Genomic DNA, 110,379 nt, shown 5'->3' with positions numbered 1-110,379 from the left:
AGGATCTGGTCACCGCCTTGATGTTAGCGGAGAAATTCACAGGGAAGTTGTTCAGGTCACGCCATATTTTTGCACTCTGGGAGGAGGACACAACGAGTTGTCAACCGTGATGGCGAAAGATCATGGAGAACAGGCAAACCTCCCGGGAGGTTCAGCTTGAGGTGGTGATCCGTCATCCATACCGATATGTCCAGACATGCAGAGATGCGATCTGCAACCTGGGTTACTTGGGAGGGGGAAGGAGAAGATTAGTTTCAGCTGCTCATGAGTAAATGGGATAGGGAGAGGCCATGTGAGGATATGACAGGTTTTTAAGGACTGGGTGTATAGCTGAGAATAGAAGAGGGCCTAGAAACCAGCCCTGGGGACACTCAGTGGTGAGAGCACGCAGCGGAGATAGATTCTCGCCACGCCTCACCCAGCAGGGAGCAACTCAGTCAGGTAGGACGAACTAAGATGAGCACACTGAGATTTCCAACTGATGAGGGTGGAGAGGAGATCTACGGTTTCAGGATTCAGCAGGGAGGCAAGGTAAAGAGCTTCTAGGTTAGAGGCAGATGTTGGAATTTAGAGGAGAAAGTATTTTTAGCAGCAGAAACAGATGAAGAAAATGGGTAGAGAGAGGGAGGAAAGATGCCAAATCGCAGGGTGTCTAGTTTTCTCGATCTCAAGCCGCCCGCAGGCCCTTCCTGTTCTGTGAGCTCGCAATAAGTCAAAGGCACGGAGCAGGAGGATGAATGAGCTGTCAGAGGATAGGGAGATAGAGAGTCAAAGGACGAGAAAGGGGAGGAGAGGAGGGTTGAGGGAGGCAGAATCAGAGATGGAGGAGAAGTACTGAGCAGAGGGAAGAGATGGCAGGATGAGGATGAGAGAGAGAAAGGGAGAGAGAGGAAGGCCATGGTCATGCATTACCATCTGAGAGGGCAGAGTGAGAAAAGTGGGAGGGAGAGCAGAGAGAAAGGACAGCGAAAGTTATGGCCGGAGACATGGGAGGAGCAGTGAGATTAGTAGAAGAACAGCATCTAGTGTAAGACAGGCCAAGGATTGCCTGCCTTGTGAGTAGGGGGACGGAGAGGGGTGAGGTCAAAAGAGTGAGAGGAGGAAAGGTTGAGGCAGAGAGAAGCGTCAGTTATTGACGAGGAGTTAAAGCCACCCAGAACTGTGAGGTGAGCCATCCCCAGAAAGGAACTTATCAATACGCTAAGCTCAGTCGGATGAACTTCTCCGGGAACCTAAGGCGATAAATGATAAGGATGTTAAGCTTGAATGGGAAGAGTGACTGCATGGTAATGGAATCTAAATGATGAGATGGACAATAACCAAAGTGAGAGGTTCACTTGGCGTGAAGAAGAGACTTCTTGAAGCCTCCCCAGTTTGTGCTGGGGCTGTCAAATAAACCAATGTCGTATTTGGCAAAGCAGGCGGCAGTGTTTTATCCGCTTCAGCGGCTCAAAGTAAAGATTGAGGACTGAAAGAAGAAGAGAAATAAGATGAATTGCCTTATCGCTGAACGAAGAACCAATGCTGCTTGAACGAACCAAGTCGGTGTGCAAGAGGTCAACAGAATGGATGTGGCAGCAGCCACGCGGTGGAAAGTATTTCCATAGCCTGCAGAGAGGAGAGAACAGGCAAGGACTCAGGCCAGGGCTAGAAAAATGGCTGCAATAATGCAAAGGAGATCGAATGAAAATGAACCAAACAGCAACGCCACACAACATCTGGGAAAGCAGAGAGCGGGCCTTCACTTCTGCTGCCTTCAATTGAAAGATAACCCTCCCAACTCACCCCCAGAAAGTCTGCACTCACTTTTATTAGAGATCTGTGCTCAAGTAAAGCACATTTTTAAAGGGCCTGCCTATGGCCCGCATAGCGACGGTGGTCCTCTTAAGCACGTTATTTCAATATTTCCTAGTTTGATCTGATTTAGGTTACACTTCAAAGCTTACTTCGTTAAAAATAAGAGGTTGAATGATAATAAATAAAGGACGAATTATATGTACAATGATGTAGAAACAATATCGCTTCATGTGGGAACTGTATGGGGGAAGGTACTTATAAGTCTCTTATGATGGAAATAATTAATACTGTTGTTTGTTGGGAATAGTAATAATCTAAGTGACAGTACGCATTAATAGTCTAACAGTTGTTTTTCATTTTATTTACACAACACAGAGATTAGGCTGATCTGAGGGCTACTGTCAGTAGCTTATACCTCCCATGATACAGATATTAACGCAGCTTTCACAGTGTAGTTGAGAAAAGTCAGTTTATATTATTTGCAGATGTGTTCCTTTTATTTACAATCTAAAATGTAATATTTGAAATGAAATGCAGAAATAGGGTTAATAAGAGTTCCTGTGGAGTCTTTCTCCTTCAGTCTTTTGCCTCCTATGCCTGCTTCCCATTAGATGGGATCTTCAATGCCAAATTTCACTCTGGAGACAGCCACTATCCAGTGGTCATGTGTTACACCGTGATCCGCTTATCCCAATGTCGCTGCTGTCCATGGTGCTGAAATATCCAATCTCGGCTATTTGCACACATAGACCATCCACACTCTGACACCACACAGCACGCTTTTCTCTCACACTTTGAACATTGCACAACCTGGCAACAAGATTAACTGAAATGAAACACTGGACTTATTTGTTTTCTGAATAAAGAATAAAATCAATGTGAAGGAGATTTGACAATGATAGGCATTCCTATGACAGCTGTTTTTTTTGACTGATATTGATCAGGATTACTTGTTTGAGCCAGACTGAAAATTTGGTCTGAGAAACCACGCCCATTATAAAGGCTGACTATTTCAGACAGAATTAACTTTGAGGTTATATGTGTATATAATGATAAATAAGGAGCAATTGTTGCAGAACTTTCAAATAGAGGCCACTTATTTGTATCATTTTCGTGTAGATATATATATCTAGAAAAAGTATCTTCACACTCTTTAACTTATTCCATATGTTAAGTTATTAGCCTTGAATTTGTTAGATTCAATTATAACATTTTCCATTTAGCTACAATAATAATTCAGGCAATGACAAAAGGAAAGACGTCTTTTGAAATTTTGCAAATGTATTGAAATTACATACAGAATATTCATTGATGGAGTATTCTCACCTTTGAGTCAACATTAAATATAACTTCTGCAAATCTCCAAGACAAATAACTGGATTGTAAATATAAGTAACATACACATATAGACAGCATGTAACAGAGTTTTATTTAATTAAGCCAAACGCGGTAAATTGTTTATCAGAAACATTCAATGTCGCTTCTGGGTGGGCAACTCCAGTGAATATTTGAAATGGAGTTTGTAAGTTACTGTCCTATTGAAGAGGAACTTGTCTCCCAGTGTCTATGAAAGCAGACTTAACCAGATTTTCTAGAATCTGCTCAATTTAGCTCTATGCTGTTTCTTTTTATCCTAAAGTATTTCCAGTCCTGCTAAATGATATGCATACCCATAAATATGATGCCACCACCATATGCTTGGAAATAGAGAAGATATACTTATGATGGGTTGAATATTTTCCTAAACATTACGGTTTTGTATTCAGGTATAAAGTTCATTTTTTTGTTACATTATTTTGAAATGCATTTGAGGTTTGATTGCAAACAGCTGTATAAAATAGTTTCTTCTTACATTTGACGAAATAATGAGACAGACATCTTATCCAGAGAGCGATCATACAGGAGTACACACTCTACCACTCAGTTAGCATTGTGGAGTAACTAGCAATGTTGAGGATTCATCCCCAGTCTTCCTGAACAAATAGTCAATGTGGCAGTGAAACTGACTGCTTTCCTCTGAAAGAGCTGAGTAGATACACTGTATTTTTGCAGGATTATACTGATACACCATCCAAAGCAGCAATTGAATAACATCCTGTGCTGAAAGTATTCAATATCTACTTTTTTGGCCATCACAGATCTACCAAAAAGGTACCCTTCTTTTTGTGAGGCATTGAAAACCTCCCTGGTCTTCAAAAAGATGAATCTCATGTTTAAATTCACTACTTTCGACTGAGGACCTATAGATAATTCATGTGTAGGGTACAGATTATGTATCGTTCCAAAATCCACTATTATTGCACATGAAGTTAAAGTCCATCTAACTGATTATGTGCAGTTAAGTACATTTTTACTCTGCAGAGCTTATTAGCTTACCGTAACAAGGAGTTGAAAACTAATTGATTGATTATGGATACTAGACTCTGTCAATATGATTTTTGGAAGGTAGCTCTACATTTCTTGAATATATATGCATGTTGTTGGGGATTATGGCTGACTTTCTAAAGGACAAAGCTGTTTCTGTGTGCTCCCTTGTCTCCTGTACTACCACATCCCTCGATGCGTGCAAACAGAGCATCTATATTAGGGATGGGCAACTCCAGTCTCGGGACCTGATTGGGTGTTACACTTTTCCACATCCCCGCTAACACGTTTGACTCACAGTAATCAGGCACTGCTGGGTTTCGTTGAAGTCGCAAACAGTTGAATCATCTCGTGTTTGCTAGAGGATGGGGAAAAGTGAACCTCGCACCCCCAAGGACTGAATCATCCATCCCTGATCTATGGTAGGGACCAGTACCAGACCTGGGAATGAATGTGTCCTGTTTTCGAGCCATTCACAGGAGACAGGAATGATGTGGTTGATAGCAGAGACGTCATGCCCAAAGGGCACAGGGTCACTTGCCTCAGATTTGTGATGTTTAAATTTGTCTCGCTATATTTCTCTGTCATCACTCTAACCATGAAGATGGCTTTAGCCCCAGCCCAGAGGAGATCCCAATCTCCCAACCCCAATAACTACACTGAACAAAAATATACACGCAACATGTAAAGTATTAGTCCCATGTTGCCATGAGCTGAAATAAATCGCAAATGTTTCCCATTTAATAAAAACTTAGTTCTCTCAAAATTGTGTACACAATTCGTTTTACATCCCTGTGTGTCACTTTCTCCTTTGCCAAGATAATCCATCCACCCATGACAAATATGCGACATGTCAGAAGCTGATTAAACAGCATGATAATGTACAAAGTGCACCTTTGTGCTGAGGACAATAAATGCCACTCTAAAAATGTGCAGTTTGTCCACACAACACAAGTGCACCAGATGTTTCAAGTTTTGAGGCCAGCGTGCAATTGGCTTGCAGACTGCAGAGTTATCCACTGAGCTGTTGCACAGACAATTTATGTTAATTTCTCAACCACCTAATCCAAGACGGCTTTGAGAGAATTTATTGGCGGTGCTATCTAACTGGCCTCACGACTTGACCACTTAACAGAAGGACACTATGGAGCCAAGCTGTTGACTGTTTATCTGGCGTTATGAATGCTCCGATGGCAGTAGGGGTTGGAGTGGAAGCGGCATAATGCTATGGACGAATGAACCCAATTGCATTTTATCGATGCAATTTGAATGCACAGAGTACATTGAGATGAGATACGTGCACGTGTTAGTTTTAACATATATATCATTCTTACTTATTTGTTCTTTATATTTACTACCATTGCCTACTACCATTGCCTCTCTGTGTTTTACTGTGTTGTGTAATACTCATAGGTAGCATTATGCCATTAATACAGCCCTTCCTTTGTTAATAGCGTTGTTGCTCTACTTATACTATCAATTATTGTGCATATTCATTACCCCTATTATCTGTCCATTACAGGACCACTTATCATTCCACTAGCCTTTTCCATGTCCATTTCCCGATCGTGTGTCAATAAAGTATCCTTGAATGTAACTCTGAGGTTGCCTTTTGCCCCCCCTCTTACGGGGTGAGGCGCAAAGCAACTGGTCTCAGAACATTTCGTATTATTCTGTATGTTCAAAGCTGTGACTGCAAGGTAAAGGTGGCAATACTGAAGAATCTCGCATCTGAATATTTTGATATGTTAACCACGTTTTAGGTTACTACATGATGTTACATATGTAGTTATTTAATAGTTTTGATGTCTTACTATTATTCTACAATGTAGAAAATACACAAGACACGGAGGAGGAGAAACTATCCAACACCCTGGGAGAAGAGCATGAGTGACCTCAGTCGAACTCACAGCCAAACAAGATGGGTTAGATACAGGAGAGAGGAGGTTACCCCCGATGCCACTCACCCCTGCTCCCATGTGAAGGCGAATGAGAGTGGAAGCCTTCTAATCAGGCCAACGGGCAGGCGGAGCGAGAGGTCGTAGTGATAGTGATTCACACCCAGAAAGGGACAGACAACCCATACAACCTCTTGGCTGAGATTAACCACACAGAGCAGAGCAGAGGCCTTCAGGGGCAAGCCAGTCAGCCTGCCTGCTCTGATCCCGGTCAAGTCAATTGTGGCTTAAAATTCATATTCATTAAAGATTTTTAGTCAAGACTTGAAAAAAGTGCCATTTTATTTCCTAAATGATAATTATTCAGTGTCTGCAACCCTCAAGAACTTAGGGTGAGTCTCGGGTCCCCTTTAACTGGGCAATCACAACTTGCATATCGTCATGGACTAGCCGCAACGTTAATCTTAACCTGCTTTAAATAAAACAATGCATTTTTAATAGTGAGCAAGAGTTTTCTATGATGATTAAAGTTTTTTTGTCGCGCACTCCACTTTTTTTTGTCAAATAACACATCTAAAAAATGTAATAAGTTAATTATTAAAAGCATTAAAATTGGGATTGGGATGTTTCCCACTTATTTATACAACCTACTCCACAAAGTTTTAGAAATGTTCTGAAATTAATTAAGAATTAAACAGAAGAAAATCAGGAATGAAGGCAACTATAATGCAAAGAATTTAATGGTCTATGGTTCAACCCTGTTTCTGGTCTAATGAATAGTTAATATTGTTCCTCCTCTTCCTTGTGGTGCGCAGCAGCACACTGCCCTCCAAAGCCTGCGAAAAACGCCGGACTGCCTTTCTCGCCCTGCATGGAACATCCAGGGTCCCGTCCTTGGGTGACGTGGTGGGTGACGCCCAGGGTGACCACAGCAACATCCTCTGGAAAGGACAAAGGGACCGAACGTGAATAAATGCAAACCGTAGGTTCTAAACACTGGCCAGTTGAATGGGATCTTTTATTTCAGCTCATGAAACATGGGACCAACACTTTATATGTTATCATGACAAATGGCACCTGTCAGAGTGCTTTCTATAAGTCTTACTCACCTGCTTGGATGGCAGATGGCAGAGTGAAGGAGACGGCCACCATGAGAGGCTTTCTTCAAGTGTGACGTCCACAACCTCCAAGAGTGAAGAAGCCGGGTATGCATTTGTAGTTAGGGGAGAGGTCCAAAACCTCAGCTGAGAACAAGCCGGGTCTGCCTCTGTGTTAGGGGTGATGTCCACAACCTTCAGGTGGGGTAGAAGCCGGGATCTGCCTCTGTGTAAGGTGTGATGTCCACAACTTCCAAGTGGGAAGAGACAGGTTCTACCTCTATATTAGGGGTGACTTCCCACAACCTCCAGCTGGGAATAAGCCAGGTCTGCCTCTGTGTCAAATGATGTCCACAACAACTAGGTGGAAAAGAAGCCAGGTCTGCCTCTGTGTTAGGAGTGATGTCCTCAACCTCCAGGTGGTAAGATACCGGGTCTGCCTCTGTGCTACGGGTTTTGTAAAACAACCTCCAGGTGGGAAGAAGCCAGGTCTGCCTCTGTGTTAGGGGTGATATCCGCAACCTCCAGGTGGAAAGCAGCCAGGTCTGCCTCTGTGTTAGGAGTGATGTCCTCAACCTCCAGGTGGTAAGATACCGGTCTGCCTCTGTGCTACGGGGGTTTTGTAAACAACCTCCAGGTGGGAAGAAGCCAGGTCTGCCTCTGTGTTAGGGGTGATGTCCGGCAACCCTTCTCTAGGTGGATAGAAGCCGGTCTGCCTCTGTGTTAGGGGTGATGTCCAACCTCCAGGTGAGAAGAAGCCCGGTCTGCCGCTGTGTTAGGGGGATGTCCATAAGCTCCAGGTGGGAAGAAGCCGAATGCCGCTGTGTTAGGGGGATGTCCATAAGCTCCAGGTGGGAAGAAGCCGGGTCTGCCTCTGTGTTAGAGGATCTCACAACCTCCAGGTGGGAAGAAGCCTGGTCTGCCTCTGTGTTAGGGGTGATTTCACAACCTCTGATAGGAAGAAGCCGGGTCTAACTCTCGTGTTAGGGGTGATGTCCACAAGCTCCAGGTGGGAAGAAGCCAGGTGAGCCTCTTTGTTAGGGGTGATGTCCACAACCTCCAGGTAGCGAAGAAGCCAGGTCTGCATCTGTGTTTGGGGTGACAATTAAAAATCCTGATTGGCTTTACTACTACAAGGCACCAGGATGTCATGACAAAAGGCATCTGTCAGAGTGCTCTCTGTGAGTGCTACTCACCTGCTTGGATGTCAGCTGGTAGTGTGAGCGAGACGGCCACCACTAGGGACAGGGGGACTGGCAGGTCTGCAGGCTGGGGAAGTAGCTTTTCACCTCGTCCGCCCACAAAGGCACAGACAGAGCTCATAAAAAAGGGGGTTGTGAGGTCATCCAGGAGAAGGACTGCCTGATTCTCCCGAGATCGACCTCACAGAGTCAAAAGCAGCAGCACGGGAGAAAGGGTGTGAGGAGAAGAGGCCTCGTGTTTGGAGAGCTTCTCCCTACGGCCACCACCATACTCACAGCCATCCCGCTTAGGGAGGATGGGGTGATCTGAATGGCCTTCTCTGGCTGAAGCCACAGGGCCAGGAGGATCCTGGGCACCAGCCCACCACCACCTGGGATGGACTGAGCAGGTTGCTACAGAGGCTTATTGGACAGCTTGTCCAGAATGCTCCTCACGCTCTCTCCACGATGATGTGGACCTTGGGGTCGCTGGAATCAACAAAAAGCAAAGCAGAGAAAGCTAACGATGTGCAATGTTCACACAGAGAACACTGCCCTAGTTATTTTCTGCATAGCTCAGATGTGTAGATGAATGGAGCAGCTGTATGCAGGGCAGTACATGGAACTCACATGTCAGCGCCCAGCTGAGAGGTGGTGCATAGAGCGGCGGAGCTTGCAGACAGCCTGTGCTCCGCATGTCAATCATTTTAGGCAGGTGTTTACTTCCCAGGTCTGCCGTAGGGAAACAGGAAGTCCCATTAGTGTAATTTCACAACAGATATATTCTGCTGTACTGACTAGTTGTTGAAAGGCTGAAAGGCTCACTGACTGATAGTCTAAGTCTCTAACTCTCATTCTCTTACCAGCCGAGCGAGTTCGTTCCCCTCCTCCAGGGTTTCCTTCCACACCCTTCAAATAAAACACAAAGCATTTCAACTTTCCTGGCTTCCTATTTATCTGTTGTTTATTTTCACCCACACTCCTGGAGTGCTGCTGGTGACAGAGAATAGCAGTGAAGGTGAGAGCTGACGTGGTACTCACCTCTCCCTAAGGGATTTTTTGCCCTGAGACACCAGCCAGTCGTTCATGTGCTCCATGGTGACATGGGGCGAGACCTGGCCCTCGACTCTGGAGCAGCAGATAGTGACCATGAGGCTTCTTCTGCAAGATGAGGTAAGGTGTGAGACCGTGCCACTACAAAGACCATATAATGTGCTTCAGAGGGGCTTCTCGCAACATTTCACAACTGCTCATGTCTCACAATTTTGCGAGTATTAAAAACCTCTTATGTACCATCTTCTCTAAACTGTCTTGAAATAAAACTCTTGTTTTGGGATTAAATCTATTCTTTTTTTTTCTGTGGTTACTGTTTTTGTGGGATGAATCTTACCTGTTTATTGTAATATGCTTCCTCCCAGCAGGCCTGCAGAGTCTGAAAATAAAGGCTGCTTCTACAGAATTCCTTTGAAGATAATTAAAAATAATTTATGCTTTATTAGGTACATTATGCACAGGCATTTACAGTATGCCAAAAGGAATATCTCCTAAGATTACCTTAGTGGGACCTAAGTGAACTCCAGGAATGCTCCCAACCCCTATCCATGGTCAGAGAGGGGACGAAAATGCAGCGCTATAAATATACAGGATGCTCCTAGAGATAACAGGAATGACTTAAAGTCGTGAATGATCAATGCCTGTGGAGTCGTCCAATATGCTGCGCTGAGAATTGAGTTGTAGGCGATATTTGGATATGTTTGGCGCTATTTACATGTTTACATTCTATTGCCACGTGGAGAAATTGGGTTCTAGAACCTGTTTTCTTCTATGTCTTTATTTCGTGAAATATTAAGATCTTTATTTTGTCATAATGTGTATAAGGAGACGTTGGAGCCCGTTCCGATTCATGACGCCAGTTATCCAGGTGCATGTTGCATAGACCTACTAATCAACCTGCTTTTTACAAGTTAAAATTAAATTAGTATATATGCCTATACAAATCTATTGACCACATCCATTTAAATCAATGATTGTCAATTGAAAATGTGGTAGTTGTGTTATCCTGTTGTGCGTGTCAGGGCTCCTCTTAAGCACGTTATTCCAATATTTCTAGAATTGATGCAGGTTACACTTTTTGCAAAACTACTAGGTTAAAAATAAGAGCATGAATGACAATAAAGGTATGACTTGAATTATATGTGTAGTAGTGTGATGTTGTTTCCCCTAGATTATGCACCAAATTGCACACAAGGACAGTTCAAGAGTTGCCAGGTCAAGAGGGGATGTTAATAAGTTAATAATAATAATTCAATGTGGTTTCTTTATTTAATTACAGCTGCATAGCTAATGTTGTTTTTTGGTATACAAACATTTTATGTATCTATATTGCAAATACACCTAATTGTAAAAGTTATGTATATTTTGGTTTGGTCCATCGCGGGTTATCTGTATTTATGTACGCTTTTATTGTTCTCTTTTGCCTGACCTTCAACTAGCAAGGTATGTTGTCCTTTTTTTTGGCGCTATAATTTATCAATATAAAACTGTGGTAAAGTTACACAAAGTGCTGTTACGCAACTACAGGTTTTGTTACAATGTGGACAATATAAAGATGTATGTTAACAACTTTCACTGAGCTCGCTAATTAGGGTACCTATTGTAACTCGGAGTATTTGGGGGGCAGTGTTTGAGTGAGTTTCGCATGTGCTCACGCAGGTGTCCCGAGAGCTGTGTAGCTGCACCAAGGGCTAACCTATTGTGTGTTGTCTCGTGGATGTGCAGGTATGTCTTTTATTTTGTCAGAATTATGTTGTATATCATTTTACTTGTATTGTATAGTGTGTTGTTAGGCACTGAATGTGTGCATGCAGCACCTGTTCTCTTTTGCCTGACCTTCAACTAGCAAGGTGCCCGAGAGCTGTGGCTGCACCCAAGAGCTAACATATTGTGTTGTCTCTTCGTGTGCAGGTCGAATAAAATTATCCAACCATCAGAATTCCAGTTGTAGCCGTGTCCCTAATACGTGACCTGCCGACTGGTCAGCTCGCCGACCGCCGGAGCTGTGCATGGGATGAGGTGCAGTGACCTGCGTGTGAATTTGTTGATGGTTTACTGTAAGTGAATATATACTGTAAACAGTGAAAGTGAATGTAGCATATTCATTAGATACAGGTATTCGTTCTTATTTGTATGTTTTGGATAAATTTGTTTATTGCAATTATTTTTGGGTGTTTGAATGCACTAAATTACATTGTATTTTAGTGCTCTGTTGAGCTCATGGAAGATTCTCAAACCATAAGACGTATTATGCTGGGGATTTTAGTGTGGGTAGAGGGAGGGTGTCCTTCCTATTTACAATTGTACAGTCAGCTCCTCGAGTAGAGCGTTTGCTAGTCCTGAGTTTGCAAGCACTGGGAGGGGTAGGCTGTTTGTTTCACCTGACCAGGGTATCCCACCTCTGTCTTTTGATGTACCATCATCCACAGTACTCGGTGATAATGGGACGCCTCCAGTGAGCTTTAGTGACCTTGGCTAAAGCAGATTGGTTCAGAGATATGGAGAATCTATCAGAGCGAGTTTACTGCAGCCTGGGGTTTCAAGTCTTTCTCCTGCCGTCCCTCACCAACCCCAGCAGTTTCCCCTGCCTGAGCAGTGTGGGTCAACCTTTATTGATCGTCCAAGCTGAATCTGGTTGTGAAGTCAGATGTTAGTGCTCCACCTCTTTTTTTAGGGGTGATGGCTCAGATAAGTACTCTGTCCTGGAGTGGGAGGAGTTAATGGAAGTCTACCTAGAGAAGAGGTTACACTGGGTCTGGGAATGTTAGAGGTGATGTCTAGGCTCAGTGAGGGAGGCCACGGATGTGACCAAAGTCTGGAAGGCAACAACCTTGTTGTCACAGATGTTAAGGCGGTGTTCAGTGTTTTCAAGCAACACTTTGGGGATACTGTCTGCTCAGGTATGCCATTAGCTGATTTCTATTCAATCAAACCATACGCTAATGATGGTCCAATAGATTTCTGGATTAGGCTTAACAAAGCTGCAGAGGCAGCGTAACAGTACCTTGTAGAGTGAGGCGCAGGACCTTACCCAATCAGTGCTCAGGAGTTGGCAGTCATGTTTCATGCGCAACTGTCCTGATAAAGTAGCCCATTAGTGTTCAAGAGCAAACCCATTTCGTGACTGGACAGCCAGTGAGGTACAGGATCGGTTGGATGAACTGTTAAGGGTAAAGCATGTAGAACACAACTTTCACAGCAGGTTGCTGCTGTTTTTGACTGCTCAGGAGGATTGGGTCCTGTGAAAAGACCTAATGTGTCATCTTTTTCTCAATGTGGCCGTGAACCAGACCAGGCACCATCTGTATCTGAGGGTGGGACACATTAAAGAAAGTTTTGACTTTGTTAGAGAAGGCTCTGGTCAGCAATACTCAGCAATACTCCAGTCTGTGAGTGGCGCATGGTCCAAGGCACTGCATCGCAGCGCTAGCTGTGCCACTAGAGATCCTGGTTTGATCCAGGCTCTGTCGAGTCGGACGCGACCGGGAGACCCATGGGTGGCGCACATGACCAGTGTCGCTAGGGTAGTGGAGGGGAATGGCCGGCTCAGTTAGTAGAGCATGGTGTTTGCAACGCCAGGTTTGGGGTTCGATTCCTACTGGGTATGAAAAAAAGTAACGTATGCACTGACTGTAAGTCTGCTCTGGATAAGAGCGTCTACCACGTAAATGACTTAAACATGTTAAATGTAGAGGGCCCCGTAAACAGTTCCACAAACGCTCAGCATGAGTGCGAGCTGACGGTGGAAGCACTAATCACTGGACCAAAGCTCACTGTCAGATGCACCAGCTGTGCGTCAAGTGCTTTTCTCTGGGCCACATGAGCTTTGACTGTAGTGAGGCTGGGCAGCGACAGAACCTTGGATGTGGACAGACTGGCAGGTCTCAGGAAAACTAGAAAGCCTCCCGTTCTGAGGAGGGCAATGTGGGGCATTCTTATTTTTCCTCCACTGATGATGATATCCAATCTGATTATTCTTACTTTTGTGAGTCAGTACCCAAGAACAACACAGTCATTTTTCAGGAACACAATGAGAATTACTCAGAATGACAGTTTGTTTCACACCACTGTGCTGAGTACAGGATAAAGTTGAGCTGGGAAGGGGATGTTAGATAGTGGGTCCATGGCTACTACTCTCTTTGCGCGCAGATATTGTACCTCGGTTGAGGGAGGCAGGAGTGGTAGAGGGAACTTTCTAGCTCCTTCAGACATCATCCTGGTGGGTTGTGGTGGGAACAAACCAGGCCTAGTGGGCATGTGTGACTTAAAAATTCAACTTTATGGCTTCTGTTATGTAGTCCCAGTGCTTATTGTTGATGGGCAGGTTGATGAACTCATTGTGGGAACTAATGTGTTGAAGTCTCTGATTAGACAGTGAGTTTCTATGTGCTCACGCAGGTGCCCGAGAGCTGTGGCTGCACCAAGGGCTAAGCTATTGTGTGTTTGTCTCTTCGTGTCAGGTATGTCATTTATTTTGTCAGGAATTATGTTGTATATCATTTTACTTGTATTGTATAGTGTGTTGTTAGGGCACTGAATGTGTGCATGCAGCACCTGTTCTCTTTGCCTGACCTTCAACTAGCAAGGTGCCGAGAGCTGTGGCTGCACCAAGAGCTAACATATTGTGTGTTGTCTCTTTGTGTGCAGGTCGAATAAAAATTATCCAACTCATCAGGGAATTCCAGTTGTGGCTGTATCCCAATTACGTGACCTGCCGACTGGTCAGCTCCGCGACACCGAGCTGTGCATGTGGATGAGGTGCACGACCTGCACAGTGAATTTGTTGATGGTTTATGTAAGTGAATATATACTGTAAACAGTGAAAGTGAATGTAGCATATTCATTAGATACAGGTATTCGTGCTTATTTGTATGTTTGGATGAATTTGTTTATTGCATTTTTTTTGTTGTATTTGTGAATGCACTAAATTACATTGTATTTTAGTGCTCTGTTGAGCCATGGAAGATTCTCAAATCCATAAGACGTGTTATGCTGGGGATTTTAGTGTGGTGTAGAGGGAGGGTGTCCTTCCATTTACACCAATTGTACAGTCAGCTCCTGGGGAGTAGAGCGTTTGCTAGTCCTGAGTTTGCAAGCACTGGGAGGGGAGTAGGCTGTTTGTTCCACCTGACCAGGGTATCCCACCTCTGTCTTTTGATGTACCATCATCCACAGTACCTCGTGATAATGGGACGCCCGCAGTCAGCTTAGTACCTTATTAACAGATTGGTTCAGAGATAGGAGAATCTATCAGAGCGAGTTTACTGCAGCCTGAGGTTTCAAGTCTTTCTCTGCCGTCCCCCACTCAACCCCAGCAGTTTCCCTGCCTGAGCAGCGTGGGTCAACCTTTATTGATGCGTCCAAGCTGAATCTGGTTGTGAAGTCAGATGTTAGTGCTCCACCTCTTTTTGGGGTGATGGCTCAGATAAGTACTCTGTCCTGGGATGGGAGGTGTGATGGAAGTCTACCTAGAGAAGAGGGGTTACACTGGGTCTGGGAATGTTGGGGAGGTGATGTCTAGGCTCATGGGAGGCACGGGATGTGACCAAAGTCTGGGCGCTATCAACCTTGTTGTCACAGATGTTAAGGCGGTGTTTAGTGTTTTCAAGCAACACTTGGGGATACTGTCTGCTCAGGGTATGCCATTAGCTGATTTCTATTCAATCAAACCATATGCTAATGAGGGTCCAATAGATTTCTGGATTAGGCTTAACAAAGCTGCAGAGGCAGCAGAACTGTACCTTGCTTAGTGAGGGCAGGACCTTACCCAATCAGTGCTCAGAGTTGGCAGTCATGTTTGCACGCAACTGTCCTGATAAAGAGTTAGCTCAAGTGTTCAAGAGCAAACCCATTCGTGACTGGACAGCCAGGTGAGGTACAGGATCGGTTGGATGAACTGTTAAGGGAACGTAAAGCATGTGAACACAACTTTCACAGCAGGTTGCTGCTGTTTTGACTGCCCTAGAGGGAGTGGGTCCTGTGAAAAGACCTAATGTGTCATCTTTTTTCTCAATGTGGCCGTGAACCAGACCAGGCTACTCTGTATCTGAGGGGTGGGACATTAAAGAAAGTTTTGACTTTGTTTAGAGAAGGCTCTGGTCAGCGATACTCAGTCTGTGAGTGGCGCAATGGTCTAAGGCACTGACATCGCAGTGCTAGCTGTGCCACTAGAGATCCTGGTTCAAATCCAGGCTCTGTCGTAGCCGGCCACGACCGGAGACCCATTGGGCGGCGCATAGTGGACCAGCGTCGCCTAGGGTAGTGGAGAGAATGGCCGGCTCAGTTCAGTAGAGCATGGTGTTTGCAACGCCAGGGTTGTGGGTTCGATTCCCACGGGTATGAAAAAAATAAGTAATGTATGCACCAACTGTAAGTCGCTCTGGATAAGAGCGTCTGCTAAATGACTTAAACATGTTAAATGTAGAGGGCCCCGTAAACAGTTCCACAAACGTCAGCATGAGTGTGCTGTCTGTGGAAGCACTAATCACTGGACCAAAGCTCACTGTCAGATGCACCAGCTGTGCGTCAAGTGCTTTTCTCCGGGCCACATGAGCTTTGACTGTAGTGAGGCTGGGCAGCGACAGAACCCTGGATGTGGACAGACTGGCAGGTCTCAGGAAAACTAGAAAGCCTCCGTTCTGAGGGAGGGCAATGAGGGGCATTCTTATTTTTCCTCCACTGATGATGATATCCAATCTGTTTATTCTTACTTTTGTGAGTCAGTACCAAGAACAACACAGTCATTTTTCAGGAACACAATGAGAATTACTCAGAATGACAGTTTGTTTTACACCACTGTGCTAGTACAGGATAAAGTTGAGCTGAAGGGGATGTTAGATAGTGGGTCCATGGCTACTACTCTGCGCATATATTGTACCTCGGTTGAGGGAGGCAGGAGTGGTAGAGGGGAACTTTCTAGCTCCTTCAGACATCATCCTGGTGGGTTGTGGTGGAACAAACTAGCCCAGTGGGCATGTGTGACTTAAAAATTCGACTTTATGGCTTCTGTTATGTAGTCCCAGTGCTTATTGTTGATGGGCAGGTTGATGAACTCATTGTGGGCACTAATGTGTTGAAGTCTCTGATTGGACAGTTCAAATCAAATGACAGCTACTGGCGGGTGGCGGGTACACCAGGTTCCTCTAGCCAGTGTGATGTAAAATCTGGAGAGATGGAGAGGAGACCCATCCCAGATAAAGTGGGCACCATTAAGTTGAAGAGAGCAGTAACGCTCCAACCCATGAGTGAGCATCTGGTGTGGGGCCGCCTACCCCCAAAGACAAAACTCTCTGTGGGCAGTACTGTTGTTGTCGAGCCCAGCACATCTCGTTGTGTGAAATCAGACACATACTAGTGGGGGAGAGTAATTACGCCCACTGTGGGGGGATGGATGGCTCCCTGTGAAGATTGTGAATCCAACAACATGCTAGTTACCCTGAGACGAGAAATGCTAAAGTGGCGGATGTGTACCCTTGCATTGCATTGGAGTATTTTAATGATGTCAAGCAGCAAGCAGCTCATCAGAATGTGGCAAAGGCTCAATGTGACAGATCACATGGCAGTCTGACAGCTAAGAGTTCAGTTGGTGGCAGTGTAGACAATGGCAACAGCACACTGAGGAATCTTGGACTTCAAGGCCTGTCTGTTGAGGAGTGTCCAGTTTCACAGTTCTGGAAAGATAAACTGTCAACTTAATTGGGAAGTATGACACAGTGTTCTCTAGACATAGCCTAGATTGTGGCGAGGCAAAGGAGTTCTGCCTTCGCATACGGCTGACTGATGACCGCCCATTTCGATGACCTTATCGTAGGCTGTCTCCAGCTCATTACCAAAAACTCAGGGAAACACTGGATGATATGGAGGAAAAGGAAATCGTCAGAAAATCCAGCAGCAAGTATGCCTCACCATTGGTGCTGGTATGGAAAAAGAATCGGGGACTTGCGCCTATGTACTGACTTCAGGTGGTTAAATGCCCGCACAATAAAGGATGCTCATCCCCTGCCTCATCAGGCTGATGTACTGGCCGCGCTGGGAGGTAATGCCTTCTTCAGCACAATGGATTTGACGTCAGGGTATTATAACGTGCCACTGCATGAAGAGGACAAGAAATACACTGCCTTTTCCTCCCCCTTTAGGTCTGCCACGAGTACAATCGGTTACCTCGAAGGGCCTCTGCAACAGGCCGGCTACTTTTAACTGAGAATGATGCTGACCATCTTTGGTGACCCAAAACGTTCTAAGTCTCCTTTGTTACTTGAATGATCTGATGGTTTTTGCTAAGACGGAGGAAGAGAGTCTGCAGAGACTTGAGATGGTTTTTCAGCGGTTGCAGGAGCACAACCTTAAACTGTCTCCGTCTAAGTGCAAGTTTCTGAGGAGGTCTGTAAAGTTTTTTGGGCCACATCATTTCTCAGGAGGGTGTAGCCACTGACCCTGCTAGAAAGTTCAAACCATTTTGAATGTGACTGAGGAGTGAGATAATGGAAGCTGATGGTGTCCACCGTCTCCTATCAAAATAGGTTATTTCCTTGGTATGGTAGTATACTATCAGCACTACATTGAGAATTGTTCCATGGTTGCTAGGCCATTGTTTCAGCTAACTACAGGTCAGAAGAAGCCTAGGAGAGGCAAGGGTAGGAAGAGGCCTGGTCCCCCTCGCAGGCTCACTGCTGCAGACTGGACTGCCGAATGTCGACTCGCTTTTTTAAAAAAAAATTTATAATATGTTTATTATTTTCCAATAAAAATAAAGTAAAAGAGACAGCAATACAAACAATGACATTCATTGTACTGTTGGATGGGATGGCCAGTTTAGAGGACAAAACAAAAGTTAACTCACACATACACAAAATAAAACAAAATCCTATTATGTGGTACGTGTATAAGAAGACAGCATATAGTCATTACAAGCAGTGTAGTTCAGCCAAAAATAAATATTGAGTGGAGTACAGCACAGAGTAGCAGCAGATCGTCAGCCCAGTTATGAAGCGGGACTAGACCATTTATCCAGTATCGGCTGCCATATTTTGTAAAACAATGGACTTCTATTGGAGGTGTTGTATCGAATCTTTTCCATATGGATTACATTCCCTAAATCCCGTAACCACATTTCCAAAGGTAGGTACAGTCTCCAATTTCCAAAATTGCAATATGAGCCTTTTGGCTAATAGAGTACAAAGAGAGACAGCTTTCCCCCTCCTGGTTATTCCCATCAACTGTACCAAACAGAGCGATCAATGGGTCTGGGGCTAGAACTCTATCAAAGGCCTTAGATAAGTAATCAAAAATGAGAGCCCAGTAAGCCTGTAATTTAGGGCATGTCCAGAATAAGTGGGACAACGTCCCCTCCTCCTGCTTGCACCTCTCTCACACAGTGGTGAGGTGTCCGGAATATTTTATGCAGTTTTACTTTTGAGTAGTGTAACCTGTGTATCACCTTAAACTGTACAAGGTTGTGTCTGGCATTCACTGAACTGTGGTTTATATTCCTGAGAGCTTCTATCCAGTCCTCATTTGAGATTTCTGAACCAAGTTCTTGTTCCCAAGCCCTTTTAATGGTGTCTGTGGATACCTCTATGTGGGCCTGTAGCACATCATACAGTCTGGAGACCGACCCTTTTGAATGGGGTTTGACAAGGATCAAGCTATCTAATGTGGGACTATTTGGCTTCATGCCATACTGTGGGATGTGTGTCCTTAAGAAATTCCTGATTTGGAGGTATCTGAAAAAATGTGTTGTTGGCATGTTGAACTTTGCCTGTAGTTGTTGAAATGAAGCTAACTGACCATCTATGTATAGATTACCAATTGTTGTGAGCCCCTTCTCCCTCCACTGTGAAAACACCACATCATCCATTGCAGGGTGGAAAGCATGATTCCGGCTAATCGGGCTGTCTATGTACACAGTGGGTATGTTAAGAAAATCCCTAATCTGTTTCCAGATCCTAAGGTATGACAAATGACTGGATTGGAGTCATAAGTGGCTTTTTTCACATATGATGGGCTATTAACAAGTGCAGGGAGTGAGGAACGTTGACAGGAGGCCTGCTCAATCAAAAGCCATGAAGGCATATCCTTCCGTCTCATCTCAGGTAAACTTTCCCTCCAGAAAGACACAATGTTCAGATTAGCAGCCCAATAATACAGTTTGAAGTGAGGAAGGCCAAAGCCCCCTCTATCTTGTACTTGCATAAATGCTTCTTTGCAATTCTGGCTGCCTTGTTATCCCATAAAAATGGAGTTACTATTGAATCCAGTTTCTTAAAATAGCTTTGTGGTATGAAATTGGGTAGACATTGGAAGAGGTAAAGAAACCTTGTAGGACAACCATTTTAATAGCGTTTATACGACCAACCAAGGAAATAGGCAGAGTTTTCCAGAAATCTATATTTTGTTTAAGCTGATATATTTTCATGTCCCAATTCACTTTCAATAGCTGGTCAAGGTCTCTTGTCACTACAATGCCAAGGCTTGTGAACTTGTCCCTCACTGTTCTAAGCGGGGTAGATTGCAGAAATTGCATATCCACAGGCCGTGATATTGGCATCATCTCACTTTTTTGCCAGTTTATCTTGTAGCCAGAGAAGGAGCCGAATGTGTTTATCAAGTTAAGTAATGGTGGAATAGACGTTTTAGGCTTGGACAAAAAACAAAAGAACATCGTCTGCATATAGGGAAATTTTGTGCTGTGTGTCTTTTATTTTAACAGAAGCTATATCGGCACATGCCCGAATGCGCGTAGCAAGGGGGTTCCATGGCTATAGCGAAGAGAGCAGGCGAAATAGGGCACCCTGTCGGCACCCCTTGAACAGGCGGAATGACTGCGACATTTCCTGATTGGTCACCACGGACGCCATTGGGTGTGCATAAATAATTCTTATCCAATTAATAAATTCCTTTCCAAATCCGAAATGCTCCAGAACCGACAACATATACTTCCACTCAATCTGATCAAACGCCTTCTCTGCATCAAGAGCTATTACCACTGCCTCAACTTTAGTGATCATGATACATTACGTTGAAAAGGCGTCTCAAATTGTAGTATATATGTCGGCCCGGATAAAACCTGTCTGGTCAGGGTGTATGATGTCGGAAATATATTTTTTCAATCGGTTTGCCAATATCTTTGTCAACACCTTGTTTTCTATGGGGAGTAACGACACGGGGCGATACGACGACATCTCCATGGAATCTCTATCTTTTTTCAAGATCAGGGCTATTGTAGCCTCATACAGTGTTTGCGGGAGTTTGGTATTTTCTTTGGATTGTTGAAACATTCGCAGCATAAGTGGAGATAGACTAGCGCAGTACTTCTTATAGAATTCTATTACATATCCATCGGGCCCAGGGGGCCTTGCTGTTTGGAAATTGTGCTATCGCTGTGTTAATTTCATCTAAGGTTATCCCTGCATCGAGTGCGGAGCTGCCCCCTGTCTAGTTTAGGGAAGTTCACAATCAGCGAGAAAGCGTTCCATAGTTTGTGGATCAGTAGCATCGCATTTTGATTGGTATAGCTCTGAGTAAAACTGTGCAAAGCATTTATTAATGTCCTGCGGATCTGTTACTATTTTACCCCTTCTTGTCTTTTATTTTGTGAATAGCTCTAGATGCTTGTACATGCCTTAGCTGTCTTGCTAATAATTTATGTGGTTTGTCCCCCCAGTTCAAAATAACTTTGTTGCGTTCTAGCAAGTAAAGAGCCCACCCGTTTCGAAAGGATGGTATTGTATTCATACTTTAACTTTGTGATCTTCTCAAGGACTGTATACGAGGAATTTGTCCTAAAAACGTTCTCCTGTTCCCCTAACTCTCTTTCAATTTCTCTCAGCCTAGTATTGGCACGTTTCTTCCTCTCTGATGTATAAGAAATAATGTAACCTCTAATCACAGCCTTTAGAGATTCCCAAAGGGTGGAGTCGTCAACATCCCCCGTGTCGTTAGTACTGAGGAAAAAAGGCAATCTGCTCCTCCAAATACTGACAAAAGCCTAATCTTTCAACAGGTATGCGTCCCTAAGCGCCACGGTCACGACCTGTCGACATATTGTCGAGTTTCAGCACCATGGACAGAGGAGAGTGGTCCGTAATTAGAATGGGGTGATAGGTAACCGACTCAGCTGCTGAGATTAGTTTGGAGTCCAACAAAAAATAGTCAATTCTGGAATATGATTTATGAACTGATGAGAAGAAAGAATAATCCCTGTCTGTTGGGTGCGTCAGTCTCCAAATATCGACAATGTTAAGGTTTGTCATCAATGTATTTAGACAGACACTGGCATTTGATTGTTGAAGTGACCTTGATAGCTGTTTATCTAAAAGAGGGGTCTAACGTACAGTTAAAGTCACCTCCAACAATAACACTTGTATCCGAGATATTTGGTATGGCCTTAAATACCCTTTTGAAAAAATAATGGATCATCGGGTTGGGTCCATATAAATTGACCAAGGTTATTGGTTTTGAATTCAGTGTACCAGCCACAATAATATACCGACCATTAGGATCTGAAATCGAGGTTGAGTAAACAAAAGGAATGTTTTTCCTTATCAGGATTGCTACCCCTCTCGCTTTTGCATCAAAGTTAGACTGGTATATCTGACCGATCCAGCCGACTCGTAGCTTGAGCCTGCGCGGGCGTTTAATATGAGTTTCTTGAAGGAGCACTATGTCAGCACCCAGTGATTTAAGATGAGAAAAACCTTAGCTCGTTTCACGACATGCCCTAATCCATTACAGTTCCAGCTGACTATCTTTATTCCACCTGGTCTACTCTGTGCTCGGTCACTATGTGGCATTTCTTATTTTAAAGCAAATTGCTGCTGTCATACAAAACCCAGAAGAAAAACGTCCCGCCGCATGGGAGCTTGTCATGCCACCTGTACTAATAAACGTGAACATAAAACACAGACCCCAACCCCCTCCCCGTCCCTTTACTGAGTGACTTCCCCAAACGAAGCACTCCTTGGCTAACACACAAACGTTAGGGTGTCTAGACATAAAGCTTGAACTAACTCGGTCGTCTATAGATGCTCCGCATATAAACTAATATTAAGTAACGTCGACTCGCTTTTGAAGCTTTGAAATCAGCACTAGTTGACCAGGCACTGCTGGTTCATCCAGATTTTTCTCAGCCATTTCTACTTTCCGTGGATGCATCTACTAGTGGTTTGGGAGCTGTACTATCACAAGTGCAAGATGGGAAGGACATAGCCAGGCCGATAGCTTTTGCTAGTAAATCTCTTAATCATGCACAATCCAAGTATCCTGCTCACCGGCTGGAATTTCTAGCCATGAAATGGGCCATTCATGATAAATTCAGCCATTGGCTGCGAGGGCATAGAGTTTACTGTGTGGACCGACAACAATCCACTCAAATATATTCTTACAAAGCCGAGACGATGCATGCGAGCAGAGATGGGTTGCAAAGCTGGCACCCTTTGAGTGGCGCAGTGGTCTAAGGCACTGCATCGCAGTGCTAGCTGTGCCACTAGAGATTCTGGTTTGAATCCAGGCTCTGTCGTAGCCGGCCGCGACCGGGAGACCCATGGGGCGCCCGCACAATTGGCCCAGCGTTGTCCAGGGTAGGGTAGGGAGGGAATGGCCGGCAGGGATGTTGCTCAGTTGGTAGAGCATGGCGTTTGCAACGCCAGGGTTGTGGGTTCGATTCCCACGGGGGCCAGTATGAAAAATACAAATGATGTATGCACTCACTAACTGTAAGTCGCTCTGGATAAGAGCGTCTGCTAAATGACTAAAAATGATATCCAGTACATACAGTGGGGAGAACAAGTATTTGATACACTGCCGATTTTGCAGGTTTTCCTACTTACAAAGCATGTAGAGGTCTGTAATTTTTATCATACGTACACTTCAACTGTGAGAGACGGAATGTAAGACAAAAATCCAGAAAATCACATTGTATGATTTTTAAGTAATTAATTTGCATTTTATTGCATGACATAAGTATTTGATACATCAGAAAAGCAGAACTTATTATTTGGTACAGAAACCTTTGTTTGCAATTACAGAGATCATACGTTTCCTGTAGGTCTTGACCAGGTTTGCACACACTGCAGCAGGGATTTTGGCCCGCTCCTCCATACAGACCTTCTCCAGATCCTTCAGGTTTCGGGGCTGAGATCCCCAAAGCCTACAAGAATTCTGATAGTGAAACTCCACTCAGCTGGGATGGTGCTGTGCCTGATGTTGTTAACTTGGTTGAAGAGGCTTTGTCAGTCTGGTCTGTGACAATCTACCAGGATTCTGATCAGTCGTCTGACACTACTAGTGTTGAGTCAGAAATTGAAAGTGTGCTGGCTCCGGATATGCCGATCTGTAGTACTCCCCAACCTGAGGTTAGACCTTTGAGCACGGTTGGTGCTGTCCGTGACATTCCTGCTAGGTTTTTTGGGTGAGGTTGTTCGGACTAGACTAGGTAGATTTATTAAGCCAGTGAATAGGCTAATCCAAACTATGTCTACACAGGAAATGAAACAATTCTTGGTTTCTCAGTGACGGTAGGATATTGCCTACCTTTTCTTTGTTGTGTGTATGTGGTAATCTAAGTGGGTCTTAGAGTGATTTGTGGGTTTGTCTAATATTTTTAACAATTCATGTAACTTTGTGTGTAGTTCATCAGCATAAAATGTATTTGGCATTTTTTGAATTGGGTTGAATAAGGGATTAGCTACCTCTTATTTTTCCTAATCCTTCACGGGATAGCTTTCCAGCTGATCGACCATTTGTGGGTCTAGAATTAAGGGACTACACTGGGTTACTCTGTCGCCCCTGTGGGTGTGAAATGTTTTTTTCTTTCTTTGCTTTGTTACCTTCGAGGTAATGTGTTTTGTTTTGTGTTTATAATCTAGTGTAAAACAGTAGGGGTGAATGTAGTAGTGTGATGTTGTTCCCCTAGATTATGCACCTGTCACGATCGTCTGAAGGATGAGACCAACGCGCAGCGCGTGTACCGATAAACATGATGACTTTATATTTAAAGCAACCACGAAGAAAACAACAAATGACGATACGTGAAGTTCAAAAATACTGATACAGACAAACAGCTTCAAGGAAACAATAACCCACAACACAAAGGAGAAAACACACAGAATATATATGGCTCCCAATCAGAGATAACGAGCCGACAGCTGACACTCGTTACCTCTGATTGGGAGTCATCGACCAATCACCACATGACACAAACAAAATGAAACTCACCCATCCCCAACACCACCAAATGAAATACACCCAACACAAGAAAATGAACAACCCTGGCTCAATATAAACGTCCATAGAGCCAGAGTGTTACAGTACCCCCCTCAAAGGTGCGAACTCCGGGCGCACCAACATCAGGACTAGGGGAGGGTCTGGGTGGGCGTCTGTCCATGGTGGCGGCTCTGGCCCCGGTCGTGATCCCCACCCCACCCCAGTCACAACCTGCTTCGGTAGCCTCCTCCCAATGACCACCCTCCACCTAACCCCACCTGGACTAAGGGGCAACCCCGGACTAAGGGGCAGCATCGGCCTAAGGGGCAGCACCGGGATAAGGGGCAGCACCGGGATAAGGGGCAGCACCGGGACAAGGGGCAGCACCGGACTACGGGGCAGTACCGGACTAAAGGGCAGTACAGGACTAAAGGGCAGCACCGGGCTAAGGGGCAGCACCTGACTAGATGGCGGATCCTGGCTGGCTGGCTCTGGCGGATCCTGGCTGGCTGGCTCTGGCGGATCCTGGCGGGATGGCTCTGGCGGATCCTGGCGAACGTCTCTGGCGGATCCTGGCGGGACGGCTCTGGCGGATCCTGGCGGGACGGCTCTGGCGGATCCTGGCGGGACGGCTCTGGCGGATCCTGGCTGGACGGCTCTGGCGGATCCTGGCTGGACGTCTCTGGCGGATCCTGGCGGGACGTCTCTGGCGGATCCTGGCGGGACGGCTCTGGCGGATCCGGGCTGGACGGCTCTGGCGGATCCTGGCTGAACGGCTCTGGCGGATCCTGGCTGGACGGCTCTGGCGGATCCTGGCTGGACGGCTCTGGCGGATCCGGGCTGGACGGCTCTGGCGGATCCGGGCTGGACGGCTCTGGCGGATCCGGGCTGGACGGCTCTGGCGGATCCTGGCTGGACGGCTCTGGCGGATCCTGGCTGGACGGCTCTGGCGGATCCTGGCTGGACGGCTCTGGCGGATCCTGGCTGGACGGCTCTGGCGGATCCTGGCTGGACGGCTCTGGCGGATCCTGGCTGGACGGCTCTGGCGGATCCTGGCTGGACGGCTCTGACGGATCTGGCTGCTCATGGCTGGCTGACGGATCTGGCTGCTCATGGCTGGCTGACGGATCTGGCTGCTCATGGCTGGCTGACGGATCTGGCTGCTCATGGCTGGCTGACGGATCTGGCTGCTCGCGGCTAGCTGACGGATCGGGCTGCTCATGGCTGGCTGACGGATCTGGCTGCTCGTGGCTGGCTGACGGATCTGGCTGCTCATGGCTGGCTGACGGATCTGGCTGCTCATGGCTGGCTGACGGATCTGGCTGCTCATGGCTGGCTGACGGATCTGGCTGCTCGCGGCTGGCTGACGGATCTGGCTGCTCGCGGCTGGCTGACGGATCTGGCTGCTCGCGACTGGCTGACGGATCTGGCTGCTCGCGGCTGGCTGACGGATCTGGCTGCTCGCGGCTGGCTGACGGATCTGGCTGCTCATGGCTGGCTGACGGATCTGGCTGCTCGTGGCTGGCTGACGGGTCTGGCTGCTCGCGGCTGGCTGACGGGTCTGGCTGCTCGCGGCTGGCTGACGGATCTGGCTGCTCGTGGCTGGCTGACGGATCTGGCTGCCCGCGGCTGGCTGACGGATCTGGCTGCTCGTGGCTGGCTGACGGATCTGGCCACTCACGGCTGGCGGAAGGCTCTGGCTGATCCCGTCTGGCGGAAGACTCTGGCTGCTCCTGTCTGGCGGAAGGCACTGGCTGATCCTGTCTGGCGGAAGGCTCTGGCTGATCCTGTCTGGCGGAAGGCTCTGGCTGATCCTGTCTGGCGGAAGGCTCTGGCTGATCCTGTCTGGCGGAAGGCTCTGGCTGATCCTGTCTGGCGGAAGGCTCTGGCTGATCCTGTCTGGCGGAGAGCTCTAGCGGCCCGGGTCTGGCGGACGGCTCCTGAAGGCTCATGGCAGACGGGCGGCTTTGCAGGCTCAGTACAAACGGGCAGGTCAGACGGGCGTTGGGCAGACGGGCAGTTCAGACGGCGTTGGGCAGACGGGCAGTTCAGACGGCGTTGGGCAGACGGGCAGTTCAGGCGCCGTTGGGCAGACGGGCAGTTCAGGCGCCCGTTGGGCAGACGGGCAGTTCAGACGGCGTTGGGCAGACGGGCAGTTCAGGCGCCCCGTTGGGCAGACGGGCAGTTCAGACGGCGTTGGGCAGACGGACAGTTCAGACCCCATTGGGCAGACGGCAGACTCTGGCCGTCTGAGGCGCACCGTAGGCCTGGTGCGTGGTGCCGGAACTGGAGGTACCGGGCTGAGGACACGCATCTCAGGGCTAGTGCGGGGAAGCAGCAACAGGGCATGCTTGGCCCTGGGGACGCACTCGTAGGCCTGATGCGTGGTGCCGGAACAGGGCATGCTGGACCCTGGGGACTCACCTCACGCCTAGTGCGGAGAGCAGGAACAGGCCGGGCTGGGCTGGCGACGCGCACCGTATCCCTGGTGCGAGTGGCCGGAACAGACCGGGCCGGGCTGGCGAAGCGCACCGTCTCCCTGGTGCGTGGAGTAGGAACAGGCCGGGCTGGGCTGGCGACGCGCACCGTATCCCCTGGTGCGAGTGGCCGAACAGGCCGGGCCGGGCTGGCGTAGCACACCGTGGACCTGGTGCTTGGAGTAGGAACAGGCCGGTCCGTACCGGGAACACACACCACTGGCCTCAACCGAGGATCAGGAACGGGCCGGACCGGACTGGCAACACACATCAGTCCTTCACGCCGTGCCACACACACTTTCCTTCCCTGCTTTACCCAGTAGCCCCCTTGACCTGGTAGCCCACTGAATCCGTCCCTTCTCTGCCTCCGTCAGCCCCCTTAACCTGGCAGCCCTCTGACTCTGCCTTGTGGCAGCCTCCTGCTGCTCCGTCGCCCAAGCCATGTGCCCCCCAAAAAATTTCTTGGGGTTGCCTCTCGTCCTTCCGACGTTGGCTCTGCCGACGCCGTTGCTCCCTCTCTCCGTCGCCTCTCCTCTGTTTCGCTCCATGGACGGCGATCCATGCCGTCCAGGATTTCTTCCCACGTCCAGGACCCTTTACCGTCCAACAGTTCCTCCCATGTCCAGACCCTTTGCTCCTGGACGCGCTGCTTGGTCCTTTTTTGGTGGGTTATTCTGTCACGATCGTCTGAAGGATGAGACCAACGCGCAGCGCGTGTACCGATAAACATGATGACTTTATTATTTAAAGCAACCACGAAGAAAACAACAAATGACGATACGTGAAGTTCAAAATACTGATACAGACAAACAGCTTCAAGGAAACAATAACCCACAACACAAAGGAGAAAAACACACAGAATATATATGGCTCCCAATCAGAGATAACGAGCCGACAGCTGACACTCGTTACCTCTGATTGGGAGTCATCGACCAATCACCACATGACACAAACAAAATGAAACTCACCCATCCCCAACACCACCAAATGAAATACACCCAACACAAGAAAATGAACAACCCTGGCTCAATATAAACGTCCATAGAGCCAGAGTGTTACAGCACCAAGTTGCACACAAGGACAGTTCAAGTAGGCCAGGTCAAGAGGGGATGTTAATAAGTTAATAATAATAATAATAATTCAATGTGGTTTTTATTTAATTACAGCTGCATAGCTAATGTTATTTTTTGGTGTACAAACATTTTTATATATCTATATTGTAAATATACCTAATTGTAAAAGTTTTGTATATTTTGGTTTGGTCCATCGCGGGTTATCTGTATTTATGTACCCTCTTATTGTTCTCTTTTGCCTGACCTTCAACTAGCAAGGAATGTTGTCCTTGGCGCCGTAATTTGTCAATATAAAACTGTGGGAAAGTTACACAAAGTGCTGTTACGCAACTATAGGTTTTGTTACAATGTGGACAATATAAAGATTTATGTTAACAACTTTCACCAAGCTCGCTAATTTGGGTACCTATTGTAACTCGGGAGTATTTGGGTCAGTGTTTGAGTGAGTTTCTATAGTGCTCACGCAGGTGCCCGAGAGCTGTGGCTGCACCAAGGGCTAACCTATTGTGTGTTGTCTCTTCGTGTACAGGTATGTCTTTTATTTTGTCAGAATTATGTTGTATATCATTTTACTTGTATTGTATAGTGTGTTGTTAGGCACTGAATGTGTGCATGCAGCACCTGTTCTCTTTTGCCTGACCTTCAACTAGCAAGGTGCCCGAGAGCTGTGGCTGCACCAAGGGCTAACATCTTTTTTTTGTCTCTTCGTGTTTAGGTCGAATAAAAATTATCCAACCATCAGAATTCCAGTTGTGGCAGTGTCCTAATTAAAAGTACACAACGCAGAACGAACCACGCTACATATGCATAATGATGTAGTAAACAACATCGCTCTGCGTGGGAACTTTTGGTGGGGGGGAAGTAGCCTTTATAAGTCTCCATGGTGGGTAAAGACCATCACTTCGTTGTCTTGTTGGGAATAGTAATAATTTGTGACAGTACGCATTGTATTAGTCTAACGGTTGTTTTTAATTTAGTTTCTCACATTAAACAGACATTTGAGAAGGATTTGAGAAGCGAATTGCTTGCAGTTGTACCTATGACGCACAGACACACTAAAGCTGTACAGTGTAGTTAGAAAAGTCAATTTACATTATTTGCAGATGTGTTCCCTTTTATTTACAAATCAAAAAATGTAACATTTGAAATAAATGTGGCAGAACAGTTAAGCATAGAGTTCCTGTGGGAGTCTTCTCCTTCAGTCTTTTGCCTCCTATGCCTCGTTTCCTATTAGATGGGATTTTCCCAATGCCAAGTTCACCTGAGACAGCCGCTATCCAGTGTCATGTGTTGCTGAATTACAGATCTCGCTATCCCAATGTCGCTGCTGTCCATGGTGCTGAAATATCCAATCTCGGCTATTTGCATACATAGGACCATCCACACTTGACACCACACACACAAGTTAATGCTAATATCACACACACTTTTGAACATTGCACAACCTGCAACAAGACACTGAAACAGCACTTAATTTCAAGTTTGTTTGTTTCTGAATAAAGATGCGAAGAATGAAATCAATGTGTGGAAGGAGATTGGACAATGTATAGGCATTCCCTATAGCTGTATTTGACTGGAGCATGATCAGATTGCTTTGTTTCAGCCAGAATGGAAATTTGGTCTGAGAAACTATGCCCATTATAGCATGACTATTTCAGACAGAATTCACTTAATATTGTCTGTAAAAATTGTGATGTCACGAGAGGCTGTGTCCTGGAGGGACGTTACATCCCCCTGAGATGGCTGCAAACCCAGACAGCTATGGCTCCATCTGCTGGTATGGTCGGGAACTCCACCCCTCTATGGCCAATCTTCCCACGCAGCTGAAACAAATGAGGAGCTGATGAGCTGAAGGTTTGGGAAGGGAAGAGACACAGTCTCCAACCTGGGCTCTCTGGAGGACAAGAGTGCTGCACGTCCACTTCCATGAGGAATATAAGGATTTGGAGATACTTACCTTTGGGAAATACTCACCTTTGGATATATGCACCTGTGGAAATACGTGAGAGACATTTGGAAGGACTTTTTGCTGGGTTGGCCACTAGCTGCCACGTGGACTACAGTAAGGCTGGGGAAAAGTTATCTGAACGAGTGAGAATTATGATTTTGGATGTGGAAGAGACATCCCTGAACTGTTAACCCTTAAAGAGCCACAAGAGAACAGAATTTTGTTATATTTTCGTTAATTTCCCAAGACCTATAATAAAATCCTTGTTTTGTTTGAACCTTGTCTCCTTGCACTACTTGAGCAATCCCGCTGAAAGCTGTGTAGCCTCTCGTGACGTCACAGATGGTGGAGAATACAGGCACGCTCAAGCGTTAATAGTGCATGTCAGAGGAGGATACCGAAGGTTTGATCACCCAGTTTTCCAAGTTGGCCGTAGGCTCCCCGCCGACTGAAATGGAGGACATATTGAAAGCCCTTGTTGCTGGCCAGCAAGCCCAGATGCAAGCAAACGTGGCTCTCTTGGAGGAGCAAAAGAAAGCCAACCTTCTGAAGGCAGAGGAATTGCAGTTGCAGAGACAGAGGGTGGTCCAAAATACCCGCCCAATAAAGGCAAGTGACTTTATATCTAAGATGGGAGCTACCGATGACATTGAGGCATACCTGCATGCATTTGAGGCCACGGCCACTAGGGAAGCCTGGCCCAAGCAACAGTGGGTTGGTCTGTTAGCCCCCCTTTCTAACCGGGGAATCGCTGAATGCTGTCCGGGACCTGGGCCCTGACCAGGTTACTGACTATGATGCCCTGAAGTCTGAGATCCTCAGCAGATATGGACTCACAAAGTTTGGTATGGCCCAGCGCTTTCACAGCTGGACCTTCCAACCAGACCAACCTCCTCGGGCGCAGATGCATGAACTTGTCCGAATCGCAAGGAAATGGCTGGATCCGCAGAGGAATACAGCAGCGGCGGTGGTGGAGGCCGTTGTGGTGGATCGTTACCTACGCGCCCTGCCTTATGAGGCAAAACGGTTCATCAGTCAACAGGCCTTGACCACGGCTGATCTGACCGTGGAAGCTGTGGAAAAGTACCAGGCCACAGCGGAGATGCTGAATGCTTCCCGAAAAGACCCCAGGAGTGCGGCCCCACCACAAATGGGAAGAACCCGTCCAAAGGACCCCAAGGTCTCGAACCCAGCCACGTCAGGACTTATCCCGGCTCCAGGGGGAGCCAGAAACCAGGCGGGTCCAAGAAGAGTACACCAGGAGGGGGAAACTCGACAGTGTTACCGGTGTGGGGAGATGGGACATATCTCCTGGCAGTGTGGGAAACCAGCCGATGAACCTATGCCCACTGCGGAGTCCTCCAGCTCAGCACCCACACACCGTTTTGCCTCGCTCTTGGGAGTCGTAGATGGCGGCCCAGATCGACCCCCCACCTGCCCGGTAACTGTGAATCACCATGATGTGGAGGCCTTACTGGATTCTGGTAGCCGGGCCACCCTGGTGCGTAAGGATTTGGTGGGCCCCACGTGTCTGACCCCGGGGAAAGTCCTCCCAGTTTCCTGTGTCCATGGGGACACCAGAGAATACCCCATTACTGAACTTACAATGACCAGCACACGGGGAACCATACACACGACGGCGGGGGTGGTTGATTCCCTCCCCGTCCCTGTCCTAATTGGACGAGACTGCCCAGCCTTTTACCCACTCTGGAGAGAGTCTCAGGAGAGGATAACCCGAGTACCTCGGAAACGGAGAGGCAAGACTCATCCTGGGAAGGCTCCGGTGCAATCCTCCGAGTTACTCACTCCCGCCCGGGCTCTGATAGGGATGGCAGGTGCCCAGACCGACACAGAGACGGAGCTACAGAATCTGGACAAAGAACTGTCTGGTCTGAAGGGGACCGCTGAGAGGTATCGTTTGTTAAAGCAACAGTTAGACATGAAGACAGAAGAGTTAGATATCCTCCAGGCTAAACTCCAACAGAGCTCCTTCCATAAGCAACAGGAGGAGCTGGAGAGGCTGCGCAGGACCATCGAGGAGTGCGAGGAGACCCTGCGCAGTAGTAAGGAGGTCCAGAAGAAGGCAGAGGAGAAGTACAAGGTGTTGGAGAACAAGATGAAGAATGCGGAGGCAGAGAGAGAGAAGGAACTGAAAGCTGCTCAACAGAAGCTAAACTCTGCTAAAACCAAGGCTGATGCGTTCAGTAAGAAACTCAAGGAGAGACAAAAGGAGGCTGAGTCCCTGGTCCTAGAGGTGGAGGAGTTGAAGAGAGAGCAGGCTGGCAAGCACCACGGCAATGCGGACGCCCTCTCCCGGCGTGATGCCTTCTTCGCTGCCTTTACCCGACGAGGACGTCGGTCCCGAGGAGGGGGATGTGTGATGTCACGAGAGGCTGTGTCCTGGAGGGACGTTACATCCCCTGAGATGGCTGCAAACCCAGACAGCTATGGCTCCATCTGCTGGTATGGTCGGGAACTCCACCCCTCTATGGCCAATCTTCCCACGCAGCTGAAACAAATGAGGAGCTGATGAGCTGAAGGTTTGGGAAGGGAAGAGACACAGTCTCCAACCTGGGCTCTCTGGAGGACAAGAGTGCTGCACGTCCACTTCCATGAGGAATATAAGGATTTGGAGATACTTACCTTTGGGAAATACTCACCTTTGGATATATGCACCTGTGGAAATACGTGAGAGACATTTGGAAGGACTTTTTGCTGGGTTGGCCACTAGCTGCAACGTGGACTACAGTAAGGCTGGGGAAAAGTTATCTGAGCGAGTGAGAATTATGATTTTGGATGTGGAAGAGACATCCCTGAACTGTTAACCCTTAAAGAGCCACAAGAGAACAGAATTTTGTTATATTTTCGTTAATTTCCCAAGACCTATAATAAAATCCTTGTTTTGTTTGAACCTTGTCTCCTTGCACTACTTGAGCAATCCCGCTGAAAGCTGTGTAGCCTCTCGTGACGTCACAAAATATAAATAAGGCAATGTTTATATTACCCCCTTTCAAACATTCACATATTTATCATTTTCTTGCAGATATACAGTGCATTCAGAAAGTATTCATACCCCTTAACTTATTCCACATGTTGTTTTCTTACAGCCTGAATTCAAAATGGATTCAATTATAATATTTTCTCTCACGCAGCTACATACAATACCCCATAATGACAAAGTGAAAACACGTTTTTGAAATTTTTGCAAATGTATTGGAAATGAAATACAGAAATATCTCATTTACATAAGTATTCACACCCCTGAGTCGATTAAAGCTGTGTCTTTCTGGGTAAGTCTCCAAGAGCTTTGCACAACTGGATTGTAAAATATATGCAATATACATTATATAGACAGTCTTTTTTTTTTTTTTTGCCATAAGTTTTCAAGCCGAATTAAGTCAAAACTGTAACTAAGCCACTCAGGAACATTCAATGTCATCTTGGTAAGCAACTCCAGTGAATATTTGGCCTTGTGTTTTAGGTTATTGTCCTGCTGAAGAGGGAATTTGTCTCCCAGTGTCTGTTGGAAAGCAGACTAAACCAGGTTTTCCTCTAGGATTCTGACTGTACTTAGCTCTATTCCGTTTCTTTTTATCCTAAAAAAGTCTCTAGTCCTTGCCAATGACATGCATACCCATAACATGATGCAGCCACCACCATGCTTGGAAATATGAAGAGTGGTACTCAGTGATGTGTTGTGTTGGATTTGCCCCAAACATTACACTTTGTATTCAGGATATAAAGTTAATTTCTTTGCCACATTATTTGCAGTTTTACTTTAGTGCCTTATTGCAAACACAATGCATGTACAGGTTTCCTTCTTTTACATTTACATTTTAGTCATTTAGCAGACGCTCTTATCCAGAGCGACTTACAGTTAGTGAGTGCATACTCTGTCAATTAGGTTAGTATTGTGGAGTAACTACAATGTTGTTGATTCATCCTCAGTTTTCTCCTATCAAAGCCATTAAACTTTCTAACTGTTTTAAAGCCACCATTGGCCTCATGGTGAAATCCCTGATAGTTTTACTTCCTCTCCGGCAGCTGAGTTAGGAAGGATGCCTGTATTTTTGTAGTGACTGGGTGTATTAATACACCATCCAAAGCGTAATTAATACCTTCACCATGCTCAAAGGAATATTCAATGTCTGCTTTAATTGTACCCATCTACCAAAAGGTGCCCTACTTTGCGAGGCATTGGAAAACCTCCCTGGTCTTTGTGGTTGAATCTATGTTTCAAATTCACTGCTGGACTGAGGGACCTTATAGATAATTGTATGTGTGGGGTACAGAGATTATGTAGTCGTTTGAAAATCACTATTATTGCACACATAGTGAGTCCATCTAACTGATTATGTGACTTGTTAAGCACATTTTTACTCCTGAGATTATTTAGGCTTGCCATAACAAAGGGGTTGAAAACTAATTGATTAGATTACTAGATACTAGACTCTGTCAATATGTTTTTGGAAGTGGCTCTGCATTTCTTGCATACACATCATATTTATGTAAGGATTATGACGACCTTCTAAAAGGACAAAGCTGTTTATGTGTGTTCCCTTGTCTCCACTGTCACCACATCCCTCGATGTGTGCAAACAGAGCATCTATATCAGGGATGGGCAACCCCCATTCAAACAATTCTGAACTAAGAACAGATATAGCCCCTGGTTCATCCCAGACTTGACTGCCCTTGACAGGCACAAAAACATCCTGTGGCGTACTGCATTAGCATCTTACAGCACCCGCGATATGCAACTTTTCAGGGAAGTCAGGAACAAATATACACAATCAGTTAGGAAAGCAAAGGCTAGCTTTTTCAAACAGAAATTAGCATCCTGTAGCACTAACTCCAAAAAAAAATTGGGACACTGTAAAGTCCATGGAGAATAAGAGCACCTCCTCCCAGCTACCCACTGCACTGAGGCTAGGAAACACTGTCACCACCGATAAATCTACGATAATCGAGAAATTCAATAAGAATTTTGCTACGGCTGGCCATGCTGTCCACCTGGCTATCCCAACCCCGGCCACCAGCTCTGCAACTTGCTCATGAACCCCACCCAAAATATGGACCCCTACAAATCAGCTGGGCTAGACAATCTGGACCCTTTCTTTCTAAAATTAGCCGCCGAAATTGTAGCAACCCCTGTTACTAGCCTGTTCAACCTCTCTTTCGTATCATCTGAGATCCCCAGAGATTGGAAAGCTGCCGCAGTCATCCCCCTCTTCAAAGGGGGTGACACACTAGATCCAAACTGTTACAGACCTATATCCATCCTGCCCTGTCTTTCGAAAGTATTTGAAAGCCAAGTTAACAAACAGATCACCAACCATTTCGAATCGCACCGTACCTTCTCCGCTATGCAATCTGGTTTCCGAGCTGGTCATGGGTGCACCTCAGCCACGCTCAATGTCCTAAACGATATTATAACCGCGATCGATAAAAGACAGTACTGTCTTTTATCGACCTGGCCAAGGCTTTCGACTCTGTCAATCACCGCATTCTTATTGGCAGACTAAATAGCCTTGGTTTCTCAAACAACTACTTCTCAGATAGAGTTCAATGAGTCAATTCGGAGGGCCTGTTGTCTGGACCTCTGGCAGTCTCTATGGGGGTGCCACAGGGTTCAATTCTCTGTCCTCTGTGTTTATCAATGATGTCGCTCTTGCTGCTGGTGACTCTCAGATCCACCTCTACGCAGACGACACCATTTTGTATACATCTGGCCCTTCATTGGACACTGTGTTAACAAACCTCCAAACGAGCTTCAATGCCATACAACACTCCTTCCGTAGCCTCCAACTGCTCTTAAACGCTATTAAAACGAAATGCATGCTCTTCAATCGAACGCTGCATGCACCAGCCCGCCCAACTAGAATCACTACTCTCGGCGGGTCTGACTTAGAATATGTGGACAACTACAAATACCTAGGTGTCTGGTTAGACCGTAAATTCTCCTTCCAGACTCACATTAAGCATCTCCAATCCAATGTTAAATCTAGAATCGACTTCTTATTTCACAACAAAGCCTCCTTCACTCATGCTGCCAAACATGCCCTCGTAAAACTGACTATCCTACCGATCCTTGACTTCGGCGATGTCATTTACAAAATAGCCTCTAACACTCTACTCAGCAAATTGGATGTAGTCTATCACAGTGCCATCCGTTTTGTCACCAAAGCCCCATATACTACCCACCATTGTGACCTGTACGCTTTCGTTGGTTGGCCCTCACTACATATTCGTCGCCAATCCCACTGGCTCCAGGTCATCAATCCCAGCCTTATCTGAAGTCATTGGTCACCATAGCAACACCCACCCGTGGTATGCGCTCCAGCAGGTATATCACCCCTCCTTTGGCCACCATTCCTTCCAGTTCTCTGCTGCTAATGACTGGAAAGAACTGCAAAAATCTCTGAAGCTGGAGACTCTTATCTCCCTCACTAACTTTAAGCATCAGTTGTCAGAGCAGCTTACCGATCACTGCACCTGTACACAGCCCATCTGTAATTAGCCCACCCAACTACCTCATCCCCATATTGTTATTTATTTTGCTCATTTGCACCGCAGTATCTCTATTTGTACATCATCTTCTGCACATCTATCACTCCAGTGTTAATACTAAATTGTAATTATTTTGCACTATGGCCTATTTATTGCCTTACCTCCATAACTTATTACATTTGCAAACACTGTATATAGATTTTCTATTGTGTTATTGACTGTATGTTTTGTTTATCTCATGTGTAACTCTGTGTTGTTGTTGTTTTTATCGCACTACTTTGCTTTATCTTGGCCAGGTCGCAGTTGTAAATGAGAACTTGTTCTAAACTGGCCTACCTGGTTAAATAAAGGTTAAATAAAAAAATGAAATAAAATGTTTAATTCATATTCATTAAAGATATTTAGTCAAGACTTGAAAAGTGCCATTTATTTCAAATGATAATTATTCAGTGTCTGCAACCCTCAAGAACCAGGGTGAGTCTGGGTCCCCCTTTAACTGGGCAAACACAACTTGCATATCGTCATAGACTAGGCCTAAACGTTAATCTTTTAACCTTGCTTGAATAAAACAATGCATTTTTAATAGTGAGAAAGAGTTGCGCTTTTCCTTTTAGATTATGATTAAGGTTTTTGGTTGCACCTCGACTCAACGTTGGTTGAGCGCCCTCCACTTTTCATCAAATAATACATCAAAAAAAAATGTCATAGGTAAATTATTAAAAGCATTAAAATTGGGATTGGGATGTTTCCCACTTATTTATACAACCTACTCCACAAAGTTTAGAGAAATGTTCTGAAATTAATTAAGAATTAAACAGAAGAAAATCAGAATTGAAGGCAACTATAATGCAAAGAATTTAATGGTCTATGGTTCAATCCTGTTTCTGGTCTAATGAATAGTTAATATTGTTCCTCCTCTTCCTTGTGGCAAGCGCAGCAGCACACTGCCCTCCAAAGCCTGCAAAAAACGCCGGACTGCCCCTTTCCTCGCCCTGCATGGAACATCCAGGGTCACGTCCTTGGTGACGTGTGGGGTGACGTCCGGGGTGACCACAGCAACATCCTCTGGAAAAGGACAAAAGCGGGACAGAACGTAAATAAATGCAAACCGTAGGTTCTAAACACTGGCCAGTTGAATGGGATCTTTTATTTCAGCTCATGAAACATGGGACCAACACTTTACATGTTATCATGACAAATGGCACCTGTCAGAGTGCTTTCTATAAGTCTTACTCACCTGCTTGGATGGCAGATGGCAGAGTGGCGGAGACGGCCACCATGAGAGGCTTTTCTTCAAGTGTGACGTCCACAACCTCCAAGAGTGAAGAAGCCGGGTATGCATTTGTGTTAGGGGAGAGGTCCAAAACCTCCAGCTGAGAACAAGCCGGGTCTGCCTCTGTGTTAGGGGTGATGTCCACAACCTTCAGGTGGGTAGAAGCCGGGTCTGCCTCTGTGTAAGGTGTGATGTCCACAACTTCCAAGTGGGAAGAGACAGGTTCTACCTCTATATTAGGGGTGACTTCCACAACCTCCAGCTGGGAATAAGCTGGGTCTGCCTCTGTGTCAAAAGTGATGTCCACAACAACTAGGTGGAAAGAAGCCAGGTCTGCCTCTGTGTTAGGAGTGATGTCCTCAACCTCCAGGTGGTAAGATACCGGGTCTGCCTCTGTGCTACGGGTTTTGTAAACAACCTCCAGGTGGGAAGAAGCCAGGTCTGCCTCTGTGTTAGGGGTGATATCCGCAACCTCCAGGTGGAAAGAAGCCAGGTCTGCCTCTGTGTTAGGAGTGATGTCCTCAACCTCCAGGTGGTAAGATACCGGGTCTGCCTCTGTGCTACGGGTTTTGTAAACAACCTCCAGGTGGGAAGAAGCCAGGTCTGCCTCTGTGTTAGGGGTGATGTCCGCAACCTCTAGGTGGATAGAAGCCGGGTCTGCCTCTGTGTTAGGGGTGATGTCCACAACCTCCAGGTGAGAAGAAGCCCGGTCTGCCGCTGTGTTAGGGGGATGTCCATAAGCTCCAGGTGGGAAGAAGCCGGGTCTGCCTCTGTGTTAGGGGGATGTCCACAACCTCCAGGTGGGAAGAAGCCCGGTCTGCCTCTGTGTTAGGGGTGGTTTCCACAACCTTCTGATAGGAAGAAGCCGGGTCTAACTCTGTGTTAGGGGTGATGTCCACAAGCTCCAGGTGGGAAGAAGCCAGGTGAGCCTCTTTGTTAGGGGTGATGTCCACAACCTCCAGGTGCGAAGAAGCCAGGTCTGCATCTGTGTTTGGGGTGACAATTAAAATCCTGATTGGCTTTACTACTACAAGGCACCAGGATGTCATGACAAAAGGCATCTGTCAGAGTGCTCTCTATGAGTGCTACTCACCTGCTTGGATGTCAGCTGGTAGTGTGGCGGAGACGGCCACCACTAGGACAGGGGGACTGGCAGGGTGTCTGCAGTAGGCTGGAAGTAGCTTTTCACCTCGTCCGCCACAAAGGCACAGACAGAGCTCATAAAAAAAGGGGGTTGTGAGGTCATCCAGGGAGAAGGACTGCCTGATTCTCCCGAGGATCGACCTCACAGAGTCAAAAGCAGCAGCACGGGAGAAAGGGGTGTGAGGAGAAGAGGCCTTCAACGTGTTGGAGAGCTTCTCCCCTACGGCCACCACCATACTCACAGCCATCCCGCTTAGGAGGATGGGGTGATCTGAATGGCCTTCCTCTGGCTGAAGCCACAGGGCCAGGAGGATCCTGGGCACCAGCTCCACCACCACCTGGGATGGGCTGAGCAGGTTGCTACAGGGCTTATTGGACAGCTTGTCCAGAATGCTCCTCACAGCTCTCTCCACGATGATGTGGACCTTGGGGGTCGCTGAAATCAACAAAAGCAGCAGAGAAAGCTAAACGATGTGCAATGTTCACACAGAGAACACTGCCCTAGTTATTTTCTGCATAGCTCCAGATGTGTAGATGAATGGAGCAAGCTGTATGCAGGGCAGTACATGGAACTCACATGTCAGCGCCAGCTGGAGAGGTGGTGTGCATAGAGCGGCGGAGCTTGCAGACAGCCTTGTGCTCCATGTCAATCATTTTTAGGCAGGTGTTTACTTCCCAGGTCTGCCGTAGGAAACAGGAAGTCCCATTAGTGTAATTTCACAACAGATATATTCTGCTGTACTGACTAGTTGTTGAAAGGCTAGAAAGGAGCTCACTGACTGATAGTCTAAGTCTCTAACTCTCATTCTCTTACCAGCCGAGCGAGTTCGTTCCCCTCCTCCAGGGTTTCCTTCCACACCCTTCAAATAAAACACAAAGCATTTCAACTTTCCTGGCTTCCTATTTATCTGTTGTTTATTTTACCCACACCTCCTGGAGTGCTGCTGGTGACAGAGAATGGCAGTGAAGGTGAGAGCTGACGTGGTACTCACCTCTCCCTAAGGGATTTTTTGCCCTGAGACACCAGCCAGTCGCTCATGTGCTCCATGGTGACATGGGGCGAGACCTGGCCTCGACTCTGGAGCAGCAGATAGTGGACCATGAGCTTCTTCTGCAAGATGAGGTAAGGTGTGAGACCGTGCCACTAAAGACCATATAATGTGCTTTCAGAAGGGCTTCTCGCAACATTTCACAACTGCTCATGTCTCACAATTTGCAAGTGATATTAAAAACTCTTATGACCATCTTCTCTAAACTGTCTTGAAATAAAACTCTTGTTTTGGGATTAAATCTATCTCTTTTTTTCTGTGGTTACTGTTTTTGTGGGATGAATCTTACCTGTTTATTGTAATATGCTTCCTCCCAGCAGGCCTGCAGAGTCTGAAAATAAAGGCTGCTTCTACAGAATTCCTTTGAAGATAATTAAAATAATTATGCTTTATTAGGTACATTATGCACAGGCATTTACAGTATGCCAAAGGAATATCTCCTAAGATTACCTTAGTGGGACCATAAGTGAACTCAGGAATGCTCCCAACCCTATCCATGGTCAGAGGGGGACGAAATGCAGCGCTATAAATATACGGGATGCTCTAGAGATAACAGGAATGACTTAAAGTCGCGAATGATCAATGCCTGTGGAGTCGTCCAATATGCTGCGCTGAGAATTTAGTTGTAGGCGATATTTGGATATGTTTGGCGCAATTTACATGTTTACATTCTATTGCCATGGAGAAATTGAGTTTCTAGAACCTGTTTTCTTCTATGTCTTTATTTCGTGAAATATGAAGATCTTTATTTTGTCATAATGTGTATATGAGGACGTTGGAGCCCGTTCCGATTCATGACGCGGTTATCCAGGTGCATGTTGCATAGACCTACTAATCCAACCTTGGCTTACAAGTTAAATTAAATTAGTATATATGCCTATACAAATCTATTGACCACATCCATTTAAATCAATGATTGTCAATTGAAAATGTGGTAGTTGTGTTATCCTGTTGTGCGTGTCAGGGCTCCTCTTAAGCACGTTATTCCAATATTTCCTAGAATTGACGCAGGTTACACTTTTGCAAAACTACTAGGTTAAAAATAAGAGCATGAATGACAATAAAGGTATGACTTGAATTATATGTGTAGTAGTGTTATGTTGTTCCCCTAGATTATGCACCAAATTGCACACAAGGACAGTTCAAGTAGGCCAGGTCAAGAGGGGATGTTAATAAGTTAATAATAATAATAATTCAATGTGGTTTCTTTATTTAATTACAGCTGCATAGCTAATGTTATTTTTTGGTATACAAACATTTTTATGTATCTATATTGCAAATACACCTAATTGTAAAAGTTATGTATATTTTGGTTTGGTCCATCGCGGGTTATCTGTATTTATGTACCCTTTTATTGTTCTCTTTTGCCTGACCTTCAACTAGCAAGGTATGTTGTCCTTGGCGCCGTAATTTGTCAATATAAATGTCACAGTTTACTAAGCCAGAACCCAGAAGCAGACCAGGACAAGGTACTTTGAGACAAAGGTGAGTGTTTATTTAATTGACTCCCGAGTGAGGCTGAATAATCCAGGGAACAGAGCGGGTGGCGTGGATGGGTTGTTGAGGGTGCAGTGGTAGGTCCAGAAATGGCTCGGCAGCCGCCGACCATCAGGCAGAGGTTGGGTGAAGGTTCCGGGTGAGAGACTGCAGACAGAACAAAACGGAGGTGAGTACACAGCAAATCAACAAGGTGCAAAACAACAAAACTAACGCTAGAACTCAAAGGCTGACACGCTGACAAACATACTGTTCATGGCTAACGATCCGGCAGGAACTGGATGTTAGGCCAGAGCCTAAGAAGGGTGATGATCAGGACCAGGTGTGCAGATTGCTGATGGGATGCAGGTGCGGAAATCAAGAGCGCTCCCCGGAGCGTTCCCGAACCCTCGGGAAACTGGAAATTACGAACAAAACATTAGTCACCAGACAGGACCCGACTCAGACTGCCGGGATCGTTACAGTACCCCCCCTCCGACGAACGCCACCGGGCGGACTCCCCGGAGCGCCAGGATGGAGGCGGTAGAAGTCACTGATGAGGTCAGCATCTAGGACCTGTCGCCGCGGAATCCAACTCCTCTCTTCAGGACCATACCCCTCCCAGTCCACGAGATACTGGAAACCCCGGCCCCGCCGTCTGGAATCCATGATGCGACGCACCGTGTAGGCAGGACCACCTCCGATCATCCGAGGAGGAGGAGGAGGAGGCGGAGGAGGCAACAGAGGACTGAGGAAGACAGGCTTGAGGCAGGGAGACATGAAAGGTGGGATGGACTCTGAGCGTCCTCGGTAGTTTGAGTCGAACTGCCACTGGATTGATCACCTTCTCCACCACAAACGGACCAATGAACTTCGGTAACAACTTCCTAGACTCAGTCCGTAACGGAAGATCCCGTGTGGCCAACCAAACCCTATCTCCGATGGTATAGGTGGGAGCGGGGATCCGGCGACGATTCGCCTGGAGCTGATACCGGTCCGAAACTCTAAGGAGTGCCTTTCTGGCCCGATGCCAGGTCCGGTGGCAACGACGAATATGGGCCTGAACAGAAGGCACTGAGAGCTCCTTCTCCTGAGAAGGGAACAGGGGAGGTTGGTAGCCATACAGGCACTGGAAGGGGAGACATCCCAGTGGCAGATGTAGGGAGAGTATTGTGGGCATACTCAACCCAAGGCAACTGAGAGACCCAGGAGGTGGGGTTGGAAGAGACCAGACAGCGTAGCGTGGATTCCATCTTCTGGTTGGCTCTCTCCCGCCTGACCATTGGATTGGGGGTGAAAACCAGATGTGAGACTGACTGTAGCTCCAATGGCCAAACAGAAGGACTTCCAGACAGCAGAGGTAAACTGAGGGCCACGGTCGGAAACGATATCACTGGGCAAACCGTGGACCCTGAAAACCTCCCTAACCAGGATCTCGGACGTCTCCGAGGCAGAGGGAAGCTTGGCAATTGGCACAAAGTGGGCGAACTTGCTGAATCTGTCCACGATAGTCAGAACGACCGTGTTCCCCTCAGAAGCGGGCAACCCAGTGACGAAGTCCAGGGCCAGATGCGACCATGGACGCCGGGGAATAGGAAGGGGGGTGAAGTAGTCCAGAGCTGGGCCGATTGGTACTCTTATTCTGCGCACACACTGGACAGGCAGCCACAAAACCCCGAGTATCCTCGGCCATGGCAGGCCACCAAAAACGTCTGCGAAGAAACGCCATTGTCCGAGCCACGCCAGGGTGACAAGCCATCTTGCTGGCGTGGGACCATTTGAGGACCGCAGGACGAACCGACTCAGGCACAAACAACCGACCGGTGGACCGTTACCGGGACCGGGCTGAGTCCGAAGGGCCGCCAGCACCTCCTCCTCAATCTTCCACATAACTGCTCCCACGACGCAGTTCCGGGGGAGAATTGTCTCGGTCTTGGACCCACTCTCCTCCGTCTTGGAGAACATCCGGGACAAGGCGTCCGCCTTGCCGTTCTTAGATCCAGGTCGGAACGTCAGGGAAAACTTGAATCGTCCGAAAAACAACGCCCACCTGGCCTGACGGGAGTTGAGACGTTTAGCCCGATTGCACGTAAGCAAGATTCTTGTGGTCCGTCCAGACAATAAACGGTTGCTCCGCCCCCCTCCAACCAGTGGCGCCACTCCTCCAAGGCAAGTTTCACCGCGAGAAGCTCCCGGTTACCCACATCGTAATTCCTCTCCGCAGGCGAAAGGCGACGAGAGTAGTAGGCGCAGGGATGGAGTTTACTGTCCGTGGAGCATCGCTGCGACAGGATGGCGCCAACTCCCACATCAGACGCGTCCACTTCAACGACGAACTGACGGGCCGTGTCCGGTTGAGAGAGAATCGGTGCGTTGGTGAATCGCCTCTTCAAATCCAGAAACGCTCGATCCGCCTCCGGATTCCACTTGAAGGTCCTGATACTGGAAGTCAAGGCAGTTAACGGAGCGGCCACACGGCTGTAATCCCGGATGAATCTGCGGTAGAAATTGCAAACCCCAAAAATCTCTGGAGCTGCAATCTCGTGCCGGGCTGGGCCCATTCCAGAACCGCTCTAACCTTCTCCTGGTCCATCCTAATCTCTCCCCTGGAGATGATGTACCGAGAAAGGATGTCGTGTGGGCGTGAAACTCGCACTTCTCGGCCTTCACGAACAGGCGATTCTCCAACAATCGCTGCAGAACCTGCCGGACATGCTGGACGTGGTCGGAAGGTTCCTTCGAGAAGATCAGAATGTCATCCAGGTAAACAAACACAAAGAGACCGATCATATCTCTCAGGACGTCGTTCACCATACTCTGGAATACCGCTGGGGCATTGGTCAGTCCAAACGGCATCACCTGATACTCGAAGTGACCCATCGGTGTATTGAAACCCGTCAACCACTCGTCCCCCTCTCTGATCCGGACCATGTGATACGCATTGCGTAGGTCTAGCTTGGGTGAATACCGTAGCACCCTGTAAGGAGTCGAAGGCAGAACTCATCAAGGGCAGGGGATACTTGTTCTTGACCGTGATGGCATTCAACCCCCGATAATCAATACACGGTCGAAGAGAGCCATCCTTCTTACCCACAAAGAAGAATCCTGCCCCCAGGGGTGATGACGAGGGACCGAACGAGACCAGCCGCTAGGGACTCCTTGATGTAGGTCTCCAACGCCTCACGTTCAGGTCGGGAGATACTGTATAACCTTCCCTTGGGGTAGACAGCTCCCGGGAACAGGTTGATGGCACAATCATATGGTCGGTGGGGAGGGAGTGACAGAGCCTTCTGCTTACTGAAAACTTCCCCCAAATCGTGATATGTCTCGGGAACCAGGGACAAATCTGGGGGTTTAGCCTCAATCACCTGACTGGGAACCGAATGGGGCAGGCAGTCTTGAGACAGTTAGCATGACAATCAAGGCTCCAACTCGTTACCTTGCCCGTCACCCAATCGAACGTGGGATTGTGTTCCTTCAGCCAGGGGTATCCAAGGACCAGAGGAACATGGGAAGACGGCAGAATGAAGAATGAAATCATCTCAGAATGATTCCCCGACAACCGCATCTTAACCGGGTTCAGTCCTCATCGTGATACGTGCCAGACTACTGCCGTTCAGAGTGGTTGCTTCAATGGCTTCCGGCAATTGCTCCTTGGAAAGCCCCAGCTGTTCCACCAACTCGGCATCAAGAAAGCTTCCATCGGCACCTGAATCGATAAAAGCGTTAATCGCTAAGCTTTGATTCCTGTTCACAAGGGTAGCCGGGAAACGGGGTCTGACAGAGGTACTGAGAGGTTGAAACTGGCTCGCTAAAAGTCCTCCCAACTTTAGCGAGCCGGGCAGTTTGACGACCGCCGGGAACAAGTGGAGATGTAATGTCCCGAGCGACCACAGTAGAGGCAGCAGTTGGTCTTACGTCTATGTTGACGCTCCTCCTTGGTTAACCCGTGCCGCCCCACTTGCATGGGTTCAGAATCGGGAGAGAGGTCCTCTCCACTAATCCTTTGTGGTGGAGAATGATCGACGTGTTCTGGTCCACCACCCGACCCGACTGGGAACTGAGAAGCTGATCGATTGGACCGGACCCCATTGCTTCTCCCTCCTTCGCTCTCGGACTCGATTATCCACCCGAATAGACAAGGCTACCAAGCTGTCCAGGTCACTAGGCTCCGGATAGGAGATCAACTCATCCTTGAGCTGCTCCGACAGACCCTGGTAAAAGGCCGCTTGCAGAGACTCCTCGTTCCACCCACTCTCCACAGCCAACGTCTTGAACTCGATCACGAAGTCGGCCACGCTGCGAGTTCCTTGGTGAAGAGAAAACAGGCGCCTAGCTGCGTCCCTCCCTCGGACGGAATGGTCGAAGAGCTTCCTCATCTCGGCCGTGAACCCCTGGTATGAAGCCATGCAGGGATCCTGTCGTTCCCAAACGGCTGAAGCCCACTCCAGCGCTCGACCACGCAGCAACTCAATCACAAAGGCTATCCTAGCCTTGTCTGTGGCATAAGAGTAGGGCTGTAGATCGAACACTAATCCACACTGCATAAGGAAGGAACGGCATCTTCCCAGCTCCCCCTCATATTTATCCGGCGTCGGAACCTTGGGCTCACGGAGGGACACAACTTCAGAAGCGGCAGGCGAGATGGGTGAAACCGGTAGCGGATCCTCCACCGGGCACTTGCGTTGGTTCTGAACCTCCGTCAGACCGGTAGAAAGGTTCCGAACTGACAACGCGATCTCCTGTAGTACCGTGCTATGATGGCCCAACATCTTCTCCTGCTGGGTAATGGCATGGCGAACAGAGTCCAGGTCCGCTGGGTTCATTACTGGCCGGATCGTTCTGTCACAGTTTACTAAGCCAGAACCCAGAAGCAGACCAGGACAAGGTACTTTGAGACAAAGGTGAGTGTTTATTTAATTGACTCCCGAGTGAGGCTGAATAATCCAGAGAACAGAGCGGGTGGCGTGGATGGGTTGTTGAGGGTGCAGTGGTAGGTCCAGAAATGGCTCGGCAGCCGCCCGACCATCAGGCAGAGGTTGGGTGAAGGTTCCGGTGAGAGACTGCAGACAGAACAAAACGGAGGTGAGTACACAGCAAATCAACAAGGTGCAAAACAACAAAACTAACGCTAGAACTCAAAGGCTGACACGCTGACAAACATACTGTTCATGGCTAACGATCCGGCAGGAACTGGATGTTAGGCCAGAGCCTAAGAAGGGTGATGATCAGGACCAGGTGTGCAGATTGCTGATGGGATGCAGGTGCGGAAATCAAGAGCGCTCCCCGGAGCGTTCCCGAACCCTCGGGAAACTGGAAATTACGAACAAAACACTAGTCACCAGACAGGACCCGACTCAGACTGCCGGGATCGTTACAATAAAACTGTGGTAAAGTTACACAAAGTGCTGTTACGCAACTACATGTTTTGTTACAATGTGGACAATATAAAGATGTATGTTAACAACTTTCACCGAGCTCGCTAATTAGGGTACCTATTGTAACTCGGGAGTATTTGGGGCAGTGTTTGAGTGAGTTTCTATGTGCTCACGCAGGTGCCCGAGAGCTGTGGCTGCACCAAGGGCTAACCTATTGTGTGTTGTCTCGTGGTGTGCAGGTATGTCTTTTATTTTGTCAGAATTATGTTGTATATCATTTTACTTGTATTGTATAGTGTGTTGTTAGGCACTGAATGTGTGCATGCAGCACCTGTTCTCTTTTGCCTGACCTTCAACTAGCAAGGTGCCCGAGAGCTGTGGCTGCACCAAGAGCTAACATATTGTGTGTTGTCTCTTCGTGTGCAGGTCGAATAAAAATTATCCAACCATCAGAATTCCAGTTGTGGCCGTGTCCTAATTACGTGACCTGCCGACTGGTCAGCTCAAGCCGACCGCCGGAGCTGTGCATGTGGATGAGGTGCACGACCTGCGCATGTGAATTTGTTGATGGTTTACTGTAAGTGAATATATACTGTAAACAGTGAAAGTGAATGTAGCATATTCATTAGATACAGGTATTCGTGCTTATTTGTATGTTTTGGATAAATTTGTTTATTGCAATTATTTTTTTGGGTATTTGAATGCACTAAATTACATCTGCTAAATGACTTAAACATGTTAAATGTAGAGGGCCCCGTAAACAGTTCCACAAACGTCAGCATGAGTGCGCTGACTGTGGAAGCACTAATCACTGGACCAAAGCTCACTGTCAGATGCACCAGCTGTGCGTCAAGTGCTTTTCTCTGGGCCACATGAGCTTTGACTGTAGTGAGGCTGGGCAGCGACAGAACCCTGGATGTGGACAGACTGGCAGGTCGCAGGTCTCAGGAAAACTAGAAAGCCTCCGTTCTGAGGAGGGCAATGTGGGGCATTCTTATTTTTCCTCCACTGATGATGATATCCAATCTGTTTATTCTTACTTTTGTGAGTCAGTACCCAAGAACAACACAGTCATTTTTCAGAACACAATGAGAATTACTCAGAATGACAGTTTGTTTTACACCACTGTGCTAGTACAGGATAAAGTTGAGCTGAAGGGGATGTTAGATAGTGGGTCCATGGCTACTACTCTGCGCGCAGATATTGTACCTCGGTTGAGGGAGGCAGGAGTGGTAGAGGGGAACTTTCTAGCTCCTTCAGACATCATCCTGGTGGGTTGTGGTGGGAACAAACTAGCCCAGTGGGCATGTGTGACTTAAACATTCAACTTTATGGCTTCTGTTATGTAGTCCCAGTGCTTATTGTTGATGGGCAGGTTGATGAACTCATTGTGGGAACTAATGTGTTGAAGTCTCTGATTAGACAGTAAGTTTCTATGTGCTCACGCAGGTGCCCGAGAGCTGTGGCTGCACCAAGGGCTAAGCTATTGTGTGTTGTCTCTTCGTGTACAGGTATGTCATTTATTTTGTCAGAATTATGTTGTATATCATTTTACTTGTATTGTATAGTGTGTTGTTAGGCACTGAATGTGTGCATGCAGCACCTGTTCTCTTTGCCTGACCTTCAACTAGCAAGGTACAGGATCGGTTGGATGAACTGTTAAGGGAACGTAAAGCATGTAGAACACAACTTTCACAGCAGGTTGCTGCTGTTTTTGACTGCCCTCAGGAGGGAGTGGGTCCTGTGAAAAGACCTAATGTGTCATCTTTTTCTCAATGTGGCCGTGAACCAGACCAGGCACCATCTGTATCTGAGGGTGGGACATTAAAGAAAGTTTTGACTTTGTTAGAGAAGGCTCCGGTCAGCAATACTCAGCAATACTCAGTCTGTGAGTGGCGCAGTGGTCTAAGGCACTACATCGCAGTGCTAGCTGTGCCACTAGAGATCCTGGTTTGAATCCAGGCTCTGTCGTAGCCGGCCGCGACCGGGGAGACCCATGGGGCGGCGCGCAATTGGCCCAGCGTCGTCCAGGGTAGGGGAGGGAATGGCCGGCTCAGTTCGTAGAGCATGGTGTTTGCAACGCCAGGGTTGTGGGTTCGATTCCCACGGGGGGTATGAAAGTATGTAGCCTAGTTGCAGTATGTAGCCTAGTTGCAGTATGTAGCCTAGTTGCAGTATAGGCTAGTTGCAGGATGTAGCCTAGTTGCAGGATGTAGCCTAGTTGCAGGATGTAGCCTAGTTGCAGGATGTAGCCTAGTTGCAGGATGTAGCCTAGTTGCAGGATGTAGTCTAGTTGCAGTACGTAGTCTAGTTGCAGTACGTAGTCTAGTTGCAGTACGTAGCCTAGTTGCAGTACGTAGCCTAGTTGCAGTACGTAGCCTAGTTGCAGTACGTAGCCTAGTTACAGTACATAGCCTAGTTGCAGTATATAGCCTAGTTGCAGGATGTAGACTAGTTGCAGGATGTAGCCTAGTTGCAGGATGTAGCCTATGTGCAGGAAGTAGCCTAGTTGCAGGAAGTAGCCTAGTTGCAGGAAGTAGCCTAGTTGCAGGAAGTAGCCTAGTTGTAGGAAGTAGCCTAGTTGCAGTATGTAGCCTAGTTGCAGTATGTAGCCTAGTTGCAGTACTTAGCCTAGTTGAGCACGTAGCCTAGTTGCTGTATGTAGCCTAGTTGCAGGATGTAGCCTAGTTGCTGTATGTAGCCTAGTTATAGTATGTAGCCTAGTTGCAGTATGTAGCTTAGTTGCAGTATGTAGCTTAGTTGCAGTATGTAGCCTAGTTGCAGGATGTAGCCTAGTTGCAGGATGTAGCCTAGTTGCAGGTTGTAGCCTAGTTGCAGTATGTAGCCTAGTTGCTGTATGTAGCTTAGTTGCTGTATGTAGCCTAGTTGCAGTACGTAGCCTAGTTGCAGTACTTAGCCTAGTTGCAGTACTTAGCCTAGTTGCTGTACGTAGCCTAGTTGCAGGATGTAGCCTAGTTGCAGAATGTAGCCTAGTTGCAGTACGTAGCCTAGTTGCAGTACTTAGCCTAGTTGCAGTATGTAGCCTAGTTGCAGGATGTAGCCTAGTTGCAGGATGTAGCCTAGTTGCAGGATGTAGCCTAGTTGCAGGATGTAGCCTAGTTGCAGGATGTAGCCTATGTGCAGGAAGTAGCCTAGTTGCAGGACGTAGCCTAGTTGCAGGGACGTAGCCTAGTTGCGTATTAGCCTAGTTGCAGGAAGTAGCCTTGTTGCAGGAGTAGCCTAGTTGCAGGAAGTAGCCTAGTTGTAGGAAGTAGCCTAGTTGCAGTACGTAGCCTAGTTGCTGTATGTAGCCTAGTTGCAGGATGTAGCCTAGTTGCTGTATGTAGCCTAGTTGCAGTATGTAGCCTAGTTGCAGGATGTAGCCTAGTTGCAGGATGTAGCCTAGTTGCTGGATGTAGCCTAGTTGCAGGAAGTAGCCTTGTTGCAGGAAGTAGCCTAGTTGCAGGAAGTAGCCTAGTTGTAGGAAGTAGCCTAGTTGCAGTACGTAGCCTAGTTGCTGTATGTAGCCTAGTTGCAGGATGTAGCCTAGTTGCTGTATGTAGCCTAGTTGCAGTATGTAGCCTAGTTGCAGGATGTAGCCTAGTTGCAGGATGTAGCCTAGTTGCTGGATGTAGCCTAGTTGCAGTATGTAGCCTAGGTTCAGTACGTAGCCTAGTTGCAGTACGTAGCCTAGTTGCAGTACGTAGCCTAGTTGCTGTACGTAGCCTAGTTGCTGTACGTAGCCTAGGTGCTGTACGTAGCCTAGTTGCAGTATGTAGCCTAGTTGCAGTATGTAGCCTAGTTGCAGTATGTAGCCTAGTTGCAGTATGTAGCCTAGTTGCAGTATGTAGCCTAGTTGCAGTATAGGCTAGTTATTATCCTGAGTGGCTCAGTGGTCTAAGGCACTACATCGCAGTGCTAGCTGTGCCACTAGAGATCCTGGTTCGAATCCAGGCTCTGTCGTAGCCGGCCGTGACCGGGAGACCCATGGGGCGGCGCGCAATTGGCCCAGCGTCGTCCAGGGTAGGGGAGGGAATGGCCGGCAGGGATGTAGCTCAGTTGATAGATCATGGCGTTTGCAACTCCAGGGTTGTGGGTTCGATTCCCACAGGGGGTATGAAAAAAATAAATAATGTAAGTCGCTCTGGATAAGAGCGTCTGCTAAATGACGTAAATGTAAATGTAAATGTTGCAGGATGTAGCCTAGTTGCAGGATGTAGCCTAGTTGCTGTATATAGTATAGTTGCAGTACGTAGCCTAGTTGCAGTACGTAGCCTAGTTGCCGTACGTAGCCTAGTTGCAGGATGTAGCCTAGTTGCAGGATGTAGCCTAGTTGCAGGATGTAGCCTAGTTGCAGTACGTAGCCCGTGCAGTACGTAGCCTAGCTGCAGTACGTAGCCCAGTTGCAGTACGTAGCCTAGTTGCAGGATGTAGCCTAGTTGCTGTATGTAGCCTAGTTGCCGTACGTAGCCTAGTTGCAGTATGTAGCCTAGTTGCAGGATGTAGCCTAGTTGCTGGATGTAGCCTAGTTGCAGGATGTAGCCTAGGTGCAGGATGTAGCCTAGGTGCAGGATGTAGCCTAGTTGCAGTACGTAGCCTAGTTGCAGTACGTAGCCTAGGTTCAGTACGTAGCCTAGTTGCAGTACGTAGCCTAGTTGCAGTATGTAGCCTAGTTGCAGTATAGGCTAGTTAGAGCCATAAATATTCAGCTGCCAGCTGAATTAACCAAGCCATAAGAATGTATTGCTAAACTAGTACGAATGTATTCCTGTATACTAGCTGAATATGAAATGGCTATAACACTTCTTTGCTCTTCCCTACAGGACAATGAGAAGCGGACACTGTTGCATGCAGCTGCCTATCTAGGAGATGCAGAAATTCTAGAGCTTCTCATACTATCAGGTAAGGTTATCATTGATGAGATGGATTACGCTACGACTCATGTCCGTCGGTCTTTGACTTCTGTTTTGATGCTGGTTGTGTTTGAATGTGAATGTTTACCTCATACTTATCCCCATTCAGATCTTATGTGCAGCTGATGTGTTTAAGAGGTCATTTTAATGAAGGCCATTGACAGCTGAAACGTCCCTATTTTAACTTGATAAGTGAAGCATCCAGATTTTAACTGTGAGCGACAGTCAAACCTTTTCCTTCCGAATGCCCTCATGATTTTGTGTTGCACCTCGTCTCACGTTGGCTGGGCTCCTCCTACTCCTCTCCACTCAGTGCCATTTTCTTTAGAGTGATGCTGTGTAATGAAAGTCCCCGTCCCGGAATAGCGCTCTACAAGAGGCTTTCTGCGCGTTCCAAATGGCACCCTATTCCCTATATAGTGCACTACTTTTGACCTGGGCCCTGGTCAGAAGTAGTGAGCTATAAAGGGAATAGGGTGTTGTTTTGGACACATCCTTTCTGTGCTCCAGCAATTTAAAGGATGTTGCCTCATCAACCCCAGTGGCCTAACTAACCCTATAGTCTCTGTCCCCTGTCGGTCTGTCCCCTGTCGGTCTGTCCCCCTGTCGGTCTGTCACCTGTTTTTCTGTCTGTGTCCCAGGAGCCAGAGTAAATGCCAAAGACAACAAGTGGCTCCCTCCTCTGCACCGGGCCTTGGCTTCCTGCAGTGAGGTACGTGTACTGATACTGTCAGCCCTCACACACACTCCTGTGCATATGTGTTTGACTGTTAAGTGTGTTGTGATTTTTAAATGCACTTTAAACAAAGTTGAACATGATTTGAACTGTGTTCCTGTAGGAGGCTGTCCAGGTGTTATTGAAACACTCTACTGACGTGAACGCCAGGGACAAGAACTGGCAAACGCCGCTCCACATCGCTGCGGCCAATAAGGCAGTCCGCTGTGCCGAGGCCCTGGTCCCTCTCCTCAGCAACGTGAACGTGTCAGACCGGGCCGGGCGCACGGGCGCTGCACCATGCAGCCTTCAGTGGACACCAGGAGGTTAGCAATTAGCATGGACATGATTACACACTGTAGTCTACACTTTATACCTGTCCTATCCCCACGTTGAGCTTACTGTGCATCCGATTACTTACAATGGTTGTATGTAGGGCTGTGACGGTAATTGGATAACCGTGACATTGACGGTTTTGGATGAAGAACGCCATGAAAATAAAATTACCGTCAAAACCAAGTATGATTTTCTCTCCATAAAATGTTTTATCACCTTTTATTTTAATGTAGATATACTTTATCCATAGCGGGAGTGTTAACTCTTGATTATATGGTATTGTTTTGCTGACTTAGTTGGAGGAGATATAGACAGTTTAATAGATGGACTATCTTTTGATGCACCGCAATCACCAAATCTGCTCTATGCGCGAATAGGAGAGAATCTTTGAAGGTCAATTCAGGTTAATTGAAGAGGGGGGGTGAGGTGAAAAGTGGGGACCCGGGGTAACTATAGTACCTCTAGATCTATAGCCTACAGGCTGGGGGTGGGTGGGTAGCCTCTGACCTCTGACCTTCACCTCTGACCTTTTTCATTGTTACAGTAGATCAGAGGAGTGAGGTGAAAAAGATGGCTCTCATTGCAAAAAAAACCCATAACAACCTGTTTGGGCACATTTCAGTTTCGCACCTAACGACGATGGAGAACCAGATGACTTGGCCAGCCTGTTTGCAGAATATGCGCAAAACCCATAGGCTACCTACTAAAAATTCCAGCACCACAAACGGGACACCGATAAGTGGCGAGCACTGCCAGACACTGGAACTCGTGATTTAGTCATAGGAATGGTGCCTTTACGAACAGTGGAGAAACCCGCCTTCAAATAAATGCTCTGGAAATTTGACAGACTATACGAGTTACCGGGGAGAAAGTATTTGTCTCAAACAGCGGTCCCTACCTTGTTCAACAAGGTGAAGGGGGAGGTTCAGACAGAGCTAAAGGACGTAGATTTGTTTATTTTTGCACTGAATACGGACATGTGGTCAAGTGTAAATATGACTCCTTACATGAACCTAACAGTGCACTATCTGACGAAAGACTGGACACTGAAATCCAACTGTTTGGAAACAACCTACATTCCGGAATACCACACAGCCGACAAACTCTCCGAAGCCCTGCGTTCGGAATTCCTTGACTGGGCCCTTGACGAAAATCTAATGTCCTGTATCGCCACAGACAACAGGGCCAACATTGTGGCTGAAGTGAGGCAACTGAACTGGCCTTGGCTAAATTGCTTTGGCCACAATCTCCATCTCGCTGTCACCATCAATGTGAAGCCAGAGCACAGGCCGTGTTCTAGGCCTATGTAGAACTCTGGTGGGCACTTTTTAGCAGAGCTGGCGATTTAAAAGAGGGACCTAGTAAGGCCCAGACCGAGCTGAACCTCCCAATTCACAACCTCATTCTTGTGAGAAATTACGTTTTAATAACTAAGCTGTAATAACCATTTATAGGCTATTCAATGTTAAAAGAATAAGCTATGCAAAATTATTGTTCATGAATAATTGTAATTCAGATGCCCGAGCAAATAAACAAACAAAATAGGCTAGTTTCCTTGAATCACTTAATGTTGCATTACCATAGGCCCATTGTTTTATTTAGCCAATCATACTCTAATTAAACCACTGATTATAATGAGAATATAGAACATATTCTGGGAATCCTACATGTTACGTGTGTATACTATACCAGAAAGCATGATCATTAGCTTCTTCTGGATTGTTTTAAATCGCGTAGCCTGTCGGAAGGCAGCGGGTGCGGCGAATAGGCTTCCAAATAGATGACTGTTGAGTTGTGAATGTCAGTGAAAGAGAGGCTCAACCAGGCATATCGCAATTTTTCAAAATACAATGGAGGGAAAACAGTTTGGAAAGCAATTGGCTTATTGCTTCAAAGAGAAGAAGATGAAAATACTAATGTCTTTTTAATGATCAAAATCCTCAACTTAATTGAGGGAACAGTATTATTGGCATCGGCTATATCCCCGGTGAGTGTGCATATTCACTGTCTTTATCACTGGTTCAGTGCCACTTGAAAGTCGTGTTGAAAAAAATTCTGCTAATCTCTCTAGTCATATAAAGTGTAGTAGAATTGCGTGATTTTAAGATAATAAAAGGCCACATTTATCCAGTGAAAAGAAACCTACTCCACCACGCGCTGCATTGAACAGCCTTTTTTTGCGAACAGTGATTGAGTTATATTATTAGCCTAAATTATGACTATCCAATTTACTAATCACATTAGGAATAGTCAGCTATTTTACATAAGTTCCGAGCTGGTCATGGGTGCACTTCAGCCACGCTCAAGGTCCTAAACGATATTATAACCGCGATTGATAATAGACAGTACTGTGCAGCCGTCTTCATCGACCTGGCCAAGGCTTTCGACTCTGTCAACCACCGCATTCTTATTGGCAGACTAAATAGCCTTGGTTTCTCAAATGACTGCCTCGCCTGGTTCACCAACTACTTCTCAGATAGAGTTCAGTGTGTCAAATCGGAGGGCCTGTTGTCTGGACCTATGGCAGTCTCTATGGGGGTGCCACAGGGTTCAATTCTTGGGCCGACACTTTTCTCCGTGTATATCAATGATGTCGCTCTTGCTGCTGGTGACTCTCAGATCCACCTCTACGCAGACGACACCATTTTGTATACATCTGGCCCTTCATTGGACACTGTGTTAACAAACCTCCAAACGAGCGTCAATGCCATACAACACTCCTTCAGTAGCCTCCAACTGCTCTTAAACACTAGTAAAACTAAATGTATGCTTTTCAATCGAACGCTGCTGGCACCCGCCCACCCGACTAGAATCACCACTCTCGACGGGTCTGACCTAGAGTATGTGGACAACTACAAATACCTAGGTGTCTGGTTAGACTGTAAACTCTCCTTCCAGACTCACATAAAGAATCTCCAATCCAAAGTTAAATCTAGAATTGGCTTCCTATTTCGCAACAAAGCCTCCTTCACTCATGCTGCCAAACATGCCCTCGTAAAACTGACTATCCTACCGATCCTTGACTTCGGCGATGTCATTTACAAAATAGCCTCCAACACTCTACTCAACAAACTGGATGTAGTCTATCACAGTGCCATCCGTTTTGTCTCCAAAGCCCCATACACTACCCACCACTGTGACCTGTACGCTCTTGTTGGCTGGTCCTCACTACATGTTCGTCGTCAAACCCACTGGCTCCAGGCCATCTATAAATCACTGCTAGGCAAATCCCGCCTTATCTTAGCTCATTGGTCACCATAGCAGCACCCACCCGTAGTCTGCGCTCCAGCAGGTATATCTCACTGGTCATTCCCAAAGCCAACACCTCCTTTGGCCGCCATTCCTTCCAGTTCTCTGCTGCCAATGACTTGAACGAATTGCAAAAATCTCTGAAGCTGGAGACTCTTATCTCCCTCACTAACTTTAAGCATCAGTTGTCAGAGCACCTTACCGATCACTGCACCTGTACACAGCCCATCTGAAATTAGCCCACCCAACTACCTCATCCCTATATTGTTATTTATTTTGCTCTTTTGCACCCCGGTATCTCTATTTGCACATAATCTCTTGCACATCTAGCATTCCAGTGTTAATACTATTGTAATTATTTTGCACTATAGCCTATTTATTGCCTTACCTCCATAACTTGCTACATTTGCACACAGTGTATATATATTTTCTGTTGTATTTTTGACTTTATGTTTTTTTACCCCATATGTAACTCTGTGTTGTTTTTATCGCACTGCTTTGCTTTATCTTGGCCAGGTCGCAGTTGTAAATGAGAACTTGTTCTCAACTGGCTTACCTGGTTAAATAAAGGTGAAAAAAATAATAAAACAATTTAAGTTTGCAAATGTGATGATGCATGGAATGCTTGATATTTTTCATGGAGAAAATTAGCTTCCCCAAACTTGAGAGCAAGACTGGCCTAAACGCGCTAATGTTTTCCTTTGCTAATGTCCGTCCCGCCCCCCTGTCAGCTGTCAGTTTTGTCGATGACCACGTACATAAGACACGCCAATCACCGACACCTGAAGTTCCATGACCATCACAGCCCTAGTTGTATGCTTGAGTTTGTTCAGAGGAGGCTTTGAATAAAATCCGATCTGAGTGTGAAATGCCTTACTGAGGGTAAATGGAAGCTCCTCTTGTGCCCGGCTCAGCCTTATACAGTTTAAGGTACTTTACCGTATCCATTTCAGTAAGGCTAGATTGTCCAAATTCTACCCAAATATTGATGGTACATGTGACAGGTGTAAAAGCTCCTTGGCGGACTTGACCCACATGTTCTGGTCCTGTCCCCATCTGGCAGATTAGTTGTCCACTATTTAAAACCCTTTTTGAAGCATTTGATATAAAGTTGCAGCCTAGTGCAGAAATTGCTATTTTTGGAGTACCAAACAACAATCCTTCTCTGACCAATAGTAGAGTGTTTGTTTCTAAATCTCACGCTTGACAGGGACCTTCGATGTTGATGCTGGGCGGGAGAAAAATGGGCACCCGATTTGAGAGACACTGGTCTACTTTAGGGGTCTAGGACTATTTCTGTTCAGGCATACCACTGGTCTACTATAGGACATTGATTATATTAGGAGTGTATATCTGTTCAGGCATACCACTGGGGAGGGTAAGCTGATCCTAGATCAGTGCACAGGGGGACTTCTATCCAGAGCCAGGTACACAGCTAGCAGGTGACAGGCTTTGAGGGCCTCAGCCCCAAAATGTTTTATTATCTGCTGTGTTAACATCATGAGGATGTCATCTACCAATACCACTGTTCTAGAAATCTGTCTGTTCATGTGAAGGTAATAGTCGTCCAGCAATCAGCTCATATCCTCTCTGTTTAGCCTCCTCTAGCTACCAACGGTCAATCATCTCACATTCTTATATCCTCTCTGTTTATCCTCCTCTAGCTACCAACGGTCAATCATCTCACATTCTTATATCCTCTCTGTTTATCCTCCTCTAGCTACCAACGGTGATTCGGAGTGTTTGCGTTTGCTGATTGGAAATGCTGACCTCCAGAGTGCAGTGGACGTTCAAGACGGGAATGGACAGTAAGTCAATTGGGTTTTGGATACAATTCCTGAAATAAAGAGATTTTGACACTAGGTCTACGTCCCAAATGGCACCCTATGCCCTACTTGGTGCACTACTTTAAACCAGAACCCTATGGGCTCAGGTCAAAAGTAGTGTACCATATAGGGAATAGGTTGCCATTTGGGACTCAGCCTGGTTATTACCAGTTTGTAATATGACCTTGTTGTCTTGTGTATCAGAACCCCTCTGATGCTGTCAGTGCTGAGCGGACACACAGACTGTTTGTACTCACTGCTCAACAAGGGAGCCAGCGTAGAAGCCAAAGACAAGTGGGGCAGAACAGCGCTACACAGAGGGGTGAGGAGGAGAGCTGGCTGTATACGCTCACACACAGAAAGAGACGGGGAGGCTCAAATATACATATTATCTTCAGAAAAGTAGTTGTCCATGGGTAGTGGTGTATTCATCCCTGTAGGGGGACCTGTCTCCAGACATCATTTGTAATAATTGATGATTCATTATTATATCATTGATTATTAGTTATTAAAATCCATTCTTGTCTCCCCGCCCTTCCTCCCAGGCGGTGACGGGTCATGAGGAGTGTGTGGAGGCCCTGCTGCAGCACAGCGCCAGCTTCCTGGTTCGGGACTGTAAGGGGCGGACCCCTGTCCACCTGGCAGCGGCATCCGGACACATCGGGGTGCTGGGGGGGCTCCTACACGCCGCCCAGTCAGTGGAGACCCTCCCCGTCATCACAGACAACCAGGGCTACACGCCACTACACTGGGCCTGCTACAACGGTACGTACTGGACTAACGGAACACTAGATCTTTTCTGATTTTCTCTCTTCAGCACCGTAAACATGTCCCTGAATTAGGCAGGCCATACAACGGTACGTACTGACTAACTGGACTGTAGCTCTGTTCTCTCCTCCATGAAGTGTACACTCATTCACCTCCTCTTGTGGCTTGAAAAGCATTCGATTGGTGTGGACGGAGCCATGTGGGGGAATGAACAAGACTACAACAGAATTAGGGGTTATGACTCTCAGTGGAGGACCTTACACTGAAACAGGACTTTGTCAGGGATTGACATAGCATATGTTGTAGCTAAAACATATTTTGTGACTTCACCATTGTCAGATGTGTAGCTTTCTCTGAGAGTATTGTTGTGGTCTGCAGCGACGTCATCTTTTTCCTGTATGAATCAATCTTCCACTAGGCCATGACACGTGTGTAGAGGTGCTGCTGGAACAGGAGGTTTTCCACAAGACCGAGGGCAACTCGTTCAGCCCCTCCACTGTGCTGTGATCAATGACAACGAGGGGGCTGCAGAGATGCTGATTGACACTCTGGGGCCGGCCATTGTCAACGCCACTGACACCAAGAACCGGTAACTACAGCACATGACAAAGTCCTTTTCTTCTGGAGAATAATGTTGTCTTGGGAATAAAATGACCTCTGGGGTTGGATGAGGGATTGTAGATTACTTTAATACATCTATTAGTGATTTTATATTTCTATGGTATAAACAGGGTTAATTGAACAAACTTGTTTATAACAGTCCTACATGATGTCGGTGAAATAAGTTTCCTCTCTCTCCAGGACCCCCTGCATGCGGCGGCTTTCACGGACCACGTGGAGTGTCTTCAGCTGCTGCTAGGCCACAACGCCCAGGTCAACTCCCCGATGACTCCGGGAAGACCTCCCTCATGATGGCTGCTGAGAACGGACAAACCAACGCTGTCGGTACGCAGCCCCCTCTCCTCCGCTTTGCCTCGCCCAGCCGGCTTAAGTTCAACATGTCTGTTTTACATTTTAATAAGTCGCTTAATTTCCTAATTGAGTTTCTTTATGTTTCTCTGTCTGTGTCAGAGCTGTTGGTGAGCAGTGCCAAAGCAGAGCTCACCCTGCAGGATGCAGTCAAGAACACTGCTCTTCATCTGGCCTGCAGTAAGGTGAGCATCCCCACATGAAGATGACGTTCATCTGAACAGTTGGCTCTCTCTGGTTTAAATTTTGGTCTGACATGTTTGACTCTGGTTTTTAAAGGGGCATGAAACCAGTGCTTTGTTGATATTGGAGAAGATTACAGACAGGAACCTCATCAACTCGACTAACGCAGCCTTACAGACGTACGTATGGTTCAGCTGTATTAATTGGGCCAGAAGAATTGGTCCTCTGTAGCTCAGCTGGTAGAGCACGGCGCTAGTAACGCCAAGGTAGTGGGTTCGATCCCCGGGACCACCCATACACAAAAAAATGTGTGACCCTCTGCTGTTCTGTTTGAACCCCTCAGGTTACACGCCTGCCTTGGCCTGTGCCCCCAACAAAGACGTGGCGGACTGCCTGGCGCTGATCCTGGCCACCATGATGCCCGTGTCCCCCTGCAACCCGGCGCCCAGCCTGTCCTTCAGTGCCATTAACCACTACACCACCAGTCCCTCCAAGAGTGTGACCTTCGACAGCCTGCCCGTGCTGCACAGCGAGCACAACTCCTACTGCAGCTTCAACAACATCGGCCACCGCGAACACGATGGAGGCTTCTACAAGGATGAGGAACTCAACGACTCAGACTCAGAGACATACTGAGGGGGGTGGTGGTCGCTGCCCAGGAGGGGAGCCAAGGGCAGGCGGATGGACAGTGAAGTGGGGCAGAGGCCACAAACAAATCCACACATACACACCGTGTCTTAAATCACCACAGCCAGCTTTGGGAGGGCACGAGCCGAGACAGTCCGCACAGGAGCCTTAAGAGTCCCGCAGTTGGAGAGAGAGAAATGGAGGGAGGGAGAGGGGGAGGCACAACAGGCTGGCTGGCCACACTCATCCTCTCGTACCACCAGGTGTCCTTCCAGCAGATACTGGACTTCAGAGGAACTGCTGCTGCTATACCCCACCTTTACCTTTACCCACAAAGGTCCTAAACGGTAGAAACTGTCCAGCCGACAGACGGACACCTTATGACGGCAATAACCTGTAGTCCAAGGGGATAGTAGCACTTCACTGAGTGAAAAACAGACATGGACCAAAAGATGTGGAAGAAGCCTTTTCAAAACCTGTTTTGACAGTAGAAATGGGATTGAGCGTTTTGGGCTGAGAAAAAACATAAGGAGTGATGTTTCATTTAAGTTTTATGAGAGTGATGGTCATGTTTATCCGCACACTAAGACAGTCAGAACGCACCTAGCCTCTTGTCTGTAATCCATGTGGGAGGAGGGGAAAATCATTTATTTTTATGAACAAACATTTTAATAAAGTCATTCATGTCTTAAGCTCCTGACCCTCTGTGGGAACCAAAAAATCGTAGTATTTGCTCTCATGAGTAATTTCAAAGAATTTCCATCCCCAATGCCACCCTATTCCCTTTATAGTACACTACTTAAGACCAGGGCCCATAGGGTTCTGGTCAAAAGTAGTGTACTCTATAAAGAATAGGGTGCCATTTAGATTTTGCATTTGTATGTGAGCGACAGGACTTTTTACATTTGCGTTATTAAACCTACCTGTCCTTTGCCCTCTAGAAAATATTTTAGAAAGTAAATTATTAATTCATGTATTCTTTCTTGTGATATTTATGTCATCATTTTGTGCCTTCTTTAATTACTGAGGGGAGGTTAGGAGAGTAGGGGCAGCTGTATGAGCGAAAACAATGATGCACACTAAGTACTACAACGTTTGTGAAAAGCACTGATACTATTCCGAGGCAGAAAACATGCCTCCCTTGGAGAGGAGAAACACTGTAAACCAATGGTAGGACAGCAGCATTTAGATTTTCTTCTGTTGAAAAAAATATATATATATTATTTGTCTTGGTCTTATAATCAATGTATTTTGACAGGTTTTGCTTGCTTTAACTTCTTCAAAAAAATGAAGCCACTCAATCCTTTTATGTGATTGCTTGTTCAAACCCCCGTTTTTGTCTCTTTTTGAAAATCATTTTAACTGGAAATATGTACAATACATATGCTATGTTCGTCAAATCAGGATCAGGAGGTTCACAGGTTTTTTCGTGTCCTTTTTTTTCTTTAAAAGGATGAAACTAGCATGTACATATGAAATAGTGACTGAATTCGAAACTCCCATGAATTCTTTCAGTATCTGAAGATTGCTGTATATTTTATGAGTAATAAAATAAAGAAATGAGTTATGTTATTTAATAATGAACTATGGGTTATCTGTTTTATGTGACAACCGCAGTATCAATTTCTAGGTGACAGTGGTGCTAATCCCAAAAGAAAGGCTACATACAACAAGGAACAAGAAGTCTATTGGCAAAATGATGACAATTGCATGTACCTTGGCCTAACGGTGTGGGTTATGCATTTTATTTTTCATGGCGTCCTCAACATTACAGTTTTAAGGGCAACAATAGCCTACATTTGTTTACAACTCGCAGGATTTCCGTACGTGAGCTTTCAACAACACAGAGTGTTGTATCAGCACGAGTTCGAAAGTGCGTCAAATCTGTACAGCATTGTTACGTCATCACTGATAAACGTTGAAACTGATCAAAAACCGCTGGAGCAGTTCAGTCTAATAGGCCCTTTTCACGATGACGTCATCTAACTTCCGCCTTTCCGCGTAGCAGGTTAACTTCACTTCCGTTCGCCCGTAACCTGAGACTTCTCAACGAAAATACAACTGTTGACCACTAACTAGCAAGCTAGCTACTTGAAGAAATTCCAAAAGGTACGTTTAAGTTAAATTAGTAAAGTTAAGAGTAATAATGTTTACGTATATGCAATGGTTTGTAACTTGCTAACGTTATTGTTAATTCATAATTGTTCACTGCCTTAGTTACTTAAAAGTGGGCTAACGTTAGCTAACAACAACTTAGTACCAGATACCGATAACGTTAAAAGGTAGCGTTACATTGCTGCCTGGCTGTAATGTAACAAGTTTACTTAGCTAGCTATCTAACCCTTTGTTAGGCAGTTAGTTTATTCATGAATGTATAGTAACTCACCTATTCAAATACTGTTGTGCATGATAGCTAGATAAATATTGATTCCTGGTCAAAGCTGAATGTTAATTTAGCTGTTTCTTTTCTCCGGTGTCTGTATCGCAACAGTATCCCATCCAACACCGAAGCATGGCACAATCTTCGAGAAGATGCTATTGCAGTGTACCATTTTGTTCAAACAACAAACAGAAATTCCCGTATCTGAGTTTTCACGATTTCCCTGTTGATGGAGAAATACGTGCCCGTTGGGTGAGGGCGATCAGGAGAGATGAGGGACCAAGTTTTAAGATTCTTCGTGGGAGCACCTTTGTTTGCAGTCAGCACTTTCCCCCTGAGGATAGATACACATCGGCCAGTGGACGGATCCGTATTAAACAGGGATCAGTGCCGTCTAGATTCCACTGGAATGATTGGGGTAAGGATAGGTAGACAGCGTTAAACGTAATACTACTGTAATCCAATAATATATTACTTGTACAAAATGTTTAATAATTTAATCCTGATGCAATATAGCTGCTACATTTTGTCATTTTAGGGACTGAAAAGTGATTACCAAAATGTATCATGACAAGCATATGGTTAATTTCACACATATAGGAGGCGGCTCACAAGCTCGGGAGTCAGTTTACCAGCGAGCAAGAAAGCGTCTTGGTGTTGCTGTCCTGGATGATTCTGATCATGAGATGCCTGACAGCACAGAGGGTGCTTTGCCTGCAGTGACAAACGATCACGACTATGCCTGCCGTCCTTCTCCTGGTTAGTATTACAAATAAGAGTAACCATGTATCTGTTTGGCAAAAAAAGTAAAAGTATATGGCAGTTAAGTAAAAATACTATTTTATACTACGATTTGGAGTAACTGGTCTCTCTGTGAAAAGACTTGGCGTTTTAAACCTCATCCATCTTAGAAGCTTCTTCAGTTTTATTTATTGAAAATGGGATGGGATAGATGAGTAATAACTAACCTACCAACATGTATGCTTTTTCTTCCCCTTAAGGTAAACTGGACAGTGCTACTCAAAGAATTCGAGAGTTGGAGCTGCAAGTGTTGTCCCTAGAAATTGAGATCCAGCACCTGACAGTTAAGAAGCAGCATCCACTCCTTTTTAATTTTTGTGTCACAGATGAGGACTATCGCTACTACACACGATTCAGCTCAAAGGAGGTCTTCACTGTGTTTTGGGATTCTGTTTATCCCTATGCTTCACGGCTTGTATACTGGTCTAAGGCACAGCAAACGGCACATGTGACACCTAGCCCTCACCGAAAACTTCCACTTATTGATGAACTATTTATGTTTCTGTGTCGTGTTGCAGCTGGGCTTCAGGAGAAAACCTTGTCTACCATCTTTGAGGTCAGCCTGTCCACAGTTAGCCGCATCATTTTAACATGGACTAGCTACCTTTACCAGGTTCTTGGCTCACTGCCGGTGTGGATGACAAGAGAGCAGGTGCAGGCCACAATGCCTGATAAGTTCAAGCTCTACTGCCCTCAGGTGAGAGTTATAGTAGACTGCACCGAGATCCGCTGTGAAACACCATCCTCCCTCTCACTACAGTCAGAAACCTTTTCGAGCTACAAAAATCACACCACCTTTAAAGGGCTGATTGGTGTAGCTCCATGTGGTGTTATCACATTTGTATCAAAGCTCTACACAGGCTCCATCTCCGACATGGAAATAACACGGAAATGTCAGATCTTGCATTTACTTCAGCCCGGAGATGAATTAATGGCGGACAAGGGTTTCCTGATCGAGAGGATGTTGTCAGAAGTGGGGGCAACACTCGTCATCCCTCCACTGAAAAAATCTCCTCAGCTCAGCAGGGAGGACACTCTTAAGACCCAGGCCATCGCCCGGCTGAGGATTTTAGTCGAGAGGGCCATACGGAGGGTGAAGGAGTACCATATCTGGGATGGGCTTGTTCCTCTTTCCACAGTGGGTTCAGTGAATCAGCTGTGGGCCATCTGCTGCCTCATGTCGAACTATCAGGGACCTCTTGACATTAAAGGAGACAAACCAGTCTGATGTTTTTGTCAACTGGAAGTTGTATATTTCCTGAGTAAGCTAGATGGGCTGTAAATAGAAGTACTTTTATATTACTGTATTGTATGTACAAAAAAATGTAAATATGAATTAACTTTGTTGGTAATTTAATTGATCTAATGTTATACTGTATGTTTTTGTTAAGGGTAATAACTTTTTCATAGCTATTAATGAACCTAATGTGATATATTGTAAAAATATCCAACTATTAACCATGTTATGTGCTTATGTGTCATGGCACTGATGGAACTATTAAATATATGTTTGCAAGCAACTGCTTCCAATCCTTTTTGATTTTGGTAAGAGCATTTACAACATCGCAATCCTTTTCAAAATTTGTATTTCAATACATAGATATACAGTATATAACACAATTAAGTTCATTTGCAGTTAAAGAAAAACATGTCGACATTTACATCACAATCCTTTTCAAAATGTGTGTTTCAGTACATAGGAGATATACAGTATATGACAAGTTAATTTGCAGTTAAAGAAAAAAATGTCAAAGGTTCACCTTCCACATTTACCTTAACACTATTTACACATAAAATTCTGCCTTATGTTTTATAACTTAAGAAGACATCCATGTAGATGTTATAATAGAAATGATCAAGCTTCTGTCGCATTGAGTGGATAATCTCCTCATCCCTAAAGATTCTCTCAACTGTGAAGTCAGTGCGGGTATCTGTAATGAAGTCACACCACTGAAGTCCGCTTAAGGCGAGTTGGCCTTGAACCTGATAGTAGTATTTGTGGCTCTTCTTAAGGCAGGCCTGGCCTTTAACTGTGATCAGGTGTTTAACTTGGGTAACATTTTCAACATCGCAACTCTTAACCTCAGCAAGACCAAATGGTGGTGCTTCTGTTGGGCAGAAGACTTTAGCATCCGGGCTGGCTGCAAGGTGAGGTGAATCAGGGTGGATGATGACCCCGCATTGTTTCAGAGAGACATCACAAAAATCAGAATATTGCCTCAGTATCTCAGGTTCCAGATCCAACCCTCTTCTCATAGCAGCTGTCTGAGGAGTTCCTCTCAGAATGCGGGTTGCCAAAGCCTTGGCAGACAACTCCCCACGAACATGGCATATTTCACGGAATCTGCTGGCTGTCAGTCGGGGTTTGCGTACCTGGCTCCACAGCTGGCATTCTGACTGCATTCTTGTTTCTGCTTCAATAGCAGCAGACATCTCCTCTGACACAATCAGGCTGTCCAAATGACATTGTTGTATGTAGTTGGGCTCAAAATCAATGGGAAATTTAAAGTTGTAACCTTCAATAGGCAACTGAGGAAACTCACTGGCACCAGGGTGTTTAATAATATCTCTACTTAATTCTAGAGGGCACTGGTAAGAAAGCACAGACCCAAATGGCACAGGGCCAAATTTAGAGTCCACCAAATTAAGGCCCTCAAGCCCGTGCAGCAATTTGCAAATCCCTGGTTGTGGACGGATGTCTTTCAGTTTCTCAGCACTGGCCATGACGTGAGGATCCGGAATAGGCCCTGGCATGAAAGTGAGATATGTCAAGTTTAGATTTCATTAAATGCCACCTTATCTTTTTCACTAAAAAAGACAACCACACTCATCCAGTCTCGTACATGCTTCTAATACAAATAAAAAAATATCCACTGAAAGTCTATATAAAAAGTAACAAATAATAATCACTTTTCTGTTTGTATTATTTTAGAAATGCACTAAAGTCTTTGTGCTCTAGTACAGGCGGGGGCTCATTCAGACTCACCATCATAGGCTCGGTACAGTGTGCACTTCACACCAGTTCTGACACTTGTTTTTTTCTTAGCCGCTGGTTTACACACCGCCATATCATTGGTGGCCTCTGGTACAATTCCCTGTGATATAATAATGATGAACAATACATTGTCAAAAGTCAATACAAACTGCAAAGTTCTGCATCAGTGTAACAAATAATGTCTGACCTGTGTCCTAGGCCGGTGCCAGGTCTGCAGTGCGCTGGTGCATGACAGAGGCAATGGCACTGTCTTAAAGCCCATGGTAACATAGTGAGCACTTTGAAAAAGAAGTGCTACTATGTGATTACATAGTGCTTTCCCAGCAGAGCAGGAACATGACATGTGATTGAGTACCACAGGAACCTCTGCAGAGTCTAGTGTAACCTGTTCATAGAGACATAACAATTAGTGCTGTACTTACAAAACATTTTTTTCTGCGTTTCATTATAAACTACTGTACACAATTTTCAAAACCCAATTTCTTTTTTTTAATTAAGAAAAATTGGCTGTTCTGAAACCTTTGACAAGTAGTGCCAACACTTATCGAAAATTTGAACATTTTGAGTTATCACAGAATCTTTCCCAGTCTTTATTGCCGTCAACAACCCACATCGGTTTGTAAGAATTTCGTTGTGTATTAAGTTTAATGATACAAAATCAGAGCTCAGACTGAGAAACAAACTGATCCACAGTGGAACTTTTGTGGAATCATTCTTATTAAATCTGCAACCGCAGCAAAACACAACAAAAAGAAAACTTATCTATCTTAACCTATCTTATCATAATGTTAGAGAACTGTTTATCTGAGAAACCTGAAGCCGATGAGCCTCCTCATTTTTCTTCATGGACCTGTAACATCGCCCTCTCACTGTCACCTCACCGTTAACTACACTTGAGACTGTTTCAATACAGTGATTGGGAGAAAGGGCGCAGCATTAGCCATTAATACATTACTGACTCTTATCTTACGGTCGATACAAACAGCAGTAATATTAAAAAGAGGCTGCAAAACAGAAACTTCGTCAGCTCATAACCTTCGCTAGCATAGGGCTAATTTAAGCTAAATAAAGATAAACACGTACCTTCATAATCAAACAGGTAACCTTCAACGAAGAACTTGTAGCCTTTATCAAGCTTCGATCTTGAAGTAAGGGACCACTTGTCAGCAAGTCGTTCTACGTCGTTAAGTCGTATTGGTGGCAGATGTGAAAGGGACTGGGTGAACTCCATAATGATGTGCTACTAGCTAAGCGTTCCTAAGCGACACCGGATGTAAACATAACCTGCATCGCGGCAGAACGGAAGTTGTCTGACGTCACGTGAAAAGGGCCTATTCCGATGTTCACAACCATAACAGCCTTGAACTCAAAGCACCTGGACAACCCGTCTTTACCTTTCAATTAACGAAGAAAATATTGAATTATCTTTACAATTTTTCACATAACAACTTGAAATCCGTGAGTAATATTTTTGTTTTGCTTTGAAATGTTATATTGCTCATGTTTATGAACACATAACCCTAATGTCTATGCTTAATACTCTTTGATTTAGATTATGTCCCACATGGAACCCTATTTCCTATATATTGCACTACTTTGACCAGACTCCTATAGGCCTTGGTAAAAAGCAGTGCACTATATAGGGAATAGGTTGCCATCTGGGAGACACCCAGAGCTGAGCTAGATAGGCCTACTGAACTGATGCCATGCATTTTATTTTGCTAATATTGAAGCATTTTGTTTTCCACAGGCACTATTGACCATGGGATCCGCAATGTCTATCTCACTCCGCGAGAAGGCAGTCCACTTCAAAGATGGGCCGGACACGGTGGGCCACTTCTTTGAAGTCCAGACCCGTAAGAGCGGCAAAGACAAGACCCTGAAGCGCTACTCGCCATGGAGGTGGATTGTGAAGAAGAAGGGCTCCAAGAAGGTGCAGGCCCACGAGAACACCAACCAAAACAACATCGCCCATCTGAGTAACGAGAACCTGGAGAAGTCTCAGTCCTCCTCCAACTTGTCCACCCTCACCCTGGAGAAGTCTCAATCCTGTGACAAGCTGTCCACCCAGTACCAGAGCACTCCAGCCATCGCCAACAGCTCCAACAACGCCGCCTCGTCGGTCGAGAAGGCCCCCCTTGACCAACTCCAACACGGCCCCCGACACGCCCCAGACGGTGATCGTCCAGGACCTCGACACGCCCAAGAGGCTGGTGATGGTCCACGCTACAACCGGCGAGCTGCTGCGCTGCCTGGGTGAGTTCCTGTGCCGGCGCTGCTACCTGATCCAGGACATGTCTTCCATGGACCCGGAGCTGTGGCTGCGGGTGGTTGACCGTTATCTGCTGGACAACTGCTATCAGAACCAGAGCTGCATCAACCCGGCCATGGTGGTCTTCCTCTACATGCTGTGCCGCGAGGCGGTCTCCTCCGAGGTGGCCACCTTGCATGAGCTGCAAGCCGTGCTGCTTACCTGCCTCTACACGACCTGCTCCTACATTGGCAACCAGATCTCCTACCCCCTGGGACCCTTCCTGGTGGAGACCTGCAGGCAGACCTTCTGGATCCGCTGCATGTCCATCACCAAGCTGATGAGTGGTAAGATGCTCCAGATGAACACAGACCCTAACTTCTTCTCCCAGATGTTTGCTGACCTGAAGAACGAGAGCCAGAAGGAGGAGAAGAAGAGCCGCCTGCTCAGCGGTGTGTACAGCACTCAGTGAGGGACCTAGGGTAGAGGGGCCAGGGGAGGGGAGGGGCCTACTATAGCCTGACATTTCAAAATGGGAGGGAGGATGATTGGTTCAGAGAATGGGTAGAGGGTGAGCTTTGATGGGAAAATATGATTTATAGATTTTAAGGGTTAATATGAGGGTTAATTTGGCTTGAAAGAGAACCCAAATCGGTAGGTATGAATGTGTAGAGGACTGAGGCTGTAGCTTACTATCTACTGTACCAGCTGACTGTCTGACGTGTGCACTGCCTACCACGGGAGGATTGGAGGCACACGAGTGACTGTGCTAGTGCTCACATCACACAGGCTGCAGCCTACCAGCCTACTGTTCTGACTGTGTGAGATGTGTACTTTCTACCACGGGAGGGAAGGAGGCACCCTTGTGTGAGTGGGCTAGTGCTCAGATCATGGTTGAACAGACAAGCTGCAACCCTGCCGCTTTAGACTGTGAAGTGAACACCCATGTTCTCCCACAGCAAGCACAGGACTGGACAGTTCTGGGGGACAGGGGTTCGTTTGAGGACCATTGGTTCTGATGAACTTGAACGAACATTGTGACTGTTTTGGAATAAAATGCTATATATATTCTCTTAAACATCCAGTGTTGTGTCCTTATTATTTTACAATTGATATTTTCCATTTCATTTTGAGATCTTGGTGGAGATAATACTTTACCAGTGGTGGAAAAAGTACCCAATTCAGTAAAACTTGAGTAAAAGTAAAGAAAATGACTCAAGTAAAAGTGAAAGTCACCCAGTAAAATACTACTTCAGTAAAAGTCTAAAAGTATCTGGTTTTAAATGTACTTAAGTATCAAAAGTGAAAGCAAAGGCTATATATCAAATTCCTTATATTATGCTAATTGCCTTTATTTTTATTTATTTATGGGAATCCAGGGACACAGTTCAACAATCTTTTACAAACCAGATCAGAGGCAGTAGGGATGCATTTTTCTTAATAAGTACATGAATTTGACCGTTTTGCTGTCCTGCCTGAGCATTAGAAATGTAACGAGCACATATTTTATTTCAGAATGTAGTCAAGTAGAAGTAAAAGTTGTAAAAAATATAAAAACTCAAGTAAAGTACAGATACCTCAAAGTAGTACTTCAAAGTATTTTTACTTAGTTACTTTACACCACTGTACTTTACTAATATTAGTAAATGTTTTATAAGGGTCTATATTAAACATCTAATAAATTATCCAATAATTCATTTGAAAGTTTATTAATAAATGACTATGAATAGCTTACTATCATTTGCAAATGTAGAAACAGCAATTAGTAAATAGTGAGAACTGTTTATAATAGCCTTATAAATGATCTATTACTGGACATTATTATAAAGTGTGAATCAAACATTTGATGAGATTATTTTGAATAATAATTTCAATTGCCCATCCCTAACACCAGTGCACAGACAGACATTAATACACACATTCCTGTACCTGGTCGAAGTTGTCCAGAGCAGCATGAAGGTTGGCATGCATGCCAGTGGGAGGCTCGTTGGTGATCTTGATGGCATTCTCCAGGATGCCCTGAGTGAGGAGAGGAGAACAAACACACTTTTAAATTAGGAAAACACACCGTGTTATTATAAATGCATGTGTGTGTATGTGTGTGTGTGTGTACCTGAGGGATGATGTGCTCCTGTGGTGTGGGGGCAGGCTCAGCACTCATAAACACTCTGTAGTCCTGGTGACTGCCCTCACAGCAGCGTTCCAGAAGCTTCTCCAACGACCCCAGCCAGCGAGCCACCAGGTGGATATTCTGACAGAGATGAATGAATGAATGAATGAATGAATGAATGGATGAATGGATGAATGGATGGATGGATGAACAAATGTAAGCGCGAACAAACTAATAAATTGATTAATGAAACAATGAATGGATGGAAGGATGGATGGATGCAATGATGAATGAATGAATTATGTTTTATGTACAGTATATAGCAGGATAGCCATACCTGTAAAATGACCCAGTGTCCCTCCTTAGCAGCCATCTCCATGGCGACCTCAGCCACAGCCTCCTGACCCTGACCCAAAGACACATTGTGGAGTTTCCCCAGGTCTATGGTGAACCCCAACTTCCTGCCTGTTACCATGGAAACAATATTTTCTCAGTGTGTGTGTGTGTGTGTCATATTCATGCAGATTTACAGTGATCTTTACATTACAAAATTAGTTGTCTTAGTGTTACCGAGTGACTCCACGTCTTTGAGAGGATCTACTCCAGGAGACAGGATGAAGAATACAGGCGAGGCAGGTCCACTCTCTCTGAAGGACTTAGCAAACTCTGTCTTCCTCCCCTCTGTATACTTCACCCCCAACCTCTCCTCCACAAAGTTCCTACAGACAGAAAGAGAGTGCGCGAGAGCGAGGGGAGGGTATGTGGAGGGAGATTGATCGTCATTATAATTTGCCAGAGACATATAAAAGATGGGGATGGAGGGAGAGAAGAGGAGAGTGAGAGAAGAGGAGAGGGAGAGAAGACTGAGACTGTGGGAGGAGAGATTGATGGAGAGGTCCAATGTTACCCCTGTGAGTAGCCTACATATTTGCCGGGTTTCAAAGACCATGATGCTTCATTCATAAACATTTTCTCTTTGTTTTACAACCTTATTTGAGATTTAGATATTAGAAACAGTCATGTTGTATGGTGTCAAAGCCCCGCATCCCTAGAGTAACAACACATTTATAGTGTGGTTAATGATGACATCTGGGTTGTGTTCAACTGCCCCCCCCCCATCTCTTTCTCTCTTTCAGTTCTTCTCCCCCATAGCATCAGGCATCAGCTCGGAGTCGTTCTTCCGTTCTCAGTCTCAGGAGTCCAACAGCGCCAAGATATCCTGCCTTATCAGAACCCTCAGCAACGGAGAGAGGGAGAAGGGGATGGAGGGAGGGATAGACAGGGGGATAGGTGGGTTCCAGTCCATGATTAGGGGCTTCTCAAGCAGTCTTGGGGAGGCGGATGGGGATGGAGGGATAGAGGTAACCTGGGGGGAGAGAGAGAAGGAGAGGGGGACGGAGGGAGGGATAGAAGGGGGTCGGCTGGAGCTAGGGGAAGGGGGGAGGCTACAAATCATGCTAAAGGGGTTCCAGGGTGGGATTGGAGAGGTAGATGGGGAGACAGAGAGGGAGGAGAGGGGATGGGGGGAGACTGGGAGACAAGAGGGATGGAGGGAGGTAACGAAGGAGGAGAGGGTGGTGGTGGAGGGAGGGAGGATGCAGTCAATGTTTAGGGAGCTGAGTGGGGGGAGTATGGTTGGGTTTGGGGATATGCTCTCTCTGGATGATATTGGGGGGATAGAGAGGATAGGGGACATGGATATGAATATGAACATGGGGGTGGTAGGGGTCAGGGGTGACATGGCTAATGTTGGGGTCATAAGTCATAAGGTCAGGAGTGAGTTAGGGGTCAGAGGTCAGGGGGTGAGGTCGGGGGTACAGGTGAGCATGCGGACAACATCCAATCAGAACTCTTCTAAGACCTGCAGCGTACGACAGGGAACCAAAATCAATATGGCCGCCACCGCCGCGACGCTGGACATGAACATGATGGACCTGGGCTGGTCTGACGACGACAGTGACTAGGAGAACACACAAACACTATTTTGTTTCTGTTATGTCATTTTCTTTTTTAATTGAAGCCAAACGTATACACGCCCCTGTGTGTGAGGACTGTAGGGGATAATAGTGAAGAATTATGAGCAGTGTGGATTTCCTCCTGCTAACTGTCATGTTGTTCTGGGCCCGGTTTCCCAAAAGCATCCTAAGGCTAAGTTCATCCATAAAGTTCTAACAATGAACTTAGCCTTAGGATGCTTTTGGGAAAACCGGGCCCTAGTCTATTGAAGCTTTTAAAGTGACATGTAACTGATGTGCCATATTAACAAGTGTTACATAGACCATAGAGCACTTGAACACCACTCCTTTTTAGATGCTAGGACTAGGTAAAGGGTACCATCCAATGTTTTCTGCTTTTAGATTTGTACACTTGTTAGACGATACAGTTGATTTGTTCAAAATAATAAGCTTTGAAGTAATGGGTTCTTACTGTGATCAAATGTGTGAAACTATTTTGCAGCTTGTACTGTATTGTTTTTCAATAAATTCAGAAAAATACAGATATATTCATACTAATTCATATGAAAAAACTTAATATAGCTTTATACATTTTCATATAGCTTTCAGGTGCTAAAACAGTACTATACAAATTCCTTTTATATTTCAATAGCAGCATGAAACCTGGCTTGAGGGATATGTAGTAAAACATGCGTATTTTACATAAAATAACTTTTCTCACACTTAGCAACATAATGCAGAAAATACACACCCTACGAATAACTAAAGAAAAAACTACCTTGCCTCTTTCCAACCTCAAAAAAGCCCTTTTTAACCAACAGTCTTGTAGAGCATCAGGCCCCTCATCCTTCTCCACCTTCACCTCATTTCTCTCACAAGCAGAGTTCCTACCCTGACAGCTCACACACTGAGCAGCAGTGCCACCCCAGCCAGTACCCACTTGGCTGGTCTCTCTCTGGTCTTGAGGCTGAAGGTCCAGACATAAGTGGTTCCTCTCAGCTTGGTCTTGTACAGGGGACACTCATAGATGTTACGCGTCTCCTGTCTGTCGTTAGGTACGGCTCGGACTGAGATGACTGGCATGGAGGGGGTTAACTCCTTCAGACGAGCCTCAGTGATCACCCCACCCTGAGTGTCCCATCTTGCACCTATGGGACAAAGAGGGAAAAATGAAGATAAATGAACTAGGATGTATGTGTTCATGAGAAGGAGAGGAGTGTATACCTTCCATGTATAGTCCGTATACGTATGCTCCCTCTCTGGCAGGCTGGTTGAACTCTTCCTTAAATTTCTTAGTCACATCCACAGTCAGGTTCATCTTATCTAACGGCCACTCATTCTTACGAGCCAGAGACTGCATCACCGCTGGAGGGAGAGAGGGTAGTTGAGCAAATCATTCCACTGAACAGAGAATACCAAGAGGCAACTGACAGTTACAACATAAGTTGGTTGGGTATGTTGTTTGTAAGTGTGTAGGGGGATGTGCGTGTATGTTACCTGTTAAGAAGGACTGTGGGTTAAAGAGTCCAGACAGCCAGACGACGGTGGGCAGAGCCAGGTCCTGTGTCCAGCTGTCCAGCTCTCTACAGCGCAGCAACACGTCATTATACCTGGTAAACACACACACACACATAGCAACACATCATCTTAAGTACACGTTGGGACAGTGGGAGAGTACACACAGTGACTCACCACTGGGCCAGGCTGTAAGTGGAGGGGTAGGCCAGTTTGGTCCAGGTGTCTGGGACGTTATCAAAGAACAGAGCTGACTGGATCTGCTCCATCTCTGAGGAGATAGCCAGCTCACCCTAAAAAAAAAAAAAAACATCACTGTTATGAGAGACAACTACCAATTCACCCTTATGTCATCTATCAGTCCTAGTCTAATTTCCCAGCTGACCCCTAGCCCCTAACCCACCTTCAGCCCCAGGTCCAGCTCCTTGAGTGAGCGTCGTATCTCGTAGATGAGCGTGTTCATACGTTCACACTCCTGGAAGCAGACCAGGATGTATGGTGATCTCTCAGCAGTCTTAGACGTGATGTCTGACATGTTGTACTCTTCTGGAAGCTTCTCCAACACCTCGTCTAGGATGGTCTTCACCTGCAGGGAGGATGAGGGATGAGTGTGTGTGGGTCCGCTGTATGTGTGTGTCTGCTATGAGTGTGTCTGTTATGAATATGCCTGGTGTGTGTGTGTGTGTGTCTCTCACACACACCTTCTCCTCTACGGTCTGTGAAGCCCCCTCTCCCATCACAGAATCAGGTGACTGCAGCTCCAGCAGTGTGTGGAAGAGGTTATCAGAGGTCACCGTCAGAAACTCTATCTCTGCGTTGGGGTGTAGTCCATAATGCACCGGGCTCTCGTGGGGCAGCATCTCATCTCATCTCCTGAGTGGCGCAGTGGTCTAAGGCACTGCATCGCAGTGCTAACTGTGCCACTAGAGATCCTGGTTCGAATCCAGGCTCTGTCGCAGCCGGCCGTGACCGGGAGACTCAAGAGCGGCGCAAATTGGCCCACGTCGTCCAGGGTAGGGGAGGGAATGGCCGGCAGGGATAAAGCTCAGTAGATAGAGCATGGCGTTTGCAACGCCAGGGTTGTGGGTTCAATTCCCATGGGGGGCCAGTATAAAAAAAATAATGTATTCACTAACTGTAAGTCGCTCTGGATAAAAGCGTCTGCTAAATGACTAAAATGTAAATGTAATAACCATGGTAGTCCAGGTTGGAGGGAACCACAAAGCCCGGAGCCAGAGCCAACTTCCTGTCAAACTGGTGGGAAACAGGATGGAAAGGGTGTAGGTTTATTTTTAACACTATCATCACAATCGTAACACACACACACACCTGGTTGGGCTGCATATATTCCTCCAGGTAGGTTCTACAGAGTCTTCTGTCCCAGTCGTCTGTGATGTGACCTCCATACATGATCTCTCCAAACAGATAGCGCAAGTCCTCCCACGGCACCTAAACATGCGCAAGCACACACACGCACACACAAAATACATGAACAATGACTCACCATCATCATCAATATAAACATCATCAATCATCAATACAGTCATGATCATCACATTCCTGATCACTATAACACGGTAAACAGTGACCTGTGAGTTGGCCTCCAGGTAGTTGTAGAGCACGTTGACAGAGATGGTGAGGTCTCCAGTGTTAAAGGGGTATTTCCTGTTCCAACCCTGAGGACCGAACTTACGCCTCTCAGCCACACAGGCATGAAAATAACACAGAGAGAACAGGATGGTCTTAAACTCCTGCTCTCTACTGCACTGATCCAATATGTCCTACAGAAAGATAGACAGAGAGAGAGAGAGCGAGAGAGAGAGCGAGAGAGAGAGAGAGAGAGCGAGGGTGGTTGTGGAAGGAATTTGTGAGATATTGATAACATACAGTTGAAGTCTGAAGTTTACATACACTTAGGTTGGAGACATTAAAACTAGTTTTTCAACCACTCCCATTTCCTTTTAACAAACTATAGTTTTGGCAAGTCGGTTAGGACTTCTCATATGTGCATGACACAAGTAATTTTTCCAACAATTGTTTACAGACAGATTATTTCACTTATAATTCACTGTATCACAATTCCAGTGGGTCAGAAGTTTACATATACTAAGTTGACTGTGCCTTTAAACAGCTTGGAAAATTCCAGAAAATGATGTCATGGCTTTAGAAGCTTCTGATAGGCTAATTGACATCATTTGAGTCAATTGGAGGTGTATCTGTTGATGTATTTCAAGGCCTACCTTCAAACTCAGTGCCTCTTTGCTTGACATCGTGGGAAAATCAAAGGAAATCAGCCAAGACCTCAGAATAAAAATTATAGACCTCCACAAGTCTGTTTCATCCTTGGGAGCAATTTCCAAATGCCTAAAGGTGCCACGTTCATCTGTACAAACAATAGTACGCAAGTATAAACACCATGGGACCACGCAGCTGTCATACCGCTCAGGAAGAAGACGCGTTTTGTCTCCTAGAGATGAATGTACTTTGGTGCGAAAAGTGCAAATCAATCCCAGAACAACAGCAAAGGACCTCGTGAAGATGTTGGAGGAAACAGGTACAAAAGTATCTATATCCACAGTAAAACGAGTCCTATATCGACATAACCTTAAAGGCCGCGCAGCAAGGAAGTAGCCACTGCTCCAAAACCGCCATAAAAAACCCAGACTATGGTTTGCAACTGCACATGGGGACAAAGATTGTGCTTTTTGAGAAATGTCCTCTGGTCTGATGAAACAAAAATAGAACTGTTTGGCCATAATGACCATCGTTATGTTTGGAGGAAAAAGGGGGACCTTGCAAGCCGAAGAACACCATCCCAAAAGTGAAGCACGGAGGTGGCAGCATCATGCTGTGGGGGTGCTTTGCTGCAGGAGGGACTGGTGCACTTCACAAAATAGATGGCATCATGAGGAAGGAAAATTATGTGGATATATTGAAGCAACATCTCAAGACATCAGTCAGGAAGTTAAAGTTTGGTCACAAATGAGTCTTCCAAATGGACAATGACCCCAAGCGTACTTACAAAGTTGTGGCAAAATGGCTTAAGGACAACAAAGTCAAGGTATTGGAGTGGCCATCACAAAGCCCTGACATCAATCCTATAGAAAATGTGTGGGCAGAACTGAAAAAGCGTGTGCGAGCAAGGAGGCCTACAAACCTGACTCAGTTACACCAGCTCTGTCAGGAGGAATGGGCCAAAATTCACCCAACTTATTGTGGGAAGCATGTGGAAGGCTACCCGAAATGTTTGACCCAAATTAAACAATTTAAAGGCAATGCTACCAAATACTAATTGAGTGTATGTAAACTTCTGACCCACTGGGAATGTGATGAAAGAAATAAAAGCTGAAATAAATCATTCTCTCTACAATTATTCTGACATTCTTAAAATAAAGTGGTGATCCTAACTGACCTAAAACAGGGAATTTTTACTAGGATTAAATGTCAGGAATTGTGAAAAACTTAGTTTAAATGTATTTGGCTAAGGTGTATGTAAACTTCCGACTTCAACTGTATTAGGACAGCAGTTAGGGATGGGGAGGTACTTGAATATTCAAACCGAGCTTAGGCTAGAATTGGATCAACTGTTGTAAGTATTTCGATTCTTAAGACATTCTTGCACACAAGGATATACCATGATATATATATACACAGTTCCAGTCAAAAGTTTGGACACACCTACTCATTCCAGGGTTTTTCTTTATTTTTACTATTTTCTACATTGTAGAATAATAGTGAAGACATCAAAACTATGAAATAACACATATGGAATCATGTAGTAACCAAAAAAGTGTTATAAAATATATTTTGATTTGTTTATTTGAGATTCTTCAAAGAAACCACCCTTTGCCTTGACAGCTTTGCACACTCTTGGCATTCTCTCAATCAGCTTCATGGGGTAGTCATCTGGAATGCATTTCAATTAACAGCTGTGCCTTCTTAAAAGTTAATTTGTGGAATTTCTTCCCTTCTTAATGTGTTTGAGCCAATCAGTTGTGTTGTGACAAGGTAGGGGTGGTATACAGAAGATAGCCCTATTTGATAAAAACCAAGTCCATATTATGGCAAGAACAGCTCAAATAATCAAAGAGAAATGACAGTCCATCATTACTTTAAGACATGAAGGTCAGTCAATACGGAAAACTTCAACAACTTTGAAAGTTTCTTCAAGTGCAGTCGCAAAAACCATCAAGTGCTATGATGAAACTGGCTCTCATGAGGACTGCCACAGGAATGGAAGACCCAGAGTTACCTCTGCTGCAGAGGATAAGTTAAATAGAGTTACCAGCCTCAGAAATTGCAGACCAAATAAATGCTTCACAGGTTCAGTAAGACACATCTCAACATCAACTGTTCAGAGGAGACTGTGTGAATCAGGCCTTCGTGGTCGATTTGCTGCAAAGAAACCACTACTAAAGGACACCAATAATTAGAAGAGACTTGCTTGGGCAAAGAAACACGAGCAGTGGACATTAGACCGATGGAAATTTGTCCTTTGGTCTGGAGTCCAAATTGGAGATGTATGGTTCCAACTGCCGTGTCTTTATGAGACGTGGTGTGGGTGAACGGATGATCTCCGCATGTGTATTTCCCACCGTAAAGCATGTAGGAGGAGGTGTTATGGTGTGGGGGTGCTTTGCTGGTGACACTGTCTGTGATTTATTTAGAATTCAAGGCACACTTAACCAGCATGGCTACCGCAACATTCTGCAGCGATACACCATCCCATCTGGTTTGGGCTTAGTGGAACTATAATTTGTTTTTCAACAGGACAATGAACCAACACACCTCCAGCCTGTGGAAGGACTATTTTACCACGAATGAGAGTGCTGCATCAGATGACCTTGCCTCCACAATCCCCCGACCTCAACCCAATTGAGATGGTTTGGGATGAGTCGGACCACAGAGTGAAGGAAAAGCAGCCAACAGGTGCTCAGCATATGTGGGAACTCCTTCAAGACTGTTGGAAAAGCATTCTAGGTGAAGCCAGTAGTGTGCAAAGCTGTCATCAAGGCAACTGATTTTTTAATTTTTTAATTTCACCTTTATTTAACCAGGTAAGCCAGTTGAGAACAAGTTCTCATTTACAACTGCCACCTGGCCAAGCAAAGCAGTGCAATAAAAACAACAACACAGAGTTACATATGGGGTAAAACAAAACATAAAGTCAAAAATACTACAGAAAATATATACAGTGTGTGCAAATGTAGAAAGTTATGGAGGTAAGGCAATAAATAGGCCATAGTGCAAAATAATTACAATTAGTATTAACACTGGAATGATAGATGTACAAGAGATAATGTGCAAATAGAGATACTGGGGTGTAAATTAGCAAAATAAATAACAATATGGGGATGAGGTAGTTGGGTGGGCTAATTTCAGATGGACTGTGTACAGGTGCAGTGATCAGTAAGGTGGTCTGACAACTGATGCTTGAAGTTAGATAAGTGTCTCCAGCTTCAGAGATTAGGATAAGCTAAGATAAGGAGGGGATTTGCCTAGAAGTGATTTATAGATGGCCAGGAGCCAGTGGGTTTGGCAACGAATATGTAGTGTGGACCAGCCAACAAGAGCATACAGGTCGCAGTGGTGGGTAGTATATGGGACTTTGGGCGGGTGAAGAGCATGCATTTCATTTTACTTGTGTTTAAGAGCAGTTGGAGGCTACGGAAGTTGTGTTGTATGGCATTGAAGCTCGTTTGGAGGTTTGTTAACACAGTGTCCAATGAAGGGCCAGATGTATACAAAATGGTGTCGTCTGCCTAGAGGTGGATCTGAGAATCACCAGCAGCAAGAGCGGTGTTTGAAGAATCTCAAATATAAAATATATTGTTATGTGTTTAATACTTTTTTGGTTACTACATGATTCCATATGTGTTATTTCATAGTTTTGATGTCTTCACTATTATTCTACAATGTAGAAAAACCCTTGAATGAGTAGGTGTGTCCAAACCTTTAACTGGTACGGTATATCTTTTTTTATAACTTTGGAGTGTAGTTTTAGACGTTTTTATTTGAGCTACTGCTGGTTCTTATGTTGCGTTTTACACGAAAAGGCTATTTAGCCTACTTCTATAACGCATTTTAAGCTAGTCCTTCAGTCAGTCCTGACATAGAAGTAGGCCTGTATGCTCCCCACTTCAAATAGCGATTATAGGCGAGCACCTATTTGTCCCTAGGCTAAATGCTCATTATCGGAGTAGATTGCTAAAATGAAATGACTAACGCACCCTTTAGGGGGAAGAAGAGTCTGGTGGTGAACGAGATAAGCGCGCACCTGACAGAGGTGCCAATTTAATTTGACAGACCATTGAGATCCATGCAAAACACTCGCAGATACATGTTATTCATCCATTGAGGCCAGAAATATAACGCTGTAGCGTAGCAGTCACTCAAAGATTATTTCGTTTTCAAAGTATTGAGCTAGGCTATTGTAAATATGAGGCAAATTCTATCATGGCGAAAATCTGACTTTATTTATTTGTGTTATTTATTTATTTTTGCCAACATCAAACTTAATCTTTCACAAAATTGCCTCTATGACATGCCTCTTTATTACGACGGGGACACACAATTTCAGAACGCTCGATTTCAGAACCTTGGACAATTCCGATGTTCACAACCATAACAGCCTTGAACTCAAAGCACCTGGACAACCCGTCTTTACCTTTAAATTAACGAAGAAAATATTGAATTATCTTTACAATTTTTTCACATATCAACTTGAAATCAGTGAGTAATATTTTTGTTTTGCTTTGAAATGTTATATTGCTCATGTTTATGAACACATAACCCTAATGTCTATGCTTAATACTCTTTGATTTAGATTATGTCCCACATGGAACCCTATTTCCTATATATTGCACTACTTTGACCAGACTCCTATAGGCCTTGGTAAAAAGCAGTGCACTATATAGGGAATAGGTTGCCATCTGGGAGACACCCAGAGCTGAGCTAGATAGGCCTACTGAACTGATGCCATGCATTTCATTTTGCTAATATTGAAGCATTTTGTTTTCCACAGGCACTATTGACCATGGGATCCGCAATGTCTATCTCACTCCGCGAGAAGGCAGTCCACTTCAAAGATGGGCCGGACACGGTGGGCCACTTCTTTGAAGTCCAGACCCGTAAGAGCGGCAAAGACAAGACCCTGAAGCGCTACTCGCCATGGAGGCGGATTGTGAAGAAGAAGGGCTCCAAGAAGGTGCAGGCCCACGAGAACACCAACCAAAACAACATCGCCCATCTGAGTAACGAGAACCTGGAGAAGTCTCAGTCCTCCTCCAACTTGTCCACCCTCACCCTGGAGAAGTCTCAATCCTGTGACAAGCTGTCCACCCAGTACCAGAGCACTCCAGCCATCGCCAACAGCTCCAACAACGCCGCCTCGTCGGTCGAGAAGGCCCCCTTGACCAACTCCAACACGGCCCCCGACACGCTCCAGACGGTGATCGTCCAGGACCTCGACACGCCCAAGAGGCCGGTGATGGTCCACGCTACAACCGGCGAGCTGCTGCGCTGCCTGGGTGAGTTCCTGTGCCGGCGCTGCTACCTGATCCAGGACATGTCTTCCATGGACCCGGAGCTGTGGCTGCGGGTGGTTGACCGTTATCTGCTGGACAACCGCTATCAGAACCAGAGCTGCATCAACCCGGCCATGGTGGTCTTCCTCTACATGCTGTGCCGCGAGGCGGTCTCCTCCGAGGTGGCCACCTTGCATGAGCTGCATGCCGTGCTGCTTACTTGCCTCTACACGACCTGCTCCTACATGGGCAACCAGATCTCCTACCCCCTGAGACCCTTCCTGGTGGAGACCTGCAGGCAGACCTTCTGGATCCGCTGCATGTCCATCACCAAGCTGATGAGTGGTAAGATGCTCCAGATGAACACAGACCCTAACTTCTTCTCCCAGATGTTTGCTGACCTGAAGAACGAGAGCCAGAAGGAGGAGAAGAAGAGCCGCCTGCTCAGCGGTGTGTACAGCACTCAGTGAGGGACCTAGGGTAGAGGGGCCAGGGGGGGGGAGGGGCCTACTATAGCCTGACATTTCAAAATGGGAGGGAGGAGGATTGGTTCAGGGAATGGGTAGAGGGTGAGCTTTGATGGGAAAATATGATTTATAGATTTTAAGGGTTAATATGAGGGTTAATTTGGCTTGAAAGAGAACACAAATCGGTAGGTATGAATGTGTAGAGGACTGAGGCTGTAGCTTACTATCTACTGTACCAGCTGACTGTCTGACGTGTGCACTGCCTACCACGGGAGGATTGGAGGCACACGAGTGACTGTGCTAGTGCTCACATCACACAGGCTGCAGCCTACCAGCCTACTGTTCTGACTGTGTGAGATGTGCACTTTCTACCACGGGAGGGAAGGAGGCACCCTTGTGTGAGTGGGCTAGTGCTCAGATCATGGTTGAACAGACAAGCTGCAACCCTGCCGCTTTAGACTGTGAAGTGAACACCCATGTTCCCCCACAGCAAGCACAGGACTGGACAGTTCTGGGGGACAGGGGTTCGTTTGAGGACCATTGGTTCTGATGAACTTGAACGAACAGTGTGACTGTTTTGGAATAAAATGCTATATATATTCTCTTAAACATCCAGTGTTGTGTCCTTATTATTTTACAATTGATATTTTCCATGTCATTTTGAGATCTTGGTGGAGATAATACTTTACCAGTGGTGGAAAAAGTACCCAATTCAGTAAAACTTGAGTAAAAGTAAAGAAAATGACTCAAGTAAAAGTGAAAGTCACCCAGTAAAATACTACTTCAGTAAAAGTCTAAAAGTATCTGGTTTTAAATGTACTTAAGTATCAAAAGTGAAAGCAAAGGCTATATATCAAATTCCTTATATTATGCTAATTGCCTTTCTTTTTATTTATTTATGGGAATCCAGGGACACAGTTCAACAATCTTTTACAAACCAGATCAGAGGCAGTAGGGATGCATTTTTCTTAATAAGTACATGAATTTGACCGTTTTGCTGTCCTGCCTGAGCATTAGAAATGTAACGAGCACATATTTTATTTCAGAATGTAGTCAAGTAGAAGTAAAAGTTGTACAAAATATAAAAACTCAAGTAAAGTACAGATACCTCAAAGTAGTACTTCAAAGTATTTTTACTTAGTTACTTTACACCACTGTACTTTACTAATGATTAGTAAATGTTTTATAAGGGTCTATATTAAACATCTAATAAATTATCCAATAATTCATTTGAAAGTTTATAAATAACTATGTATAGCTTACTAACATTTGCAAATGTAGAAACAGCAATTAGTAAATAGTGAGAACTGTTTATAATAGCCTTATAAATGATATATTACTGGACATTATTATAAAGTGTGAATCAAACATTTGATGAGATTATTTTGAACAATAATTTCAATTGCCCATCCCTAACACCAGTGGACAGACATACATTTATACACACATTCCTGTACCTGGTCGAAGTTGTCCAGAGCAGCATGAAGGTTGGCATGCATGCCAGTGGGAGGCTCGTTGGTGATCTTGATGGCATTCTCCAGGATGCCCTGAGTGAGGAGAGGAGAACAAACACACTTTTAAATTAGGAAAACACACCGTGTTATTATAAATGCATGTGTGTGTATGTGTGTGTGTGTGTACCTGAGGGATGATGTGCTCCTGTGGTGTGGGGGCAGGCTCAGCACTCATAAACACTCTGTAGTCCTGGTGACTGCCCTCACAGCAGCGTTCCAGAAGCTTCTCCAACGACCCCAGCCAGCGAGCCACCAGGTGGATATTCTGACAGAGATGAATGAATGAATGAATGAATGAATGAATGAATGAATGAATGAATGAATGGATGAATGGATGAATGGATGGATGGATGAACAAATGTAAGCGCGAACAAACTAATAAATTGATTAATGAAACAATGAATGGATGGAAGGATGGATGGATGCAATGATGAATGAATGAATTATGTTTTATGTACAGTATATAGCAGGATAGCCATACCTGTAAAATGACCCAGTGTCCCTCCTTAGCAGCCATCTCCATGGCGACCTCAGCCACAGCCTCCTGACCCTGACCCAAAGACACATTGTGGAGTTTCCCCAGGTCTATGGTGAACCCCAACTTCCTGCCTGTTACCATGGAAACAATATTTTCTCAGTGTGTGTGTGTGTGTGTGTCATATTCATGCAGATTTACTGTGATCTTTACATTACAAAATTAGTTGTCTTAGTGTTACCCAGTGACTCCACGTCTTTGAGAGGGTCTACTCCAGGAGACAGGATGAAGAATACAGGCGAGGCAGGTCCACTCTCTCTGAAGGACTTAGCAAACTCTGTCTTCCTCCCCTCTGTATACTTCACCCCCAACTTCTCCTCCACAAAGTTCCTACAGACAGAAAGAGAGTGCGCGAGAGCGAGGGGAGGGTATGTGGAGGGAGATTGATCGTCATTATAATTTGCCAGAGACATATAAAAGATGGGGATGGAGGGAGAGAAGAGGAGAGGGAGAGAAGAGGAGAGGGAGAGAAGACTGAGACTGTGGGAGGAGAGATTGATGGAGAGGTCCAATGTCACCCCTGTGAGTAGCCTACATATTTGCCGGGTTTCAAAGACCATGATGCTTCATTCATAAACATTTTCTATTTGTTTTACAACCTTATTTGAGATTTAGATATTAGAAACAGTCATGTTGTATGGTGTCAAAGCCCCGCATCCCTAGAGTAACAACACATTTATAGTGTGGTTAATGATGACATCTGGGTTGTGTTCAACTGCCCCCCCCATCTCTTTTCTCTCTTTCAGTTCTTCTCCCCCATAGCATCAGGCATCAGCTCGGAGTCGTTCTTCCGTTCTCAGTCTCAGGAGTCCAACAGCGCCAAGATATCCTGCCTTATCAGAACCCTCAGCAACGGAGAGAGGGAGAGGGGGATGGAGGGAGGGATAGACAGGGGGATAGGTGGGTTCCAGTCCATGATTAGGGGCTTCTCAAGCAGTCTTGGGGAGGCGGATGGGGATGGAGGGATAGAGGTAACCTGGGGGGAGAGAGAGAAGGAGAGGGGGACGGAGGGAGGGATAGAAGGGGGTCGGCTGGAGCTAGGGGAAGGGGGAGGCTACAAATCATGCTAAAGGGGTTCCAGGGTGGGATTGGAGAGGTAGATGGGGAGACAGAGAGGGAGGAGAGGGGATGGGGGGAGACTGGGAGACAAGAGGGATGGAGGGAGGTAACGAAGGAGGAGAGGGTGGTGGAGGGGGGGAGTGTGGAGGGAGGGAGGATGCAGTCAATGTTTAGGGAGCTGAGTGGGGGGAGTATGGTTGGGTTTGGGGATATGCTCTCTCTGGATGATATTGGGGGGATAGAGAGGATAGGGGACATGGATATGAATATGAACATGGGGGTGGTAGGGGTCAGGGGTGACATGGCTAATGTTGGGGTCATAAGTCATAAGGTCAGGAGTGAGTTAGGGGTCAGAGGTCAGGGGGTGAGGTCGGGGGTACAGGTGAGCATGCGGACAACATCCAATCAGAACTCTTCTAAGACCTGCAGCGTACGACAGGGAACCAAAATCAATATGGCCGCCACCGCCGCGACGCTGGACATGAACATGATGGACCTGGGCTGGTCTGACGACGACAGTGACTAGGAGAACACACAAACACTATTTTGTTTCTGTTATGTCATTTTCTTTTTAATTGAAGCCAAACGTATACACGCCCCTGTGTGTGAGGACTGTAGGGGATAATAGTGAAGAATTATGAGCAGTGTGGATTTCCTCCTGCTAACTGTCATGTTGTTCTGGGCCCGGTTTCCCAAAAGCATCCTAAGGCTAAGTTCATCCATAAAGTTCTAACAATGAACTTAGCCTTAGGATGCTTTTGGGAAACCGGGCCCTAGTCTATTGAAGCTTTTAAAGTGACATGTAACTGATGTGCCATATTAACAAGTGTTACATAGACCATAGAGCACTTGAACACCACTCCTTTTTAGATGCTAGGACTAGGTAAAGGGTACCATCCAATGTTTTCTGCTTTTAGATTTGTACACTTGTTAGACGATACAGTTGATTTGTTCAAAATAATAAGCTTTGAAGTAATGGGTTCTTACTGTGATCAAATGTGTGAAACTATTTTGCAGCTTGTACTGTATTGTTTTTCAATAAATTCAGAAAAATACAGATATATTCATACTAATTCATATAAAAAAAACTTAATATAGCTTTATACATTTTCATATAGCTTTCAGGTGCTAAAACAGTACTATACAAATTCCTTTTATATTTCAATAGCAGCATGAAACCTGGTTTGAGGGATATGTAGTAAAACATGCGTATTTTACATAAAATAACTTTTCTCACACTTAGCAACATAATGCAGAAAATACACACCCTACGAATAACTAAAGAAAAAACTACCTTGCCTCTTTCCACCCTCAAAAAAGCCCCTTTTAACCAACAGTCTTGTAGAGCATCAGGCCCCTCATCCTTCTCCACCTTCACCTCATTTCTCTCACAAGCAGAGTTCCTACCCTGACAGCTCACACACTGAGCAGCAGTGCCACCCCAGCCAGTACCCTCTTGGCTGGTCTCTCTCTGGTCTTGAGGCTGAAGGTCCAGACATAAGTGGTTCCTCTCAGCTTGGTCTTGTACAGGGGACACTCATAGATGTTACGCGTCTCCTGTCTGTCGTTAGGTACGGCTCGGACTGAGATGACTGGCATGGAGGGGGTAAACTCCTTCAGACGAGCCTCAGTGATCACCCCACCCTGAGTGTCCCATCTTGCACCTATGGGACAAAGAGGGAAAAATGAAGATACATGAACTAGGATGTATGTGTTCATGAGAAGGAGAAGAGTGTATACCTTCCATGTATAGTCCGTATACGTATGCTCCCTCTCTGGCAGGCTGGTTGAACTCTTCCTTACATTTCTTAGTCACATCCACAGTCAGGTTCATCTTATCTAACGGCCACTCATTCTTACGAGCCAGAGACTGCATCACCGCTGGAGGGAGAGAGGGTAGTTGAGCAAATAATTCCACTGAACAGAGAATACCAAGAGGCAACTGACAGTTACAACATAAGTTGGTTGGGTATGTTGTTTGTAAGTGTGTAGGGGGATGTGCGTGTATGTTACCTGTTAAGAAGGACTGTGGGTTAAAGAGTCCAGACAGCCAGACGACGGTGGGCAGAGCCAGGTCCTGTGTCCAGCTGTCCAGCTCTCTACAGCGCAGCAACACGTCATTATACCTGGTAAACACACACACACACATAGCAACACATCATCTTAAGTACACGTTGGGACAGTGGGAGAGTACACACAGTGACTCACCACTGGGCCAGGCTGTAAGTGGAGGGGTAGGCCAGTTTGGTCCAGGTGTCTGGGACGTTATCAAAGAACAGAGCTGACTGGATCTGCTCCATCTCTGAGGAGATAGCCAGCTCACCCTTGAAGGAGAAAAAAACATCACTGTTATGAGAGACAACTACCAATTCACCCTTATGTCATCTATCAGTCCTAGTCTAATTTCCCAGCTGACCCCTAGCCCCTAACCCACCTTCAGCCCCAGGTCCAGCTCCTTGAGTGAGCGTCGTATCTCGTAGATGAGCGTGTTCATACGTTCACACTCCTGGAAGCAGACCAGGATGTATGGTGATCTCTCAGCAGTCTTAGACGTGATGTCTGACATGTTGTACTCTTCTGGAAGCTTCTCCAACACCTCGTCTAGGATGGTCTTCACCTGCAGGGAGGATGAGGGATGAGTGTGTGTGGGTCCGCTGTATGTGTGTGTCTGCTATGAGTGTGTCTGTTATGAATATGCCTGGTGTGTGTGTGTGTGTGTCTCTCACACACACCTTCTCCTCTACGGTCTGTGAAGCCCCCTCTCCCATCACAGAATCAGGTGACTGCAGCTCCAGCAGTGTGTGGAAGAGGTTATCAGAGGTCACCGTCAGAAACTCTATCTCTGCGTTGGGGTGTAGTCCATAATGCACCGGGCTCTCGTGGGGCAGCATCTCATCTCATCTCCTGAGTGGCGCAGTGGTCTAAGGCACTGCATCGCAGTGCTAACTGTGCCACTAGAGATCCTGGTTCGAATCCAGGCTCTGTCGCAGCCGGCCGCGACCGGGAGACTCATGGGCGGCGCACAATTGGTCCAGGGTAGGGGAGGGAATGGCCGGCAGGGATGTAGCTCAGTTGATAGAGCATGGCGTTTGCAACGCCAGGGTTGTGGGTTCAATTCCCATGGGGGGCCAGTATAAAAAAAATAATGTATTCACTAACTGTAAGTCGCTCTGGATAAGAGCGTCTGCTAAATGACTAAAATGTAAATGTAATAACCATGGTAACCCTGGTAGTCCAGGTTGGAGGGAACCACAAAGCCCGGAGCCAGAGCCAACTTCCTGTCAAACTGGTGGGAAACAGGATGGAAAGGGTGTAGGTTTATTTTTATCACAATCGTAACATACACACACACCTGGTTGGGCTGCATATATTCCTCCAGGTAGGTTCTACAGAGTCTTCTGTCCCAGTCGTCTGTGATGTGACCTCCATACATGATCTCTCCAAACAGATAGCGCAAGTCCTCCCACGGCACCTAAACATGCGCAAGCACACACACGCACACACAAAATACATGAACAATGACTCATCATCATCATCAATATAAACATCATCAATCATCAATACAGTCATGATCATCACCATCCTGATCACTATAACACGGTAAACAGTGACCTGTGAGTTGGCCTCCAGGTAGTTGCAGAGCACGTTGACAGAGATGGTGAGGTCTCCAGTGTTAAAGGGGTATTTCCTGTTCCAACCCTGAGGACCGAACTTACGCCTCTCAGCCACACAGGCATGAAAATAACACAGAGAGAACAGGATGGTCTTAAACTCCTGCTCTCTACTGCACTGATCCAATATGTCCTACAGAGACATAGACAGAGAGAGAGAGAGCGAGAGAGAGAGAGCGAGGGTGGTTGTGGAAGGAGTTTGTGAGATATTGATAATATACAGTTGAAGTCGGAAGTTTACATACACTTAGGTTGGAGACATTCAAACTAGTTTTTCAACCACTCCCATTTCCTTTTAACAAACTATAGTTTTGGCAAGTCGGTTAGGACTTCTAATATGTGCATGACACAAGTAATTTTTCCAACAATTGTTTACAGACAGATTATTTCCCTTATAATTCACTGTATCACAATTCCAGTGGGTCAGAAGTTTACACATACTAAGTTGACTGTGCCTTTAAACAGCTTGGAAAATTCCAGAAAATGATGTCATGGCTTTAGAAGCTTCTGATAGGCTAATTGACATCATTTGAGTCAATTGGAGGTGTACCTGTTGATGTATTTCAAGGCCTACCTTCAAACTCAGTGCCTCTTTGCTTGACATCGTGGGAAAATCAAAGGAAATCAGCCAAGACCTCAGAATAAAAATTATAGACCTCCACAAGTCTGGTTCATCCTTGGGAGCAATTTCCAAATGCCTAAAGGTGCCACGTTCATCTGTACAAACAATAGTACGCAAGTATAAACACCATGGGACCACGCAGCTGTCATACCGCTCAGGAAGAAGACGCGTTTTGTCTCCTAGAGATGAATGTACTTTGGTGCGAAAAGTGCAAATCAATCCCAGAACAACAGCAAAGGACCTTGTGAAGATGCTGGAGGAAACAGGTACAAAAGTATCTATATCCACAGTAAAACGAGTCCTATATCGACATAACCTTAAAGGCCGCGCAGCAAGGAAGAAGCCACTGCTCCAAAACCGCCATAAAAAACCCAGACTATGGTTTGCAACTGCACATGGGGACAAAGATTGTACTTTTTGAGAAATTTCCTCTGGTCTGATGAAACAAAAATAGAACTGTTTGGCCATAATGACCATCGTTATGTTTGGAGGAAAAAGGGGGACCTTGCAAGCCGAAGAACACTGTCACGATCGTTGGTTAGAGATGACCAAGGCGCAGCGTTGCGGGTGAACATATTTATATTTATTGACTAGATCACACGATCAAAAACAATGAACGAAACGTGAAGTCCTTCGATACACAAACCAAAAGGAACAAGAAACCACAAAACACAAAGTGCAAGACAAACAGTTAAATATGGCTCCCAATCAGAGCCACCCAGCTGACACTCGTTGCCTCTGATTGGGAGTCACTCAGACCAACATAGAAAATAAACATAGACTTACACACCCTGGCTCAACATAACATAGTCCCCAGAGCCAGGGCGTGACAGTACCCCCCCCCAAAGGCGCGGACTCTGGCCGCGCCAAACAACCACAACAGGGGAGGGACCGGGTGGGCACTCCCGCCTCGGCGGCGGATCCGGCTCGGACAGACCCCAGGCACGGGTTGTGCTGGACTGACGACGCACACCCCTGGCTTGATGCGTGGAGGAGGAACGGGCCGGACCGGGCTGACGGAGCGCACCCCTGACTTGGTGCGGGGAGCAGGAATGAGCCGGACCGGGCTGACGACGCGCACCACTGACCCGGTGCGGGGAGCTTGGACGGGCCGGACCGGGCTGGCGACGCGCACCACAGACTTGGTGCGGAGAGCAGGAACGGGCCGGACAGGGCTTACGAAACGCACCATAGACTTGGTGCGGAGAGCAGGCACGGGCCGTGCCGGACTGACGACGCACACCACTGGCTTGGTGCGGGAAGCTTGGATGGGCCGGACTGGGCTGGCGACGCGCACCACAGACTTGGGGCGGAGAGCAGGAACGGGCCGTGCTGGGCTGTCGACGCACACCGTAGGTTTGGTGCGGGGAGCAGGAATAGACCGGACCGTACTGGGGACACACACCACTGGCTCTACACCGGGATCTGGAACGGGCCGGACCGGACTGGCAACACACGCCAGTACCTCTCGCCGTGCCTCTACACCTTCCATCCCCTCTTCTACCAGTGGCCCCCGTAACCTGGCGGCCTCCTCTGCAACCCCGCTGGACCGCTCCATAGCGGCCTCCTGCTGCCCCGACGTCGTGAGCCCCCCCCTAAAAAATTTCTGGGGGTCTCTCCTCCCCGTGGACCAGGCCTCCATCATTCTCGCCCACCTCTCGCTCCTCTGTCTCCAACCCTCGTCACTCAGCTCCTCAATGGGCTTGACCCAGTCGAAGCTGCCACGGAGATCTATTAGCGATGGCTCCTGGACACGCTGCTTGGTCTGGTCTTGGTGGTTTCTTCTGTCACGATCGTTGGTTAGAGATGACCAAGGCGCAGCGTTGCGGGTGAACATATTTATATTTATTGACTAGATCACACGATCAAAAACAATGAACGAAACGTGAAGTCCTTCGATACACAAACCAAAAGGAACAAGAAACCACAAAACACAAAGTGCAAGACAAACAGTTAAATATGGCTCCCAATCAGAGACACCCAGCTGACACTCGTTGCCTCTGATTGGGAGTCACTCAGACCAACATAGAAAATAAACATAGACTTACACACCCTGGCTCAACATAACATAGTCCCCAGAGCCAGGGCGTGACAAACACCATCCCAACCGTGAAGCACGGAGGTGGCAGCATCATGCTGTGGGGGTGCTTTGCTGCAGGAGGGACTGGTGCACTTCACAAAATAGATGGCATCATGAGGAAGGAAAATTATGTGGATATATTGAAGCAACATCTCAAGACATCAGTCAGGAAGTTAAAGTTTGGTCACAAATGAGTCTTCCAAATGGACAATGACCCCAAGCGTACTTACAAAGTTGTGGCAAAATGGCTTAAGGACAACAAAGTCAAGGTATTGGAGTGGCCATCACAAAGCCCTGACATCAATCCTATAGAAAATGTGTGGGCAGAACTGAAAAAGCGTGTGCGAGCAAGGAGGCCTACAAACCTGACTCAGTTACACCAGCTCTGTCAGGAGGAATGGGCCAAAATTCACCCAACTTATTGTGGGAAGCATGTGGAAGGCTACCCGAAATGTTTGACCCAAATTAAACAATTTAAAGGCAATGCTACCAAATACTAATTGAGTGTATGTAAACTTCTGACCCACTGGGAATGTGATGAAAGAAATAAAAGCTGAAATAAATCATTCTCTCTACAATTATTCTGACATTCTTAAAATAAAGTGGTGATCCTAACTGACCTAAAACAGGGAATTTTTACTAGGATTAAATGTCAGGAATTGTGAAAAACTTAGTTTAAATGTATTTGGCTAAGGTGTATGTAAACTTCCGACTTCAACTGTATTAGGACAGCAGTTAGGGATGGGGAGGTACTTGAATATTCAAACCGAGCTTAGGCTAGAATTGGATCAACTGTTGTAAGTATTTCGATTCTTAACACATTCTTGCACACAAGGATATACCATGATATATATATACACAGTTCCAGTCAAAAGTTTGGACACACCTACTCATTCCAGGGTTTTTCTTTATTTTTACTATTTTCTACATTGTAGAATAATAGTGAAGACATCAAAACTATGAAATAACACATATGGAATCATGTAGTGACCAAAAAAGTGTTATAAAATATATTTTGATTTGTTTATTTGAGATTCTTCAAAGAAACCACCCTTTGCCTTGACAGCTTTGCACACTCTTGGCATTCTCTCAATCAGCTTCATGGGGTAGTCATCTGGAATGCATTTCAATTAACAGCTGTGCCTTCTTAAAAGTTAATTTGTGGAATTTCTTCCCTTCTTAATGTGTTTGAGCCAATCAGTTGTGTTGTGACAAGGTAGGGGTGGTATACAGAAGATAGCCCTATTTGATAAAAGACCAAGTCCATATTATGGCAAGAACAGCTCAAATAATCAAAGAGAAATGACAGTCCATCATTACTTTCAGACATGAAGGTCAGTCAATACGGAAAACTTCAACAACTTTGAAAGTTTCTTCAAGTGCAGTCGCAAAAACCATCAAGTGCTATGATGAAACTGGCTCTCATGAGGACTGCCACAGGAATGGAAGACCCAGAGTTACCTCTGCTGCAGAGGATAAGTTAAATAGAGTTACCAGCCTCAGAAATTGCAGACCAAATAAATGCTTCACAGAGTTCAAGTAACAGACACATCTCAACATCAACTGTTCAGAGGAGACTGTGTGAATCAGGCCTTCGTGGTCGACTTGCTGCAAAGAAACCACTACTAAAGGACACCAATAATTAGAAGAGACTTGCTTGGGCAAAGAAACACGAGCAGTGGACATTAGACAGATGGAAATTTGTCCTTTGGTCTGGAGTCCAAATTGGAGATGTATGGTTCCAACTGCCGTGTCTTTGTGAGACGTGGTGTGGGTGAACGGATGATCTCCGCATGTGTATTTCCCACCGTAAAGCATGTAGTAGGAGGTGTTATGGTGTGGGGGTGCTTTGCTGGTGACACTGTCTGTGATTTATTTAGAATTCAAGGCACACTTAACCAGCATGACTACCGCAACATTCTGCAGCGATACACCATCCCATCTGGTTTGGGCTTAGTGGAACTATAATTTGTTTTTCAACAGGACAATGAACCAACACACCTCCAGCCTGTGGAAGGACTATTTTACCACGAATGAGAGTGCTGCATCAGATGACCTTGCCTCCACAATCCCCCGACCTCAACCCAATTGAGATGGTTTGGGATGAGTCGGACCACAGAGTGAAGGAAAAGCAGCCAACAGGTGCTCAGCATATGTGGGAACTCCTTCAAGACTGTTGGAAAAGCATTCTAGGTGAATCGAGTAGTGTGCAAAGCTGTCATCAAGGCAACTGATTTTTTAATTTTTTAATTTCACCTTTATTTAACCAGGTAAGCCATTTGAGAACAAGTTCTCATTTACAACTGCCACCTGGCCAAGATAAAGCAAAGCAGTGCAATAAAAACAACAACACAGAGTTACATATGGGGTAAAACAAAACATAAAGTCAAAAATACTACAGAAAATACATACAGTGTATGCAAATGTAGAAAGTTATGGAGGTAAGGCAATAAATAGGCCATAGTGCAAAATAATTACAATTAGTATTAACACTGGAATGATAGATGTACAAGAGATAATGTGCAAATAGAGATACTGGGGTGTAAATTAGCAAAATAAATAACAATATGGGGATGAGGTAGTTGGGTGGGCTAATTTCAGATGGGCTGTGTACTGGTGCAGTGATCAGTAAGGTGGTCTGACAACTGATGCTTAAAGTTAGATAAGTGTCTCCAGCTTCAGAGATTAGGATAAGCTAAGATAAGGAGGGGATTTGCCTAGAAGTGATTTATAGATGGCCTGGAGCCAGTGGGTTTGGCAACGAATATGTAGTGTGGACCAGCCAACAAGAGCATACAGGTCGCAGTGGTGGTTAGTATATGGGGCTTTGGGCAGGTGAAGAGCATGCATTTAATTTTACTTGTGTTTAAGAGCAGTTGGAGGCTACGGAAGTTGTGTTGTCTGGCATTGAAGCTCGTTTGGAGGTTTGTTAACACAGTGTCCAATGAAGGGCCAGATGTATACAAAATGGTGTCGTCTGCCTAGAGGTGGATCTGAGAATCACCAGCAGCAAGAGCGGTGTTTGAAGAATCTCAAATATAAAATATATTTTTATGTGTTTAATACTTTTTTGGTTACTACATGATTCCATATGTGTTATTTCATAGTTTTGATGTCTTCACTATTATTCTACAATGTAGAAAAACCCTTGAATGAGTAGGTGTGTCCAAACCTTTAACTGGTACGGTATATCTTTTTTTATAACTTTGGAGTGTAGTTTTAGACGTTTTTATTTGAGCTACTGCTGGTTCTTATGTTGCGTTTTACACGAAAAGGCTATTTAGCCTACTTCTATAACGCATTTTAAGCTAGTCCTTCAGTCAGTCCTGACATAGAAGTAGGCCTGTATGCTCCCCACTTCAAATAGCGATTATAGGCGAGCACCTATTTGTCCCTAGGCTAAATGCTCATTATCGGAGTAGATTGCTAAAGTGAAATGAATAACGCATCCTTTAGGGGGAAGAAGAGTCTGGTGGTGAAGGAGATAAGCGCGCACCTGACAGAGGTGCCAATTTAATTTGACAGACCATTTAGTTCCATGCAAAACACTCGCAGATACATGTTATTCATCTATTGAGGCCAGAAATATAACGCTGTAGCGTAGCAGTCACTCAAAGATTATTTCGTTTTCAACGTATTGAGCTAGGCTATAGCAAATATGAGGCAAATTCTATCATGGCGAAAATATTTATTTGTTTATTTATTTATTTTTGCCAACATCAAACTTAATCTTTCACAAAATCGCCTCTATGACATGCCTCTTTATTACGAAGGGGACACACAATTTCAGAACGCTCGATTTCAGAACCTTGGACAATTCCGATGTTCACAACCATAACAGCCTTGAACTCACCTGGACAACCCGTCTTTACCTTTCAATTAACGAAGAAAATATTGAATTATCTTTACAATTTTTCACATATCAACTTGAAATCAGTGAGTAATATTTTTGTTTTGCTTTGAAATGTTATATTGCTCATGTTTATGAACACATAACCCTAATGTCTATGCTTAATACTCTTTGATTTAGATTATGTCCCACATGGAACCCTATTTCCTATATATTGCACTACTTTGACCAGACTCCTATAGGCCTTGGTAAAAAGCAGTGCACTATATAGGGAATAGGTTGCCATCTGGGAGACACCCAGAGCTGAGCTAGATAGGCCTACTGAACTGATGCCATGCATTTCATTTTGCTAATATTGAAGCATTTTGTTTTCCACAGGCACTATTGACCATGGGATCCGCAATGTCTATCTCACTCCGCGAGAAGGCAGTCCACTTCAAAGATGGGCCGGACACGGTGGGCCACTTCTTTGAAGTCCAGACCCGTAAGAGCGGCAAAGACAAGACCCTGAAGCGCTACTCGCCATGGAGGCGGATTTTGAAGAAGAAGGGCTCCAAGAAGATGCAGGCCCACGAGAACACCAACCAAAACAACATCGCCCATCTGAGTAACGAGAACCTGGAGAAGTCTCAGTCCTCCTCCAACTTGTCCACCCTCACCCTGGAGAAGTCTCAATCCTGTGACAAGCTGTCCACCCAGTACCAGAGCACTCCAGCCATCGCCAACAGCTCCAACAACGCCGCCTCGTCGGTCGAGAAGGCCCCCTTGACCAACTCCAACACGGCCCCCGACACGCCCCAGACGGTGATCGTCCAGGACCTCGACACGCCCAAGAGGCTGGTGATGGTCCACGCTACAACCGGCGAGCTGCTGCGCTGCCTGGGTGAGTTCCTGTGCCGGCGCTGCTACCTGATCCAGGACATGTCTTCCATGGACCCGGAGCTGTGGCTGCGGGTGGTTGACCGTTATCTGCTGGACAACTGCTATCAGAACCAGAGCTGCATCAACCCGGCCATGGTGGTCTTCCTCTACATGCTGTGCCGCGAGGCGGTCTCCTCCGAGGTGGCCACCTTGCATGAGCTGCAAGCCGTGCTGCTTACCTGCCTCTACACGACCTGCTCCTACATGGGCAACGAGATCTCCTACCCCCTGGGACCCTTCCTGGTGGAGACCTGCAGGCAGACCTTCTGGATCCGCTGCATGTCCATCACCAAGCTGATGAGTGGTAAGATGCTCCAGATGAACACAGACCCTAACTTCTTCTCCCAGATGTTTGCTGACCTGAAGAACGAGAGCCAGAAGGAGGAGAAGAAGAGCCGCCTGCTCAGCGGTGTGTACAGCACTCAGTGAGGGACCTAGGGTAGAGGGGCCAGGGGAGGGGAGGGGCCTACTATAGCCTGACATTTCAAAATGGGAGGGAGGAGGATTGGTTCAGGGAATGGGTAGAGGGTGAGCTTTGATGGGAAAATATGATTTATAGATTTTAAGGGTTAATATGAGGGTTAATTTGGCTTGAAAGAGAACACAAATCGGTAGGTATGAATGTGTAGAGGACTGAGGCTGTAGCTTACTATCTACTGTACCATCTGACTGTCTGACGTGTGCACTGCCTACCACGGGAGGATTGGAGGCACACGAGTGACTGTGCTAGTGCTCACATCACACAGGCTGCAGCCTACCAGCCTACTGTTCTGACTGTGTGAGATGTGCACTTTCTACCACGGGAGGGAAGGAGGCACCCTTGTGTGAGTGGGCTAGTGCTCAGATCATGGTTGAACAGACAAGCTGCAACCCTGCCGCTTTAGACTGTGAAGTGAACACCCATGTTCCCCCACAGCAAGCACAGGACTGGACAGTTCTGGGGGACAGGGGTTCGTTTGAGGACCATTGGTTCTGATGAACTTGAACGAACAGTGTGACTGTTTTGGAATAAAATGCTATATATATTCTCTTAAACATCCAGTGTTGTGTCCTTATTATTTTACAATTGATATTTTCCATGTCATTTTGAGATCTTGGTGGAGATAATACTTTACCAGTGGTGGAAAAAGTACCCAATTCAGTAAAACTTGAGTAAAAGTAAAGAAAATGACTCAAGTAAAAGTGAAAGTCACCCAGTAAAATACTACTTCAGTAAAAGTCTAAAAGTATCTGGTTTTAAATGTACTTAAGTATCAAAAGTGAAAGCAAAGGCTATATATCAAATTCCTTATATTATGCTAATTGCCTTTCTTTTTATTTATTTATGGGAATCCAGGGACACAGTTCAACAATCTTTTACAAACCAGATCAGAGGCAGTAGGGATGCATTTTTCTTAATAAGTACATGAATTTGACCGTTTTGCTGTCCTGCCTGAGCATTAGAAATGTAACGAGCACATATTTTATTTCAGAATGTAGTCAAGTAGAAGTAAAAGTTGTAAAAAATATAAAAACTCAAGTAAAGTACAGATACCTCAAAGTAGTACTTCAAAGTATTTTTACTTAGTTACTTTACACCACTGTACTTTACTAATGATTAGTAAATGTTTTATAAGGGTCTATATTAAACATCTAATAAATTATCCAATAATTCATTTGAAAGTTTATAAATAACTATGTATAGCTTACTAACATTTGCAAATGTAGAAACAGCAATTAGTAAATAGTGAGAACTGTTTATAATAGCCTTATAAATGATCTATTACTGGACATTATTATAAAGTGTGAATCAAACATTTGATGAGATTATTTTGAACAATAATTTCAATTGCCCATCCCTAACACCAGTGGACAGACATACATTAATACACACATTCCTGTACCTGGTCGAAGTTGTCCAGAGCAGCATGAAGGTTGGCATGCATGCCAGTGGGAGGCTCGTTGGTGATCTTGATGGCATTCTCCAGGATGCCCTGAGTGAGGAGAGGAGAACAAACACACTTTTAAATTAGGAAAACACACCGTGTTATTATAAATGCATGTGTGTGTATGTGTGTGTGTGTGTACCTGAGGGATGATGTGCTCCTGTGGTGTGGGGGCAGGCTCAGCACTCATAAACACTCTGTAGTCCTGGTGACTGCCCTCACAGCAGCGTTCCAGAAGCTTCTCCAACGACCCCAGCCAGCGAGCCACCAGGTGGATATTCTGACAGAGATGAATGAATGAATGAATGAATGAATGAATGAATGAATGAATGGATGAATGGATGAATGGATGGATGGATGAACAAATGTAAGCGCGAACAAACTAATAAATTGATTAATGAAACAATGAATGGATGGAAGGATGGATGGATGCAATGATGAATGAATGAATTATGTTTTATGTACAGTATATAGCAGGATAGCCATACCTGTAAAATGACCCAGTGTCCCTCCTTAGCAGCCATCTCCATGGCGACCTCAGCCACAGCCTCCTGACCCTGACCCAAAGACACATTGTGGAGTTTCCCCAGGTCTATGGTGAACCCCAACTTCCTGCCTGTTACCATGGAAACAATATATTCTCAGTGTGTGTGTGTGTGTCATATTCATGCAGATTTACAGTGATCTTTACATTACAGTGACTCCACGTCTTTGAGAGGGTCTACTCCAGGAGACAGGATGAAGAATACAGGCGAGGCAGGTCCACTCTCTCTGAAGGACTTAGCAAACTCTGTCTTCCTCCCCTCTGTATACTTCACCCCCAACTTCTCCTCCACAAAGTTCCTACAGACAGAAAGAGAGTGCGCGAGAGCGAGGGGAGGGTATGTGGAGGGAGATTGATCGTCATTATAATTTGCCAGAGACATATAAAAGATGGGGATGGAGGGAGAGAAGAGGAGAGGGAGAGAAGAGGAGAGGGAGAGAAGACTGAGACTGTGGGAGGAGAGATTGATGGAGAGGTCCAATGTCACCCCTGTGAGTAGCCTACATATTTGCCGGGTTTCAAAGACCATGATGCTTCATTCATAAACATTTTCTATTTGTTTTACAACCTTATTTGAGATTTAGATATTAGAAACAGTCATGTTGTATGGTGTCAAAGCCCCGCATCCCTAGAGTAACAACACATTTATAGTGTGGTTAATGATGACATCTGGGTTGTGTTCAACTGCCCCCCCCATCTCTTTCTCTCTTTCAGTTCTTCTCCCCCATAGCATCAGGCATCAGCTCGGAGTCGTTCTTCCGTTCTCAGTCTCAGGAGTCCAACAGCGCCAAGATATCCTGCCTTATCAGAACCCTCAGCAACGGAGAGAGGGAGAGGGGGATGGAGGGAGGGATAGACAGGGGGATAGGTGGGTTCCAGTCCATGATTAGGGGCTTCTCAAGCAGTCTTGGGGAGGCGGATGGGGATGGAGGGATAGAGGTAACCTGGGGGGAGAGAGAGAAGGAGAGGGGGACGGAGGGAGGGATAGAAGGGGGTCGGCTGGAGCTAGGGGAAGGGGGAGGCTAGCTGTTACAAATCATGCTAAAGGGGTTCCAGGGTGGGATTGGAGAGGTAGATGGGGAGACAGAGAGGGAGGAGAGGGGATGGGGGAGACTGGGAGACAAGAGGGATGGAGGGAGGTAACGAAGGAGGAGAGGGTGGTGGTGGAGGGAGGGAGGATGCAGTCAATGTTTAGGGAGCTGAGTGGGGGGAGTATGGTTGGGTTTGGGGATATGCTCTCTCTGGATGATATTGGGGGGATAGAGAGGATAGGGGACATGGATATGAATATGAACATGGGGGTGGTAGGGGTCAGGGGTGACATGGCTAATGTTGGGGTCATAAGTCATAAGGTCAGGAGTGAGTTAGGGGTCAGAGGTCAGGGGGTGAGGTCGGGGGTACAGGTGAGCATGCGGACAACATCCAATCAGAACTCTTCTAAGACCTGCAGCGTACGACAGGGAACCAAAATCAATATGGCCGCCACCGCCGCGACGCTGGACATGAACATGATGGACCTGGGCTGGTCTGACGACGACAGTGACTAGGAGAACACACAAACACTATTTTGTTTCTGTTATGTCATTTTCTTTTTTAATTGAAGCCAAACGTATACACGCCCCTGTGTGTGAGGACTGTAGGGGATAATAGTGAAGAATTATGAGCAGTGTGGATTTCCTCCTGCTAACTGTCATGTTGTTCTGGGCCCGGTTTCCCAAAAGCATCCTAAGGCTAAGTTCATCCATAAAGTTCTAACAATGAACTTAGCCTTAGGATGCTTTTGGGAAACCGGGCCCTAGTCTATTGAAGCTTTTAAAGTGACATGTAACTGATGTGCCATATTAACAAGTGTTACATAGACCATAGAGCACTTGAACACCACTCCTTTTTAGATGCTAGGACTAGGTAAAGGGTACCATCCAATGTTTTCTGCTTTTAGATTTGTACACTTGTTAGACGATACAGTTGATTTGTTCAAAATAATAAGCTTTGAAGTAATGGGTTCTTACTGTGATCAAATGTGTGAAACTATTTTGCAGCTTGTACTGTATTGTTTTTCAATAAATTCAGAAAAATACAGATATATTCATACTAATTCATATGAAAAAACTTAATATAGCTTTATACATTTTCATATAGCTTTCAGGTGCTAAAACAGTACTATACAAATTCCTTTTATATTTCAATAGCAGCATGAAACCTGGCTTGAGGGATATGTAGTAAAACATGCGTATTTTACATAAAATAACTTTTCTCACACTTAGCAACATAATGCAGAAAATACACACCCTACGAATAACTAAAGAAAAAACTACCTTGCCTCTTTCCAACCTCAAAAAAGCCCTTTTTAACCAACAGTCTTGTAGAGCATCAGGCCCCTCATCCTTCTCCACCTTCACCTCATTTCTCTCACAAGCAGAGTTCCTACCCTGACAGCTCACACACTGAGCAGCAGTGCCACCCCAGCCAGTACCCACTTGGCTGGTCTCTCTCTGGTCTTGAGGCTGAAGGTCCAGACATAAGTGGTTCCTCTCAGCTTGGTCTTGTACAGGGGACACTCATAGATGTTACGCGTCTCCTGTCTGTCGTTAGGTACGGCTCGGACTGAGATGACTGGCATGGAGGGGGTTTAACTCCTTCAGACGAGCCTCAGTGATCACCCCACCCTGAGTGTCCCATCTTGCACCTATGGGACAAAGAGGGAAAAATGAAGATAAATGAACTAGGATGTATGTGTTCATGAGAAGGAGAAGAGTGTATACCTTCCATGTACAGTCCGTATACGTATGCTCCCTCTCTGGCAGGCTGGTTGAACTCTTCCTTAAATTTCTTAGTCACATCCACAGTCAGGTTCATCTTATCTAACGGCCACTCATTCTTACGAGCCAGAGACTGCATCACCGCTGGAGGGAGAGAGGGTAGTTGAGCAAATAATTCCACTGAACAGAGAATACCAAGAGGCAACTGACAGTTACAACATAAGTTGGTTGGGTATGTTGTTTGTAAGTGTGTAGGGGGATGTGCGTGTATGTTACCTGTTAAGAAGGACTGTGGGTTAAAGAGTCCAGACAGCCAGACGACGGTGGGCAGAGCCAGGTCCTGTGTCCAGCTGTCCAGCTCTCTACAGCGCAGCAACACGTCATTATACCTGGTAAACACACACACACACATAGCAACACATCATCTTAAGTACACGTTGGGACAGTGGGAGAGTACACACAGTGACTCACCACTGGGCCAGGCTGTAAGTGGAGGGGTAGGCCAGTTTGGTCCAGGTGTCTGGGACGTTATCAAAGAACAGAGCTGACTGGATCTGCTCCATCTCTGAGGAGATAGCCAGCTCACCCTGGAAGGAGAAAAAAACATCACTGTTATGAGAGACAACTACCAATTCACCCTTATGTCATCTATCAGTCCTAGTCTAATTTCCCAGCTGACCCCTAGCCCCTAACCCACCTTCAGCCCCAGGTCCAGCTCCTTGAGTGAGCGTCGTATCTCGTAGATGAGCGTGTTCATACGTTCACACTCCTGGAAGCAGACCAGGATGTATGGTGATCTCTCAGCAGTCTTAGACGTGATGTCTGACATGTTGTACTCTTCTGGAAGCTTCTCCAACACCTCGTCTAGGATGGTCTTCACCTGCAGGGAGGATGAGGGATGAGTGTGTGTGGGTCCGCTGTATGTGTGTGTCTGCTATGAGTGTGTCTGTTATGAATATGCCTGGTGTGTGTGTGTGTGTGTGTCTCTCACACACACCTTCTCCTCTACGGTCTGTGAAGCCCCCTCTCCCATCACAGAATCAGGTGACTGCAGCTCCAGCAGTGTGTGGAAGAGGTTATCAGAGGTCACCGTCAGAAACTCTATCTCTGCGTTGGGGTGTAGTCCATAATGCACCGGGCTCTCGTGGGGCAGCATCTCATCTACGTAACCATGGTAACCCTGGTAGTCCAGGTTGGAGGGAACCACAAAGCCCGGAGCCAGAGCCAACTTCCTGTCAAACTGGTGGGAAACAGGATGGAAAGGGTGTAGGTTTATTTTTAACACTATCATCACAATCGTAACACACACACACACCTGGTTGGGCTGCATATATTCCTCCAGGTAGGTTCTACAGAGTCTTCTGTCCCAGTCGTCTGTGATGTGACCTCCATACACGATCTCTCCAAACAGATAGCGCAAGTCCTCCCACGGCACCTAAACATGCGCAAGCACACACACGCACACACAAAATACATGAACAATGACTCATCATCATCATCAATATAAACATCATCAATCATCAATACAGTCATGATCATCACCATCCTGATCACTATAACACGGTAAACAGTGACTTGTGAGTTGGCCTCCAGGTAGTTGTAGAGCACATTGACAGAGATGGTGAGGTCTCCAGTGTTAAAGGGGTATTTCCTGTTCCAACCCTGAGGACCGAACGTACGCCTCTCAGCCACACAGGCATGAAAATAACACAGAGTGAACAGGATGGTCTCAAACTCCTGCTCTCTACTGCACTGATCCAATATGTCCTACAGAGAGATAGACAGAGAGAGAGAGAGAGAGAGAGAGAGAGCGAGGGTGGTTGTGGAAGGAGTTTGTGAAATATTGATAATATACAGTTGAAGTCGGAAGTTTACATACACTTAGGTTGGAGACATTAAAACTAGTTTTTCAACCACTCCCATTTCCTTTTAACAAACTATACTTTTGGCAAGTCGGTTAGGACTTCTAATATGTGCATGACACAAGTAATTTTTCCAACAATTGTTTACAGACAGATTATTTCACTTATAATTCACTATATCACAATTCCAGTGGGTCAGAAGTTTACATATACTAAGTTGACTGTGCCTTTAAACAGCTTGGAAAATTCCAGAAAATGATGTCATGGCTTTAGAAGCTTCTGATAGGCTAATTGACATCATTTGAGTCAATTGGAGGTGTACCTGTTGATGTATTTCAAGGCCTACCTTCAAACTCAGTGCCTCTTTGCTTGACATCGTGGGAAAATCAAAGGAAATCAGCCAAGACCTCAGAATAAAAATTATAGACCTCCACAAGTCTGGTTCATCCTTGGGAGCAATTTCCAAATGCCTAAAGGTGCCACGTTCATCTGTACAAACAATAGTACGCAAGTATAAACACCATGGGACCACGCAGCTGTCATACCGCTCAGGAAGAAGACGCGTTTTGTCTCCTAGAGATGAATGTACTTTGGTGCGAAAAGTGCAAATCAATCCCAGAACAACAGCAAAGGACCTTGTGAAGATGCTGGAGGAAACAGGTACAAAAGTATCTATATCCACAGTAAAACGAGTCCTATATCGACATAACCTTAAAGTCCGCGCAGCAAGGAAGAAACCACTGCTCCAAAACCGCCATAAAAAACCCAGACTATGGTTTGCAACTGCACATGGGGACAAAGATTGTACTTTTTGAGAAATGTCCTCTGGTCTGATGAAACAAAAATAGAACTGTTTGGCCATAATGACCATCGTTATGTTTGGAGGAAAAAGGGGGACCTTGCAAGCCGAAGAACACCATCCCAACCGTGAAGCACGGAGGTGGCAGCATCATGCTGTGGGGGTGCTTTGCTGCAAGAGAGACTGGTGCACTTCACAAAATAGATGGCATCATGATGAAGGAAAATTATGTGGATATATTGAAGCAACATCTCAAGACATCAGTCAGGAAGTTAAAGTTTGGTCACAAATGAGTCTTCCAAATGGACAATGACCCCAAGCGTACTTACAAAGTTGTGGCAAAATGGCTTAAGGACAACAAAGTCAAGGTATTGGAGTGGCCATCACAAAGCCCTGACATCAATCCTATAGAAAATGGGTGGGCAGAACTGAAAAAGCATGTGCGAGCAAGGAGGCCTACAAACCTGACTCAGTTACACCAGCTCTGTCAGGAGGAATGGGCCAAAATTCACCCAACTTATTGTGGGAAGCATGTGGAAGGCTACCCGAAATGTTTGACCCAAATTAAACAATTTAAAGGCAATGCTACCAAATACTAATTGAGTGTATGTAAACTTCTGACCCACTGGGAATGTGATGAAAGAAATAAAAGCTGAAATAAATCATTCTCTCTACAATTATTCTGACATTCTTAAAATAAAGTGGTGATCCTAACTGACCTAAAACAGGGAATTCTTACTAGGATTAAATGTCAGGAATTGTGAAAAACTTAGTTTAAATGTATTTGGCTAAGGTGTATGTAAACTTCCGACTTCAACTGTATTAGGACAGCAGTTAGGGATGGGGAGGTACTTGAATATTCAAACCGAGCTTAGGCTAGAATTGGATCAACTGTTCGATTCTTAAGACATTCTTGCACACAAGGATATACCATGATATATATATACACAGTTCCATTCAAAAGTTTGGACACACCTACTCATTCCAGGGTTTTTCTTTATTTTTACTATTTTCTACATTGTAGAATAATAGTGAAGACATCAAAACTATGAAATAACACATATGTAATCATGTAGTAACCAAAAAAGTGTTATAAAATATATTTTGATTTGTTTATTTGAGATTCTTCAAAGAAACCACCCTTTGCCTTGACAGCTTTGCACACTCTTGGCATTCTCTCAATCAGCTTCATGGGGTAGTCATCTGGAATGCATTTCAATTAACAGCTGTGCCTTCTTAAAAGTTAATTTGTGGAATTTCTTCCCTTCTTAATGTGTTTGAGCCAATCAGTTGTGTTGTGACAAGGTAGGGGTGGTATACAGAAGATAGCCCTATTTGATAAAAGACCAAGTCCATATTATGGCAAGAACAGCTCAAATAATCAAAGAGAAATGACAGTCCATCATTACTTTAAGACATGAAGGTCAGTCAATACGGAAAACTTCAACAACTTTGAAAGTTTCTTCAAGTGCAGTCGCAAAAACCATCAAGTGCTATGATGAAACTGGCTCTCATGAGGACTGCCACAGGAATGGAAGACCCAGAGTTACCTCTGCTGCAGGGATAAGTTAAATAGAGTTACCAGCCTCAGAAATTGCAGACCAAATAAATGCTTCACAGAGTTCAAGAAGACACATCTCAACATCAACTGTTCAGAGGAGACTGTGTGAATCAGGCCTTCGTGGTCGATTTGCTGCAAAGAAACCACTACTAAAGGACACCAATAATTAGAAGAGACTTGCTTGGGCAAAGAAACACGAGCAGTGGACATTAGACCGATGGAAATTTGTCCTTTGGTCTGGAGTCCAAATTGGAGATGTATGGTTCCAACTGCCGTGTCTTTGTGAGACGTGGTGTGGGTGAACGGATGATCTCCGCATGTGTATTTCCCACCGTAAAGCATGTAGGAGGAGGTGTTATGGTGTGGGGGTGCTTTGCTGGTGACACTGTCTGTGATTTATTTAGAATTCAAGGCACACTTAACCAGCATGGCTACCGCAACATTCTGCAGCGATACACCATCCCATCTGGTTTGGGCTTAGTGGAACTATAATTTGTTTTTCAACAGGACAATGAACCAACACACCTCCAGCCTGTGGAAGGACTATTTTACCACGAATGAGAGTGCTGCATCAGATGACCTTGCCTCCACAATCCCCCGACCTCAACCCAATTGAGATGGTTTGGGATGAGTCGGACCACAGAGTGAAGGAAAAGCAGCCAACAGGTGCTCAGCATATGTGGGAACTCCTTCAAGACTGTTGGAAAAGCATTCTAGGTGAAGCCAGTAGTGTGCAAAGCTGTCATCAAGGCAACTGATTTTTTAATGTTTTAATTTCACCTTTATTTAACCAGGTAAGCCAGTTGAGAACAAGTTCTCATTTACAACTGCCACCTGGCCAAGATAAAACAAAGCAGTGCAATAAAAACAACAACACAGAGTTACATATGGGGTAAAACAAAACATAAAGTCAAAAATACTACAGAAAATATATACAGTGTGTGCAAATGTAGAAAGTTATGGAGGTAAGGCAATAAATAGGCCATAGTGCAAAATAATTACAATTAGTATTAACACTGGAATGATAGATGTACAAGAGATAATGTGCAAATAGAGATACTGGGGTGTAAATTAGCAAAATAAATAACAATATGGGGATGAGGTAGTTGGGTGGGCTAATTTCAGAAGGGCTGTGTACAGGTGCAGTGATCAGTAAGGTGGTCTGACAAATGATGCTTAAAGTTAGATAAGTTAGATAAGTCTCCAGCTTCAGAGATTAGGATAAGCTAAGATAAGGAGGGGATTTGCCTAGAAGTGATTTATAGATGGCCTGGAGCCAGTGGGTTTGCCAACGAATATGTAGTGTGGACCAGCCAACAAGAGCATACAGGTCGCAGTGGTGGGTAGTATATGGGGCTTTGGGTGGGTGAAGAGCATGCATTTCATTTTACTTGTGTTTAAGAGCAGTTGGAGGCTACGGAAGTTGTGTTGTATGGCATTGAAGCTCGTTTGGAGGTTTGTTAACACAGTGTCCAATGAAGGGCCAGATGTATACAAAATGGTGTCGTCTGCCTAGAGGTGGATCTGAGAATCACCAGCAGCAAGAGCGGTGTTTGAAGAATCTCAAATATAAAATATATTTTTATGTGTTTAATACTTTTTTGGTTACTACATGATTCCATATGTGTTATTTCATAGTTTTGATGTCTTCACTATTATTCTACAATGTAGAAAAACCCTTGAATGAGTAGGTGTGTCCAAACCTTTAACTGGTACGGTATATCTTTTTTTATAACTTTGGAGTGTAGTTTTAGACGTTTTTATTTGAGCTACTGCTGGTTCTTATGTTGCGTTTTACACGAAAAGGCTATTTAGCCTACTTCTATAACGCATTTTAAGCTAGTCCTTCAGTCAGTCCTGACATAGAAGTAGGCCTGTATGCTCTCCACTTCAAATAGCGATTATAGGCGAGCACCTATTTGTCCCTAGGCTAAATGCTCATTATCGGAGTAGATTGCTAAAGTGAAATGACTAACGCACCCTTTAGGGGGAAGAAGAGTCTGGTGGTGAACGAGATAAGCGCGCACCTGACAGAGGTGCCAATTTAATTTGACAGACCATTGAGATCCATGCAAAACACTCGCAGATACATGTTATTCATCCATTGAGGCCAGAAATATAACGCTGTAGCGTAGCAGTCACTCAAAGATTATTTCGTTTTCAACGTATTGAGCTAGGCTATAGCAAATATGAGGCAAATTCTATCATGGCGAAAATCTGACTTTATTTATTTGTTTATTTATTTATTTTTGCCAACATCAAACTTAATCTTTCACAAAATCGCCTCTATGACATGCTTCTTTATTACGACGGGGACACACAATTTCAGAACGCTCGATTTCAGAACCTTGGACAATTCCGATGTTCACAACCATAACAGCCTTGAACTCAAAGCACCTGGACAACCCGTCTTTACCTTTCAATTAACGAAGAAAATATTGAATTATCTTTACAATTTTTCACATATCAACTTGAAATCAGTGAGTAATATTTTTGTTTTGCTTTGAAATGTTATATTGCTCATGTTTATGAACACATAACCCTAATGTCTATGCTTAATACTCTTTGATTTAGATTATGTCCCACATGGAACCCTATTTCCTATATATTGCACTACTTTGACCAGACTCCTATAGGCCTTGGTAAAAAGCAGTGCACTATATAGGGAATAGGTTGCCATCTGGGAGACACCCATAGCTGAGCTAGATAGGCCTACTGAACTGATGCCATGCATTTCATTTTGCTAATATTGAAGCATTTTGTTTTCCACAGGCACTATAGACCAATGTCTATCTCACTCCGCGAGAAGGCAGTCCACTTCAAAGATGGGCCGGACACGGTGGGCCACTTCTTTGAAGTCCAGACCCGTAAGAGCGGCAAAGACAAGACCCTGAAGCGGTACTCGCCATGGAGGCGGATTGTGACGAAGAAGGGCTCCAAGAAGATGCAGGCCCACGAGAACACCAACCAAAACAACATCGCCCATCTGAGTAACGAGAACCTGGAGAAGTCTCAGTCCTCCTCCAACTTGTCCACCCTCACCCTGGAGAAGTCTCAATCCTGTGACAAGCTGTCCACCCAGTACCAGAGCACTCCAGCCATCGCCAACAGCTCCAACAACGCCGCCTCGTCGGTCGAGAAGGCCCCCTTGACCAACTCCAACACGGCCCCCGACACGCTCCAGACGGTGATCGTCCAGGACCTCGACACGCCCAAGAGGCCGGTGATGGTCCACGCTACAACCGGCGAGCTGCTGCGCTGCCTGGGTGAGATCCTGTGCCGGCGCTGCTACCTGATCCAGGACATGTCTTCCATGGGCCCGGAGCTGTGGCTGCGGGTGGTTGACCGTTATCTGCTGGACAACTGCTATCAGAACCAGAGCTGCATCAACCCGGCCATGGTGGTCTTCCTCTACATGCTGTGCCGCGAGGCGGTCTCCTCCGAGGTGGCCACCTTGCATGAGCTGCATGCCGTGCTGCTTACTTGCCTCTACACGACCTGCTCCTACATGGGCAACGAGATCTCCTACCCCCTGAGACCCTTCCTGGTGGAGACCTGCAGGCAGACCTTCTGGATCCGCTGCATGTCCATCACCAAGCTGATGAGTGGTAAGATGCTCCAGATGAACACAGACCCTAACTTCTTCTCCCAGATGTTTGCTGACCTGAAGAACGAGAGCCAGAAGGAGGAGAAGAAGAGCCGCCTGCTCAGCGGTGTGTACAGCACTCAGTGAGGGACCTAGGGTAGAGGGGCCAGGGGAGGGGAGGGGCCTACTATAGCCTGACATTTCAAAAAGGGAGGGAGGAGGATTGGTTCAGGGAATGGGTAGAGGGTGAGCTTTGATGGGAAAATATGATTTATAGATTTTAAGGGTTAATATGAGGGTTAATTTGGCTTGAAAGAGAACACAAATCAGTAGATATGAATGTGTAGAGGACTGAGGCTGTAGCTTACTATCTACTGTACCATCTGACTGTCTGACGTGTGCACTGCCTACCACGGGAGGATTGGAGGCACACGAGTGACTGTGCTAGTGCTCACATCACACAGGCTGCAGCCTACCAGCCTACTGTTCTGACTGTGTGAGATGTGCACTTTCTACCACGGGAGGGAAGGAGGCACCCTTGTGTGCGTGGGCTAGTGCTCAGATCATGGTTGAACAGACAAGCTGCAACC

At 45.7% G+C, this 110,379-nt stretch overlaps 4 protein-coding genes and 4 pseudogenes across 4 annotated transcripts; 5 read left to right on the top strand and 3 right to left on the bottom strand.

Annotated features, from left to right (window-relative positions):
- Positions 1–57,813: 57,813 nt before the first annotated feature.
- LOC121557633 lies at positions 57,814–60,865 on the top strand (annotated as a pseudogene).
- Positions 60,866–68,400: 7,535 nt separating this feature from the next.
- On the top strand, positions 68,401–69,455 carry LOC121562736 (annotated as a pseudogene).
- A 4,106-nt stretch (positions 69,456–73,561) lies between these two features.
- LOC121561904 lies at positions 73,562–85,045 on the bottom strand (annotated as a pseudogene).
- LOC121561905 (cyclin-dependent kinase 5 activator 1-like) lies at positions 81,034–82,522 on the top strand. Its single transcript, XM_041874331.2, has 2 exons — positions 81,034–81,240; positions 81,533–82,522. Exon 2 carries the CDS (start codon positions 81,545–81,547, stop codon positions 82,502–82,504), a length of 960 nt encoding a protein of 319 aa, XP_041730265.2. The 5' UTR covers positions 81,034–81,240; positions 81,533–81,544; the 3' UTR covers positions 82,505–82,522.
- Positions 85,046–86,177: 1,132 nt separating the features above from the next.
- On the bottom strand, positions 86,178–99,323 carry LOC121566499 (dynein axonemal heavy chain 11-like). Its single transcript, XM_045218762.1, has 12 exons — positions 99,167–99,323; positions 98,821–98,958; positions 98,637–98,726; positions 89,222–89,413; positions 88,962–89,081; positions 88,826–88,895; positions 88,342–88,505; positions 88,044–88,226; positions 87,818–87,933; positions 87,623–87,735; positions 87,350–87,490; positions 86,178–87,273 (listed from the first exon to the last, which is right to left on the bottom strand). Exons 1-12 carry the CDS (start codon positions 99,302–99,304, stop codon positions 87,026–87,028), a joined length of 1,713 nt encoding a protein of 570 aa, XP_045074697.1. The 5' UTR covers positions 99,305–99,323; the 3' UTR covers positions 86,178–87,025.
- LOC121566498 (cyclin-dependent kinase 5 activator 1-like) lies at positions 95,839–97,788 on the top strand. Its single transcript, XM_045218760.1, has 2 exons — positions 95,839–95,918; positions 96,211–97,788. Exon 2 carries the CDS (start codon positions 96,223–96,225, stop codon positions 97,180–97,182), a length of 960 nt encoding a protein of 319 aa, XP_045074695.1. The 5' UTR covers positions 95,839–95,918; positions 96,211–96,222; the 3' UTR covers positions 97,183–97,788.
- A 2,004-nt stretch (positions 99,324–101,327) lies between the features above and the next one.
- LOC121566197 lies at positions 101,328–108,937 on the bottom strand (annotated as a pseudogene).
- Positions 107,872–109,980, top strand: LOC123487547 (cyclin-dependent kinase 5 activator 1-like). Its single transcript, XM_045218761.1, has 2 exons — positions 107,872–108,683; positions 108,976–109,980. Exon 2 carries the CDS (start codon positions 108,989–108,991, stop codon positions 109,934–109,936), a length of 948 nt encoding a protein of 315 aa, XP_045074696.1. The 5' UTR covers positions 107,872–108,683; positions 108,976–108,988; the 3' UTR covers positions 109,937–109,980.
- The last annotated feature ends 399 nt before the right edge of the window (positions 109,981–110,379 follow it).

Source organism: Coregonus clupeaformis, unplaced genomic scaffold (assembly GCF_020615455.1).
Source record: "Coregonus clupeaformis isolate EN_2021a unplaced genomic scaffold, ASM2061545v1 scaf1786, whole genome shotgun sequence".
NCBI lineage: Eukaryota > Metazoa > Chordata > Actinopteri > Salmoniformes > Salmonidae > Coregonus > Coregonus clupeaformis.
The sequence above is the reverse complement of the archived record's forward strand: the minus strand, read 5'-3'. Positions and strand labels throughout refer to the sequence as shown.

Coding starts and splice junctions, on each gene's coding strand:
- LOC121561905 (XM_041874331.2), top strand. CDS start 81,545: ATGGGATCCGCAATGTCTATCTCACTCCGCGAGAAGGCAGTCCACTTC.
- LOC121566498 (XM_045218760.1), top strand. CDS start 96,223: ATGGGATCCGCAATGTCTATCTCACTCCGCGAGAAGGCAGTCCACTTC.
- LOC121566499 (XM_045218762.1), bottom strand. CDS start 99,304: ATGGTAACAGGCAGGAAGTTGGGGTTCACCATAGACCTGGGGAAACTC. Junction 88,227..88,341: donor CACAGACCGTAGAGGAGAAG/GTGTGTGTGAGA, acceptor TCCTCCCTGCAG/GTGAAGACCATCCTAGACGA. Junction 87,274..87,349: donor ATACGGACTATACATGGAAG/GTATACACTCTT, acceptor TTTGTCCCATAG/GTGCAAGATGGGACACTCAG.
- LOC123487547 (XM_045218761.1), top strand. CDS start 108,989: ATGTCTATCTCACTCCGCGAGAAGGCAGTCCACTTCAAAGATGGGCCG.